Source organism: Tauraco erythrolophus, chromosome 27, assembly GCF_009769465.1.
Source record: "Tauraco erythrolophus isolate bTauEry1 chromosome 27, bTauEry1.pri, whole genome shotgun sequence".
NCBI classification, from domain to species: domain Eukaryota; kingdom Metazoa; phylum Chordata; class Aves; order Musophagiformes; family Musophagidae; genus Tauraco; species Tauraco erythrolophus.
In genome coordinates this window covers 141403-245481 of record NC_141491.1, presented here as the reverse complement: position 1 = coordinate 245481, position 104079 = coordinate 141403, and the positions used below count along the sequence as shown (strand labels likewise).

Here is a 104079-nt window from a genome sequence, read left to right as displayed (position 1 = left end):
TGTGCTTTTGACCAACAGCATCTTGCACTAAGAAGAACCTCAGCAAGTTCTTCTCTCCCCACAGTGCTCTTAAGATTCCTCTAGGGCTGTTTAAATCAGCCTCCATTCCAGTATGCAACAAAAGTCAGTAAGTCCTTAAGGTGTGAACTAGTTTCTAGGAACAGATTGTTACAGAAAGCAATTATATTGGAGGAAAGCTTTCCTCGAAAGCCAAAAAAACTCTTGCTTTTAAGCACCCATCTGTACTCATATTGTGAATCTCTCCTTTTGGAACAGGTAGCGGCTACTGCAGCTACACAATGCAAGGAGTTCTGTATCTGTGTTACTAGGAATCTATTCTAAGTTCCTTGCACAGAAAAGAGATTGGACTCTGGGTTCCAGAGGCCTGACACAATGTCTTAGGAGAAACACACCTAAAGCACACTTACTGTGTGGTCCAGCACAATTTTCCGTATTGCAGGAGGAAAGCCAACAGGGAAGTGTTTTAGAAGACTGAATCAAGCAACTTAAAAGCCTAACAGAGAGCATGATTGGGACACAGCAATAACTTTACAGTTGATTTCATTCTTGGAGTATCAAGCAAAGAAGGAAACCTCCTCTCTCTCTTTTTTTTGACTTGGCAAGAATCTTTTCCGCGGGGAAAGTCAGCAAAAATATTATGAGGCCCCCCAGCTCAAATACAGAGACTCAACACTAATGCAAGATGCATGACGTGGCACAGACTGGCGAGGTCATTAAAACTGGGCTCTGGAACAAGCCTATGGAACATCTCAAACCCACTCGCATTGCTTCTTCGTGCCATAGTGAACATATGTGACACAGCTGTTCATGCCACACCACTCAAGTGACAATTTGAGTAATCTAGATCCCACAGAGAAAGCAGACAGCATTGTGATAAGCTTTCTGTAAGCCAGTTGTGGACCCCATGCCCAGATCACTACCACAGAAGAAATAATCAAAGAATTCAAAGTTTATTCTTTAAAAAAAGTTATTTAAGAAGCAAAATAATTTACTTCAATTCAAACTGAGAGATGCATTTTTGAAAGCAAATAATTACACAAACAACAAATTAGCCCTTGGATAAAAAGTCCAGATCTCAACAGTTCCCTGCCGTCCTGGAGGTTATACACAGTCAGTCACTCAAGGCTTGAGGAGGAAAGAAGGACCACATACAGGATCCAAATGTAATTCAAACTTCCACTACTCTCCTTCGCCCCATAGGCCTGAAGTTGCTTGAAATCCAATTCTAAGTCATTGAACTGTACTAAAAATTACGATGGCTTAAGCACCATGGTTACTATCCAAAGTCCCACTGATGACAACAAGAACATCTGAGCACCGTTGTTTGACCGAGACTGTGGAGTGGGGACACTAACAGCAACAAGTGACACCGTTACACTATCTCATTAAAAAGCTGTTCTCAGGCCATAATAAAACATTTCTTTCAGTTATTGGCACTTGTAATTTTTGAACAAGAGCTTTACCCTTTTTTTATATTTTACCTCAAAATTGTTCATGCTTGTTCTTCCCACTCAGGATAGTTAAAATTAGCTTGGCACTGGCACGGCGTTGCGCTGGTAGTTCTAAAAAACATTTGGACTAAATCTACAAACTCATCTTTTCCAGGGACCTATCTTGTGCAAAAATTTCTGTGCTTATCTTCTAAATAATTTTCCCAGAAGTTCTTGGGATTTTGTCCTTCCACAGTTCTCTCTCAGTTGCCACCAAAATCAGGGTTCTCTTTTATAGGCAGCTGGAAAAAAAGTACAACTATGTACTTCATACTCATGACTAGTAAAACACCCTGATTTTTTATCACTTGACAGACTTGAAACTCAAATAAGCAGATGGGAGTACCAGCTGTGTAGGTCAGCTCTGCCGCATCCTAAAAGCTGATGCATCCTCCCCTAAGGTTCCGAGAGTGAAATATATACTGACCTATCCTTACCAGGTCATCTTCCCTTTTAAGATTTTAAATAGCCCAAGAGAAAGGGAACACCAAAGAGAAAGCAGATGCATTTGCCAGTTCCCATACAATTCTGAGAATTCACAACTTTTGGAGTTACAGCTAGTACATTTTAATGACAACTAGAACATGCCATGCAGCATCGAGAATTATTACCTCCACCCAAAAGAAATAACTTTCCATGCTTGACCACACAACCTTCAAACATCAAATGCCAGCCAGCTGCAAAAAGCTTCCCATGGCCACAGGCTCATGCTCTGAGCTCGGTGATCTTGCTTGCCTAGAGGGAAACTCACAAGTTTCCTAAATAATCAAAAACATACATGGACCTGGATGACAAGATCTCATCATTCAAGCACATTGCAAACTCCACATTGCTGTCTTTCCAAATGCTGAGTCTATGTGACCAGATGTGTATCCCAAAAGCTACCATTTTCCACATGTAATTTATGAAGTGGACAACAGTGTGTCAGACATCTCTTTAGAAGGGGGCACTCATCTCCTGCCACAGTGCTCAAAGAATGCTTTCACAAATAACTTCTTTTCTTGCACCAAATAAAAGAAAAACACTGCCTGATGATTACAGACATGACAGCTTGCAGCGATGGTAATTCTGTCACGTTTAACTTGCAGGCATGAGATCATCTTCAAACAAACTCGAGTCACATGCTATTCATGATGCTGCCCACTACTGTGAATGTTGCTGGAAAATAATGTTTTACGTAAAAATACTGTATTTTAATTCTTATCAGTGTCACATCGGTCAAGGGTAAAATGAATTGCAAAAAGTACTTATAAGGATTATCACAGATAAAGAAAACTTGATGCAGATTAATCCTCTTGTTCCAAGAAGAGAATTAAGAATGTGAGTAGTGAAGCAATATTAAAAGGAACAATTTCTACTCTCAGTGTTTACTGATTTCTAATTTCCACTTGAAATTGAGAACTTCAAAATAAGATGTATGAATCTGACACAACAAACTGAAATTAAGCCTCTTGCAGTTTCTCCGTTCCCACCGGTCTGGCAGACAGACTGAACGCTCCCTCTGTTGGCTGAAGGCTCGTTACTCTTCAGTCAGACTAACTGGGAATTTAGCTTGGCTAAATACACCTTCTGGTAGTCGCCACTGAACTCCCTTCCTCATTTTGCAAGGATGCTGCTGTCAGAAGCTGGCTCGATTTTCTGCTAGAGCTCATTGCCTTCTCCCCTCAGTCTGGACATGTTATGTCTGTGACAACCACTGCACCAAATACAGTCAACCTGGAATCCTGCATCCTTCCCTGACAAGGAGACTCTCCAAATACATTTTACAGACAGACATTTTGAAGAGACTATGCTTACAATCTGGTGGTTAAGAAAATAATTCAGAATAAAATAATTTGCAAGTTACAGACAGAGCTGAATAGCAGCCGTCCAAACTAACCTCCAGTTACTAGATTAACTATTGAGAAGCTGCCCATAAATGTTGGCAGTCAATGTTAAAATGAACAGCTGACTAATTTGGTCCAACTTGGAAGAGATCTGAATGCTGCACAAAACCAATATAAACAGTTCCACCTACAAAGAAAGTAAAAAATAGATGCCGTATGTCCCCCTTCCTAGTTCAAGAGTCTTACAAGTGCCTGCTGGATATTCCAGCCTACAAATTCCTGGTTTAGTATCCTGTCAGGCAAAGAGATCACCCACACAAGACTTGCCTGCTTAAGACAATGAGCTCCCAAGAAATTCCAGCCCTTGGGGTTTTCCTCAACCCAAGGGAAGAAGGGACAACTTCATATCTTCTTAGCAAACAGGCACTTAAGTTAGGAAAGATATCTCCTTTTTATTACAGAAAATGAAGGATCAGTTAAGTGATACTCCTGGCACAGGGAGATGTTGCAAATATGCTGAACGGGTGCACAGAGAGCAGATACCAATTCGATAACGTGACAGTTTGACATGGTGGCAAAACCACTTCTGACGTTACTTGCGAAGCAATGATTAGTGCCACTCCTCTGACAGCACTGCAAATCAGAATCCAATAGAAAGGGGATAAACATCGCTTCTAGCTTTTACTCTAGAGGTAAAGTGTCATCTTTTTCACAGCATTTAGTCTCTATAGTCACTTTTCTTGTGACTGGTATTCTTCTTGAACAAACCTAGATAACACAGTGAGAAAAGAATCCCAGTACATCAAGAGATGTGACCGCTCCGTTCGCTGAGCAAGGAGGTAGACGCCATAGGTGTTCTCTTCAGATGGAGCACAGAAAAGGTCTTTGTGCTAATTAACTGGTACCAAGATTCTGGTCACTGGCACAAAAATACTGCAGGGCATCAGCATGAGATGCAATACAGTAGCATCGAGACTCGTCCAGCAGCTACATCTGAACCACGTATTCTTGGCATCTGGAACAGAAAGGCATCTCTGATTAGCTGCTGTCCAACTTTGTGATGGATGTGCAGTGCAACAGTGCAGTACAAGACCTGAACTGGTCCACCTGTTTTTACAGTGATGAGCAACATCTTTTGGGTAACTGTTAGAAACAATTTCACTCAGCTGGGGGAACTCATAAATTTCCTTACTCGCTAATAATTCATAAATTTTCCTTACTAATTTTGTTTGGCTAATCTTCAAACAGTGCACATTCCAGAGAAACACAGCTCAAGGTAAGCTGCACAGAAGTCAGTCAATCATCAGCAAATGGCGACTGCACAATTGTGCACAATCTTCTTTCTAGTTCAGGTGTTTCTTGTGTACAAGACAGAAATTACACATTCTCCAAACAGTCAAAATGGTTTCCCAAAGGAAGGAGACACTGACAAGAATGATACAGAAAATCACACAATTACCAGTTCAGTGGAAATCCACAGGCTACAGCCAAAAGGTTGCTGTGAACAGAATTTTCTTTTCTTAAGCTTTGCTATCTACTTGGAGGGAAAAAAAAAAATTTGGAGCAGTAGTTAATTGTAGGATCTAAATCTCTGGGTATCGAAGGGTTGTATAACAGGGAAAAAACCCACCTGTAGCAGCTACTATTTCTAAGCCATGCCTATCAACAACTGAAAGACGTACAGACAAGAAGCCAATGAAAAACTTAAATTACAGCTCACCTTATCACATCACAACGCAAGACAATCCCATACAGCCTTGATTCCCATCTTCATTGCTGTTGAGCTTTTTCATCCGGTACTGCCGGATCTCTCTCACCAGTGTGTAAAAAGCATCTTCCACACCCTGAATGCAAATGATCCAGGTAAAGTATTTTCTTTCCTGAAGCTTTTGAGATCACTGTTCTTTGCATCACAGGATCCTTTAACATATTTGAAAGACACGAACCTCTACAGGAAAAGTAGTAGCCAACTTATCCCATAGTTGGAACTCTCCACTCACACTCTGAACTCCTCCTCCGAGGCCAACACTCAGGGTAACAGCCATTAAAAGAAACAAGGCAAACTGTGACTGTAGAGAGGTTCCATGCAGGAAACAAGCTAATTCTTGACTAATCACCTCCGGTTTAGAATTCTTAGATTTTTCTGGCTACTGCTTAATAACTTCACCTTTTCTGCTTCATTCCACACTGATGTAGGAAGAACATCGGCTGACTGTCAGAGCCACATCTTGAATGCAACTCTGAAGAAGTCGGTTAGTCCAGTATGGGGCATTCTTTCTGTAAACATAATCTTGGAATTTGCCTTCACTAAGAAGCCCAGAAAACCAAACAGGTGTGGCACGACTAACCGCACAGTCTGACCACTTCTCAGCAAGAGCAGATGAAGCTCTCTCCTTCTTATGAACATCACCCACTTGAAAGAAAGTCAATGAAAGTCTGAAGTGATTTGTGTACTGGCCTAGCCCAGTGATAAAACCAGAACTCTTTCAAACTAAGAGTGAGTGGGGAAATGGAAAGCTAAAAATTGCAAATGGATTAAAAAATGCTTACTCCTGTAGATAAGAAAAAAAGTACCTGGCAATACGTTAGACCATTCTGCACTTAGCATACGGGAAGAAGTAAGACCAAGAATAGAAGCATCTTACCTGTCTTGTTTTAGCAGATGTCTCTATGAAGGGGATTCCATAGCTTTTTGCTAATTCTTGAGCCTGTTTTGTGTCTACTGTTCTTGTGGGCAAATCACACTTATTCCCAACCAACACCATGGGCACGTCATCTGAATCTTTCACTCTCTTGATCTGTTCTCTTTAAAACAACATAAAAAAAAATCAGGAATTATTTTCTAAATATAAAAACTGGTTTAGTTCAGCATTCAAACAACCTGTGCTACAAAAATATATATTGATGCTGGACAAGACCTCGGGGGTTCTAGCATACAGCAGTATGTCTAATAACTTCAGATGCTCCATCTTCTAGTTCACATGTAACTCCGCTCTGATGTGTATTTGCCTTCTTACTCGCTTTCTTAGAGGCCATGTTCTGTATGCTCTAAATATTATTTGATCAACAACAACCACCCAGACAGAGAACACAGATAAGCTTGAAAAACCTTCTAAAATAAGTGGGAGATTTAATATTTGTCTATTATTATTCTCCACTGGGTCTAATGGCAAATGGGTCTGATGCCTTTTCCAGTCGTCCCTCCCTGTGGTAAAGACCCAGATCATACCTGTAAAGGTTAATGTCAGCAAACGATTTACTGTTGTTAATGGCAAAGACACAGAGGAATCCTTCCCCAGTTCTCATGTACTGGTCCCGCATGGCACTGTACTCCTCCTGCCCCGCGGTGTCCAGAATGTCTAACAAGCACGTCTCTCCATCAATGACAACCTGCTTTCTGTACGAGTCCTGCAAAACACACAAGTGAACTTTTGATTAGAGAAAAACGCTGTGATCCTACTTTCCACCTCCGGCATTATTACGGAAAAATAAAAGTAACAATTAAGAAGAAGCGTATGACTCAAGAGCTTCCCTAGCCCCCTCCCGCCCATGAAAGCACACCAGTGTCTGTAACCAACCGCGTTTAAAACGTCACTCTGAGCCTCTAAGTTCCTCATTAAAAATTCCTCAATTGGGACACACAAAAACATTAGGAAAACCATCGCTACAATACCCTGACTGGAATCCGCCACGCACGCAGATCCGCGGGGGCCGCTGCCACCGGCGGCCGCCTGCGCTCTGCCTTAGGAAGGACGCAGCAGAGTCTGGGGAAGTTTTCCCTGGATTTCTTGCCCTGCGCGCCCCGATCTCCGCCCGGCTCTCCGAGCAAACCCCCGCCAGGAGCAGCCCCGGGCCCGGCGGCCCCGCCGCTCACCTCGATGGTGGGGTCGTACTCGTCCACGAAGTGGTTCTGGATGAGCTGGATGGTCAGCGCGCTCTTGCCGACGCCGCCGGCCCCCACCACCACCAGCTTGTACTCCGTCATGGCCGCCCGGCGGCCTCGGCCGGGGCGCGGCGCCGCCCGCCGCCGCCAGCGCCCTCCCCGCCGCGCCGGGCCCGCTCCCGCTCCCGCTCCCTCCCGCGGCCTTCCGGCTTCCGCCGCGCTACGCCATCTCCCGCCGCCGGAAGGGCCGCCGCCGCTTCCGCACACGTGACGCGCGCGCGCAGAGCGAGACACGGCCCAGAGCCTTTTCTCAAAATCAGTAAAACTTTATTCTATTTCCATTCTTTGCCATTAACAGAAAAAATTGGAGAAAGCAATGTTTGTTTTACAAAGATAATGCATCTCCCAGAGAAGAAAACCCTAAATTGAGAATAGAGGTAACATGAAAAAAAAAAACCAAAAAAACCACAGTCCTGCCCTCTATTCCACGAAAGTAACTCCTGATCTTTTTGGTTACAGTAACACTCAGACCAATCACTCCGTTTTCTTGCTTGATAAAGTGTGACTGGGGAAACGGGGGGGGCAGGGGGAAAGCACACAGACATCAACTATGTCACCTCGATGAGCCTCGTACAGCTATGGAAAGCCTAAGTATTTATTCTCTTACAGTACACTGGGTGCCGGCTGCAAAAAAAAGAAAAAAAAAATCCACTTCAGGCACAGCTTCTTTCTTCTTAAATTTAAATCAGTAAAAGAAACTGGTTTTAGAAGCTGCAGTGTTCTAAGCAGCAGCAGATTTGTGCATTGTTTTAAATATATTTAAATTACCACACTGATGGCACACCTCAGCCTTATGAAATTCTGCACTGCCCGTGTTTCTGAACGCTACAAAAATAAATCTACCCCAAAAAGAGACTTTCATTGAGCTCTGACAACTTTGCTGGCTAAAGGACTCAAACGAAATATGAAAACATTGTAACATTTGGCCATCAACTTAAGTTATCTGAACGTTCATACAGATTTTATATAAAGTTGAACTTATTCCACCCTCACGTGGTCCTCAGAATTTGAGCAGAGTGAGCTAAGAGAGCCTTCCACTTCCACTTAGAAGGAAAGACACAATGCAACTGAGCACTAAGGCATAGTAACACCTTGGCCAAAATAACGAAGATAAAGCACAGAGAGCTGTAGTGCAGAATTCCATAAGGTCTACCAGAGTAGAGCTGTCTATAATGTTTATCACGTAGGCAATGTAAATTTGCAGTTACCAGTTGCGTTAAATGCACCATTCAAAACAAGCTTCTAAATGTGATACTATAAGGCGCCACCTTAAGTTCTCCAGAATGCAACTGTGAATAATTTTAAAATGGTTTCATAAATTTATTTTAAACATAACATGAGAAGGTGTTAAAACCGGTGTAATAGCTTCTTAGAATTTGGAGGAAGGGACGAACAGGGAGATATTCAGTACCCTTCACCAGCCCCCACCACTCGGTCATACATCAGGGACGGGTTTTGTGGATCAGTCTATAACACCAGCTTGACGGATCTTTCTCTCTGCGCCAAATCCCTGCAAGGAAAACAAAACAGTTAGCTCCAGCATCATGCTTTAAAGCAAACCTGTTCTGTTCCAACCAAGTACAGCATTAGCACATTGCTAACCAGCCACGTGTCTTCAGAAACACAGACAGTAACAAAACGGGTTCTGTGAGTTGCTCTTTACAGTCCTAGATACTTCACAGATTCCAGACACTTTACTACTTCTGCTTATCCAGTGGAGGCAGAACCTCATGTGACAGCTTTACTGCATCCAGCTCTGGGGCCTCCAACAGAAGGACATGGAGTTGATGGAGTTGCTGGAGCGAGTCCAGAGGAGGCCACAAAGATGATCCGAAGGCTGGAGCACCTCTGCTATGGAGACAGGCTGGGAGAGTTGAGGACTGTTCAGCCTAGGGAACAGAAGGCTCCGGGGAGACCTTCCAGCAGACTTCCAGTACGTAAAGGGGCTACAAGAAGCTGGAGAGGGACTTTCTACAAGGGCCTGCAGTGACAGGACATGGGGCAATGGATTTAAACTGAAAGAGGGGAGATTTCTATTTGATCCAAGGAAGAAATTCCTTGCTCTGAGGGTGGTGAGGCACTGGCACAGGTTGCCCAGAGAAGTTGTGGCTTGCCCCATCCCTGGAAGTGTTCAAGCTCAGGTTGGATGGGGCTTTGAGCAACCTGGTGTAGTGGAGGGTGTCCCTGCCCATGGCAGGGAGGTTGGAACTAGATGATCTTTAAGGTCCCTTCCAACCCAAACCATTCTATGATTCTATGACAGCCAAGTTTAAATAAAGGGATTTAACTTACTATCTCTGAGAAGGGGAGCTGTATGTTTATAAACGAAACAAACCAAGACAGCCATTATGAGCTAGAACACAGCAAGCAATTGGTTGCTTCTATACTATGTACTCTTGAAACCACAAAATACATTCCTGACACAGGGTATCGTATCGCATCCCTGGCTTCACACAAAAATAATCTCTTCTCGCACAGCAGGTGACTTGTCACTACGGAATGAAAGCGGACACCAAGTCTCAAACGGTTCAGGCTTCCAATAGATGAAGCAATGTGACGTTGTGTAAGTTAAAACATAAACTGCAGTTATTCTGCAAGCTAGCCTTGTACCTTTGAGTTATCCGGTCCCCGAGGCTGACGAAGAACTGTTAGACGAGGAGCATTGGCATCATCCAGATTAATGCTCTTCAAACGATTAACCAGTCTGTCAGGACGTGGAGCAGCAACAGCCTTAGCGCCTTCACTGTAACAGAGTCAACCATACAGAGCACTGATGAACTTCCCAGAGATGTTGTAAGGTACCTAATTTACAGTCACTTTCCCCATTATGTCATTACCATAATCTGTCTTGTGTGGAAGTGGACCTTCTGGATGACACCATGCATGTCTGCCTCAAAACCACTACTTTAAATGCAGTTACTTTGAAACAGCAGTAGCCCAAACCAGTATTCTCAAAAAGGTATTCTGTAGTGAGTAGAGGTGTTGCATTTACTCTCATGCACACGTAAGTAGTATTTCTGTTCCCTTGAACTGCAACAATAAAGGCTTACAGCTGCCAGTATGTAATGGCATATCATTAACACCTCTGATGATTATGAGAACAGAATTTTGAGAGAAAAATATTAAATGTTAGCTTCCTGTTGCTGTAGAAATGCTATCTCAAGCTTAAGCAAAATCTAAATTGTGCAGTTTTCTTCAAAACATGCAACTGGTTCAAGAGCAAAAAAAATACTCATCACCCTTAAGAAATGATATGACAAAAAGAAAAGAGTGCCTAACAACACTGGTTTTCTATTTAAAAATGAATGCTGCTTTTCAGGAAACAGGTGGAAGCACCAGGCCAGCATCTACATAGGAATACCATCAGTTTTTCTTATCCTTCATTAATTTCAACTTAGAAGGCTGCATCCAAGTTCCTGCTACAGAGGGAGCTTCTTAAGAACAGATTAAAAAACCAACAAGCTGCCTGTAATTAAGAAAAGCTGAGAATGCTGCTGCTGCACTGGATGCCCTGCAAGTGCTGGCACTTCCCAAGGGAGAGGCTCTCCTGGAGCTGGTTGAAATGCAGAGCTCCCGTTCTGGGAACAGCTAGCTCTGTTCGGACACAGCATGCCCTCCACCACTGTGATGCAGATGGCAGGCCAGATTAAATCGCTTTAATTCTAAATCCTCACCAGACTCGCCACACATTACAGGCACTGCATTTTCCTGTGCGCTGGTTCAGGATCACCGAGAACTCCACTTCATCCCCAGCCTGTAGCTCCACACCATCCTGAACTTCTTTGACGTGGAAGAAGAGCTTTTTGCTGTCACCGACTTCATAGTTAATGAAACCGAACTGAAAACCAACACATCACAAGGTTATTTCTTTCCTCCTGATCCAAACAGATGCAATGACTCACCCATTACTGCAGTTTAACTACCTCTACAAAAAAAACTTCTGAAGTGGAAATGTAAATTCTACACTGAACAGAACATTCTGTCTGGAAACAATATTTCTGGAAGTCTAGGCACTCTTCCTGGGTTTGTAAAGTCACCTTTAAACCCCAAAGTCTATAGGCAGTTTTCAGAATTTGTCCTAAGTTCGGGGTGTTGCACTGAACTGGAAAGAGCACTGCAGCATGTTCTTTTCTAAGACTCCACCTTAGAAGTCACACAGTAGAAACCACTCCCTTTTTTGGTCTGTCACTGGTATAAGAAGTCAGTTACTTCCATTTACCATTCTACTCAGGTATAAATCAGCAAAACTCATACAGCCTTTCCAAAAATGACTAAAGCAGAGCGCTGCATATAAACATAGAAAGCATTCACAGCACTTAATTTGCTAGTAATTCTCAGATGCAGATAACTCAGGCAATGATGAGCCTCCACATTTCAGGTGGACTGCAATCATTGAACACAAAGCTGTGAAGAAGCTGCTTCTACAAGCAGAGTATGCACAGTTTTTGTTTCTTTTTAAACACTTTTTTAATGCCCTGTTCAGCAGAAAACTAGTTAGATCAATTCCTAGGACACCTCAAAACCAAGACTTCAGAATCAACCACAGCAGGAATTGCTGCCCAGCGGTACCGATGTATCAGCACCAAACCAAGTACTGAATTCACCTTTACTAAAGCCACATTTACACAGGCCTGCGTGAACCAGTGCTTGGGTTACACAAACCCAATTCCCCAGCACCAGAGTACAAAGAACCCATTGTGCACAACGAGCTTCCTGGATTCAAGTGCTGAAGTGGGGTCTCATCTGCTCTATCCGAAGTCAAGCGGTTATTTCCTATTAACACGCGTCTTGTCTCCATCGCAGCGGTCGCTCACCTGATCCTTCACACACTCCACTGTGGCTCTGCGGAACGGTGTGATGTTAACAGCCATTGTCTGCCCGTTTTGACCAAGAACACAGAGCTGAAACTTTACAGTCTCTCCCTTTTGCAGACAGTCACCTTTGTTTGCCATTCCAACAATTCCAAACGGATAGACCTCTCCTTTCATCTCACCTAGAGGAAGAGAAAGCACAAGACAGAATTGAGAGACATCCTTTCCTACCTGAAGGCATTTAGCATTTATTTCCAATATCAGAAATAATACTTTTAGAGTCAGCTTAGTACTATGAATATTGACTGTAGTGTGAATATAATCCTCAAATTTCTATGTTTGTTGTGCATTTGTGAAAGGAACACTTGTAATGTGAAAGTGACAAATCTTACCATCCTCCATGACTTCAATCATGCCCTGGTATTCAGTTTGTGTGGGATCTACACTCCTCAAAGGACGAATTACTTTACCAGAGTAAACAGTTGGATCAGCTTCTTCAGTGATACCATTCACTGAAAAGAAATAGACAGTGCAAGAACAGGATGTTCTAGTCATGCTTTTAAAAGAATTAAGTTATTCAGACTGACCAGGAGCCAACAGCTTGCACTGCAAGACACCTAAAGCAGCGCACTCTGTCACTCAGTAAAACTAGAACAGATTTAACACAACAAGTAATGACAGATCTTCTAATCAAGACCTCACCAACATTTCAAACATGGAACTAGAAAAAAATACGAGTTTCTCATGAAACTAGAGGCCATGGAACTTGAAAAGCAAATAAAAGTTATTTTACTTCTCTTCCATTGCATTCGTATTCCCTGTTCCCTTTAATCATTCAATAATCTTTAAGTATGCATTTTTTGCCCCCATGTCCTTAATACTCCCACCTGCATTCCTCCTGCAATTTTCCTTCTGTGAGGTACAGCATGACTAATGCAATTACCAATTTGGCTAGTTCTGTCACTAGGTATCTCCTTTGTAATGCTCCAATTGAAGAGTACAAAGTACAGTAGAAGTCCAAAGAGTTGCTACTCTGCTACCAACAGGACCGTTGGTCTGCATTTGTCTGTTGTCTGGAAACACAGGCAACAGCTTTCAGGAAGCCAAGGACCACCACATTAAGCATTGTCCTCTTGGTCTAAGCTCCAACTGTAAATAGCTCACTAACGAACTTTATCCATCAGCACCTGCCAAGAGCCTTGTAAACAGAAAATACCAGGTTCAGTCTTACCTGTATGTGTTTTGTTCACCTTTTCTGCACTAACTTTGTTTCCTTTGCCTTTTGACAAGCTGTATTCAACAGTGTCTCCAAGCTCCAGGCTATCAATATCACCACAGTATTCACTGCAGGAATAGAATTATGTAAAATTTTCCTTTAGTTACATGACAACAGTGATGCTCATCCAACATCTATGCAAGTTGATCAGAAACCATTTAACTAGCTTAGCGCCTCATTTTCCAGAAATCCTTATTCAAGAAAGTCAAGCATTTCAAATATCCAATCCAACTGTATCTCTTGGCCTGGAATTCCAAGGCATAGAACACTAAGACTGCTAACTAACAGAAAAGTCTTAACCAGTCCAGCAGAGGTAATAAACAGAACTTGAGACACCTAAGCATATGTGTGTGTGTGTGTGTGTGTGTGTGTGTGAAGTCCAGATGGGTTTAACAGTCAACCCTATCAAATTCTCTCCCGCTGCCACTACCTGCCCCACTCTCCCCGAGAAGTAATAGTAATAAAATTGGCATTCACCTGTAGTGGAAAAGATCTCCTTATCATGATTGGCTGTTTCAATAAAGCCAAAGTTATCTTTCAGGGCTGCCACATATCCCAAAAGCCTCTTAGAGCTGTAATTGCGTCCAGCATTCTGACAGAAACAGCTGTCTGCAGACCAGTTCTCTTCACTTCACAAACACTGAACTCAACCTGTTGAAGAGGAGTATATCAATACTAGATAGAAAAAAACAAACAAACCATGACCACCACCAACAAAAAAACCTGAAACAATTAATTGCAAAGCTGTGTAGTTCTATCAAAACCTAGGCTCTCCGGGAAAGTAATTTTCTAGCCACCACTCTCCCAGAAATATCTGTCAGTTATTGACATTTACTACATTCCAAAGAGTAGCAGTCACACCAGTGACACCTGCAAGGCAAGCCAGCCTCTAGCACTCAGCTTCTTTTGCCTATTAAGATGAGAATCTTTCTGTTTATGTGATTCACCTCCTTTCCCTAAACACCAGTGGCCCATAGTGAGCACGTTCCAAGCTTCGCTCACTTGTTTCAGATTTTTAAAAACAGTAATCAGTGCCTTTCTCGCATGGCTCCTGAACACTGACAGTTTCCAGGCTACTCTTCCAGATCTCCAAGTTCTTTCTCTCTTCCCATTGTTTCTCTTTTTCCATTGTCCTCAGGCTAATTTGCTCGTAAGGGTATGTTCTCCCTCTTCAACACCCATTTTTAAGTCTTTACGCTAATTTCCTATTGATTATTCAACAAGCAGAGTCCACTGTCTTAATTATAATAATTCCTTGTTTAAATGCATCATTTACATACTAAAACTCTTTTTTCATAAATGCATCACCAGGTTTTAGGATAATTTTTCTTAATTATACAGAAGATTAAGCCACTCAAACCCAGGACAGAAGAAAAGAAATAGGTGACGTTACGCAAATGCCTTGTCTTTCATTTGTTCTGAGAGGGAGAACAAACCCAGTAACAAGACAAAGAGAAGTTCACATCTCACAGAAAATATCTCCAACAGTATACTTAGTTATATTGCCTTATCTCCGATTGGGGATTAGCAGATCCTTCTACATCCTTGGCCTGGTAAGGAATTGTCAGCTTTACTCCACAGTCATCATAAACAATTATTCCATCCTCAGCTTCCTAAAACCAAGACATCAGAATCAGCAAATGGTATCTCACTCGTAAGCAAACAAGGTTACTACACACAATTCAAGCACTGCTCATTTGAGCCACAGTGGTTTTACAGTAACTGCTCAGTAACCAGTGAAAAACAAAACAAAGCAATCAACTTCGGGTAGGCAGCTTTGAATGATACCAGACAATGTCTTTATATGAAAGAAAGTATTACCACCATTTCCAATATGTATTTATTTGAAGTTTAATTCTTCTGGCATTGCTTAAAACAGCATGACAAAACAATAGAGGTTCTCCTTTAGCCCTAGAAACTTAATTTTAACCAATTCTATCCAGCATCTTATGTAGTAGGAGGTAGAAAGAAACTTCCCATTAAGTTCTTGGACACTATCCTCAACAACACGATCATTAACGATGCTTTTATTATCTTGTTTCACAGAAGTTAGCTAATGACAGCAGTTAGCAAAAACTAATCAATGTAATTCACAATTACACAGGATAAAGCAGTGCTTCAAAACTTTGAAAAAGATTTTAAGGAAGCAGCCTCAAGTCCCCAAAGCCAGGAACACAGAACAGGTACATCACAAGTAGAAGAGCAGCATTACCTTCTCTTTGCCTTTATTTGGGCTAGTGGCTTTGGCTGGAGTAGCTTCTTTGTCTATAGTGCCCACAAAACGGTGATCTGATTGGGTGTGGAAAGAAACCGTGCCCTTTGGAAGTTTTTTAATCCTTATAGCATGATTTCTTTGGGCAGACAACATATCCTGAAAAACAAGATCAATCCTATTTTAGACAGACTGCACGTTATTTCTTCGAAAACCAAGACTTCATAAAAGTATTAATCTCACTTACAGGAACAACAGTAAACTCTACTTCATCAGAAATATGGAGTTGATTTCCATCCATAATTTCACTGAAGTGAAAGAACATGCGAGCATCCCGGTCCACACATTTAATGAAGCCAAAGCCATCTCTCATTGCTGCAATCACACCCTGAGAACAGTCAAATGGACAATTACAGTTTTACTACTAGTATGCAACATCTGTCTGCAGGTACTCCACATTTGTCTGCAGAGTATGTAATAATCTGAACACAAGGCCTGAATCCTGTGAAAACACTTCTCGGGTTAGGCAATACGCTTCCCTGCAAACTGTAGTGCTAACGGCCATGGTCAACCTGAAATGCAAACAAGTCGTATTGACCTAGTTTCTCAACTTTAATCTTTTCCACTTCATAAGAAATTATTTAAGCCACTAACAAGAAGGACTACAGTTAAATAACCCGACCTTACTACTACACAGAGAACACAGCCTTGAAGGGGGTAACTCTACAAATACATGCTTCAAAGTATGTAATACATAAAACCACAGAAAACATACAAGAACCTATATAAACAGTAAATAAAACCAGTGGTCAGAGGGAAGTTTAAGAGAAAAACCGTCAGATTTCCAGACACAAATGAAGAAATTAAAAGCTCTCTTACAAAGAAATCTGTTAAAACAATACTATCATATCCATGGGTTTCTATTATGGTAAGCATGTTATGTAATATTTTAGTGGTCTTCCTGGTAACCACTAGAAATGGAACGCTGAATGATAAGCAGACTATACTGTGCCCCACGTGTCAAAAAAATCCATTTCTCACTGTGACCCATGTTTTAAAAACAAACAAAAAACCCACCTCCATAAAGTTGCTGTAAGTACCAGATCATGCCAGAGACACTGAGCAAGATAGAATTCATGAACACATTCAGTTCAACCCAGTTACTACAGAGCCTTTAGCAAGTCTCAGGGAAGGCTTGTAGGATTCAAATGACCATGCAAACACACTTTGCAACTTTAGGAACCCTCTTCTCTGATATAGTTTTCACAAGCTCAGGAAAAACAGCTCATCGTTCTAGAAGCGGCCAGTACTTGTCACCTCAATGGCAGCTCAATTCAGGTGGGCAAATACATCTAGCCAGAGTAGAAACATAAAAAGCCTACACAACACCAAAAACTGAGAGGCTGAAGGCAAAGTTCAGTGGTTTTCTTAAAGCAAAGGGTCCCCAATTCACAGCATACAGATGTGATAGCACTGTAACTGGATTCCAATTGAAAAAAAAGGCAAACTTACAGTCTGTTTGGAACAGAACCAACATTCCAAATTACAGAAATGAAAGATATTCTTTAATAATGATTAGTATACCCATCTACAAAGAGTCTTTTGTACGTGATGGAACGGAGCTCTCTACTATCCTGCTGGACCCTCGAACAGACAGAGACTGTCCAAAGAACATGAAATCCAAAAGCTGCACACAGTACCTCCTCTGAAATCTTAAAAACTTTTCACTACCCAAACCAGAGTAGCCTCAGGTTCTTCCAGTTTTCCTAAAGAACATGAGTAGTTACCTATTTAGGCTCAAGCATGTGAATTTTTAAAGTAATAGTTCAAGATTGCATTACTTCTGTCTGCTATAAACCAGCTGGCAACTGAATCCAAGAGGGCCAATTAAGGTCTAATTTTCTAGTATGATTTTATTTACTCAGTAGTTAACTTATCTTTTAAAGAGAACATGCACAGCATTAATTCTGAATTTTATACCATTTAAACGCTTTGTCTGAAGTGTACACCTGAGGATTGGATTTCAGAAAAGGCAATAGAAGATACTAGTGAGTTTTACGTTAAGCTGTTGCTTAGGACAAACCCCAGATGTTTTATTTCCATTTCCCCTCAAGAATTAAAGTTTTTTAAAGATAGATACTTGCCATTTCCCTAGTTTCATTAGTAAACTGGAAAGTATTGGGGAGAACCTCAATATTGGTGGCTCGTTCCAGTTTGTCACGTCTGTCTGTTGAAATATTGAATCGAACGTGGTCACTTTCCAGCAAGGTCACCTTAGATTTTGTATCTTTGTCCCCAAATGGAAGTTCTTTAGGAATCACAAAGTCGACTTGATGCGGCCAGGTAATGGATCACTCTAGCAGACAGAAAACCCAAAAGAAAAGTTCGTTCACTTACGAGACTCAGCGTAACGGCAGACGGAACAGCCGGCAGCAGCAACAACGCTAACAGAAGCGCGGATGACACCAAAGGCCTGCCGGACTCTACGCTTCATTTCTACCACTCCTAATCTGTAATCTGCTCTCCATAGCCAAACACAAGGCGGTTTTTGTTGTTAGTAGTGGTTGGGGGTTTTTTCTTTTCTTTTCTTTTTTAAGCACTAAGCATGTATTGCCAAAGAAATTAAGACTATTTCAAGAATTACATTTATATCCATACTTAGAACACTTCTAAGAGGCAGTGTCTTTCTTACTATGTGTTCAAAATATACAAAAAATCCCACCCAAACCTTCCCAAACCAGTAACACAGACTCACCTAAAACCTTAAGGGAAATGTTTGTGTATATGCCTTCCTCAAAGCCAAACATTAAAGGCCAAGTTATCTCTCTGTCAAAAACCTCATTAACCATTAATGTTCACAGGAACCTATTTTCTATTTCTCCCCTTTTCTCTATGCTTTTGCCTTAAAGACACACTCTAAATCAAAAATATTCAATGGGAAGTATGGGAAACTTTAAAGAAAACACTTACTCCCTGATGTACCACCACCCTATATTCTTGCTCTTTATAACCTTTAGAAAAATTGCATACAGTGACTGCGTTCAACAGCTGTTAAAGGTTAAGTACCAGCTTACTCCTTCAGTCTGAGGCAATGCTTGTGCAGCAGACTGCCACAGGCAAAGGGGAACATTTTTACTGCTTGACTGGAATTCAAAACAATCAATACAACATCTCACATAAACTTAAATTCTGAAATTCACCTGGCTTTTGCTGGGTACTTTTGGAATTACTTTGGTTACAGTTCCTTCAAAATGTTCAATGCTGATGTCTTCAAAAATGACAGTTCCTTGAGGCAGCAGTCTAACATCTGTTGCAACTTCTTTACCCTAAAAACACAAAACCAGTCAAAAACCCATAGAGAAGAGGTAAGGTAACAGACATTTTCCAAATAACCTCCTTGCCCCTTCTTTTTACAAGTGAATTTGAGGAAAGCAGACAGCTGTCCAGTTACGCCCTAGGATCTTGTTTTCAGTTGATTGAAATCAGTCTTGATTTCGTCTTACATTTCTGTCTTTGATTGTAAACTCCACGTCATCACCAGGCTGTAAGGCTTCTAGGTCACCTTTAAATTCACTGTAGTGGAAGAATATCTCTTTCACGACATCACCCCTCTCAATAAATCCAAAGGCTTCCTAAGAACAGAACAAAGCATTTAATAAATTGCCTATTTTCTTAATATATCAAGACAAAATTTTACAGGTTCTATCAAACACAATGAAAGAATATGGCATACCAGTATAGCAGACTTATGAGTCCACACAGCCAAGACTACCACAAGAAATATATACACAGAAATAAACGAGACTACCTTTGTAGAGTCTTGGTACCAAAGATTAGCTGTTTAAATTGTTTCACCCAGTTTACACCCACAGTTCCCAACTGTTAATAGCTCTTAACGCCCTAAATATAATACTTATAACACCACTTTTCAGAACAGCATTTCATTTTCAAATGGAACTTTAAAGCTAAAGCAACACTTACTTTCATGGCACAGACTACTCCTTGACAGCGGGCTTGTTTCTTTTTTAATAGCATAATGTTACGAGCACTTACAGCACCAGTACTAGAGGGAAATAAGTAAACAGAGGAAAACTGAAACAACGGAAAACTGGAACAAAAATTAAGATTCTATTTCATAATGTCATTTCATTTCTTGCAACAAGCGTGAATTGTCGCCTGACTTCTATAATAAAGTATGAAGTCAGAAAAGCAATTATCAACTTACTGTTTGTTTGTATCAATTACAAAGTTTATTTTGTCTCCTGTTTCCAGCTGTACATTTCCTTCAACATCCTCTGGGGTGTAAGTCAGGTAAAATACTTCCTGTAAATTAACATTCACTAATATTAGTCTATTTGCAGAATACAGTTTTGTTTAGTAACAGAATTGTTATTGAAGAAATTAATTTAGTAAGAAAAATCAAAAATGGTCAAACATGGCATCCAAACCATTCTTTTTTCCATCATGCTGCTCTGATGAGCTTCTAACAAGCAAATTAAGTTGAAAGGTTTGTACATAGCCATCTTTAAATGTCAATTTCTAAAGTCTGTAAAGTTTGAGCTAAGGATACATGAACATCACATAACCCAGCTTCATTAAAAGAGAAAAACAACTATTTGGTTATATAAAGTTCTTCATAGATAGAAGCAAGCAAGCTGTCAAATTAACACTTCTGTAGTAATTACCAAAGCATGCTTTTTTTTTGGCCAAGAACTACAGTTCTTAGCAGTGTCAACTGCCTACATTAAACTGTGTCAATTTTTTTTGTTAACCACAGCAACGGATCAGTAAAGAGTTCCAAATAAAATACATAAGCTTTACCCCATTACGTTCGTAGCATACACTCCTGTTGGACTCTGACCCGGGGCAGCTGGAGATTTACTCTCTAAATTGTGAGGAACAGCACATACAACCTACCAGTCAAAAAAAAAAAAAAATCCATTGCTAGTTATTTCAGGAGCAGCACTGTTGAATACAAAATGAATCTCAGCATCCTCTCCTATACAGTCAGGGATGCACTTCCTTGTGTGTACACGCCTGGAGCGTAACTCAACAGGGAATGCCACGCGGCAAAGTTTCAATCTTACAGCACACCTGTAGACTCCAAGAACTGCTTAGAGCCAAGAGCTCAACTGAACCTCTGAGTTTTTACCAGAAAAACAAAAATATATTTCAGTGTAACTGAATACTGTATGTAGTTAACATGTTAAATGAATCTAGCCTTCTGTACTGGAGTGAAGGATGGAAATTATGCACGTACAGAAAACACACACTAACCTGTCCATTTATTCGTTCTTCAGGTAATATTTCTGGTTTTATCTTCACCAATTTAATAGCAATGGGTTTTCCAGTTCGGCGATCAGAAGACACTTCAAACTCAACATCGTCTACAAGACAATCAAACATGGCAATGGTGTCAGAGTTTTGCTCAGATTTGGTTTTTGTTTGTTTAAAAAAAAAAAATCACTAAATGGTTCTATTTGATAATTCACTGCTTGTAGCCAAACACAAAGTAAAACTCAGGTGCTTTTGTTACCAAGGAAGGATACTCTATTTGCAGCTATTTCTCTGGTTAGTCTGTTTATTCCTTCCTGCTGCTAATGAACTGCTCTATTGTAAGGGCTTGCTCCTCTGCAATTCCCTCCCCCCGCCGCGCTCACTACTAAGCACGCTTCACACCCAAGTTCAGACTACGTAACATATGCCGTTAGACGTTTGGAAACTTCACTGCCACGTTAATTAGAAGCATGAAATGGCAGCCTCCCCATTCTGAAAAACAATCAGCCATCTTCAAACTAACTTTAAAACAAGAAATACTGAGAACCTGAGGTACATTTCTTCCACAGTCTAAGTACTTGCTTCCATCTCAGTTATGCAAGTTTGACCTAACACCGCACTTCTTCCAGAACGACCCGACTGTATTAATACAAGCTGCAGAAAGCTTAAGAGCTGCAAAGGCCTCTCACCAGGAGTGGTAGATTATTAATTCAATTGTCTCTTTAGCCCATCAGAAGCAACAGCATGCATCTGTTCACGCCACAAGACGAAAGGATTTTCTATGGCAAGTGAAAATGTCTAGTCTTCCTCCGTCAAGAAGCTCTGAAAGTTGCCCCATTACCTCCTACTTTGAGCTCCTGTAAGTTGCCATTGTACTGTGAGCAGTGGAAGAACAGTCTCGCTTGCCGTTCTGAACACTGAATGAATCCATACGAGGTCAGCAGTTTTTCTATAACCCCAGTCTCACGCAGCGCTGCCGAAGTACCGTTGGGGTACCCGTTGTGTCCATTGTTGTGGAGCAGGTTTGGATCAAAGCTCATCTGTTTAAAAGAAAGCATAGGAGGGAAAAAAAAAAAAAAAAACCACAAAACCTACTATTTAAAATAAGTTTCTTTCTCCATGCTCATACAACAGAATAACAAATATAAAGAGCTTGTGGAAGTTACTGTAACAAGTAAATCCTAACCATTTTTAAAATAGAGTAAGAACATCAATATAGCCAAGCTTTTGTAAAACAATAATCCTTAAAATCTAGGCAGTCAACATATTATAAAACAGGCCCAAAATACAACACCAAAATAAAGCTTGCTAGACCAAAACAAACTTCTAACTTTCTTATTACACCTCAAATACTCCCACATTCACTATTTCACATCAGAGCCTGAAAATATCTAAAGTATCTGCTCTTCCAAATTAAACAGGTAATTAGGAAAACTCTGAAGTTATGAACCAACAGAATTAGGTTCACACCCATGCAAAGTCTGTCTGAGTTTAAGTATTCAAACATTTTTACAAAGTTATGGAATTCATATCCAGAATTAATCTAACACCTCTGTGGCATAGGAGCTCAAGTGCTAGAGAGACTGACAAAACTTGAAAATAGCATTAGAAAAAGTTAAAGCTATAACGAACTGTTAAATTAACTTACATCCATGAAAACTTTTTTTTGAGGGTGGGAGGGTGTCTTTTCTTTTAAAGGCACAGGCTCAACCTTGAAATATTCACAAGTTCCTTTACTAACTTATTGGCTTTTTTGATGTGCAAGTCTCATTTTTAAAGCAAGCCATTTCACTTAAATTAAATCAGTAGAAATTAATTAAAGTGTTTGGAGAGGTGTAATACAAGAAAGACTACTGAAGCAACCCTCTCCCCTCCTCAAACAGTCAATACAATTGTAAAATACAGTTCTGGAGGGTTTTATTCGCTGCAGTTTCCAGAGGATTTATTTTGGAAACAGAATGAGACTGTATCTGTTCTCTGCCTTCTTGTTGCATACAGCAGAAGAGATTCAAAATCAGCCAGTAATGTGTTTAGTGGAGACAAAAGACACCCGAGCAACTTGTAAAACACTCATGCTTCTTACTCTAATACAGACATTGAGTTACTCAGTGTAATAAAAAGCATAGTTACAGCATGTCTTGTTATGCTGTTTGGAAATCAGCTTAAATGTGATCCAAGAGCATCACTTCAATACCTGAACCCTCATCTTTTGAGGAAGGAAACCCCTAGGACTTTCCATACACAAGATGCCCTTGTGGGAAGGCAACAGCTGAAGTGTTTGATTTTAAGCCATCTTAGAGTTTTGAAACACTTTTCAAAAATAAATTGGTCCTGCAAGTAGGGTGGCTGAGAGAAGGGAAAATGATACATTATTATACCTTTTCCAGGAGAACAATAGGCAAGACTATTAACCCATGCTGAAAGCTCACATCAGTGTGACGAATGCTTTCGGTGAGTCGTTCACAAAATGGCCACTTCACATCTCTGATACAAAGTACCTACACCCCGCCACAGACATTAAGTAATAGACTACTACTAAAGGTACATCAGATAGGGAAAATGACAAAAATCCATGTAAAAATCAAGTTCAGAATAGCCTGTCTTAGAATTAGGAAACCACACTGCTGTAATCTCGTTCTCAAAGACTACCATTGCATGATACTATTTGAACAGTTTGAGTTTAAAGCAGTATCACTACAGCACAAAGAACTCATCATCAATCCTCTAAAGTCTGACAAGTTTAAACAAAGATACACTCCTCAGGATGGCTCTAAAATTTCCTGTAGAGAGAAAATACACGGTAATATCAGCAGTCTTTCCAGATGCTTATGATACTCCTACACCTGTTCAAACATAATGTTGCAACAGAGCATAACAAAAATCAAACAAAGTTCGTTTATATCTATCAACAGAAGTATTGACATAAAACTTGTTCTTTAAGAAAAATCTAGTAATAGGCTACAAGTTATTAATGTACAAACGAGACTTGCTTGGACCTACAATACAATGGTTACATACTGGACCACGATGACTACCTGGCTGTGCTGTCTGCTGCCAACAGTTCACTGCCAACAGCTGACCTGCCAGTTTACAAGAATAAGGACTACAAACCCCATCAACACAAGAACTCAGAGGAAGAAAAAAACAATGGTGCAGCAAGAGTCAAAGACGACTGAACAGAGGTTATTTAAAAAATAAGGGACTGGAACCACAACACTACTGTTACCAGAAGAGAGAAACATTAATAACCAGTTCTCTAGGGTTATAAGCATTGTTAAATAGAACCATAATGTTAAATAGAACCATAGAACCATACTATTAATTTGTCATACTACTACTAAACCAACACAACAGCAAAGAACTGCTAAAAAAAAACAACTAACAAAAGCCACACCCTTCTGTTGACAACTTGCTTCCCATTAAGTTTAGAAATATATATAACACATGCACCAACCTCGCAGTGATATTCAAATATTGCACTTTCAGTAGTATTAGCCGATTCTTCTGTTTCAGCACAAGTTTCTAAGAATGAAGACTGCTATTATTACCAAAAAAAGAGAGAGAGAGACACAGAGAGAAAGAAAGAAAGAAAGCAGATAGCAAGAGAATGTGATCTATCAAGCTAATACAGAATACAAGTGCTGCTGCCCTGGGCAGTTCCAATACAGCACTGGAGAAAACAAAGACTACTAGCAGCGTTGGGACGTGCTCTTTTGAAGCTGTTGAGTAGGCACAAACTTCTTGTTTCAGATCAAGCCTTTTGTCTTCAGTGTAAGTTTCCTCTTCTTTGGTCTTGAGTTGTTACGATGTGGTATGTTCTTTTCCTGATCTGAACTTGAAGCAGCAGTTTCAGGTGGTAAATTCTGTTCTGTTCCACTTCATACTGGAGAAAGGAAAAAGACACACACTATCACTTTAGAAGAAATTATACATCAGTCTCAGGTGTTCCTACAAACAGGTGCATTTCCTCTACCTTAATACTATAGGTTTGATCCATGCTAGTAAAGACTGTTTTCAAGATGTATTTGGCCTTGCCATTTTCAGTTTTGTTTTCCAAGAAATTCTACCTCCAAGCCAGTGATATGGTATTTCCAATTTTAAACTCTTCAGATGCAGTTAGCATTTCAGGAAAGGTCCCAGTATGTACAATTAAAACAATAACTTTGTTTTGGTGAATAGCAGCATCATTAAATGCAAGTCTTAGTCCTCCAATCAATAACTTTAAACAGGTGCTGTCTCATCATTTAATTAGTCAGTGCTTGCATAGACCTTCAGAGTAGCAGTAAGGTGTGGGGGGGAATTAGAATTACCTGATAATTTTTGTTCTAAAAGGTAAGCCAAGGACTTGCAATACCTGAAGCACCTTTAGCTTTGTATAAAGATAAACAAACTTCTCAACTGTACGTACAGATGCTGTATGCCTGTTTGACACAGACCACGTGCACACTAGCACAGCATGTAAAATAACTGCAGTGTCATTCTCCGGATTTCTTAAAAGTGTTTGCAAAACATTGATTACATATAGATAACCTTTGTGTAGACAGTAACAGAGGAGCCTCTCTGCTCTGCAACTGTAACTGGATAACAATTCTCTCCTGAAGTTTTCCAGTACCACCTGCTGTTTTCATGAGAAAGTGGTTTAAACAAACCGCCACCTACCGCATAAAACTGAAACATTATAGAAATAGAAGCTTTTTTTTTGGAAAGAAATAAAATCATGCTTGGATTTGAGTTTGTTGCTTACTTAATAGATAAAGAAAAAAACAGGAGGAGATTTTTGTGGGCAAAAGCTGCTAAGAACCAACACAGTTATGAATCTATGGATAAACTAGCATGCTATGCAGTAATCTAAAGGGATGAAGCATCAGAGCACAACTCTTCCCCAAGTTGTCCCACAACAAATGAGCAAAAACATAGACAAAGCCTATTTCTCCACTACAGCAAAGTGAATTTCACAACTAACTCTGAGCTTTGAATTCCCTTTAGTTAAAGAGTCAACTTAAGTGACTGAAACATGAACGCAGACACTTAATTCTGATCACTGTGAAAACGCTGACTGCAGTCAGTTATTACAAATAAATCCCAAAAGCACACGATGGCTGTATGCAAACTTTCTACCTGGTTTTCACATAAGTTTGTACTTTAATGACCTCTGCTCTAGATAAAGCATCTTCCTTTAGTCACCACTGAAAAACTTTCACCTGAAATAAGTTTTCTTGTCAGACATGTATGAATGAGACTAAGCTAAGAAACTGGATGAGTGTAGTACAAACCAGTACCTGGTATGAAAGGTTTCCAATGAAAGATTCAATTATTAAAAAAAAAAAAAAAAAATCAGAAGACACAAAGCTACATAACTAACAGGATCACTAGACTTTTCACGTGCTTCCGTATTAGCCTCGGGCAACCGTTACCGCAATCTCTTTCAGGACAGCATTATTTTTCTGACAGCCTTTCAGATACCCAACAAGCATCCCCCCAACCAAACTGAGGAGAAACGACACAAACTTGCACTGCATCACAGGCACTGTGAACTATCACACAGACACTTAGAATCTTCTTCTTCACGTATTTCTCTCTTGTCTAGTTGGATTAATACTAGAGCTCTACTAGAGCTGTAACATATTACATTGCTCATTTTTCTGGGCATAGAATATATTGCATTTTCATAAAATAATCAAAACGCTGCTTCTGCTTAAAGATAACTAAAGCTAATTCTGTCACATAATGGAATAAGGCATAAGCTTTTCCCTTTAAAGCCAGTTCAATTTGGTAACAGGACTAGTTTACTACAGTTATTTAAAAAAAATAAAAATGTTGTCAAGCAAGGATAACTCAAGTAAAAAACAAAAATCTCACTGTGTGTCTGCCTCAAATTCTTTACTTTTTAATTCAGCTACTATAAATACTCCTCCAAATGGTAAACACCTTAAGCAGCTGCCCAGCCCCTAAGTCACACTGGGTTCTGCATTTGTATCTTTACAGCTGAAACGATTAATGCAAAGACAGGGAAGAGCTGTATAAGTCCTGTTCTTGACGTCTTCCAGGTGCAGATTTTGCTAAGTGACAGTAAGTCACATAAAGCTGCTGACAGCTAGAACAGTTGAACCTGTCGGGTTACAAGCACTGTTTTGTTTCCTATTTTCTTCACAAAACTGTAACTGCAAGAACTCGTGTTTCATTGGATTAGAACACGTGCCTCTAGGAATAGCCAGCTCTTACAGGACTAAGATCAAATCTAAAAAAGACAAAGCTTTGTATTTTCAGTACACATGCACAATGCAGCTATTAGACACTCGGAGATAAAGCTGTTCCCTACTTTCAGAGGGATATCGGGAGGCAGTACTGAGCGCAGCAATCAATACACGACAGCTACAAGATCAGCCACCACCATTCACCGGATTAGCAAAGGTACTTTTACATCAAAAAACGGCATCTATTGGAAAAAGAAGTTAAATAATGTCCAAGGACATCTGTAAAGGCATATATACGTACATAGTCACTAAAAAAAACAAATCATTAAACAAAAAAATCAGTTTTCTTTCAAGGAAGGGGTCTGGAGTTTGGGCAAGAGCCCCGCGCGTGCTGTTAATCGGAGAACAGCGAACCGAGCCGGGACCGACGGAGCCTCCCGCAGCGCCCCGGGCCAGGCCCGCGGCACGGCGAGCGCCCGGCGCGGCCCTGTTGGCTGCGCCGCAGCAAGATGGAGGCCGCGGAGCGGAGCCGCGGGCCCGCCGGGGGCGGTGCCGGAGGCCCCGGGCAGCCGCGCGCGGCCGTGCTGGGGCCGCGCACCGGGGCTGCGCCGCGCGCCGCCGCTCCCCGGCCCGGGGAGGGGGGGAGCAGCGCGGCGGAGGGAGGGGGCGCCCCGCCGGCCGCCCGCCCGCACACAAAGGGGGGCGATGGCGGTCGCTCCCCCACACACAAAGGGACGCGGGCCCCGGCTGCGCCGGGCGGGGCTGCGCGCGCAGCACGCCGGGAGCCGCGGTCCGCCGCCGCCTCTGCACAGGGCCGCGCGGGTCCGTCCCCAGGAACCCCCGCGCCGGGGCCCCGCCCGCGGCCTGCCGGGCCCGTCGTCCGCTCGGCGCCGCCGCGGGCCGGCCCGCCGCCCGTCGGCCTGCAGGCCCCGGCAGGCCCCGCAGCGCGCCGGGCCCCGCAGCACGCCGGGAAAGCGAGTTCCGCCGCCGCCGCAGCGCCCCCCCCCCGCCCCCCCCGCGGGCGGGCGGCACTGCGGCCCCCAGCAGCTCCGCCGGCGCGGCGCCCGCCCGCCGCACACCGGAGTGCGCGCGCCGCCACGGCCCAGCAGCCGCGGCCACCGGCAACCCACCTCCAGAAGGGCGGCCCACCGGGCAGGCGCCCGCGCCCTCCCCCGCGGCCGAGGAGGGGTTCCGGGCGCCCTTACCCCGCCGAGCCCACGATGACAAGAGAGAAACGAGCGGCGGACCCCGAGGTGCCCCCCGCCCCCCCCGGCCGACTCCTGGGGGCCCCCGGGGTCCCGTCGCGAGCGCGAGCGCCGTGTGGGCAGCGGCGGGAGCGGGCAGCGCGCGGCGCGGGCCGTACTCACCCCAACAGCTCAGCGCCCCCGCTCCAGCGCCGCCATGAGCAGCACGGCACGGCACGTAGGAACAAACCCGGCCTCTCGCGAGAGCGCGGGGCGGGGCCGCGCCTGCGCCCCGCGAATCGCGGCGGGGGCGTGGCGCGCGTGCGCGCCGGCAGCGCTGCGGGCGCGCGCAGCGGCGGGGAGCGCGATGGCGGCGGCGCGGCGGGCGCGTGAGCGCGGCCTCGACGGCGGCCCCGCAGCTCGCGGGACGCGGCTCCCGCAGCCGAAGGCGGGGCGGAGGTTCGGGCCGAGCCCCGGCCCGCGGACACCGCTCGGGCAGCCCACGCCAGGTCGCAGTGCCCGGGGTGCCGCGGGCCCGGGTGCCGCGGACAGGCAGCGCCGCGCTCCCGGCCCGCCAGCCCGAGCCCGGTTGTCACGGTCAGAGATGCCCAGCAGCCCGTAGCACCGGGCACAGCCAGACGTCCGCACGCTCCCTACTGACAGACCCAGAGCAGGACAGCAGGAAATGGCGCGTTTAACCTTCCCCTCTTAATTACGGCCCGCTACGAATTCATGACAAATTCGGTAGTCAAAGCAACTGCTATTTAGTTGCCATTTTTTCAGGCTGCACAGCAACCAGCCAACTAGAGGAATGTTAACCTACGCTGGGATAATGACGGTAAAAGGGCATCGTCACAGGCATTTCAGATTATGTTAATTTAAAAGAGATAAAACGTTGCATTTTTCGTCACTTAATATTTCATTCAAGCCAGGTGAAAATTAGAGGGGGTGCAAAAGGCTTGGGTATATGCAGAACAGACGGAATTCTCAGGATTCACAAAACAGGATACACGTGGAGAAAATACTGCCTATTAGGTTTTTTTATTTCCTCTTATACAATTTCTAATAGAAAATGATTGTATACAAGAAATAAACTCCTGTACAGAAATCCCTTGTATCTACCAAACAATCTTGCTGGATATTCCAAATGGTTGCAAGAAAATGTCTCTCTAATAAGCACAGGAACGTGAATCACCTTCTGCATCTTTCAAAATTCTCACTTGGGAAAAAGAGGCAAAAAAATTTAAACTAATATTGGAAATGAGATTTTACTGTTCTTGGAGGATTATTCTTTGATCACAGGTAAGAAAGACGGAAATCTTTACATTAAAATGTCATTAAAAATATCACAATATTGATACAACACTGCAACTGTAATTTCACTCAATATAGGATTCTGCAATAACTATGTGACGTCACTAGACTTACTTGAGACACAACATTAAAAACCTGGCTACATGGCTGGTTTTGGTTTAGTTTTGAGGCAGACCTCAGCTTACTCTTCCTGAAGTCCAAAGTGGTAGTGGGAGGCCAAAAAGCTTTGATCTGAAAGTGCTGTGTTCTGTGCAGGGTTTGAGTGCACTGCCTTCAGATCAGAGCTAGCCAGTATCCACGTACCCTGGGGCACTGGTAAAGCTGGAACAGGCCAACCCATAACAAAACAAAACAAAAAAAATATCGGTCACATATGCAACGTCCTTCATAAATGCACAGTGTCAGAAAGGGTCATCCACTGATTCTCACCCGTAAATCGAGGCACAGTATGCTCCCTGTGTGAGTTACCACTTCCAGGGCCCTCCTGGCTATCTGCTGTCCTCTTGATGTGACCTAAGCAGTTGTCCAAGTCGTAACGTTAACCCAGCCAAACACTGAGTGTTAGCTCTTCAAAGCAAAACAAACGCTCTGCACGCCTGCTTTGTACAGGCAGAGCAAAACATGTACCTACCATTTACAATGTAGTTTTTAACTAATCTCTTATTCCTTCTATCAAATAAAATAATCACAACCTGTATTATGTTCTCTAGCTTCTGACAAGGTGGATTTAAGTGCCATCTGCACAGCTAGAATTAACTAACAAACAGGAGAGGAAATAAACTATCACAAGGGAGTACACATCAAATACTTCCATCATTAAGCATCTGTGTGCTGCAATTACTAAGACAGAGCAGCAATGCAAGCCTTTGCCATCAAACATTATGTAATTTCAGAAAAATGCAGAGAAAACGGCCCATACATTTTGAAAGACACAAGAAACATACAAGGAAACATCTGAAAGAACAAATCAAAACACATCCTTGTAGGGTAGTTTCTTAATAGTCTCTGAAGTCAAGATTTGGAGACAGGTTACTTTGTGACCTGAGCTTCAGTCAGGCAGATCTTCTTTCACCACCTCAAAAGATTCTTCACTGATTGACAACAGTTCACGCAGCTCTTTGTTCTCAAGCTGCAAAATCAATATTTTTGCTGAAATAGAAATGAGCTAATTCACAATTTAAAGACGATAATCTTTAAATAGCTAATTTTGTAACATAAGCATTCATACAGTGCTAGCAAGAGAGGAAGCTTATCTTCTGCTTCTGGCTTCATATATATAACACAAACAGACTTGGAAGTAAACAGATCATGTTCTGCATTTCCTGACCCCTCCCCCAAATTCTGGATTGTTATAAAATCCTGACACATACAAAGTCCAGAGTAAGTCTAGAGACTCCCAAAGCATGATCTATCCTTGGCAATTTTATCTGTTCTTACCTCCAACTGAGCTAGTTTCTCCTGAACTTTAAAGAACTGATCATCATCGACCTGAATAGCTTTTCTCATCACCTCTCCCATCTCACATATTCTGTCTATTTGACTTTCCATTTCCTGAAAGACATAAAAATAGTATATTCAAAAGCAAAACATATTCAGGCAAAAGCAGCAGAAATAATTTATCCCTTCTAAATCAGTAACTTTAATTTTCTCAATTTTGGATTATTTTCCTGGTTTGAATTTTAATCCTTTCCTTCCAAGCACTTGAAATCCTTTGTATAATACTTAAAGATGAAAACATGTACCTTATTGTCCAGTATCATGAGTCATCAATGAAACAGCAAACAGAATTATATCAGTCAGCAAAATAAAGCACACTTACTTACGAAGATGGAAATAATTTCAAGTGTGACAAAGACTGAGACAACAGATTCGGTTTCATGTGACTATGACTGACATGCAGCAAATTTTATATTGCTTTATTAGAAAAGCCCAACTGAATTTATAAAAATGCCAAATATAAAAGCAAATGAGATTTCAAAACTAGGTAACTGTGAAGTAAACAGTCAAGCAAAGAAACTAAAACAAGTAAGACCAGAGCCTCCTGAGGCAGTTTCTACAGAATCTGTCTAGATACAGCTCTAATCCTTTGGAAGAAGCATTTTTGTTGCGGCTCAGAAATGAACGTATAATGAACACTGAAAAATTCCAACATATATGTAGCAACAGTTCCTGTTTGAAGAGCATTCATTTTGAAATACAGTGTTTAGAAAGGAACTCAAATGCACAAACCCAAAAATGTCAGTAATTGGCAAGAAGTAGAAAGACAAGAATTTGGAGATTTTTGAAGCATTTTAACATAACATAAAAATACAAGGTTATCACAAAGCACTTTGGGGAATATCAGATAATGTTATAGGGTAGAGTTTCTTTTCTCTAAGTGTCAGTAGTTATTCCACTGCCTCTGGGAGATAAACGTATCACCATAGAGAGAGGTCAGTTTTGAATTCTATTATTCGGAAAATATGTAAAAAAATGAGATCATCTAGAAGAGAGCTGGAAGAACAAGAAAGACTTAGATATCTTAACCTGGGAAGAAAGAATGATTTTTTTCTAAACTAAGATGGTTATAATAAGAATATAGCTCTGTAAAAGATATTTAAAAGTTTTTTGTTATTCTCCAAGTGATGGGTAGGAAAAAACCTCATGGGCTTAAGTCTGAGGTACAGAAGATTTAGCGTAGATATTGAGATAGTCTAGGAACACTCCATCAAAGGTTCCTTCAGAGCCTTTGCATTTCCATGCCATTAAAATGGACCAAAAGCAGTGCCAGAGAATGTTGTCAGAAGTGTTGTTCAAGTGTTAATAAACGGAGCAATTCATTCACTAAGCAAGCGTGAGAAGCAAGACACTGCTACGCTACGTAACTTGAGAGAACAGAGAACTAATCAGTTGCCACATACCAATGCAAAGCCGTATACGCAAAGAGTTAGGCTGGCTCCAGTTCCAATTAGAAAAACGAAAGATACGAGATGTCACTGGTTGAACCAGCTTGGTGTTCTCTAATCACATAAAAATGCATTTTAACAAATGCCTAACTTAACTCATAAGCCTTAAATGGAGATTTAATGTTATTATATTGTTATTAGATACTGAAATGTGAAACAGGTAGCAGTTATCAGCAGCCACATCCTAAGAATTCTGAAGTCACTGCACCCAACATGGATGAAGGGGCACTTTCAGGCCACTGCACAGAGCACCTGGATTTAAAAACATTTGGGAGTGATGATTTCTTAAGAATTAAACATACTGGAGCTCACAGAGATTTAGGAGGTTCTTCTCCCTTTGTTACTGAAGAGGAACAGAAACAACTCTGATGCCTTTGACTTTACTGTAGAGAATCATGTGCACTAAGCTTAACCCAGGGAATTTACCACTCGGCACATTACAGAGCAAGCCTTTGCCTGGGCCTCAAATGGGTTATGCTTTTGTGTGTCCTCTGTGGTAACTGTTGCAACTTGTGTGCTGTAAAAGGAATAGAGAAAAAAATACCAGCAGAGACAAGAATCTCAGAAAAAGTGTTCTGGAGCAGAGATGTTCCATGAATGGAAACAAAGGTGGTAAGAAAGCAAGCAAGAGACAGGGAACAGGAGTCTTGAGCCCTCTTTTGTCCCCGTCCCACCTTACCAAAGAATTAGCCTGATGAACTTCCAAGACTGGTTCTGCATCTTCACCTTTTCTGCCTTGCAAAAGCTGCAACATCTGCTTTCTGTATTTGCTCATGATAAGCTCTAACGCATCTTGGTGCTCCTCCAGCGAGATCCACAGCTCTGCAAAACACAGCACGGCATTGCCACGGACTACGAGCGACTTCTCACCGCGACGGCAGAGGTGCCCAGAGGCACTCGGTGCCCGCACCGCGCCCCGAGCTCCCCCGGCGCCCCCCACAACCCCTCCGCCAGCCCCCCCCCCCCCCCGCCCGCCCGCCGACCTCGGCTGCCCGTACCGCCGGCCCGGCTCACCCCTGTTCTCCCGCCGCAGGTCGCGGATCTGCGTGTTCTCCTGGGACAGCAGCACGTGCGGCCGCAGCCGGGACGGGTCGGCGCCCGCCGCCGCGGCGCCCTGGCCCTGCGGAGACACGGCTGTGGGTCCGGCCGCCCCGCCGCCGCCGCCCGCCCGCCGCCCGCCCGCCGCCCGGGCTCACCCGCTCGGCCCACGCCGCGCCCGCCTCTCTCATGGCGGCCACGCGCCGGTGCAGGACGGCGGACTGGTCGATGAGCGACTCGGCGGCGGTGTCGTGCTCCTTCAGCCGCTCCAGCAGCGTCTTCGCGTCCGTAAGCACCTTCTCGATGGTGCAGGTCATGGCGGGCGCCGGGGCGAGCCGCGCTCCTCACCTCCGCGGCGGCGCCATGCCCGGCGGCGGCCGCCCCTCCCCGCCGCCGCCGCCGCCGCGGGCAGACGCGAGCCCGCGGGCCGCGAGCACCGCCCGCGCGCGCGCACCGCGCCGCCGCTTCCGGCCGGGGCGCTCGCGCCGCACGTGCGCAGGCGCAGACCGGCGCTGGAGCGCCGCCCGGCCGGCGCGCGGCGGCCGCCAGAGGGCGCCAGGGCCGCAGAGAGCGGGGCCAGCGCGGGCCCGGCCGGCGCGGTCCGAAGGGGAACGCGACCCGCGAAGCCCCGGTGCGTCCGTGCGGCTGGCGGGTGGCTTCTGGGGGGACGAGACGCCGACCTCGCCGGGAAACGGCACCGCAGAGCGACCTGCGGGAGGTTAACGCCTTGGCGCGAGTGACGCGCGGTTATTGACGCGCGTCCGCTCTGGGACGGCGCTTACGCGCGCGCGGTTCTCAGACCCCCGCGCCCGGACGCGGGGACTCTCCGGCGCTTCCCGACCTGGCTCTGGGAGAGGACAAGCCGGTGGGAAGCGGCCGGTCCAACCGAACGCGCTGTGCAGGGCAGTCTGTTTGCAGAAGGGCACGTGTCCCTGACCCGGGGGGCTCTGCTTATCGCTTCAAAGACCCCCTTAGCACTGTGCGATAAATCCTGGGCCGGCATCTGCGGAGCTGTCATCTTATCTAATATTCTTGTTTGTCCCTTTTAACAGTAAACATCCTCTGCTCAAGTTAAAATAACAAGCTCTGTAATGCTGACTTGCTGCTTTGATACTCATTTCCTAAAGCTACTGTTAGTGATCTGTGATGTCCTTGATGCTTTGCTTAACTGTGTGCCACAGGGCTTCTTCATTTAATGTTACCAACTTTATTAATTACATTTTCAACAATAATGTTTTAACAGGACTCCCTTTGACTTGAGTCATCTTTCAAGTTTAAATTCTCATTCAGACAGACACATAAGAAAAATCTATGATGCTTCATCAGATAAAAGTTTATGATCCCAGAGATAATCAAGCCTAGTGCAGAACTGCTGAATAAGATAATTTTATATAAGCAACAATTTCAAAACATTCATACAGTCCAGAAGAGAACAGAGTAAGCAGCTGCATTTGGAGTATTTCATCAGAATCAGATTAATTAGTAAACGAGATGTATTTTGCAAATTTGGGAAATGTACTGCTGCTTTACAGTAACTTGTGTGGAACTAAAGGTTTAGACTGTGCTTCGTAGCGTGTTTTACCTTCCAGTCCTTCCCTGTTTCCTTCTTGTTAGAGAATACTAAAAAGCTAAGGCAACTTGTTATCAGAATTCCTTTTTCGGAATGGGTGATTCATGCACATCTGGAAACCTGACAAATACTGCGTTTACCATTCTGGTTATGGAACAAGTTGGCAAAAGACTGCCCTGTCCTAAGATGGACAAGACATCCCAAAGTTGTAGCCAATGCTTGCTTCCCCTGTTCCACTGTCTGTTCCCACTATTATATCCTCACAGCACCCTACCTGGGGAGTTCGGCATCTACTGTTGCTTCACTTGGCCTATACTCCCAGCTCTGTGGCTGCCTTTGGAGCCTCCGCCAGTACAGCAATTTTTACAGAGCCTTTGAGCAGCCACACAGGAGTCGGTCTGATATAGCTACATGGGATGATATATGTGTACCAGTTCAGTATCTTCCTGCTTTTCACCTTATTTGACATAAGGAAGTTCTGTGAAATTAAACATTCAATCTCTAAGGTTCCACTTAATTCAGCTTTACAGCAGGGAGGCACTCAATGAGCCATTTAGAAACGCAGCACTGGAAATTCCAATTCACATCTACTAGGAAGTCAGACAAAGGAATCACCTGTTTGTGCAGCATAAAGGATCATTACACCTCAGCAGAAGCTGCACCTGGATTGTATGTCTGAATCTCTGCCCCGTTCTGTTCCTTGCATTTATGCTTATGATTTAATACTCACTTTCCCCTGGCTTCAGAGATGACATCCTGGCCTTCCTGGCCAAGTAGAGACAAGCAAGGGAGACGAGGGCCAGCACTGCTATATCAGACTTTCATTTCAGGATCGGTGCAGTCCCTCTGTGGGATTCTGACTGCCTGAAATAAAACTGCAGAATGAGAAGAAGATGGAGTCTATGATACTACCTCCACAGAGCGCTTAGTCTTGTGTTCTCACTCAAGGATGTGGCTCACCCCCTCTTCAGCAGATCTTTTGACATAGAATCATTTGTTCAACTTCCAAAGGACAGTAGAATAAGCTAGTGTGGTGCCAGGACACAGATCAATCCCAGTAGGACAAAGCTCCTTGATTTAAATGCTGGGAATGCTTGTCACCAAAACTTTTAGTACGTAGCAACAGAACTTAAACAAATCAACGGATGAGCATTTTCTGAGTAGTGGTGCCTTATAATTCCTTTGGCTTATCACATCAATTCTGTATAAACTGAAGAGAATGTATAAATTTGGCCTCTCAAACTTTTTAGTGTTTAACTTCAATTCGATTAAACACTTATGCATGTGTACAAAGTGAAAAATGAGGTTACAAGAGGTTAATGCCTTAATGCTTTTAATAACTCTTAACCACATGGCTGTATTTTGTCAAACAGAACATGGATTTGTTCTAGCAGGAAAAGTATACGCTAGCTAGAAGCATACTGAGGCTCTCCAGCAAAGCTGCTGCAGAACCAAAACCATTTCTAGGCCATCTTTGAAAAATCATAAATAGTATTTCTGTGATGGAATAAATACATAGCATTTCTGAGTACAGCTGAGGAGGTTCTTGCTCACGGTAGAAAAATCAAAAAGGAAAGAAATCTAGACAGACTAAAAGCACAACAAAAGTAATTAAAGAGATTGGTAACAGACACAGCACAGAATCCTGAGCACAACATGGTATCTGTAAACCTGGGCTGAGTTCAGGCATCGGTACTGAGGATTCTAAAACAATGTGCACCACGTAATGCCTGTAACTTATCCAGAAACTGGCAGCGGAGTAAATGATGGATAATAATGCACAGAGGAATTGACTGGTAGAAAATGTCAACATCTGTGACAGATTGAGTGGCATCTAAATGCTGGAAGTAGATAAAAGAATAAAAGGCAAATTTCTAGGATAATTCTTGTGTTTTGGGTAAAATCATGTTAATCGTGTGAGCAGCACAGTTTGAAAAACTTTGGCTGAGTCTCTGCAAGAGCAAGTCTCACATAGTAACGCAGCAGACATTAGCTTTTCAAAAGCTGAATGTGGTATTTCTCATTTCCACTACAAGTCCTTCCTCGAGTGTGTAAGAGACAAATATTTCAGCAGCTACAGCTTGTTTAAAAAGCAAACCAGACTTCTCTCTCGCACCACGCACCCCAACACTTTTGATTGCTTGCTTTTAAAATTAAGTGATGGTGTTAACACACTCATCAGCTCCTGTCACAATTTCAGTGGTATTGCCCTCATCCAGATCTGTAGCACAGGGACTCACAGAGGCCAAGGGAACCCTCTTCTTGCACTCCCTAGCCTGTACTTCAAAGGTGGATTACTGGTGCATAAAACGGAGTTGTTCTGTGACAAAAGTTATTACCGAGAAACTCAGTCTTATTGGTCATCTTAACTATCCTGCTTTGATAAATCTTGAAGAGTCACTCATTGCACCACAGCATTTACATTTATGAGTCTAATACTCTTTTTACTCTTAAATAAATGTCCTTAAGATGGAATCCAGGCTGGAAAAAAGGAAAAACTTTATCATTGATAAATGGACATATCCAGTCATTTCAGTCTCTCAGCAGCAAGCCTCCACTGCTGATAAAATGCTGACCAAAGGATTCCACAATAATTATTTTTTAATGCTTAGTGCAGTGTGTCAAGGTATTCTGCTTTATGGAAATCGGGTCCAGGACTTGGCTTCTCTTTGCTGCAACTACAAAGAAGTACAGACTTTTAAGAACCTCAATGCTTAAAGTTACAAGTATTCTCTGTGAACTATCAATTCTGAGATCATTGCAGGAGACCGCAGTCAAGCTTTAGTTGGTATCTTTATTTTCCTCCACGTTGTGCCTTTCTGAATACCGATGCACTGCAGCATTTTATTGACAAATCTTGTCTTCCTGCCAAGGGGAAACACAAAGATTTGGCGCAGGGTACTGAAAGGTGGAGCTGTAAGGATACCCATAGATATTGTTAGTGTCAAATGATGCGCTTATTAGTACCTGTTCCAGCTTAAGGTAGTGGATGCCCTGCATACCAAGCTTAAGAGAATGCACAGAAGGAACAGGAACATTTTGTAGACTGTCTTGAGATTTTCAAGTAAGTTTAAAGCAATTTGGCTCTTTCATTAAAATTCAACATAAGTCAAGTGTTTAACTCCTCAAGATTTGTGAAAAGCCTGTAAGCAAATACATAGTGAAACTAACCAACAACTTCATGATTAAGAAAAACAATCAGTCTTAAAAAGATGAAAATTGTTTTTCCTCTCTGGTCTGATATGGTCTCCCATTACTTCATCCCATGAAAGCATTTAAGAACTGAATGAGAATTTTCATCTTCTCCTAAGTTATTTCTCTTCTAATTTGACTATGACGATTTGTCTGATACATTTCTTTGATGCAAAACAGAAAAGTATTTGTATTATCTAACACTAAATCAACTCAACAAGCACATGTTCTACAATGCAAATGGGAGCTGTTCACTGCATAGATCCCCCTGTCACCCCTTTTGGGGCAATAGCTGAAAAATTTAATATTGGAACACTATATAAATTCAGGTTGAAAGGTGCTGCCTGACGATATTTCCCTGGCTAGTCTCACTTTCATTCCTCTGCGGAAACATGTAGTTTTGCTCTGTAAAGACCTTTTTTTTTTTTTTTCCCCCAAATAGCTGTACTGCTTTAAAAAGCTACATGTAGGGGAGATGAAAGTTTTGCAAACCAGTGCTCAAAGGAAATGACACACAAATGTTGCTGCTTGAAGCTACAAAAATGACTACATGTTTAAAACCTACAGAAGGGGGAAGGTACTGGGTGAACTCGTAGTACAAATAGCATCTTTTTTTTATGTTTGGTTTCACCATTAGAAGTACTACATTGGATCTTAAGCACTTCAGTCTGGCTGGGGCCCCACCCAACAGAGGCCATACATGTATGCAGAAAAAGATAGTCCCTGACCTACTACACTCACATTCTTAAGTTTCAAGTGAACCAACCACGGTTCTCTCTCTGCTGCAGGCAAAGTAGGCAAATAATGACAATAAAACAAGCACACGCTTCTCTAAATTCTAGGTTAATTACATTTCAGGCAAATAACAATATAAAACAAACCAAGTCATCTTTGACAGACAATCTCATGCCTCTTCTGTTCTTTGCAACCCTCCTCATAACTGATGCCTATATACACTTTAGTACCACTCCCACATAGGCTTCCTTTGCCTGTCCTCAAGTTGGGCATCCAAACTGTTGCTGAATGTGCTGAATACAACAAGGGACAATTTCCTCCTACTGCAGCTTCTGGACCTGATACTGTCTTGGAACATGTGATCCAATAATCAAAACCACCACATAGCACAGATACGCACCCGATTCAAATTAAATCTTTCTCTCTCTTGAGTCAGGAGTACAAGATGACACTGACCTACAAAAATGTTAGTCATGAGGCTTTATGCTGTTTTTCACCCAGGGCTGAGGTTCATCCATGCCATGCAGAAAATCCTAACAGTGCCAGAACCACTGCATCTTTTGAAGATTAATAAATAATCCAGAAGAGAGAGTGAACAGAAAGCTTGCAGTTTTTTCATGAGTTCCTTAACAACTTAGAAACACAAATAGCTCTCAGAAAACAACATTTTTGGCATTTTGTCTGCCAGTGTATTTTATGCCTCTAAACCACTTTATTTCTCTAAAACAAATACATGTAAAGATTAAGTTAGATCATTTTAATACATAAACTGTATTGTTAATATTCAACTTGAATATTGTTCAGAACAGCTTAATAACAGGAGAGACTTAATCCTATAATGGAATAATCTACATTTCAATATAACCTTTAACTCACATATAACAACAATCACTGTAATTAGCAATTAGTTTTCCAAAGACTCCTGATTGTTTAGTATTTGACTCTTGCTTTCATCATTTAATGATTTACAGTAATGAGCTGGAACATCAGTATTTTGTACTGAAATGGCCAAAATAGTTGTCCAGGCGTCATTGCCCTCATGTGACAGATCTCAGATGTTTTTGTGAAAAGTTAGCCAAAAGCAATAGACAATGCCATCACTTCTGTTTCATTTGTACTGAAAAACAACAACAAAGTAACCATAATGACTTGTAGTCAGAGTCTCAGTAGCTTTTGAAGGACTGTTACTTTGCTGAGATTCTGCCCTTTGTTTAAGTTTTGTTTGACAAATGCTTTAAAAATGAGCAGAAGAGGTGGTTTATGTTTCATTAATGAGGCTGATAGTGGTTAATTACTGAAGTTACATAAACAATCCAATACCAGATCAAGCCGAATGGGTCAGTTATGTAGAGAAGACCCAGCTGGAGTAGATAGGATTTCCTTTAACTATTCAGATACCAAACATGTTACAGAGATTTAGAATCTCCAGTTCAGATGAACAAAGAATTCTGCTTAGCTCGAAAATGAATTTCTCAACAGGTACTGATCTAGGGAAGCTCTTTCTTGATCTGCAGTTTCAGCACTCATCAAATCCTTAGCCCTAACTGCACAAAGGCAGATATTCTATGTAGATCAGACTGCACAGAACCTCACAGTTCACACTAATGATGGAAATGAGGCTGCAGAAGCAGAGCAATGCGAGGTGTTCAGGTCAGACTGATGTCATCAGACCTGATTATTTTCTATGGAAAACATGCATGTCCCGTATTCTCTGCTTCAGTGTCACCTTTAGATTTTGACTGATGGCATTAACTTGTTCAGCTAATATTTTCAGCCCACATCTATTTTGTTTACTGACCTCTAGCAGAGCATGCTTATTTCCTTTGCCCATTAAAATGGCACTACACGTTACTGATCAGTCCTTATCAGTGTTTTGCAAAACTGACATATATAACGAAAAGTAACAGAAAATAGAGCTGGAAGAGGTCTCAGAAGTCTTTTCTCCTACTTTACAAATCAAAATAACCCCAAGAGAAAAATTAATAAATTCTATCAAAACATCCAGTGGTGAAGATTGTACAGACAACTTATTCCAGTGCTATTTTTACCACTGTAATTGCTTTTCTAGTATCTAATTTACATCTTCTTTAGTCCTAAATAAGCTTTTAATTTCTTGATTCTTTACAAGCATGAAAAAGGTTTTTTTCCCTCTTCTTTGCAGCAGTTCTTTATGTGGCTCGAGTGGGCTCTCAGGTCTCACATTTTTATTGACACACTAAGCCTTGAATAGGAGAAGTGATCTGTTAAAATGATGTCAATGTATGTATTTAACATGGACCAGTAATCTGGTCTAAATCACTGCATGACTATAGATGTTTTATAGCTTTATTTCCACAGCTATGAAGAGAGCATGTGGGCTGGAGTAGATGACCATGGGCTACTACTTAATGTGGCACTACAGTTAATTTCTACTACTACTAAGTTTTAGGTTCCTATATACTTATTTTAGAAATTGAATTTACTTTGAATCCACCAGAACAGAATGAGGATTAGATACCTTCTATAAACCTGGGCTTCAGACTTAAATTTCCTAAAGTCAACAGGCTTTAAATATCCACATCCCATAGGTACATTTGAACACTTGACTAGTAACGTATCTTCTATCAAAAAAAGTACTAAAACAAGTCAGTAACCTCTGCTTGTTTTTCCAACTTTCATGAGAAAGGGTGAGAAGCTGGATGAAATAGCCAATGGTATATGTGAAAGAGATGCTGCTATGAAAAAATCTTAGCTCTAACAATTGTAAATTCTTAATTTTTACCATTGAAGTTTTTTTGACATCTTAGCATGTTGCTGTATAAGGCCGCTTTTACCAGAAAGACAAATGTTGATCCTAGTTAAACTTATAAGATCATCATCTTTGTCTCTGCTGCATAATCGATGCATTCCAGCCCTCTGTCACCACACATTATGAATGTAGAGCATCTGAAAGCTAAAAATAATCCTCACAAGATGCTCAAATAACATCTATGAGTCCATCTTTTTTGTTCTTGAAAGCCACACTCAACCATTCCACCTCCAAGGACTAACAAATTCCTCTTTTCTGGAGCCTGTGGAATACAAATAATGACTCTCCTGTGAAGGGTAATGTCAGTTTGCTGTGTATTGTGCCACAGATCCATGAAAACCTATTGTCCCTAAAGGCAATTTTAAGTGACTTTGCAGTACGATAACCAACAGGAAATTAGTTTTTTCCTTTGCTGTCTAATTCCATGAAGTATACAACAGAACCATTTTTTCCTGGGGTAAATCGAGAATTGCTCCTAGACAGCAGAAAACTGACCTCCTTGCAACCTGCGCGTATCACGTTAGGGAGCAAACATAACGACATGATACCTAACAAGAAAGATCCTATCCAAAAGATCACATCTTGTATCTAGGAAATGATTAAAACATCAAATTGTAATGAATAATTTATTAGAAATTATTAATAATGGAAATACTTGGGGTTTTTTAAGGATGAAATTTTGCAAAATTCGTGGCAACAAAAGTTGCTAACAATCACTTTCTGTTACGGGGGCACACATGAGCCCTGTCTGTGCTGCATCAACACAGCTATGTCAGAATTAGAATAGGGAGAACACGGTAAGTGTTTTGTGTTTGGAGATACTGGCCTAATGAAATGTTTCCAAATTCAGTTATTATGTCATGTAGGTAACTCCAAATAATACTGTTGCAATATCTTCTCTGTCCAGGAAATGAGTATTATCCATTAACACTCAGACATGTCAATGTTAAGCAATCAAAATGGGAGAATTTTAAATTCTACCACGAAAGCAGAATATTTAGTAATTGGACAGGAGGAACTCTGGGAAACAGTGACGTGAGGGTCCCCACGGCCTCTGTCCCTGATGACCCAGTTATTATTTGATTTATGTGGACTTGCAGCTGCCCTTGCTTCGACCTCAGAAAAGGCTGTGTGGGAAGTTTGTGTCTCAGAGCCATAGCGTTGCTCTGCGCAGTGTCTGGAGCCCAGTGTATGCACAGAAACTGATAAATAGGGAAAAGGCCCAGTTTGCTCCAGCTGGGCTCAGAGCAGGATCAGCGCTGCAGCCCAGCGGACTCAACTCTGCAAGCAAGAAACTCTCTGCAACTACTGTAAGTATTTAAATTACTTCTCTGAATGCTCTGGGATTATAAATCATTGCTCTAGCCATAAATCAATTTGCCATGTGAAAATATTTCAGGCATTGGGCTTTTTCCTTATTTTTCCTTTTTTTTTTCTTTCTTTTTAAATGGCTGACTAAATGAAAATAGAAAACGTGCACTTTTAAATTTGGTATCCTACTGCCAAGAATTTGTTCCAACAGTACTTCATTTGACACACAAAGTGAAGTAAAACAACTTTTCAATTCAATTACTTGTTTCCCTTCCCCAACATACCTGGAAAACAGTAAGTTTCAAACAACCTCTAACCTCTTATATTACAATGTATAAAAATTATACCTTTGAAATAATTAGTCATTTCAAGATAACTGCAACACAGTCCATTAGAGAAATAAGCCAATTCCTATTATGGTTATTGTATGACAAGGAAGGAACACATTTAATGAGAAGTGGGATTTCTTCAAACAGCAGCTTTGAAGAGCTTCCTGGCACATGAAAACTGGGAGAAATAGACAAAACCTTAATAATGCATACAAGCTGCATATAGAATCAATCAAGTGACCCTACAACTTCCCCTGCAAAATCATTCTTTTATTACAGTAACCAGTGATTACTGAACTGCTTGAGTGAAACTGAATATAGCCCCTGGTACTGCACATAACTGCCACTGATTGTGCTGAGTTGGTTTTTTTTTTCAGTTTTTGGTTTAAATTTCACAAACTAAAAAATTAAGCTATGCTTTCCAGAAGCAAAAAAAGTACAATGATTAACACTGAGATTGAAATGTACTGTCTAGTTCCGCTACATAATCATTAACATGCCACAAGGTGCATTAAATAAATGTTGAAGACCTTCAGCTTGAGTTCCTGAGATTCCTTGTAAACAAGAAATTTCCCTATGACTCAACTGTCAAAATATTTATGATAGGAGTTAAATATTGTCAATACGTAACTCTTGAAGAGCTCCCTGGAGCCTCTTCTACAAGAAGTATGTTTTGCATCTTAATAAATGTAATACTATGATGATACATTACTTTACGATATGGTATTTAATAGCAATTAAAATGATAAAAACAAGATCTTTCACCATAAATAACAATAAATAGATGTATAGTATGTATTCTAGTCTGAACACGTACATTCTGTTAAGTGACTTGTTTGTGATTCTGCTTTAGTTTTGTCAATTAACAGCTTTTTTTTTTTCTCTTTAATGGCTTCCATCTTTGATAAATTGAAAAATCTTTCAGTCGAGACTAATAACTGAATTTTGCTGAATTTTTCTATTAGATGGATAACCAACCCCTTAAATAAACACATATTCTGTTTTTTATTGAACATTATTAATTCTGAAAACTGGTTACTGTCAAAACTAAGCCTGTAAAAGTGCGACATTTTCAAACATGCTTAGGCAACCTAGAGTCTAGGTCACATCTTCTTCTGGAAAAAAAAATTAAATTATCTCACTTGTAGAGCCTTTTAAAATTAAAACTAACACCCCACATTCCCCAAATGATCAGGACTTCACATGTGAAAATACCCAGCAGAAATAGCACCTCAGAAGTAACTGAGATGAAGAAAAAGCAGGGAACAGAATGTGCCTTTATGCAGACAACATTTGCTTTCAGGTCAGTCTGATTAAGGACTTTCATCCTAACTGTGTTACTGCTTGTTATTCTATGAAACAAGTTATTAAAAAATTTATCTTCTTTTGTTTTCAGTTATTTTCAGTTTTTAGGCTGACGACCTTTATGCATCACCTTTGGGAATATATTTATTTTTTTACTTCACTTTTAAAGCACACATACACAAAACATATGGTTGTATTTTGAGTACACCGAAAAGAGAAAAAAAGGCACACAGCATTTTGGTTTGGGAATGGCATGACTAGAACTGCCACAAACACCCGAAGCTCTTACTCCAATCTTATTTCAGCTTTGTCCAAGTTATTATGTTTTGACAATTACAATTGGGCATGCACGCTACATTCTGTCAAGGATTCCACAGCTTCACAGAATGCAGCTAAGCTTTGTGTGCACGCAGAATTCACTTGCCAGCATGGCAAAGGGTTAATGAACATACGTGTGGGCTGAAGGTCATGGTTCACTCCCAGTGAGGTGTGAGAGACTAGGGATGGCTACTGAATTTTTGAGATCCCAGCATATAACACATCACAAAATTTCAGCGACTCCTGAAGTTTGGAGGAGGCTTCCCGACTGCTGACTGACGCTACATGTAAAGGGTGAGGCAGAGGTTGTAACACATGACTGTGACAGTCAAAGTTATAAATAATCAAAACTTTCCTGTCCTAGAAAATTAAGTTCCTTACTTACATATCTTATTCTGTTCTTAAATTTTTTGTTTTAAGAAGCCCGATGCTCTTTCATATCAGAAGAACAGGCTTGTTAACACTAAATTCTCGAGTGTCAGAAAATGAAACAGTTAACATTCATGCACAGGCATGACCATTAAGTCTCATTTCAAGACAGTAACATTCCTCAAATAACCACTGGTTTACTATTAATACTGCTGTAACATTCCCTTAATTTAAGAGTTTCAATTTACAGTGTCTCATTCTAAGCTGGGAATCAGTGGTTGCAACTGATAACTTTTATTAGCTGAAAAAATTATTAAGAAGGACTAAATCCTCAAATCCATTCTCATACAATACTTAAATTGAGGAAACTTTGCCTAATGAAAGTCTTCTTCCAAGATTTAGAATGTTTAATCAACTGACCACCTTGCATTTTGTAGTATGTACTTCATACTCCCAATATAATATTTTTATCAGACAGATCACTGACATTTTATTTTAGCTTCTGTTCTTTCACTATTTTTATTTAAAGAAACTACTCGAATCCAGAAACACATTTCTTGGGGAAAAATGTAGACTTTGCCCATGCCAAATTGATCTAACTGATAAGGACCTCATGTTTCAGTGAGTCATCTCTTTCAAACAAATATTTACTAGCAGAGATAACAAGAAAAATCAGCATTCCAGCCTCACTGCATCTTTTCACCTTCTGCTAACAACACGAAGAGAAAGTGGTCAGTTCCAAAGATATGCCCAGTTTTGGGGGAAGGGATGTGTGTCTTTCAAGCCATGACTTCAGTTTGGATTCCCTGAAATGATCTAGTCATTTTCTCAGCTGTAGCTAGGCATAGGTATTGCACAATACCCAGCATCTGAGTCTTTCAAGGAAGATCTTTAAAACCAATTTGGTGTAAATTCTGCAAAAAGCATATACAGAGAACCCTGTTGCACACGTAGAAGTTTGATTTTCTATACTTCCCGAATACTTACTTGTCTTTTTCATTGTTTCTGTCTTTCCTGTCTGCTCAGGGAAAGCTCATCAATAGTTCACTGGCAAATTGTCTTGTAAAGTCCTTACTCCATGGGCATCAGATACAATGTACTTCTAACCAGTGATGCTCTCATAAATCCCATGCATGCAGAGGGACAAGGGAGCAAGGAAAATACGTTCTACTTACTTCCCTAATGGCTACTCCATTACCACTCAATTGCTAAGCAATACCAGAGATTGTCTATACACATACGTAAACTCAAACCCAGCTGATGCTAGTGTCCATACAGACATTCTTTTTTTTTTTGTCTAAAACTCTTTTAAGAATCTTTAGGACACACTTTTTCAGAACCTCTCTATAAAAATAAATCACTGAAAAATAAGGTGAGTTTTGAACTCAAAGCACAATAGCTCTTCCTCACCAACTGTATCGCTGTGAGCTCTCAGTACACTTTGTTATGGCGAATGCCAAAGCATCCGATCAGGAGCCCAGGCTCCCTCAGTAATCCAGGGACAGAGAAAAGCTCTCTACAGGGCAATACATCCTATACAAGATTGATTTTTTTCAGTTTTCACAGGATATTTTGTACTCTTGAATGAATACAGGCTCTTAAATTTGGAACCTCATGTAAATTAGGCCGTGCTTAAGTGGGGCAAAGCTGACTTTTACTGCATAAAAGAGTATTTACATGGGGAAGAAGAGATATTCTATGCAGGCCTTTCCAGGCTATTTTCTTTTCTTTACTTGCTTCAAATTTGCATGAAAAGTGAACGAAGCAAATTCACTAAAAGCTCATCTTTGTGCAGAAACTTTGTGAAGCTCTTATCCACCACATGCAGATTATTGCAAATGCCCTAACTCATTCTGAAAGCAAGTTTTTTTTCTACGCAGTGAAGGTCCTTTTAATCTCTTCCTGAACTAGAGAATTTACCAACGATTAGTCTGATTCCCCCACATGGTTTTGTGTAAAATTAGGAGAAAAAAAGTTCTAAATATAACTTGGAAATTTAGGAATGGGCTCTATCCTGAACCCATACTATTAGGACAATCGAACGTTTTGCAACCTCAGTGAAAGTACCATGTGACTTTGCACATACCTCAGATTCTCTTATGATCTGCAAACTGTTCCGTATTCTGGAGTTTTCTGGGTTTAGCACTGTAGCTTAATGTACGCAGCAATTCTTTCTCACATGAGGTTTCTCTTACTTTTACATTTCTCTAGGTTGTCTTCTTAAAAGTCTATCACATAGCAAAGTGAATGAAACAGTGCAGTTGGGAGCAGAATATGGCAAATACATTTGTCACTGTACCTGATGGGTATTGTCTTCCTGAGCCCATACAGTATTATGGTGAGTAAAGAAAAATTTTTTATATTATGAAGAAGCAGTAGAGTAAAATGAACATCTGTGGAAATTCCAGTTATTTTCTTCATTTTAGTTTATCTTTACAAGCTCTTAGGAGCTACACATTTGACTGTCAAGCCCGTACTGTAAGTGTATTGAAATGCACTAGCGTGTGCTCATACAGGCGTTTGTACACAATGTGGTTATGCTGACTGGTCGTTTCGTAGAAACGTTACTGGTGCTGTCTCTCTTTGACTTGCACAAAGAAGACACAGGTTTTACTACAGTATTCCAGACACATTATAAATAGATAATGGTTATTTTATATCTCCTAGAACTGTAATTGCAATAACTAATTTGATTCTGGAAGAGTAAAAGCAGGACTCAAAGCTTCTTAAAAAGACCTCCAAACTGTTTAAAAAAAAACTTTCCAATTTGTTTTTACAGAGATTTGAACAATCCCAAAGGAAGAATGAAACATGATGCATATTGCACAAGCTTTCTGCAGTACAGCTGTGTACATTTAAGGAGGGTTGGCTAAAATTAAAACTCTATAGACAGAAAGGCAGGAAGAAGCTCTCTTCATAATTCTGTACATAGATTTTGCTGAAATTAATTTTCTTAACTATAAAGGATTCTACGTGTAAAAATACTAAAAGAAACAAGCCTCTTTTTTACTCTACTGAATTTCAACTTCAAGGCTCCTGTCAGAGTAATTTTTAACACTCTATAATTTCTGGACCATCTTTCTCAGACTCTTGTTTTGTGCCATTTTCAAAATTATGCCTGAAACATGTATTAATTACAAACATTTCGCTCATTAACAAATTCACTTACTTATGGGAAAATACTCTTCTGTAATGCGGACAACTAATGAAAAACAACCTTTAAGTGTAAAATCAAAAGATAGCTGTATCATCAGTTGCCAAGTGATATTCAATCACGTACTAACAAGAATCCAATGGCACCCACATGACATTGCCCAAACTGTTACCAAGCCATTTTCACTACATCTAAGATTTTACTTAAAAACATCACAGGTAGCATATTTAAAAATAGTGTGTCAGACTGCCCTTCTGAAAACGTGTTCCTCTAATATGATTAAATATTTACTATATAAAACATTTTAAAACTTTCAAGTAGCTGATGTTGAGATAATGTTCAGGTTTTCATTTCATTTTCAATTCCTTCTGTATCTAGATGTTTTACCGGAGCATGTCAACTATCAGCTGCAAGACACCGATTTTCAGACTGCGCCTTACTGCCAATACTCGACAGTTCAAATTCCTCCTCCAGTATTACAGTCCCAGCCCTCTCAGTCCCAGTACAGCACATACGGTCCGGACTCTCAATACAGTGACGGACAGTGTATCATCAGCAGCTGTGAACTGAGCAAACCCCCGTTCATGGCTCCCCACATTGACGATGGTGGATACCAAGGGCTGAAACGGCCAAGATTAAGCCACTCTTTGAGACTGAAGGGACAGGAGGAGCTGTGTGTTGTGTGTGGTGACAAAGCCTCAGGCTATCACTACAACGCCCTTACCTGCGAAGGCTGTAAAGGTAGGAGAACAGGCAGATCTGTGTCTCACCCAGGACTGTGGCCTCGCAGTGCTCAGCATAATGTTGCACATCTGTGATTTAAGCAAACAGATCTCATTATTTTTTAAGTTCATGTTTCTACAGAGGATTTTAATTTATCTGAAGAACCCTTTATCTAACATACTTACTCCAGATTGACGTTTTCATAACATTTTTGTAAGAAATGTTTTCACAGTGTGTATTAATAGAAGCATTTCATGCATCTCATTGTTGCACTGATTATTCACTAGAATAGTGTCTGTTTAAACAGGTGCTGATTTCCTGATGACCATTTATTACAGATTTACTTCAGTGTTATTAGTTTTACTTACTGCTAAAATTAAATAAAACCAAATAATAATTACTTGCTACTTACATTTTAACTTGCTATATGGAAGCTGTCTTGATCAGGTAAGGAAAACAGAAATGAATATTAGTCAGAAAGAACAAGACATAACTATGTTGTTAAAAAGCAAATTTCAAATCAAGGTAATGCTTCCATTGTAAAAAAAACCAAACCAAAACAAAACCAAAAGACACTTTAAATCATTATGAAAGATTCTTAGATTCCTTCAGTCATAACCTGATCCTTGTCTGTAGGCTTCTTTCGACGTAGCATAACCAAAAATGCAGTATATCGATGCAAGAATGGTGGTCATTGTGAAATGGACATGTACATGCGAAGGAAGTGTCAGGAATGTCGCTTGAAGAAGTGTAAAGCTGTGGGAATGCTAGCAGAATGTAAGTGTTCCTTCCATGCTGGCTACTTTACTAATCAACTCGGATAAAACCTCTTCCAAAGGCAATCTTTTCTCCTCATTGGAGCTAAACGGTGTTGGTCTAAACTTCATTTAGCTGTAGGAAAATTTAACATTGGAGTCTGCAGCATCTGCATCTGCAGAAATCACCAATGCTTGGGAAGTATCTCCTGAAGTTAAGAGGACTGCTGTTCAAAGACATTATAAGAAAAAAAAGAAAGTACTAACAAGAGACAGCTAAATATCCTGAACCTTGACAGGACAGCAGTAAGTGTATCAGATATGCTTTTGTGTTTGGAAAAAAATTAAAAATAAAAAAATGCACAATAGCTTTTCATTAAAAATTCTCATGCTTCTATGTCACAGAGCCACAAGCAAGATAACAAACATAAGACGACTGCAAACACTCAGGCCTTTGGTGGATACCGAACACTAACTTGCCTAATGAATAACACAGTGCCATATTCTCTAGGAAGTGGAATTCCTTATAGGTGACAGCTCCTGTGATGCAAGACTTGTTTTATCTATAATAGTAAAAGTGATTATTTCAAATTGTAATTATTTGCAAATAAATGTATTGATACACACTTCCATGCCTTGCAGGTTTGCTGACTGAAGTACAGTGCAAGTCAAAGCGACTCAGGAAGAATTTCAAACAGAAGAGCAGTTTTCTTTGCAATGTAAAACTGGAAGATGAGGGACTGAATAGTAAGCACATATCATCCACGACAAGATCTGGAAAAGTGGGATATTTTTCAATTTAAAAGATCTTTTTTAATTTTTTTTTTTTTTCCCCCCCAAGTCATTGTCACTTGATTGGTTTATTTTTTTAACAGATCTCAGAGAAGATGGAACTCACTCTGGGGGAACATCAGCTTCTTGACCACATTGTAGCAGCACACCAAAAATACACAATTCCGCTTGAGGAAGCAAAGAAGTTTGTATGTATACAGAATAATTAGCCTGCATTGCAAAGTTACTATTCTCCTAAGCACTGTATCTTGGTTATATCAGATGTCTAAATGCTCTTTCATGCAGCTACAAGAAACTGCAAGTCCTGAGGAAAGTTTTCTCCGTCTCTCTGAGACAGCAGTTGTCCATGTACAAGTGTTAGTGGATTTCACAAAAAGACTTCCAGGTAAGTGCCTTCCTTTGGGAAATGTTACAGAATTGGGTGACTTTTTTTTAAGAGGCAGAAACCATACTGATGGCATGAATCCTAGAAAAATACAAGCTTTAAGCAAACGCATTCAACTCGCTGTTTTTTCTTCCAACTCTATCAGGGTTACCATTTACTTGTCATGAGGGCAAGTTAGAAGCATTCCCTTCAAAAGCTTGTTATGATTTTTCATTTCTGACATGGAATAGAGACATTTTCTGAAAGTAAATGCACTTCAAAATATCATCTTGAGTGAATTACTATTTCAGTACATTCCCTGAAATCCATTTCAGTTTGCAATTTATCATAGTCATCAAAGAAAAACCCAGATGTTCCTTCAAAGGAAAAGGCAGCACAGAAGGGACTAACCAGGTGCTCCTATTCATGTTTTCCTTTAATAAAGAACATGTAGTCAAATTCACTGCATTTCAATGCAAAGTTGACAAAATAAAATTTGACAGGGAGGGTGGTAATTTTTTCATCACTCTTTAAGTTGCAAAACTTATTGACAAAAGTCAATCAACGTGTCTAAAGCAGATATTTGATGTAATTTAGCACCACCGTGGAACAGATCTGAAAGAATGGATGAGCCATTTGTTATCCTGCTTTAATCAAGATTAAGAAAAGAATCAAGGAAGTTCCTTTGCTCTTGAATTGTAAGCGCAGATGAGTTTGTCAAAAGATGAACACAATTTTAAAAAGATCAGATATCAATGAATAAAGAAAATAACCAGTCACTAGCAATGTAGCAAATTTATAAGGTATTAGGCCATGTGATATAAATCAGATATTAGGAAGAAACTTTCCATAAAGTTTTCCTTAGTCCCCAAATTTTTACTTGTATCTTCCTGTGAATCTTCTAACACTGGACACTGACAACTGCACTTTTTTTTTTTTTTTTTTTTGTCTAGCCTGCAAACTAGCATGAAAGATCCCAATAGTCTTTGGTACATGCTCCTCCTTTCCAGTAAAGGCATTTATTTAAAAAATGTTATCAACTCATGTTAGGAGTTTAAAGGCAGCCCCAGCCTTCCTTGACTCTTAACATGTATCTGTCTCTCCAGGATTTGAAAGTTTAGCTAGTGAAGATCAGATCGCGCTGCTGAAAGGGTCAACAGTTGAGGCAATGTTTCTGCATTCAGCCCAGATATATAACCAAAGAATTAGTGAATGCCAACCATCAACAAATGAAAGTAAGTTTGACTAACAAGCTATTAACACCAGTAGGAGGTTCTGCTATTTTGAAACGACTTCCATTCATTTTAATTCACTTAATCTCAAATATTTCCTATTCAAGATTAGTACTAGTATTGCCTACATACCTTCTATAGGCTTTTTCAAAGTTGTTTTTTAAAAAAAAATAATTGGATCTCTGTTTTCCTCCCATTAGTTCCAAAGAGCAACATTTTTTTGAGTGTTTGCACAAATCGTGGGGTGGATAGATAATATTAGCTATATTAATGACACATTATATATTGTGTCAAGTACAGCACAAAATACTTTTACCAATAGTAACGCAACCAATGATGCCAAAAAGGACAATTTTTTCTACCTTCATGGATTTGGGAAAAAATTACACATTTTCAGGCATATATCTGCAAAGCACATGCAGACAAATACTTAAAGTCACATTAGGCTTGGCTGGGAACTGTCATCTGTCTTGTTCCAGGTCACGTAAGACTTTCTGATCATGAGACATGTTGTCATGTTCAAGACCTTGATAAAAGCATTTATTCCATGGAAGTATCTCACAATGAACAGAGTCCAACTTCCACTACTACCACAGGTAACGGAGGTCTCCGAATCAAATTCCTCGGGAATCCCTTGCTTTGCCGGCGCTGTCGTTAGCCGCGCTGAGCAGCGGTCGGTCCCTGCTCAGCCTGTCCCGTCCCCCTCCCCTGTCCCGTTCGCCTACATCCCAGGAAAAAGCCTCGAGCTACAAACAGCAAAAGCCCCGCAGTACAACGGCAACGCAGCTTTGGCTACTACTTTAGAAATGAATATTGTTTTCGTGAAGTTTGCTCACTATTTAATGCAACGGAACAGCCCGGAGTCTAAAAAGATTAGGACAAAGCCGAGCCGTTTTCGCAGTGCCTGTTTCTGCACTGAAATAACATGCTGATTGTTTTATTTCGTTTTTAAGGTGTAACCGAGGAGTTTATTACCGCACTGTTTTACTTCTACAGAAGCATGGGGGAACTGAGAGTGACAGAGACCGAGTATGCCTTGCTCGTAGCAACAACTGTGTTTTTCTCAGGTAAATTGGGAGGCGACTGCCCCGGGCACTGCCCGCCTCAACCCACCGGCCCCTCAGGTGCGCCCGCGCCCCTCCGCGCCCCCGCCCCTCCGCCCCTCCGCGCCCCCGCCCCTCCGCGCCCCCGCCCCTCCGCGCCCCCGCCCCTCCGCGCCCCCGCCCCTCCGCCCCTCCGCGCCCCCGCCCCTCCGCGCCCCCGCCCCTCCGCCCCTGCGCGCCCGCGCCCCTCCGCGCCCGCTAACCGCGCTCTCCCGCTGTGCTCCCACAGACCGCCCGCTCCTGAGGAACAAGCGGCACGTGGAAGAGCTGCAGGAGCCGCTCCTGGGCATCCTCTACAAATACTCGAAAATCCATCACCCGGAGGACCCCCAGCACTTCGCGCGCCTCATCGGGCGCCTCACGGAACTGCGCACCCTCAATCACGCCCACGCGGAGGTGCTGGTGACATGGAGGACGAAGGACCCGCGGCTGACGTCCCTGCTGTGCGAGATCTGGGACCTGCACTAGGCACGACCGCCATGACCCGCGCTGCCCTCAGTATTGCTGCTCCGCCCCGCCTCGCGCAGCTGGGCGCGCGCTGCGCCCTCTCCTTCCCTTCGCGCCTCGGTCGCGCGCTTTCGCTTCCCGCCGTTTTGTCCTCCCTCAGCAGCTGGCGAGTTCGGGGCGGCAGCGTCCCCGTCATGCAGTGTTAGCTCTGGGGCCCGCCCTGCTCTCCGCGGCCATGGAAAAAGAAAAACCGTTTAAACTGTTCGTGCCGCCGCGCCTGAGCGGCGGTCAGGTGTCTGCAGTCAAACCCCAGGCGAGCAGTCGGGCAGCGGGGCTGTGTCAGGTAAACGGTGCTGCCGCCGGCCCCGCCTTGGGGTGCGCGGGCGGCGGCGGCCGACGGGCGGGCGGCGGGGCCCTGCCGGGGGACGCGGAGGGCGGCGGTCCGCCGGCTGGTCCCCAAGCAGAGTCCCGGCCCGCCGGCCTGCGGAGCCCACGCACGCATGTGGCGCGGAACTCGTTTTTCTGCAGACTGTTAAGATTTCTGCTGGAGGGGAGCATCTTAAGTTTTCGTTTCAAAGGCTTTTACTTGATTCTCTTCGGTTTTGACAGAAAAATCTTCTCGATCATCTGCTGTGTATTTTGACTGTACACCACTGGTGACAAATACATGTTTGATGTGTGTAATTTGTAACAGTTACGTGACAAGTACACCACTCTGATATCCTTACTGGCTTTGATTTATTGGTCTCACTAGATGGAGTGTGTTTTAGGAGTACTCTTGGGAATAAAACAAAAATAAGTATCAAATACTGGACTTGAAAAAAATAATTTTAGTTAGCGAGTCCTTTACCATGCAACTGTGTACAAGCAATAGCAGATAAGTTCTTGTCATCAAAAGCTTCCACTTTGGCTACAGTGTAGTCTATAAAGCAAATAACAAAAGACCAGTAACAAAAGACCAACCATTTGGAAAGCCACTGTGAAGTAAGAAGCAAACAGGAGAGGTCCAAAGCCAGGTACCAATACCTTGGGCTTTGAAAATTGTAGGTAGTTGATTTATTAATGGAAAATTCTATTTTCGCATTAGCTGTACATTTTTTTTTCTGGGTTTTAGAATCCTTCTTTACAAATGTGCCCATAAGAAACTAATTTTTTAATTTGTGCAGGGTTTTAACAAATGTCCAGATGATAATTTTAATTTGCCATTTGTAATGATGAGTACACCAAACCGTGGTGAAATCGCTGACTCAGGTAAGACTAAAATAAGCATTTACCTTGCACATTCTTTTAAAATATTTTAATATTGTCAGTATTTTTTATCAGTAGTTTAACAGTTTCATAGCTCTAACACTGTTAAATACAGTCCCACTGTTAATTTTTTAGAGATAACATTGATCAAAATCTCTTCATGTTTCAGATGCGATTTCACAGCAAGTAAAACTTTGCTCTGAGATAGATGAAGAGGTCAGATAAGTATAAATTCTGCATATCTAATTTCTTAGGGCCTCTGAATTTGTTCCCAAAGCAATGCCTAAAACACTATCTGGTAGATACTTCAGGGCTAAAGGAAGTATTCAAAGGGGAATAATAATTTTCTGTCTCCTGTTTAAAGATGAATCCCTCAGAGGAGGTATTTGTGATTCATTGAACAGCCTGGAGATAAACCTTTAAATGTTAAGGTGATTTCCAGGTTGTTTTGTTTGTTGGTGGTGTTGGTTTTGTTTGTTTTTTGTTTTTTTTTTAAGTCTCTGAGGAGTCTGGGTGTTTTAATCAGAGTAAAATCTAGACAAATATCTTTGTGAAACTGGTTCTGAATAGTCTGTTGAAAGGTAGAAGGATTGAAGTTAGAGTATTCTTTGGAAAATTGAAGCAGATTATCTCAGTTACCTTGTCTGGCTTAATTTTATCTGTAAAACAATGAATTTAGTGGAGTGATTTCCTCAAGCATTTCGTTCTTCTCATGGCATCTTTACCAACATTTTTCTGCTTCAGCGTAGCTCACTAAAGCTATTTTTTTTTTTTCTGGAGCTTCCTATGCTACCCAGATACAAAATGCTGTTTGCTGCCACAAAATGTAATGTATTTCTTGCAGTCCTCCTAGTGATTTTCATCTCCCTGAGGACTGAACTTCTTTTAGCCCTAGCAGCTATTAAAGTACTGTCAGGACTAATAATATCGTGATGCAGCCAAAGCAAGGATAGCATTGGGTGATACCATACCTAAAACAAAGTGCAGAACTGCCCTGTGGCCTGCTGTACTACTCTTACCTGCCTAAACCACTGATTAAGCGCTGCCTGTACAGTGCTTTAAAGATGTTCTAAGAGCGCAAGGTTGGTTGGTTTTTCTTCCTGCTTTGTGTATGAGTTAACTGCAAAACATACTGCAGGCAGTCTTGGACAAGATCTCTGAAGCTGCTTTTACTTAACTCAGCAGTATCTGTCAGAGTAAGAGGAGGGAACTCATGTGAAGGACCTAACGGAAGGAATCTTGGCTCTACTGATAATTCTAGCAAAACTTTTATTGACTGTCAGTGGAGTACAGTTATCCATATCTTTAACACTCTCTATTTAGTGATGTCACTATATCTGAAGGCAGTGGGCTATTTTTCACTTGTGTTTGTGTCTCTTACTTGTTCTGTAATGTCTGTTGATACCTACACAGTGGTTGCACAAAGATTTAAACTCTGGTTCCTGATCATATATAAGCTTGTGTCACCATCTGTGGAAAAAAAATGACTCGTGATATTTCTAAGGGATGAATATGTATCTAAAAACATTATTAATTAAATAGCATTTGAGATTAAATTGTGGAACCTGTTTTAATAGAATATAGAAACAATGAATGAATTGTATTCAAAACTCTACAAAGAGGCTGAGAAGATCAAGCGGTGGAAACTAACTGTAGAATCAGAACTGAAGCAGAAAGAAAGAAAACTGCAAGAAAATAGAAAGATTATTGAAGCACAGCGCAAAGCCATTCAAGAATTGCAGGCCAGTATTTTACAATATGTAGTGAATAAGCAAAGACAAAGTTCTTCCTGATTTAGTATGAAAATATTGTTCATACAATTAAAGATTAAAGAATGTTGCAGAGGTTGAAGACATTTTCAACTGCTAATGTGATGACTTCAAAAAAGCTGTTTGGCTGGATACCGATGACCTATGGCGCTACTGCTGTTAAAGGAAAAAGTAGCATTTTTAACATGTTTTTTAAAATGGTTTTCTACTTTTTAACAATGCACGTTCCATCTTTGTATTATTTACATACACATCATACTGTGGGTATGCAGAAACCTGGTCAAGACTGAGTAAGCTTTCATCCTCCTGGAATGTTTAAAGCAAGCTCATGCATATTTCGCTATTCAGCACATACACCAAGTAGTACCCTCTGCTTTATCTTGGTTTCTTATCTTGCTAGTAGCGATGGACAGATTTGTGACTGAAATACATATTTTAAACAATTTATTGGTTCTTCTTTTTTGTTGTTGTTGTGTTCATATTGGCTTTGGTAACCTGAGTCATCTTTGATTGTTTGACTTTTGCCTTGAGAAAATGGTTTTTCCGAGGAGGGTGCACACATGTAGTGTGTGAGTGTATGCATGAATAAGATACCTGTAAGTGTTTCAGTGGCTGGTAAATTATTGTTTGTTGTTATGTCTTTCATGCCAACTGTAACAAAAGATGGCTTAGCATGTCATACCAGATAAAACAGATTTCTGTCTTCTGATGCAGAAAATTACTTTTTCATGTGAGATTGGAGAAGTGAAAGTATATTTCTAGTATATTTTTCAGTAACAATGTGGTTTTGTATTTTTTCCCTATGAAATTAGTTTGAAAATGAAAAACTAAGTTTAAAACTGGAAGATGAGATATGTGAAAATAAAGATCTCTTAAAAGAGTAAGTAATACAGCCAAATATATTTTTATTGAAATAATTAATTTTTGTGCTGAGAACTGTATTAGTATGGGAAGTTACATATAGCCGTTAAATTGTAAAGGTCCTCAGGGCATTTACACTGTTAATACTTAGATGTGCAAAGTACCATGCATTCTTGTGACAACATTTTATGGTATTTTTTCCCTCTTTTAGAAACAGCGCTTCAAGGCATCTGTGTAATCTGCTCAAGGAAACCTGTACTCACTTCACAGAGAAGTCCACCAACTGTAAATACTATTTAAATTTTGATTTATGAAAGTAAATACACTTCTAGCTCTCTTTAAATTTACAACAGAAAAAAGGTATTGTTCTGTTCCAAATATGTTCTCTGGCTGAGATAAACTGTACATGGCTCTGCATCAGAGTGGAATTAGAAGTGAAGCCATAGGTCTAATAGACATATGTTTTGTATTGCTAAATCTAGAGGGTTTTTGAAGTCTGTATGATTGTTTGCTAAAAGGCTACAAGCCTGGGAGCTACTTAAGTGTCTAAACACTGATAGATGTTTAGGGTGGTGTAAGCAACCCTGATGAGCCACTCGCAGCTGCTCCAGAGGAGTGCAGGTCTCCTGAAATCTTGTCAGTCCATGGACGTTTTCCAGTCCCATTCAGGTACCTTCAATATATTAAGACATATGAGGTGGCATTTCGTGCCTGTGTTTAGGCAGTACAATCTACTCTAGTTACCTTTCCCAGCTCTCTCTAACAAATTTCCAGAGTTGGCGTCATCCTGTTTGCAGCAGTTACAGATACGTGGGGAAAAAAGGTCCAAACCCCAAGACCTTAGGAGGAACAAGCATTCTTCTTAATAAATTGACCAAGCCAAGACAGCTGGATAACTTAACGAAGTTTAAATTCTTGAAGTTTTAAAATATGTTCTTGATTTGAGATTTTACTCTATATTGAATTCAGAATTGTTATTATAATCTTAAAAAATTTTACAAACTTGATCCCCTTGATCCCATATACTTAAGACGCGTCAATTTCTTTTTAGCCTTACATCTATAAACACCTGTGTATAGATGTACTGTACCTCTTTGAGAGCTGTTTCTTACTGTTCTATAATTGTTTTCTTAGAGAAAAATAATATGAATTACAAAAATGAAAGAAAAAAAGAAAAAGATGGAGTATTGTTATGATTATAGTCATGAGTATCTCTGCTAATGGGAAGAAATTCAGTGCAAAACCTTACATTACCATTTTTAAAACACTAACATTTTTTGAATCATTTATATTCAACTACATTAATACTGTCAAAATTAATGTAGTTATAGAAATTGATACTGAATTTACACTATTCATGGAAAAGGTGAGATTGAGAAGGAAATTTGAAAAGCTGAGCTTGGTTGATGTTTCAACAGAATATACATTTCTCCAGATTGTATAACTTTTGGCACCCTGTTTCATAATGACTTTTTTTTAATAAGAAAAGAGCCTATAATTTCCTTTTTAATTCATAATACTGTTTAAGCATAATGGCTTGGACAGCTGGCATTCTGTTTCAGAAGGAAAACTTTATGGTAAATTCTTACTTTGATAGATGAGCATGAAAGAGAAGAAACAAGACAACTATACGTGGAACTTAGTAACAACATTGAAGTAAGTAACCTAGCTTGTTAAAAGGCTCAGATGTGATCCGAGTTACTTGCATATGTTGAGATACTATTTGTACAAAGAACATTCTCTGATAAAATTATTAGAACCATCATATGTGATGCAGGAAGTCAGGTTTGCAGTCCTTTTTCAAGAGTTATTTTTTTATCACATTCATTGTATAAAACACAACAGCGTTTGGGATGTAGATCCATACGACCTGTGTCACATGTATGATCTGCTTAGGGTTAGATGACTGCCATAGCTTCTGTCTTTCTGTACTCTGTTTCACCGATCTGGGGCTTTCACAGAATGGCTGAGACTGGAAGCGCCCTCTGGAGAACTACTTCCCTGCTAAAAGCAGGGTCAGCTACAGCAGGCTGCACAGAGCTGTGTGCAGTCAGGTTTTGGGATCAGGTATATTAGGGTTATTATATTACATAATTTTATTTAATGTAAAGTGCAATATAAAATAAAGATGAACAAATAAAATTAATTTCAGTTTTGAGTGTGAAATGGAACAACCAAATTCATAATGGAAACTGGTGATTTTATGTGGAATAAGAAATATAAGGTGTGAATATTCCGAGAGTTTTTACCTTTTTAATTTATAGAAGAAGTGCAATCTTGCTAAATAAATCATGTTTTTGTTATGAATTATTCCAGTGTGGAAGATAAGACCCAGTGTATTTATAATAGAGAAATGCGAGGCATCATTGTTTGGGAGTGGTGAACTTGATATTAAACAGGGTTAGAGAGTACATGGTATAACAGTTAAATATTAATTATAGGTTGTTGTAGCAACTAAGAAAAGTACAACTCCTCTGTTGTGTTAGGGATCTACAGACATGGGCTAGTAAAAATTTTATCCTTGAAATCATTTAGATCTTGAGTATATAAATTCCTAAACTTCCAAGTTTGAATAACGTTTTATTAACTCAAAATGTTTACAATTTGATTTTTTTTAACAAAATTGCTTCTACAAATATGAACGAGCTTGTAATACTGTTTGTTTACAAACCATAAACATAATTCTTCATTACTGAAAGTACTTAGTTTTATATGAACGTATATATTGAATTTTATTTTTAGAAAATGATAATGGCATTTGAAGAGCTTCGTGTGCAAGCAGAGAACACCAGATTGGAAATGTGTTTCAAATGTGAGAATTCTGTTTATTGTGTTTATGCTGCAGGATTAACAATTTGTACTTAACAGATTTTATTGCATACAGTTTCAGACTAGAAAGATACGAAGTGCTAGAATGGTCAAGGGTTAACACTGTGACCGTTTGGACCCTCTTTTATTCCTGCTGCCTGCTGTTAAATGCCTGGGCCCTTTTATTGGCTTTCCACTGGGTCAGATTTGGAACTTTATTTTTCAAATTGTCACCCAAAGTCTAAGTTTTGTCAGTGAAATACAGTTATTTTATGTAGTTGGTTTATTTAAATGATAATGCACTAGTGTATTTTAACTAAATATTTATTTTATTTGCACGACTGTGTGCCAGTTTTACATGTTCATTTCTGTTAGTTTCTGATAATGAACTATTACGTAATACATGGAATAATGGACTAATTTTGTGGAAAGCTGGTGCAAAAATTTATTTATCTTAGTAATTTCAAACATGACCTCAACAATTACTCTTTAGGAAACATATTGTACAGCTGTACAATTATAAGCAATCTTAAGCTGGAAATTGTATTTAACTTGGAGTATATTTTAGCTAGTATATTAACTATGGATATTATTATATCTCAAAAGTAAAAGAAGAAGCAGAAAAAGTGGACAAGTTTGAAAAAGAATGCAAACTGGAAGTCAGTATGAAGGAAAAACAGGTTTGCTCAGTTTTACAATCTAATATGTACAGCTTTACTTTTGAAACAACTCTTGCGATTTCTTTAATATTTGAACTGTTTTGCTTTTGTGACTTACTGATACATCAAATGAAAATAATTACTTTAAAAGTGCTTAGTTGGTTGTAAAATATTTGTATTTTGGAAGGATAGAAATGAATATTGCAAATGACCTTTTGATGGTGCGTTCCTTCTGTGTTATTTATTTGGAATAAAGTGTGAATTAGGCTGCTATATTGTAACAAGGGACAGCTAAGTGGCAGGATTTAAAAGTACCATATAAACACTAAATACTCTATACATATGCTTACCTTTATAAAAGTGGCTTGTGCTAAAGCATAAAATTAGCAAAGCAGTCATCACTCTTCATAGTTAAGAAAGGTACAGTTCCTGTCTGGTAAAAGCAAAGGTGGGAAAAAGGATTATAATGCATATCAGACCACAGGCTGGAAAGAGAGTTTAGGAATCTGAGATTAGAGTAGGTTTTTTGTAGTGGTGATGAGGCAGCCATGGTGGAAGACTGATTAAGTTGAAGAAATTAATTGTGATAAGTTCTAAGTTTATAAGCAGGAGTCTGAGAAGCAGAGCATCCATCTGTATCTGGGAAGGTCAAGAGTTGGTGTTTCTGAGGATGGATGTGACATTGCAAAGGGGCAAGGAGTGTTTCTGGACATCAGTAAAAAGGACAAAAATAACCGCTGAAGTCACATTTAAATTGGATTCTGCTAGGTTTAGTGATGTTCCAGTATCTTTAGTCTATAATTAATGTTTTGATTTTGAACTGAAGAGCTTTTTCATCCAGAGTAATATGACTTGATCAATATTTGGCTAAAACCAACCACCTTATTTAACTTGAATGACAACAGTATGTATGCTTATCATACACAGTGCACAAATGAAAATAAGACTCTGTTCTTTTTTCTAGACTTCATTATGATAGTATTTTAATTTTGTTAGATTTCAGTTCTTACCATACAGAGTGATGAAAAAGATGATATAATAAGAGATATCAAGACTGAGCTGCAGGAATCAAAAAATAAGATTGCGGACTTAGTAGAAGCAAAAAGTAAGAGTTCTCTCTGCTATGTTAAAATGTAATTGGTTATAGAACTATAGGAAACAGGATCATGATAATTTTACCCTGTTACTAGTCAGCAGCAGAATTCTGGGGCCTTGCAGGCTGTGTTTTTGTTTGGAACAGAAGCTGCTGATGTGGGATCAGGACTGGTAGTGTAATCTGTGTATGTATAAAATCTAGGCCCTTTTTTCTCTTTAGGCTTAGGCTACACCCTGTTTTTGTATTGACATGACAGCTGCATTGCAAGGAATTTTTCTTTTACTCTTTAATAAACTCTAGTGTGAACATGTTATACTACTGTAAAGGTGCCATATACCCTGTCATTCATTTTATGTAACAGAAGTTAAGTTTTACAAAATACAGTATATGATGCAAGCACCTTTGTTCTTCAGAACTGAGGCAATTTTCAGCCTCCCCTTCCCTGGGGAGTGGGGACGAAGGCTTTAGTATCATTTTTATGCCAGATAAGTATAAGTAGCTGCATTTTGTTAAATATTATATGTAATTTTCCATTTTGATTACTGTTTCTTACTAAGTTGAAAAGTCATCTTGGAGGCTTTTTCCTTAACAATTACATGAATACACTATGTAACTTGATTAAGTTGTAGGAATGTATTTATCTGTAAAATAGAAATGCAAGCATTTTTTAGTAAATATCTTGGTTTTCTTAAATGTAAGCATATATCTTTTTACTTAGGACATGAAGGAGAAATGTTAAAGGAATCCCAAATCTATCAAGAACAATTGAGGGCGGAACTGGAAGAGGCCAAAGTTTCATTGCAAAAAACAGAGGTATAACTTGCTTATAATTTTCCAATATAAATAGATTAGACAAGTAATTGCATAAATAATTACTGATACTTCAGATACGAAACAATTGTATCTGGTTGTTGCAAAACTTATTTAGAAACTCTATAATTTTTTGTAGGTTACTCAAAAGAGCTTAGAAACTGAATTGCAGACTACAGTGAAAGCATTAATTCAGGTCACTGGAGAAAAAGAAGCACAGGTGGAAGAATGTAAAAAAACTAAGGCTTTGCATGCATCCCTGAAAGAGGAGTTTGAGAGTTCTATGTCCAATCTGAAAAGCTTGCTCCAAAAAGAGCAAAATAGGTAAATTAGTTAAAATTCAAAGAATGATCTTATAGGTAAAATACTACGTTACTGAGCTCCTGGGAATAAAACCTAAACTTCATACATGATCTGCTGTAATTATATTTTTTTATAATCACTAATAATTTTTTTTTAAAAAAAGAAGTCCTTCACCTGTCTGGTTATTTGAATTATTAGCACTCAGAGAGTTGTGCTGTTTGATTTTGTGTGGGTGCAGCTCTTAACGAAGAGAGCAGTAATCTCATTTAGTGCTTGGCAGTTATTTATTAATGGAGCATTTATTGAGGAGGATATTCTTCCAAATGTGATAATAGTACTGTTCAATGCCTATTATAAATGTAGTTCAGTTTTTTGTAGTTTTAAGAATTATGTGTTTGCCAAAGAACCTGATAGCAACTAAAATGAACCTTTCTAAAAATGAGAACAGAACAGTAAAGATGTATTTTAATACATTATCACAGCTGAGTTTTTCAAAAAACAGTGATTTTGGGCATGTTGCATTAAGGTGTCTTCTAAATAGTTGTGGTTCATGACAAATCCAAGAACAAAGAGATATGAAGCTGAAGTTAATTTTTTTGACATGCTAGTCTAAATGTTGAGAATTTAATGTAATTTTTTTCAGTTGTGCTTGTTGATATTGGTCTATAAGAAGGCAAATGTTTTCCTCCCTTCCCTCTCCCTCCCAACTTTCTTAATTCTATTTTTAAGAAATACTGGTTTATGTATGCGTGTATTGGTTTATTTTTAGGTCTGCTGTTCCAAAGTTGTAAAAGTGAAATTTGATACATGTTACAGTCAGATATATCACCTGCCTGTTGAAAGTCGAATGTTCTTAAAATGCTCATCGTGAAACTTAAAGGACGATAAGACAAAGTCTTAAGTGCAGTGCTTTGTACTATACAATACTTTTTTTCTAAATTATTGTTTTCTTAGACTGCAGAAATATGAAGATGAGTCAAAACTACTTACTTTGGAGCTCAGAAATAAGTCTACTGAACTGGGTAAGACTTGTAGAAAGAAAGAAAACAAGCTAGGTAGTAATAAAAATGTTTTCTGCTGTTTTCTGAAAATAGACTGTCCCTATTGCTTGGAAAAATGGTTTTACAGTACCCTGTACCTGTCAGAAATGCTTGAATTTATTTTCACCTGTCTCGCTCCCTTTTCTTTGGAAGTCGTTGTAGCGGGCATTCATTTCTGAATCATTTTTTCAGCTCTATATTTAGATTAAGTCATAATTGAGGTTATAATTTAGCTTTACAATTTCTGAACTTAATCCCAACAAGTTTTGAAAATCCCCTTTGCAAAGGGATAAATGCTTTATACTGCCTGCTAAATATGTGAAATTATTTCTGTTCAATTAATTTTACATTACATGTGCTGTAGAAGAGATGACTAAACTAAAATATGACAAAGAAATGCAACTTGAAGAGCTGTCGGAAACACTGGTAAATGGTCATTTTATTAGTCTCATGGCATTTACTTTTCATATGAAGTCTCTCTTGCTTTTTAGGTATCTTAGTGCCATATATAAACTGTCTAATCTGTCTTAATGTTGCTACTAAACTTTCTTTCCTGTCTTTTAGACTATTTCAGTGTTTTCTTTGAAGGACTTTATTCTTTCCACTGTTCTTCTTGTTTTGTTCTACTTTGTTTTGGTTTTCCATGTCAATGTTTCTGGTCATTTCCTTCTTCATTCTCACTTAGTCAAATACCACTCCCTCTGGACATAAAGATTTCTCATTTTTAGTTATGCCTAGTACTCACTCTTCCATCCTGAACCTTTTTGAAAAATACTTTTTTTTTTTTTTTCGTGATGAACATTAACTCAAACCTTGTGAGCACCATGCACATGACATTTAAGCCTGAGGGATCAACTGCTTTTTGACAGTAAAGATAATACCTTGACTGGTTAGCTTTCTTCATAATAATCTTCTAAAAATTAAGCATTGTAAAGGCTTACCTCATTTTGGTGTTTAAAGGATAACCAAGCTTCTGACACCACCCAGAAGAGACAGTGGAATTTGTGAAAAGATTGTGTGACGAAATGAGGAAACTAATAAGCAATTTCATAGGTTTATTACGTCACAAATCTGTTGCGATTATTTTGATGTTTGTGGGGTGTTAGTTGTGGTGAGGTGTCCTCTATACTACAATGTAGTAGTTTACATTTTACCATGTATGTTTATTCCTTATTATACTGTACATTGAATTTTCTAAGCTGAGTTTCACTCATGTTCTTAAACAGGGAAAAGTTGAAGGACTTCTAGTGAAGAAGAAAGATCTTGAGGCTACTGTAGAAAATTTGCAGGAGAGAGAAAAAGAAACAAAAAGCATTCTCCAAATCAGAGAGGTCTGAATGAAGGGCGATAGTAACATGTTTTTAGAAATAGTTGTTACACATTATCACTTGTACATAAGAACATAAGAAATATCATGTAGTCAGACCAGCGTTCCACCCAATGCACTGCTCTGCTTGTGACAATGACAGCAGAAGGTACTATGCAGTAGAGGAGCCTGACTGTTATCTACGGTCCATTCCCCTTACGTTCCTATAGTGGTTGTATTAAGGATGTTTGAAGACACATCCTTGTCAGTTGCCTTTGCTATCAGTTTATAGACTTGTTCATGTTCACTTTTCTCATCTGTTTTTGAACCTCTTCATACTATTTTTCTCCATAGCATTCTGTGATAAGAAGTTCATTATGTGCTCTGCTCAGAAAAATAATCTCCCTGTCTCTTGCTCTCTTCCTCTTCCTTCTCGCCACCATCAACTGCTTGCCAGTGCCTGTGGTATCAGCGTATCGCCAATTTTTTGGCAGAAAGAGTATTCAAAGCATTTCTAATATAAACTACGTTACATTACAAGGCTTGCCTTATCTTGTAATAGCAGCAAATTTCAGAGGGAGGAATTCTGCTGTGTGGTTGGGGATGCATCCAAAATATGTGCTTATTCTATTGCATAGTACTGGAATTCTCTGATTTTTTTTTTTAAATTTATTTTATTTAGGTGAGTGCAGAAGCTTATGATGTCTAAAGCAAATGTCTTTATTTAAAATACTGTGCAAGGAAAGCTGATTTTGTCAGTAATTTTGCAGACTGGTTAGATTTACAACAGGGGACATGTTTAGCATTCGTATCAAGAGCTCAGTATCTCACACTACTTCCACATCACACCAGAGAGATGTCGAGATACAGTCTGGCTAATTTATGGAATTATATGTAGTTTTGTTTCACTTCAAAGCTCTGTTTTGTCAGTTTATTTCTGATAGCTTTCATGACTTGTGGTTTACATATGTATACTCAAAACACTTTTTTTTTTCTTCTGCAGAAAGAAATCCATGATTTGAAAGTGCAGCTGACTAGTACAGCTGAAAAGGAACAAAATTATTTAAAACAGCTTATGACACTGAATACAGATCTTAAACGAGAGGCGTATGACCATTTTTGAAAATACAATATTAGTTTAATTTCTTGTATGTTACACAGAAGTTACTTTAGTATACAAGGAAATGATCTATGATTGTCTTCTAATGAAAAGTTTGAACCTATGCACACAATATGACATCCATTATATATTTATATTTCATAAATTACATTTTCTTTGTATATATATGTGTAATTGTTCCATATGTCTGTGACTTAGTTGGGTTAACATGAAGAGAAAGTTTGTGAATTCATTGTTAACCGTGCTTTGAGCTGGATATTGAACTACATCGTCTTTAGCAACCATTATATTTATATAAAAGTTGACTCTCATTTTCTTTCCTTCTTCTGTCACCTTTTTTGCATCACTGTAACTTTGCTGCAAAGCTTACATTTGTAGATACAGGCCTGGACTTTTTTCAGCATGAAGTAACATTTTGTAATGGATAAATTTAACTAAAAAGGAAATTTCAAATTACATGTTCTTATTTCTCTTGACCGTTTGTTTTAAATTAGGCAAAAGAATGAACAACTAACAGTGCATATCAATAAGCTTTTATTAGAAAAAGAAAAAATAGCACAAGAGAAAAGTGATATGGCTGCAGAACTCAAGAAACTGCAAGAAAGTCTTGAGGCAAGTTGTAAAATTCCAGCTGTTTAAAAAGGACAACATTCAATTTAAAATACAAATCATATGGTAAACTGCAACTTTACATGGTTCTGTAGAGTATCTGAACTATTTTTTGTGTTTAAAATACAAAGGAAGTGCATTTGCCCTTATGAATAAGGTAGGTCAAGATACTGCTTAAGATGTCTTCGAATTTTTTAAGATGTCACTTCGAATTTTATTCATTTTACTTACATGCCTTCTTATTTAGGATAGCAGAAAAAAAGAAGAAAATACAAAACAGTTAGTTGAAAACTTGGAAGAAGCAAATGGCCAGCTAAGGCAAGTAAACCCAGATATTAATGTACAATATTATTAATGGAAGTAGACTCGATTCCTTCAGGGAATGTTGTGTTCATATGGTGCTTCCTGCGATTTTTTTAGATTAATGCTTTTTTTAGGCTATATAGCTAAACAGAAACTATTTCGTATTGATGGTGGCCATGTAGAAGTTTCTACAAATTAGTGATATAGCTACAGGAACAAATTTTGCCCTAGCTTCCTATTACATGTAGAGAGCTATCCTGTTCTGCCAGGTTGCCCAGAGAAGTTGTGGCTGCCCCATCCCTGGCAGTGTTCCAGGCCAGGTTGGATGGGGCTTTGGGCAACCTGGTGTAGTGGAAGGTGTCCCTGCTCATGGCAGGGGGGTTGGAACTGGATGATCTTTGAGGTCCCTTCCAACCTAAACCATTCTATGAGTCTATAATATTATTATTCTATAATATAATTAATAATTTTTAGAAAATAAAGTATGGGTTTATTTAGGAGTAGTGAAGTTAAAGTTATTAAGTAAATATTTACTAATGCTTGTTAATTTGGCATTTAGAAATGAAGTGGAGTCTTTGAAGAAGATGGCAAAGAAAAATGAAGAGATTAAAAGTAAACTGGATGAAAAAGAAGAAAACGTATGCTATATCATGTGCTTTATCATTAAAATATGTAACATAATCTGTAGAACAAAATCTAAATGTAAAATGCTTTTTTCCCTGCAAAGCTCTACCTAGGGATGCAGTCTCTTACAGACGGTTTCTTCTTTCCATGCTGCTACCATTTGACTCATACTGGCCCTGCTTACTTTGAAAGACAAGGACCTTCGCTGGGATGTTTACATGAAGGCTTGAAAGTCTAGATTTGTTAGATTTCAGGCAAACATAGAACCCCCTTTTTTTATTTTCCTATACTCGCTTAGGGATGGATGGAATGTGGATTAGATTTCAATATGTAATATAAGTTTTCATTTAAGTATGTTCAAATATTTTTACTTTCTTACTGAGTTTCAAAGCACACCTGTTTTTTTAACATCATTTTGAACGGATTTCAAAATTTTATTGTAAAAGTCAAAAGATATTCAGGGCTTGGAATGATAACAGTGGTGGGTTTGTTTTTTTTTCACGAATACAGAATTAGGGAGTAAGCTTAATTCTCATTTTTGAGGGAACTGCTTTGAAATTGTAACACAGTAATTAATAGCAATTCTGCCATTAAGTTTTTTTCGTCTTTAGGAATGTACAAAAATTCTGATAATATTATAACTAGATTTACAATTATAATTCCAGGCTAAGAGTATTGAAAATGACATTTCAAGAAAGGAAAAGCAATTGAAGATTCTAGAAAATAAGGTATGAAAGCTCACTTTTTCATGGACTGTAAAGATTCATACATAATAATTCATACAAGATTATTTTTTAAATTGCAAAGTTACTTTTTTTTCTTCTTTCCTTTCTAAACTCCACAGCCACTGAGGAACTGGTTCACTGCTATTGATGTTGGTGATATTGGGCTAGCAAAATTCTTGTAGTACTTTATGGTTAAAACTCCAGTCATTGTTAACACGTTAGCATGTGTTTCAGTCCCTTTGGAATTAATCAGACTTATGCAAATGCATGTTTAAGAGCGTTGACAGTAATCTCTAACACAGTGAGTAATTTTCTAGGAGTTTATTAATTAATATGTTTCAAATATCTCTTTTAGTTGAATAATTTAAAGAAACAGGTGGAAAATAAAACCAAATGCGTTGAAGAGTTGCAACAGGAGGTATGTACAGTTTTTTAAAAGTCATAATTACTTAAAACATGGTATTTTATGGTAACTTACTTTTCAACAGTTTTGTCTGGTGAGGTATCTTTAGATATACTTACGTAATTTGTAACATTTCCTTTCTTATCCTAACTCTGAGAGAATTAAAGAGCCACCTTTGGCATTACTTGACCTGTAAAATTATCCTTACTTTTGAAAAATTCAATTACAGAAATAATATCTTTAATGAGCTTAAACTATTTTTATTTAGTACATGGTATCATTGATAGACTTGAAATAACGACCTGTCTCAGTTACCAGTAGTAAAACAGAATTGTGCCTTAGGACAAATTGTTAATAAATGTACTGTAAAAATATGTAACTTGTATTTTTTGTCATGACATCTGCACATTTTCTGTCAACAGCATCTTAGTTTTTCTTCACATTCTGCACCCGCTTTCATTATTGTTTCGCTCTGTTGTTACCAATGAGGAGTCTTTCATAAGGTCATGAAATAACAGTATTATTAAAGTAGCTGAGCACTCTTTAGTTTGGAGAATTGATCTGGAACCTGAACTGCACAACAAAAAGAGTTATTTGCTTGCTGAAAGCTGGAATTTTGAAGTTCCCGACCTACTTGACGCAGTTAAATCATCACATAATTCTACTAACTTATTAAAGTATAGTGTTTGGTTTACTTTATTTTAACAGAATAAGTTGCTGAAAAAGAAAATTACTGCAGAAAGCAAGAAAACAAGTGTTTATGAAGGGAAGGTAGGTTTAAATAACTTCATGTACAAGATGAGGGTAGAGCACAAACACTGAATGTTTTACGTGTAACTAGTGATAATGTATCTTAAGCACGTTCTTAATTGTTTTATGGATCTGGGATACAGATCTTACAGGAATGAGCCCATAATTTTTGGAAGCTGCTTCCATTTTCAGTCATTGGACACTGACTGGGCTATCACACATTTGTAAGAGATGGACATCACACCTCAAGGAAGTATGTTCCTAATCAATCCCTCTCTTTTTTGGTTGATAGTTTACTGAACATTATTCACTAATGCCACTCCATTTAAATAGAAAAGCAATTAAAAGAAATACATGTATTATTCATTTTGGGCAGTTCTTTTACTGTGTTCTGCAATGGTAAGTCCCTGATTAGACTATTATGTCCAGTTTTGGCTGCCACGCTTCAAGAAAGATGTAGACTGTTTTGAGTGTGCTCTTACAAGAAACTTAAAAGGAAAAATTATAATCAAAATACACACTTAGGATGAAAACATAGCATAAACCAGTTAAAATCTTAAATAGATTTACAGAGGAGGGAATAGAATCTCCATCTGTATCTTTTTTTCGAAGAATTCACAGCATTTGGGGTGACTGCTTAGGAACAGACTTCCATATTCTCATTAATATTAGCAGGTAAAAGAAATTAATCTTTTTAGAACTAAATAAAATTCCAGTAATAAACCATTACTAGATAAACTGTTTCTCCAATTCTTAATTGAAGAAAAAGTTTTAATTATAAACATAATACAATCATACTGCCAAGTCTTAGGAGACCATCAGTTACGCTTACAAGGTAGGATAGTGTCAGATTGCTAACGCATGGTTCCCTTATACTGGAATGACTCCATGTGGCTGACTAGCCTCTGTCTTTAGGACTGTTTTATTGACTGGAGTGCACAAAGCTACTGTGGGCTGCCTTTCCCATGGTGGTGTTGCTATTGCTTCTAGTGTTTTCTAACTCGCATCAGGCCAAAGTTCAACTCGTTATGAAAAATGCTGAGCATTAAATAGGAAATAGTTCGATTATATACCTGAAAAGTAACAGAGCAGTTTTGCTCAAAAATAAGAGGAAAAAGAAAAGTAAAAATAATAATTGGTAAATTATTTTTAATAATCATTAAAAATAAGAGTCAAAAAAAAATCATTGGCATATTTATTCCTGAACAAATAACAGCAGTAATTCTGCATTCTCAAAAGGTGAATAAATTACAGTTAGAGATGGAAAATATGAACAAGCAACATAAGGAAACAGTTGACATCTATCAAAAAGACATCGAAACACAAAAAGTAACTGAAAACAAACTTCTTGAAGAGGTGAGAGTTGTTAATTTTTACTGCAAGTTTTAATTATTTTTTTGATGTATGATGGTTTTATGAAGCTATATTGGGTAGATTCCTTGCTCTTATGTAGCAGTCTTATCAACGTAAATGGAATTTCCTGTGTATGCATGTGAGCAAAGCTTTAATACAGCGGATCCTTAAGTTGAAGTATTCATGTATGGCTTTTAAAAATAAGAACCCAGTTAAAATTTTTTTTTGTTAAGCTATTTTTCACAGAAATTCTATTCTTGGTATAAACACAGTGCAAATTAGGTTATAACTTTTCCCATATTAGTATTTTCCTGCCCACACTTTTATGATGGTAATTTCAAAAAATGTTAGGGCAGAATGCTTGAAATGGCCTTGTGGTTCAAAATTAGACTTGTCTGCCATGGCAGAATGGATGTGCTTTTAATCTAGGTCTATTTGCCCGTTTTAACTATGCAGCAAACACGTAGGATTTGAAAAGTATCTTAAAAGCAAATGAAGACCACAGTAAATAAGACTATATATACATTGCACCCACAGGAGTAAGAAGAACTGAAACTAAGACTTTTTTTAAAATATATTGTTAATTGTTCATGAATTAAATGAAACTTGTTACTAACAGATAGAAAAGATGAGGTTGCTTGCTGATGAAGCAACAATAACACAGAGAGAAACCGATATCCGATGTCAACACAAGATAACTGAAATGGTGGCACTTATGGAAAAACACAAGGTAAAAGATTCTACTGATTTCTGTGACTTGTAATGTGAGATACTATGCTAAGTAAAAACCTTTCAAAACCAGAATATTACGAATTAGAAAGTGAAACTTCATAATAAAGATCTGCGTCTAGGAAAATGAAGTTGAAAACATGCTTGACTCTTCATCATCAAAAAATAAATTAATCTTCAGATTTTGAAAACATGTCTAGTAGCAGATAAATTCAATTTATTTAAATTTCTAGAATTGTAACATGATGTGAATTAGTACCCTCTTGGAATGCCCAGTACTGCTTTAGGTAAGACCCAGTGGTTGTGTTGGCCTTTTGAAATTGTCCTGCAGACTGCTTTTATTCAAGGTGTTATATTTGGACACTGAATAAAGGACTATATAGGTTTGTGCTTTGCAGGATATTTTTTTTTGTTCAGGCTTCCTTTGATACCATCCTAATGGAGCATTCTTCAGTGTCAGTTTGGGCCTCTTTCTATGAGGAGATTCCTTAGTGACCTTCAGCAGTCAAACTTAACATTTAAATTTACGTTTCTTATTACTCCATTTTGCCATATATTTAGCAGATACTGTTAATAAAAATAATATGGCTAGCTTGTATGTGCTGGAGCATGTACTGCTGCCTGGAGATAAGGCATTCTGTGTCAGCCACAAAGTAATGCTGCTTGTGCATGTTCTGGTTCACAGTTTCTGCTGAAGCATCAATGTTTGTTCATAGTGCTTTCTGAATCTCCAGAAGAGCCTTATTTGAAAAAATCAGTAATGTTTTAAGACTAGGTAGATCTATAATTGTAACATTTAGTCAAATGTTTTGAGTTTGTTGTTTTTGGTTTTGTTTTAACACAGCATGAATATGATAAAATGGTTGAAGAAAAAGATACAGAGCTAAAACTTTATAAAATAAAAGAGCAAGAGCAGTTATCATTGAAAAGATCATTGGTAAGGCATACTCTTCAGCATTAAGTAATTAAATAGAGGGGCTGCTGTCCTTAAGGTGTAATATAATTTTAAATATCATATTAGACTTCTTCCAATTTGATAGCTTCAGGGAGTTAAGTGTCAGCATTACTGAGACTGAACACTAATTTCTGTTTACTGTTATTTTCTTACAGATTTTATTATGTGCATTAAAACCCCCAGATGTTTCTAAAAATAAACTGGAGTAGCTGTGCTTTTCTGTCTAATTTTCCTGATAGTGCACCATGTTCTAACCTCACTGTCTGAACAAGAAACTTTTGTATTAAATAGTTGTATTCCACTCCGCGCCTCACACTCTTGTTCTCACAAGCGTTTTAAGTTTTTACTTTGAACTTTTCTGGTCAAGTTCCCGTTCCTTAGTAGTACTTCAGCTCTTTTTAAAACAAACTAAAACAAAACTTCAAGTCTAGAGTTGCATTGCCTTTTTTTTTGCCTTTTTTTTTTTTTAAATTTTCCTTTCTGGGAAGCTTAGCTTTGAGAAATATTCTGAGAGCCAACATCCCCTCAAGACTTTCACAAAAGTGTAGATCTACTGCATCTACTTAAAATGCAGTATTTTTCTGACATTCTCCTTCACAGATTATTTCTTCACACAGCTTTTTTTCAGTTAGATTTTTTAATAGAAGGAGGTATGACTCAAGTCTACATGTTCATTTTTTTAAAAATTTGGTAACTGCTTCTTTGATCATCTGTTATTCTAGTGATTGAATCATTCTGAAAATGAATTGTAGATACCTCTCAACAGGCTAACTTTATGGATAAGTCAGCTCTATTGAACAAATGGAATTTTCTTTTGTTTATAATTAATATACCTATTAATTACTGTCACATTTTAACTGTTTCATTTTTTCTAGGCTAAGCATAGTTAACCTTTATCTAATTGTTTTTAGGAAGTTGAGCTGTCATGTTTGAAAAGTGAACTGTCATCCCTTAAGGAACAACTTAAAGTAGCAATTGAAGAGAAGGTATTATTTATTTATTTATTTATTCATTTATTTATTTATTTTAGCAAATATAGCAGTATGGGTGATGTGCTTGGCCTGGTCTTATGCATTATAATAATGACAGATGTGAAGTGCACTTCTGATTCTAAGTCTTGCTCTCCCTTGCTGTCTGATTTCAAGAGCTTGATGCTCTCTGAAGTCATTGTGTCTCATTTCTGGTGACAGTAAATGTTTTGCATTACTCCTTAATTGGTAAGTATGAGGGAAGCAGGGAGAGATTAAAACTGTATGAAGAACTGTCCAAGCTTGCAGGGATGATGTCAAAAAACTGACAAGCGACTGAAGGGCAACAAGAAAGGCTTCTGTAGGACCTGCTCCTGTGTTTTATCACCCTAACGGTAATGGAGTTTTTTCATGTGTTTAAATGGTATTTCTCGTATTTTGTTTTGTTCCCATTGCTGCTTGTCCTTTCATTTGATCCCACTGAGAAAGTCTTGTTCCGTCCTTTTTACTCCCTCCCACAAGGTATTTATACACACTGATAATATGCCCAAGCTTTCTTTTCTGAGGCTACACTATCCCAGCTCTCTCAGTCCCTCTTTTCTGTCAGATGCTCCAATCCCTTAATGATCTTCATGGCCTTTTGCTGCTCTTGCTCCAGCATGCCCGTCTGTCTTGCACTGGGCCACTCAGAACTGGAAATAGTGGTCTAAACATGGTCTCACCAGTGCCAAGTATAGGAAAAAGATAGCTCCCTCGACCTGCTGGCAACACTCTTCCTAAAGCAGCCTAAGATGCTGAGTACAATTCTGGCTCGTGTTCACCAGAACCCCAGTGCTTTTCCTGCAAAGCTGCTCGCAAGCCTCTCAGCCCCTAATCTGTATTGGTTCTAAAAGTTGCTTCCCCCATGCAGGACTTGCCATTTCCCTCTGTTAAGCCTGATAGGATTCCTGTCCACCCATGTCTTCAGCTTGTCCACATCCCTCTGAAAGACACCATGAAAGACTGTCGGGCACAGTCCTGATCAACCTATTCTAGTTCACTCTGCTGTGAACAGGGGTGTTAGACTAGGTGATCTCCAGAGGTCCATTCCAACCTTAACCATTCTGTGATTTTGTGATTGCTATATAGTATTCTTCAGCTGGCAAAAGAAATGGAAAATTGAATTAAAAAGACAGCAAAGCAACAATTAATTCAATAAACAAGAATGCGTCCAGTTTCTTGCATGAAATAGTAATTAGAAAATAGAGCTCTCTTCTAAATACAGCTGTGATAAAATTGTATCATATTTTCTCATTAAGAAGGGATGGTATGTAGGCTCCTTAGCAGACATGAGGGAAGTTGTGTAAGAAATGAAACTGTGAATAAAAAGTAATGTCTAGTGAATCCTGCAGTTTGACTAAATCTGGGTCATCTATTTGTGTGAACTTTGTAACAGAGTATGATTGTGGACTGTTCTGTAATTACACCAAGATTTTCAACAACTAAATTAAAATAAAATATTTACTTCCTATCACGTAACTCCTTTTTTTAGGAGAAGCTTGCAAAAGAATCCTCCCAAAATATGGTTCCTGAAAATGAAAAGAAGCACAAGGTAGCTTTATTATTAATTAGTTTTAGAATTTGGTAAGATTTACACACGTGACCTAATTGAAGTTCCATGATAAAATATGTACACTCCATAAAAGACATGGACATGCTTTTAATTTAAACTTTTTTTTATTTTAGAAACTACAGACTTATTTTTCTGAGACTCCTAAACCTCATTTAGATCTGGACTGTGCATCTATTAATGTGAAAAATAAAAAGTCTCCAAATGATATTCCTATAAAAGCTATGATGGAAAAGAAAAAAATTACTCCTTCAGCATCTGCAAAAAGTCCCTTGGGTAGTCCATCATTAAAGGTTCGTAACTCATAATAGTGAATTTTTCTTGGTTTATTTTTCTGACTGTATTTCTTACTTCTCTGTAGATGCTTATGTATTTTTTGTTATGATAAGCAGGGATTTAAAAGGTAGATAGTCACAAAAAAAACCCGTATTCCACAGTGATTTTAGGAAGTAGTTTGTGTAAGGGCTTGCACTGTGTGTCATTTTTCTTGCTTGGTTACTTAATTTGTCTGTTATAATTGAAAAGTAACAATTCCTGTCCTAGAGGGACTATGAATTTAATAATGTCTCTAGAATTCTTTTACTTAGTCTTAAAAGAAGAGTGTTGTCTTTGTAAAGGCACGATTTTCTCTACGGAACAGAAAATAGCTTGCCTAGCTGTTAGAATTGTGAAGTATGCCTGACTGCGTTGTCGTAAGCGGAGCACCTTCTGCTTCTGCCCTGCCAGCAGCTCCCATGCCACGTCTGTATCGTAACGACAAAACAACTACCGGTTTTATGCTCTGCTTTTGAAAAAAGGGCTGCAGTGTTCCATTGCAGTGTTTCTCAGAAGTTTAACTTCTAGTGAAAACTATTTAAGTAAAAACAGTCGTCTTCTCGATACCACTATTAATGTCTTTCTGAAAGCTTTTTCCTGAAGGTTGGTTTGTTTGTGTTTTCTTAAATGTTGGTTATAGACTGCATGTAGTGACTACAGTTCAGAATAACCCGAATTTCTGCAGATAAGCATGAAGATGTTAGATATAATGTGCCTTAAAACTCAGTTCTTCCACAGCTTCCTGTTCATTCTCCTTGTTTGGCAATAAAAAAGGATTTATTTTTTTCTTTTCTGCTTTGTTTGGGTCTTTGCTTCACATTTTGGATGGAAAGATACTATTTCCACAGGATCTAAGTTTTTCCTGGATACTCGATCTGTAAAGTGGGTTATGAGTTTGGTTTTAGATTCTGTAATGACCACTGAAAATGCAATTTTAAATGCCATCTTTTTCTTTTCCAGACATATATTATTAAGACTCCTCCAATACATAAACTGCAAAGTGAAAGCACAAATCTGTATTCAGAACAGTGCATAAGGAAAAAGCAGAAAGTGCTTCTCCAGCTGGATGCTCAGTCAGATAGCTCTGAACACAGTGACCTCCTGGTAAAAATCAGAGAACAAATAGCATACTTCCTAAAAGTTCTTTATGCATACTGCTATATCTAAATGTATATAAAGCACGTGAGGTTCTGTATCCAAGACAATATTTATGTATATATTTTTATTTCATTGGTTCTTTCTGGAATTGAATTTATACGTATGTAATTACTAACTACATGACAAACAGAGTAGCACTATACAAATATATATATTAACTTTTATAAAGATTTTTCACATCGTTTTTATTGAACTGTTGAGGCTTCATAATAACATCTTAACTTTTTTTTTCCTTACTATAATATTACTAGGGGGAAAGAAAATAAATTTTTAAACTTTTTTATTTTTAATTTAAGAGCATAGTCTCAGAGGAAGAAAGGTTTAAAAAATTGTACAAGGATTATCCTGAAGCTTCACCATTATATGCCATGACACCAAAAAAGGTACCTTAGCTTTTCTTCTGATCAAAACAGTTAATCAAATCGGCTATAGAAACTTACAGATGACTTTATTTTTCTTCTTAGAAACCAATTGCATCAAACCTGAAAACTCCAGGCTCTGTACTGAAACTTACAACCATGAGAAAAATGCGAGAGGCTGGATGGACTGCAGTTTCTAAAATGGACAGGAAAAGAAAAATTAAAGAAGCTGAAAAGCTCTTTACTTAGAATGAAAAAAACAACTAGTGCCCTAGTATTATTTGATCAGTACAACCACAGTAGTATTATTCTTTCAGAACTAGTACATTGTTGCATTTTTCTGACTTACTCTGTTTAATACAACGTTAATTTCCTTTATACACATAAACTTTATAGATACATAACTACAACAACCTGCAGAGCACTTCCTAAATTTCATTCTCTACGTTATAAAAACTTGGGAGACAAAATAGAAATATATTTGTAAATATTTAGAAATAACTACATGGAAAGCTGCTTTAAAAAGAAAAAAAAAAAGACTGGGATTAGAAATACTGGTTTAAAAGAAATTTAATTTTGTACTTTTAAATTTACTCTCTTCTTAATTCATAATTCACAAAAGGATAATATTTAGTGAAAGAAATACTGAAGCTGTTAAAATGCATGCACTCTTACCTGAAGTCATCTTTCTCTTTTTTTCATTTTAAATGTTGCCGGAACTTTTTTAGACTGTTTTGTTTTCAGTAGCTACTATTTCAGTATGTTAAAACAGTTTTGAAAATTTTAAAGTTGAATTTTTAATAAAATTATTCAGTTTAAAAAGATTCCTGCTTCATAATAAATAAAATATGCACACGTTTTAAGATTGTAAAAACGTAACGTAATGCCACATATGCTTAAGAATAGTTCAGAACAACATATGTTTCTGCATTAATCCTTGATTGATCTTGCTTTCCCAACAACAACAAAAACCTGTTTCAGATGAAAACTACAGGTACATCTGAATTTATTATGAAAAATCAAAATCTTGGATTCATGTGAAGTGCGTAGCAAAACGTATGTACTTCATTCTTTTTGTGTAGCTATTTTATGTATAGGCTAGTAGTTTGGGTTCCTTATGCATTATCTGTTGAGCAGTGACATTAATTATGATTTTTTTATTGTATGTAACTGACAAATATTCTCCAAAGATCTGAAAGAATGTATTGGGGTTTTTTTCCTCCGTGTTTGGAAATGGAATCTGTTATGCAAGCAAACTTTCTGAGAGGTTAGAATGACTCTGCTTGCTGGAAAAGCATTTCATGTATTTGCAGAATATTGTGGGGTTTATAATATATCTGCTTAAATAGTGTAAATTAGACCAAATGAAGAACAGAGAAGCTGCTTATAACACAGAAATTACAGATGTCTGTTCTTTCAAGGAAAAATTATTTTACCGTAAGTAGTGTAAAAGAATCCATTTATACCTCGCCCAAACACATTAATTACTTATTTTTTTCAAGTGGATACAGAGAATGTCATGCAAAGTCAGTCATTCTTTATTTTAGTTTGGGATGTTACTAATATCTCATCTGCTACTTTGCAGGAAAAAGAAAATGCACTCAGCAGAAACACAACATACATGTGCAGTTTGTCATTTATTTTAACAGGAGGTGGTGTTTTATACAAGTTCTAAATACCTGCCAATGTTTATTACTTCATTTCAAGATGGCATGTTTCTAATTTTGACTATTGCTGTTGTGGGCATCTTCAAGAGATATGCAGACTCGACCCTTAAGCTAGTTACTGAGTAATCAAAAATAAAATTGCTGAGTGTAGCGAGACTTCTGCTATCTAGTCTTTTTAACTGTGGCTTGCATATAGATCCATAAACTATAATTTTGCAATCTTGAAGTTAAGATTCAAAGGATGTTTATTGGTATGGCTGTGGAAAGCTGATTGCTTGGTTTCAGCATTTCTGATGTTGCTTGACTCACAGCTCTTTTCATGGTAGAAGTGTAGGTGGCAGAATGACAACCAGCTTCAGCTTGTGATATCTGAAGGCTTCTCAGTGTGCTTAACGGTGCTACATGCGACACGTGCCAGACGTGATGTGGTTATTAAAGCAGAGGAACTGCTTCTACCCATTCTGACCCTTTCTGTATTCCAGCTGATAGCTGTATTTTGCACCTTGGTTTGATTGACTTTAGCTGAAATACCGGATGCTATAAAACTTGTTGGTATTGTTTTTCCAGATCCACTCTGTGTCTTTGTATGGTCTCTTTTATAGGAAATAAATAATCTTTGGCCTGAACAAAGTAACTTCACCGTAAGTGAAAAGGATTGGAAAATGCCTATGTTGAATTCCATTCATTATAACGTCTCACTTTTCTTCTTCAGCAGCGTGTTTATTTGTCTTTGTTTAATCTGCTCTTTCCTCTGTTTCTGAACTGCCTTGGGAACAAATAATAGTTTTCCTTGAATTTACTTACCGGATAACTGAGTAGACTTGGATCTACAGACTGTAAAATGTATGTATCACAAAAAAAGGGCTAATTCAATTTAAATACTTATCTTGGCCATATGTTTAATATCTGATCTCAAATTTCTGGTGCACATACTTGCTTTTAATTGAGAATTCTTTTTGCTGTGTGATAAGTAATAACTTTTTAGTACACCTGTTTGTTACAACAGGTTAAAACAAAAGCAGAAGAAGGCAAAGCCTAAAACGTTGAATTGAAAATTTAGTTCTGAGAAGACAAATAATAAGCATTTATGTATTCTAATGCTTGTCTTGAATCTCTCATAAAATATTCAAATGCCAAGTCAGTATCATTTGTCCATCATGGCTTTATTAAGCACAGGAAACTTCAAAATTCCTAGCTTGTTATTTCATTAGTATAGAGTGTTGGAGGTTTACTCAAAAGCTGAATTTTTAGAATTAGGTAATAACAGGGGTTGGAACACTAATACTTGTATTTAACTTTTATACTGGATAATACTGAGAGATTCAGCAAGAAACTCATAACTTGTGGTAGCACTGTATAAAGAAAGGCCTTCCCCCTGCAAGTGCTCCAAAAATATCTCTTTGGTCTGTTTTCTTTGTTGTGAAATACACAACGTATTGTAGCAATAGTGTTTTTTATTACGTACTGTGTCATGAAATGGAATATTCTAGAATTGTGACAAAACTTGATGCAATTTTACAAGTATTTCAAATCAGACCACCAGGTTCTTTTGACAACTTGGAAAAACCCACATTTTCTATCTTACTTTAAAAAGAAGAATGTAACCACTGCCAGCGTTTAAAACTACAGTACAGGGTTAACATATGCAAGCACTTCCAGGTATGTTGTAATTGTCCCTCTACAATACTGATAGTTATTGCCAAATGGTATTTAAATATTTTGTTTAAAAGCTGCAAGAGCAGAGAGTGCAAAATAGAATGCAGCAAATAAACACACATCTTAAGAAAATCACACTTCTAGGACTCACCCAAGCTGCCAAATGCTGCAATATGGACTCGCAGGTAGTACTGAATGACAGATCCAATGCCTTACCATATGCCTGCTCGTTTGGGCTCTCCGATACCCTCCCTGAAGGACTGGGTGAAACACAGGAATGTCTCTATGGAAACCAGGGAAGTTGCACTGGGGGTAGAGATTAGTCACTATACCCACACTGGTGCTGACCTCACCTGATTGAAACTAACTGGGTAATACGAGAGGACGGGGAATGTTACATGTCAGTAGTTGCTGACCTTACTTCACAGTGGCTTCAAAAAGTAGTTTTTTTCAGAATAAGACACTGTACTGAAATAATTGCTTTAAACTGTTTTCCCCGGCACATGTAAGGAAGATATTAAAATCTTGATTAAAAAGATGTATTAAAAAAATCCTCAGCCACATGTGATAGTTATTATATAAGGACAACTATTTCTAATACAGTTAATAATAATATTCCTTTAAATTTCTAAACTAAAAGAATTTTTAAAACAAATTGCTACAGGAGTTAAATGTGTCTAGTAAGAAAAAAAACAGTTTAGTGTCTGTGACTTTTACCCCTTAGCATTGCTATGATATTGGGTAGGTACAGTCATTCATCCTTGATCATATTGCAGAAGGCTTCTGGCTTGTCTTTTGTTGTTGCTTGTCTGGTTTTAAATTTTGCCAGGGTAGCAGTTGTATATCTTAGAATAACAGGAATATCTAACACTCTGGACAGAAATTAAACCAAATACAAAGTGGTCTATCCTATAAACCAAACAGCAAATAGGATTATGAAGCATTTTCAGACCATAAATAGAGATAGTTGGCATACGATATGCAACAAAGAGAACTGCTGTTTTAGTACGTGGTTGATAGGAAGTGCTGCAGCTAATCCCAGAAGATGACCTAGAAACGCAGTCAGCTGTGAATCCATACATTGAAGTGATGAGAGCTGGGTTTCCAGCTGTCACAGAGACTTGCAATAGACATTAGCTTTGAAAATTCAGCAGCCAGTCTGTTTAAATGTAAACCCACTTGTTTCTATGGCAGCATATTGGGATCTTACTTCCTTTTACCAGTGGAGGTCTGCAACAGGATGAGGTTGGAAATAATTCCTCTACCAGAATACTAATATTTTAGATTGGCTTTGTCTGTTTTTCATCGGCATAGCTTCTAATTCTCTGTTGTCTGCAAGCATGGACATGTTTTAAATACCCATAGTGCTACATGCAGTGGAAACAAGAGTTACTCTGCTCTGTAAGTTAACCTGCTCATATGATCACAAAGTTTTCATTGTGTTGTGCTACTAACAGGAAGAGTAAGTAGGAATAATGTGTGGTAACAACTTCTTGTTGTTCCTACTTTTATCTTAGGCATTGGTCAGAGACAGAGAATCCTATTAAGTTACTTTTACATGTCAGCTTCTGGTATGCACTGAACTTCTCTAGCCCATTAAAGAGATTCCGGGGTTATGAACCCAAGAATTTTATGATTACTGAATTCTGTTTACAGAGATCACTTAAAACATTTCTTGTAGAACATCAGCATACTGTCTTTTACTTAATGAAACTGTAAAGTAACTGATGTCAGTGGATGGATCGGTTTAGTTAACAGAAAGGTTAAAGATAAATAATTAACAGTGTAACTGACTGTTCCAGAACAGGGCTACAAAGCTGATGGCTGTAAAAGCATATTAAAAATGTCTATCACTGAGTAGTCTGCAGGTCAGCAGGGGGGCAACCAAAGAAATGGATCCATAAGCATACGACTTTTAACCGTAGATTTTAGGAAATTATGAAAGAAGCCTCAGCATTCAGAGATTATCACACCAACTTTGTTGGGCTGCCACAGTCTTCTGTCTTGCTGCTCCCTACTCCGATCAAGTACTCAGAGAGGTCAGTAGTAAATTAACTCTATGGTCATATCCAGAAAGAAAATCAAGGAAAAGTTTTTCTACTGGCTTAATAGTTTGTGTAAATTACTAAAGAGATGTGAATGTGTTTATCACTGTAGTGGTGCCCAGTGCATCGCCAACAGATGGGCAGCCTGACGTGATGCCAGCAAAGAAGAGGTAGTAGCCAAGAGGTTCTGTGTCCATATCAGTGTGTAGCTAACCTAAGTGCGAACAGCAGCGGCCACATTAGTCTCAAGGTCCGCTCAGACTAATTTATTGTGCTTCCAGATAAACAAATTTTCATTCTTCATACCTGGTCAGGTATTTCTGTAATGCACTGCAGTGCATTCAGAGGCTGGGTCAAAAAGTTTCAGTGAATAAATGCACTGCTGAAATTGTACTGAAATGATTTGTGTGGCATGACCTATTTTATGTAACATCGCCTTTGACAGGCATTAATTATGTTCTCATTCGTTAATTCTTTATTGCTCAAATCCTGTATCAACTTTCTGTTATTTTTCCTGATTTATCAGGTATAGATGTCAGGCTAGCTGGTTGGTTACCAGGGTCAACATTCTCTCTTTAAATATTGGCCTAATATTAGCACTTTTCTTAATATTTTGAAATATTCTCAGTATTCCAAGTCTTGCTGAAATTAGCATTAGCTAGCTAACGATGTTGATTTTAAAATATGTATTCCTTATACAATTTATTTAATAACTTTTGTTGCAAATGTGTACGTTGGTTGTTTAGTCACTGCATTTTCAAATGCACAGGTACTCACTGAAGACTTTGCACTTACTCTGCATCAACAGCTTGTCTTCATCTAGTAATGTCCCTTAACATTACTGGATGAAGTACAGGCCTCTGTCCTGACAGAAGTTTATTTCCTAGTCTCCAGCTTCCCATGCGAGTTTTCTACATTTTTCGCACTTCCAACAGTGATTGTAACTTGTTTTCCTTTTTTTCATTACTATAATTTTTCTTGTTGCATTCTTTTTTTCATCCTCACTATGACAGACTTCCAAGCATTGTTATAATTTTTTTCATCACAATTGACTTTTGCAGACATTTCCCTAAATCCTCATAAAGCAGATTCTTAATCTTTTTACCCTAATCTGAATTTCCCCTTGCCCAGCTACACCCATTTTTCTCAAATCAGAAAAATTAGCACTTTGAAGCAGCCAAAGATATATGCCTTCCTACTCTGATATGTCCTCTGCCTGTATTCTTATGCAATGTGTTGAGGACACTTTAAACCTGGTTACGAGGGTCTTCCTGTCAGGACCAGTGTACACAAACATAGCTCCAGTTGTGTAAAGCTGTGCGTGTAAATCACTGTGAAATCTTTAGAGAAAAGAATCAGCTGTACCTACTTCAGCTATGCATGCAAGAGTCACATGTGCTGTTCTTACTTCAGGAACACCATTTTTTATTCTTATTTTGGGCGTTTTTTGTCCTCTCCAAGATATAGTTTTATGAATCGTTTACTTTTCCTTTCAGGAATGTTGTCTCCTTTGGAATACTCTTAAGATTTCCAAGAATGAACATTCTTTTCTGTGATCAAAGTTTTAAACAATCAAAGTTTTAAACCCACACATACATATGTAGTGTATATGTGTATATATGTGAGTGTGTGTATATACACACATATTATCTACGTATGGGCGTATGTATGTGTATACTGATACAGCCTGTATGTTTAACTGCATTTAAAATATGTCAGAAAGATACAGAGTTAAATAACATATCGGGGTACTAGCAAAATAACTTAGCAACTTCTGTTGCTAAGTGTAGATGGACAGATGTTACTGAGAGTACAATTAATGCTCTGCTCATATCCTTAAGCCAGAAAGAGTTATATTTAATTCCTGAGAAATTATATAGTAGAAATTAACCCATAATTAAAGACTCCATGAAAACAGAAAGCATTTGTCTATTTTTAATAGAACAAGAACTCTATCCAAAAAAACCCTTGAAAGAATTAGTCCAGGACACAAAGCTCTGTGCAGCAGTCCGAAGCCACAGGAAAAGGAGAAAATATTATTCAAGAATTAGGTAAACACCAATTGGGGCTGACTGGATCGCTCTTCTAACAGCCCAAAGTGACCATCTTTATCAGCTCAAACTCAACTTTATCGTATTTCTTATGGCTTTGTAAATCAAGAATGTGGTTGACCTGCATAAGACACACATTGGATTGAAGTCCAAGTGGCAGGTAGGAGATTAACTGAAAGAGTAAGTGTTAACAGAGCTGCAGTGAATAAGTACAGTGAGAAGTCTGGCCAGATGCTGACAAAGCAGCAGAGGACAGTGGCTTTGTGCTGAATCAGTGCAAGATGTGCATGCTGGCTCAACCCCTTCTTACTTTTGCTCCTCCCAGGTGTTCCATAAAGCCCTAAATGAGCGTGGTTTTCCCTCATCTGTGGACATCTCAGTTTCACTGGTGTTGGTGCAATATTTTGCTTCTCATTGTACTACAAGGAGTGGTTTCTTAAAAGTTTTTCCCCTATCAAATTAGTACTTCAGAGTGAATTTCTTGTCACTTCAGTATTTGCTCAGTAGGGTCAAGGCCAGATAATCTGTATTTTGTTTGAGTAACAAGTAAACTGAGTGAACCAGATTGTATTAAACTTCCGCAAAACACAGGGGTAGAATTAGTCATGTGTGATTCAGGATGACTCCATTTCCATGCTAGCCTTCCTGTCGTGATGTTGCTGTCCTATGTAGTGATTAAATTAATAATAACTTTTTTACGGCAGTGGTTAATTTAAAATCCTGAGAAGAGAATGACTGTTAAAATAATTAGATTTCCAGCTCCAGTTTCCAGGTTAGGATATTATGGACACATTTGTTCCTATCACATTTGCTTTGTGGTTCGGTATGAATTTTCAATAGATGACTTTGCGATAAGAAAGCAGCAATTCAGATGCAATTATATAAACAGTAAGATCAGCCTGGAATTAGCCTGGAGAGTATAAAGCACACACAAAGCTTGCGCTGGGTCACTGCCTCTCCCAGCTCAAGGCAGAATCAGGTTCCTGTAATAGGGAAGAATTCAGCTGACAAGAGGTTGGTCTCTCCAGACTTGCATTGTTGCAGCTACAGGGTAAACCAAACTGTGTAATGAATGGCTTTTACTATGGGAAACTGACAGCTGGAAGAGACTAGAGGGTGATGTCCATATGTTTGTAGGTGCTGTCATTTGAAGTTTGTCGTTTAGAGGTTATAGAGTAGACCTTGGAATTGTCTTGGAGCTAATCAAAGCTTTGTTCTCAGGATCCCCCAGTAGGGCTGAGAAATGAGGTCAGCACAACAGACAGATAAAGTGGGGATTCGTTGATTTGAACTCTTTACTGATGTTCTTTATTGTAATTTGCTTGAATCTATTATTTAATTCTTGGCAGTGTTCCCATTTCATCATGGTTCTAAGCCAACTGGAAAGTGAAAAACAGTGGTATGCCTGATATGCACAGCTGTTTCTTTTTCTCTCTTGAACATTTTATAAGATGCTTTCTTTAGAAAATTATTTTTAAACTAGTGAGATTATTTTAGCATCTTTGGTTAATTCTAGAGCTCATGTTCTCTCACATATGTCACATTTTCAAATCCTTTAGCTCGTTATTTTTTATGTGTCAGCATTTTATCACTCATTAGTGAAAAGTTCCATGTAGCATGCTTTAGTGAGGAAAAAGTGAATTTGTTACATGTTAATGGCCTGTTTACCCTTCTCTTGTTTAGTGTTTACTACTATTTCAATTCAAGGTCTGAGATTGGAAAGAATTTGTCAGGCTGTAGCTAAAAAAGTGACTATCTAGTCTAAGACTATCATAACTGTTCTTGTCAAATTCTGAGAAAAGGGCTTCCTGGAAGGTTGGAAGGTACATGTAATTTTAATTAGGGTTTGCTTTGTCTGTTTGTTTTTCCCCCATCTAGCATGAGTCCCCTCTTTGTGACAGCCCTCCTCTTTGGCCTGACTTTCAGTCAAACAGCATCACTTTGTGCTCCTTCCGAGTATATCATCCACGTGGAGAAAAGGGAATGTGCCTACTGCCTGGCTATCAACACCACCATCTGCGCTGGATTTTGCATGACTCGGGTACAAGGCGTTACTCCCTTTTAGGCAGTTGTTTCTATAATGGCCGTCACTGCAAAACAAGTGCCTATTCCCACTGGCAAACTGCGTATAAACGATCCAATTCTAATAGTGTTTGTCACAGGCAGAACAATCAAACTATCATCATGTTTTCGAGTTAGCTTTTTGCAAAGGAATGGATGAGAAATGCCAAGCCTCTGGGACTATGGTGTTCGTATCGCCAATGGCATAGCAGAGAACTGACGGCTGCTGTCACTGCAGAGCCTCTGTAGTCAGTTGTGGGGTCAGGATGGAACAGGTGAGAAGCAGATATATTTAGTCACTCTTATTTAATGTAAATGACTTGGGTAACTTCTGCTCCCACTACTGTGAGCTGTGGAGAATCTCTCACGTGTAGGCATGCCTGACACTATGCTTGGGCTGCACCATTCAACACAGCATTTTACGTTCCACCTTGGTCAGTAGGTAGCCAATACAGATTACAAAGCACTGTTTGCACTTGGAGCCAAGCAGATTAGTTAAAACCATAAAAGCAAAGTGGACATATCTACAAGGGCAGGGAGCCCCAATCACATCCAGATTCAAAATTACAGATCTGAGCAGAAGTACACTGAAAATATCAGAGCCAGTCTAAGTGTAAAGAAAGAGGTTTGCTTCTGCACATTTGAGAAAACGTCAAAGGAAGTCTTCTGACACTCGTGTATGCATCAGTGAAACAATGCACTTCTTTTTTTCTTTGTAGGACAGCAATGGCAAGAAGCTGCTACTCAAAAGTGCTCTGTCCCAAAACGTGTGTACGTACAAAGAGATGTTGTATCAAACAGCACTGATTCCAGGCTGTCCGCATCACACCATCCCTTATTATTCCTACCCTGTGGCTGTGAGTTGCAAGTGTGGTAAATGTAACACTGATTACAGTGACTGCGTTCATGAGAAGGTTAGGACAAACTATTGCACTAAACCACAGAAGCTCTGTAATATGTAAGCTTCCAAGAGAATGTGGTCAAAATGTACCTCTCTGCTCACAACTAAACATAAATAAAAGTGTATTTCATAATAGGTTTGCAAAGTGGTGTGCACAAAGTTTTATTTTAAAGATGTATCATTAGTTACTTCAATTGACTGGATGTTCTGTGGCATACACAAGAGCAGAATCATAGGACTGCTGGTTTGCATTTAGAACCCACCTGTAATTTACTTTGAGGAAGAAGGAGAAATGACTATGTGCACGCCTTTGCTCATAGGTGGCCTTCCTTGAGCAGGGGGGTTGGACCACATGACCTCCAGAGGTTCTTTCCAATCTCAACCATTCTGTGTAACAGCAAAAGCTTTGTCCAGGGCAACTGCAATAATAAGCTGACAGCATCTGCGTGCTTGTCACAGATTCTACAAAAGGCATGAACTCTAATTGTCATATGTATAATCTGGTGATAAAGAAATGCCTTCAGAGGCAAGGTTTGAATAACTTAAATTCTCCAAAAACACCGTTTAAAATTAACAGAAAATCCAGAGGATTTTGCAGGAACAGTAGGAACTCTACTTCTGTAAGGTATGTCCCTTACACCTATGGTTTAAACAATCCAGTTACGGCTAGTATACAAGACTACTTCTACAACTGTTGGACCAAGAGAAGTTACTTTCAATTAAGCTACAAAAGAGTTGCTGGTGGTGATAAAGTTTGGTATTCCCCAGCCCCCAAGACAACTGTAAAAACTGTGTAGTGACAGCATGCAAAACTGCTGCAGGCTCCCAAGTTCTCAGCAAATAACTGCAACAGGAATTGCTACTCTCCGCTTTGTGAAAAGCATTGCAAATGATAGGAAAAATTGGGAAGTAAGTATTTACCCAACACAGCAGCAATTATGTTACTTAGTAAAAGGCAAAGAAATAAACTCTTCAGCTTTCGGATCAGACAGTGCCTTCTCGAGGTGTCTGAGCCTTTAAAAAGGATATTTAGCATAGGAAAAGTTGTCAGGTTCCTATTAAGCAGCACTTGCACTTAGCAAAATAAAGGCAACTAGGCTTACTGAGAGTAATAATTAGCACTGCAAAATTATTATAATGCTCCCTTAGGGCTAGGACTGACAGATTTGTCTTTAGTACACGATACGCATGCGAATACCAGCAGTCTGCTTACGTAGTTAACGCCTCTGCAAAATCACTGAGAGGAAAATAACTAACATGACTTCTTCTACACGCCAAATTAAGACACTTGGGTGATGTTAATGTACACTTTAATAACGTACATTTACACACCCTCCGAGCATTTTGTTCCCTTTGGCCTTTCAGCAGTGTTTGTGCCCAACATTAAGACCCTCAGGCCAGTGGCAGCCACCTGTTGGGATGATGACTCCTTAGGGTCAGCTGTTTGTTCCCACTCATCTCAAGACGCCTTTTCACGTAACTAAGCAAGGGATGTGCAGGCGATCCTAGCGCCCTTACCTCTTCCCGGCTCTTAATTCCGGTGAGGCAGGAACAGGACAGCACGAGAGCCGAACACAGGGTAGGCCCGTCGGGGCTCGGTCGGTCACAACCCACGCTGGGGGAAATCGGTCCTGGGAACATCAGCGGCCGCCTCCTCAGCGCTGACGCTGTGGTCGCACCAGTTACGCCTCTCTTAGCTGGGAGAGGCTTGAAATCGAGCTCGTCCTCTCGCTCCGGCTGCGCACCGCCAGGCGCCGGGGCTTCCCGCGCCTGCCGCCGCCCCAGCACGGGGCACGGACCCCCCGGGGCTCGGGGCGCGGCAGCGGGAGCAGCCGCTGCCCGTCGGCTCGCGCACGGGCGGCCCGTGAGGCGGGCGCTCGGCGGCGCTCACACCGCGGTCGGTTTCGCGACGCGCGGTCCCAAACGAATTCACGTCTCTGAGGCCGGGGACGCCACCGCGGCCCTCGGCCTCCCCGGCTCGTCCGGAGCGCAGCGGCTCGCCACCGCCCGGGGGCCAGGGGGAGCCGCGCGCAGTTCGCCCGCCCCGCCCCGCCCCGCTCCGCCCCGCTCCCTGCGCTGCGGCGCGGCCGGCAGGGCGGGCCCGAGGAGCGGCCCGAGGGTGGGGCGGCGCCCGGGCCCGCCCCGCTGACGGAACCGCCTCTCGCCCGGCCGCGGCGAACCGGTGCGCGGCCTCGCTACACCTGCGGGCCCGTCGGCGCCCCCGCTTCGGCCGCCGCTCTCCCGCCTTTCCGCACCGCCCGCGGAGCGAGTGGCCAATGCGGGCCGAGCCCCGCCCCCTGCCCCCCGGGGGCGGGCGCGCTCCGCCGCGCGGCACCTGAGGCGCGCTGTGGCGGCGCGGCGGCCGCCGCCGGGGCGGGTCGTGCTGCGGCTCCAGCGCAGAGCCGAGCTCGCCCCGCCGGCCCGGGCCCGCGCCGTTCCCGAGCCCGCCAGCCCGCAGCCCGGCGCTGGGGCGATTGCGCCGCCGAGGGTGACGGGCGAGCTCCGGCCGGGCCCGTCCCGCAGCCTGTCGCGCCCCGGCCCGAGGCGTCCCGCACCGGGCGGCCGCCCGCGTCGCGGACCTTTGGCGCCGCCGCCGAGTGACCGCCGGCCGCGTCAGCCGGTGCCCGGACCCGGCGCACAGGGACCCCGAGCGCCCGGAGGCAGGAGGTGAGGCGCGGGCAGCTCTGCTGCGGCGGGAGCTCGGTGCCCGCGGCCGCCCGGCGTGCCCCGCCGGCGGGAGGGGGTGCGCGGCGGAACCTCCCGGGCGTGCAGCGGGGAGTTTGTGGGGGCTGGTTCTGAGAGCGCAGGCTGGGGGGCACGGACGCAAGTTCTCTTGGTGGTCGCTTATTTCAGGTTATTTTTATTAGAAAGTGGTTTCAAATTGAAGACAGAAAAGCTGATAAAACGCCACTTCGGAACACATTAGGCTAAAGGGAAGTGAAAGCTGATTTCAGCAACAATGTTTGGGTTTTTTATCTCAAAGAAAGCTGCCCTAGAGGTAATTCTGCTACAGGCTTTGCAGCATGAACCGATATGCCAGTTCTGTCGAAAATCACAATTTGTGCTATAGAAACAAATATGTTATATTGGAAGTGGCTTGTGTTTAGGAGAACCTAGTGACTGGAGCACCAATAGAGAGGAAGAAGTAAGATTGAAAAGCTTTGTTTATGTACATTTTCTATGAACAGCATCTGATGCTGTTAATCAGTAGCCTCCCCAGGCTGTAAAATACAGCGTTTGAAGGCTTAAGATAACTCAATTTCTTTTCAATACATATGAAATATATTTTGCTATAAAACTATCAGTATGAAGAAAAGTGAAATATGAATCTTCATTGTAGGGATATTACAGGGCTGTGCTTCATCAGCTCCTGTGCAATCTCTGCAATATACCAAAACTGGCTGAGGTTTTCCTGTAACAGATGAAGCTCACACTTGAAGTCAGTTACTTCGAAAAATTAGACAAGGGAAATGTGAATAATGATGATTAGAGCTATAATAAAGGCATCAACAATTTACATCTTTATGCTTTAGAACAAACTGTTTGACAGGAGAGGAAGAAAACGTGTGATGTGATCACCTGGAGGGATTTGATCTTTTGTCACTTTCTGCTGAAAAAGGTACAAGGGACAGGACTAAATGGGTACTTCTGCTGACTTATATGGCAGTTACAATATATCTGGTGCATACAAGCAACGGAGTTTGTTAACTAAATAAATCCTGGCATACACCTCTGGAGTGTGAACTATATTTGAGGAGTTTAGATACTGGTTTGGATTTAGTTACCTTTGAAAAGCTTTCTTTTTGAAGACCTATGGTGTAGTTGCTTGGAAATAACTTTGTACTGCCAACAAAGATCAAAGATTTTGCACTTTCAAGAACTGAAATGAAAAAGCAGCAGCACAATAAACTGTGGGCACTATATATCCAGTTTTGACAGCCATAACCCTGGCTGTGACATCTGAGCATTTAAAAATGGCTGCTCAAGCTAGTCAATGGAAACTGGAGTTGTTACCTAGCAACAGGAAAGAATTCTTCCAGATTTGACAGGGAAAGAACAGTTGCATTTTCTGTCCCTTAATGAGTTAAAAAAGACTTTCAGTTACTAAGATGCAGAGAAAACTGCAAATATATTATTTGTCACAACAGCAAACAACAGCAGGAAACAACAAAAGACGCTACATCTCTGGATTTTGTTAAAGGCACTACTAGATACATAACATGTTGATTTCCAGCTTAAATTATACCAATAACCTGGAGAACTAAACCAGTAGCTGGTATTGTTCTGTTCCTGATATGCAGTGCAAGTATCCCATATACCTAAATAGCAGTAAATCCTGGCATATAAGCAGTAATTATGCTCAGAAAAACAAATGTACTGTTCAGAGGAAGAAAAAAAACCAACCCAACCACAAACCCAAAACACTTCAGCAGAAAGTGTTGTTCAAGTCTGAATTTACAGGAGGTTTCTTTGTACTGCTCTTCCCTGTACTCATAAGGCACTTGAATGTTTTTGTACTTCTGTGGGATTGAGGGGCTGGGGAAGCAACAGAAGTTTCTGCAAGCTGCTTTTTTATTCAGTGCATCTCAAAAGCAAGAGTGGGCATCTTTCAGATTACTCAAGAAACAGTAAACAAGTAAAGAAGTAAACTCTGGTCCTATCATTACATTCTGGTGCTACAAATTTGGGGAATTAAAACCAATTATATGTAGATTTTTGTGTTTAAAATAAATAAAATACTGTCATTACAAAGGGGAGTGTAACAGCAGGAAATAGCTTTATTTGCAATAAATTTCTATCCCTGTAGGGCAAAAATCTTGGAACCTGAACCACTGTCTTCCCTACTGTGCTATTTTTCCTGGTTTTCCTGGAAAGCTGTCTTGCTCTGAATGGCAAAAATGACACTATACGCAGGTTTCTTCTTTCTGTCGGTATTCCTTTGAGAGAAAACCCCTCAGCTGTATACTATCCCATTAACTACTTAGAGCAGAACCAGTTGTAGGGACAGACTCAAGTGTACCTGGGATCCAAGAAAATGCTTTGGCTATGTCAGTTGCCTGCTGTGAGAAACTTACTTTCTTAGTTTCAGGTTGAGACCCTCATGGATTTGCTGCCAGTGTTATTCTCGTACTTGAGCCTTTCTTAGGAGTCAACAACAGATCGGGGCCCTATTTCCTGGTCCGATGCTTGCAGAATAAGGTCCCCGGCCCTACTTTTACATGGCATCCATAGCTAATCAGCTGTTAACAGAATGACACAAGCCTAACTCTTCTACAGCATACCACATAACGACTCCCTGTCAGCTGGGTACCTGAAGGTAGACTTGGAAACTGCTCAGTTGGCAGTGCCTGCTGCATACCTGGCATTTACTGCACAGCTGTCTCAGTGTCACAGTTTGTGGCTGAACAATTTGAAAAGAGAGATCTATGTAAAAGACAGGAAGATGTGTCAATTAAATTTGATACATGGAACGGTGATGCTATTTCCAATCCTGAAGTAACAGAAAAGTGATGGGAGTTGGAGTTTCTTTGGGAAATGGAGATAAATACCATGGGGATGTATATTCCCCACAGACATGCACACTGGAATGCGTAAGACCCCATGACTTGTAAATGCCAAATCATGTTAGACATCATGGACCATTTCAATGAGATATGTAGTTTAGCTGAACTTTTCCCCATTGTGTATGGAGCAACTGCATCAGCAATCTGAACTAGTGATCATCAGAGAGACAGAGCTGCTATGTGGATATTAGCAAAAAGCTGTTCTCTGAAATGGTGAATTATCTCGAGTAAGCTAAAAAGAGATTCTGAGCCTTTGATGTAATTTATTTTCCCCTTCTGGGGACAATCTTTCTCCCTTCTAGACTGTTTTAAAAGGAACATTCTCTTATGAATAAATATGGCAAATAGAAAAATGAAAATACAGAAATGCAAAAAATATGTAAACGCAAGCCCTGAGGTATTTCAAGCACACAGTGTAATTTTTATACCTGACATGCAATCTAAAGGTGCCAGTAAGAAAGTTTACTATATGGCTCTGTAAAAATGTCCCATCTTTCTTTCCTGCCTTACACCTGCAAGAAAGGGCGAGAGGTTGAGGTAAGAGCCCCACGGAAGCTGTGATAGTCACAGAAGCAGAAACAGAGGATATTAAAGTGCTGTGTGTCTTTCCCTGACCGCTTTCACTCTTCGGTTGGCTTCCACAGGCCAGTTAGATTTTAAACTGTCTGAAAAAGCTGCTGCTTTTCTGGGTATAGGCTCCACTCCTGCACCAGCATATATACCATATATAGTCTTGCAAGATAAAGGGACTTCCAAATAAAGATTTTAGTGGCCTCTTTAAACTCGCAGATTTATTTTTGTGTGTGTCTCAGGCTAGCTTGGGAAGCTTAAGCACACTTTGCACTGCAATTGCTCCCAGATAACTGCGTTATCTTGCCAGCTTCCCACCTCTTTCCCTCTCTTCCTTTAGCCTGGATCTCCTTGGACATGTTTCTTCCCCAGAGCTTTCTGCATTTGCATAAAGGGTCCAGTCCTTAAAAAAAAATAATAATTAAAAGTTTGCTGGAGCATGCCCTTCAGCATTAATTTTTTTTTTAATTAAGTCCAGTTTTCTTAATTCTACTCTGTTTGGGCTTTGGAAAGAACGGTTACAAAATGGATCATAGGTCTTGCTATTTCAAATCGTGTTGTTCCTCTGCTAATTCTTGGCAAACGGGCTGAATATAAAAGAGTTTCAAGCACTGTATGCCTATGGGTGCGTGCACAGTCTTGCGTAGTGAGACGCTGGAAGAACGTGCCTGCAAACATGCACACACAGCATATTCCATTTGCACATACTTACCTAAACAAGGTACTGCATATACAGGTACCTGTTCATGTGCATATATATTTGTAAGGAGAGATATGCATGTGCTTATATAACATCTATAGATGTGTAAACTCTTAATTGCACATATACAAACATTAAAAATCAAATTAGTCTTAGATGCATCTTTGCTTTTTTCATTAAAAAGGACATTTTAACCCTCTTTTTTTTCCACTTCAGTTTTACTGTAACTAATACAATTCACCTGCTCACCTAATGAGATATTTTCCTCTCAGTATGTTAAAACACTAATTAAAATGCATTACAATTATTAAATTGGGTAGAAGAGCACTTCTTGTAAAGCTTAGTCTGGAACTCCTGGAACATAGTTGTGTAGTGGAAGTTTTAGATCGTGTCTCTTGTGTTACGGATCACACAGCACAGAACCATGCTGAATATCATGCCAAAGATCTAGAAGAGAAGGGATGCAATTTAGGGATCCACTTACAAAACAGTTACAAAATAGTCTGTATCTCAGAACAATCTGAAGGTTCTTATGGTAGAGTAGCAAGTGACTGCTTCTAGCTACAAACTCCAAGACATCAGACAATTAACATAAAAGCGATTTTACTGATATGCCAGGCCAAGATTTTATCTCCTTGCACTAGTTTCACTGTTCTTTGTTCTAAATGTTAAGGCCAGCATAACAGCCCCAAACAGTAAGATTATTAGCATAAATTTCACTGGCAGCAATAACTGTGACTATTGGTATTATGCCTAGTATTGCATCAAAAGGTTCTGAGTTTCGGAAGGCTTCTACATAGACTATTGTATGTCTATTTGAATAGAGCAGAGAACAATTCCAGAGGAGCCAGGTCTCTGGAGCTGCTGCTGAGCGTTGGGGTTTTACAGAGAAAGCTAAGCTCTCAGCAATTACTACTCAAGACTGCGACTATACATTAAATATAGAACTCTGTTCATGTTAGGGAGCTAGTTAACTGAGGGAATGTTAAAAGCAGAGAAAAGTGGGTGTTGCCAGAGTCTCCAGAAATTTCTTTTTTGCCACAGTTTGATTCTCCAAAGCAGTTAGCAACTACCTCCTGAGGCTTCATTACTAATGGTGGGAGGTGAGCAGTATTATCAGGCAGTTAAACCACTGAGGTCATATCCTCTCCCCGCACACCTCCCCAAGGAGGAAGTCATACCACATGAAGTGTCAGAAACAAGCACAGAAAAATGTACAGATGTGCTTTTGCTGCTAAAGAGGTTATAATTTCACCACTTCTGCTGTATCTGAGGTGCGACGCCATGAAGAGATGTTCATATTTCTGGTGCATCCGTGTTGAGCAATGAGGTTATTGGAACTCTGTCCCACCCATGTTGCTTTGCTGTGTTTTTGAGTGCACCTTCACGTTTTATACAAATCACAGGGTTGTTTAATCCCCTTTACCCACACCATGGTTTCTTCTACATACGTAAACCCTTCATCTGCTTTTCAGTGTCCACGTAGTAAGTCCGTGAACCTCTTTCTTTTCAGAGCAGCTAAAAGGTGAATTTCTTTACTAATATTCAGGCTCCTCATGCTACTTCAGACTGCTGCTTGTTTCTGAGTCTGGAGGAAGTCATGGCACATGCATGCTGGAAGATGCTTTCTGTTAAAGCCTGTGTTTGATACAGTCTGCCCACTCCTGCTATATCCTTGCAGCAGAGTGACATCTGTTGGTCACAGCTCCGTCATGAAGGAGCTGACCTTGGGAATACAACACGCACTTGTGGGAGAAGGTAGACTGGAACGAAAGTTATTGATGCTTTGATGACACAGTTTGATGAAACAGCTACCTGTAACTAGGTGCTATGCGTTTAGGAAAGAAATGCTGTTCTGGAAACTATGCAGTTTAAATCCTGTTCTTTTAACCAAATACATACCGATCACTGGATCTGTGACCTAGAAAAATCTGTCTATAAACTATCTTTCACATTGAACCAATGCTACAGCATGAATTTTCCTGAAAAACCATTTCTATACAAAGGGTAGGTACTCTCTATTCCTTACAAAATCTAAGCAATGGATCCTCAAAGGGCCTAAAGCATCCATCTGCAGTTGTTTTGGAATAGATGAAATGCTGCTACGGCTTTTTGCTTTTCAGTTTGGTTCATGGGCACTCTGCTTTCTGCTATTACAACAAAATAAGATTATCATTAGATACTTTGGACCTTAAGGACACAAAATAAACTGGTAAAACGAGTCTGCTTGTGCCAATGTAGGCAATTCCCAGAGAGAAGACACACTGAAAGTGATAAGAATAGCTGCACCTTTGAGGAATCTCACCAGTTGCTGCAAAACACCTTCCACAAAGCTTTGAGTAAGGGACAGGGTACTGGGCTCAAATATAGATTTCAGAGTGAGAATATGGATTTACTCACTGTGATGCCAGCAATTGCAATTCCAACAATTCCAACTAAATGCAGATTAGCATCAATTACATTCTGGATTTCAACCAGGCAGTTCTATTAAAAACAAAATTGAAATATTTTTACTCCGAGAAAAATATACTCCAACCAACTCATTCAGCTGTTCTCACTAAACACAGATAAACATGAAAAGTATTATTGCAGTCATTGGCCTAATTCTTCCATCTATGCCTCCTGTTTTGTTGGACAATTTTCACAGCATATTCCCTTTTCTAGAGAGACCTCTTGCCTGTACAGGCTGACACATACAAGTAGGGTTTTTTTACAATCAGTTTTACCTAAATTTAAAGCCCTTTATATCATAGGCCATGCTAAATGGGGACGTTTGAACCTTCAGACATTGTACTCATGAGCAGATTCCACAAAAGACAGAAGTGAACAGTGTCCTTCTTAATAGCAACAGTTTCTAGTCAGGAGTTTCCATGCTTGATTAGGGCACTTGCCAAAATTCAGCCTTCACAGGGCTTTTCATTTAGGACTCCTGTTCTGCTACATCCTTCCCCCTTTCTTTCAGACGGTGTAATACTACCTCAGCTACCACGGGACGCTACAAGCAGGCTTCAGAAATGAGGGCTCGGCATGTTCGATACGACCTCCAACTTACTTCTGCCTCCGCTCTGCTCCGTTTCACGTGGAATTTCATGCTGGAATTTGCAAGGTAAAAAGGAAGTTCTTCCTTTCTTTTACTAAACAATTGATGTGAAAAAGTGATTAGAACAACCAGAACAGAGGACACTTGCCTTTGGCATCTGGATATTCTCTGGACAGGGTAATCCCGTTTGTTGTTCCATATTATCTTTACCACAGCATTGGAGCTAAATGAGAGAGAGAGAGAGAGAGATTATCAAAGAAGGGGAAACCGTAGACTTGTTTCATACTGAAAGTGAGACAACAGATAACTAAAAAAAAATATAAACAATAATACAGATCAGGTAATAAATTTATTCCCTATATTAACTGCTGCCTCCGGTAGAGTTCCAACTGCATGGGTCAAAATTGTCAAAAATCAGTTTCAATTGTCTGAAGCCATAGCAAACAGACAAATTTGTATTAGCAACAGCGTTCAGAAAGGATTTTTATCACAGTATCTCATAACAAAGCAAACAAGCGGATTTTGGAAAAGCAGATACCTGTCTTACAAGGAAGGAGGAGTTGCTAAAGGGAGAAAGCAGAAAGTTTAAATAGTGCATACAGAATTATGGGCAATGCACAAAAGCTACAATGGAGAATGCTAGAATCTTTATTTCTGACAAAACATAGTGCTGGGTTTGGAGACAGTAATAAATCAAGAGTGTTTCAGAGGGTTTGTTTTTCCGGTTTGCCTATCTCCCACAAAATGCTTGGAATTCCTCTTCGGGTCAGAAATAACAGCTATGGAGAGAAGGACAAAAGGGTCTGAGGTTGTGAAATGTTTGTTCTAAAGAACGTGGGAACGCTGTAAGGAGCAACAAAGCTTGGGCTTGATCTCTGTGGGAGGCAGTGTAGATACAAGATGGACACAAATAGGATTCAGGAAGTCACAGGTTCTAATTCTGATTCAGACACTTTTTGGGTGGCCTGAAGTGAGTCACACATGTGCTTCTGGTTTGTTACCTACTTAGTTCAGTCAGTGACAGGATCTGCCACATTACAGATCCTAGGACATGGGTCCAGTTTTTTTCCTCTGATAAAACTCAGACCTTTCTACCTCTCTCTGATTTGTGAGTATTTATTCTTGGATTTTAATATCCAAAGGGCCATAATAGTCATATCTTCCGCACAACAAACACCAGAAGCATCAGCTAAAATTAAAAGCCTGGCTATTTTCACTTTCAAAGGCAGGGATCACTAGGGATCTGAAACTAGAATTCTGACAGCCATCAGGAAACCAGGTTGTGGGCCTCTGGCTAACACCCAGTTCTATTCTTTCATACCTCAGTGGGAGGCATTCTGAATTTTAAAGGGTAATGGGACAGTGGAGTAGCAGTGCAAGGTATTAAAGCTCAGGAGGACTACTCACAGCCAAGTGGTAGTGATAGATAGTCCTGTTGACCTTCCCTCCTGGGTTTTTCATATAGTCATCATAAATGTCTTCATAGATTTTCTGGGCTTCCTGTATTGCCTGCAGAAATCAGACTTTCCAAGTGAGTGGCATATAAGTCTCCTCCTCAGTCCAGTGCAGACTTCCAGCTTGTGTCATCAACCTCCAGAGCAGAAAATTATGCCTGGTAAACTGAGGTACCATGATTGGAAAGATAGGAGATTTTTTGGCCTGATGACATTCAGAGCGACTCTGCAAGGGTCAGAATATACATATGCCATGTTCTGTGTTTTGGTTAAATACTGTTAGTTGGAAAAGTTCAGTGCTTGAATTTCTTTGCCCTTTTCCCAAGCAATACCCTCATACGTATAGTTCCACTGGATGCTCCTTGTGGATGGATGGTTGAACCACACCTATGGATTTTCTTTAATAGAGGAGGCAAAAACTGCATCCCATTCTGGACTTGTGATAATAAGCTCTCATTGACTCCAGATCAGCATGTCACAGAGTCTTTCTGGGAAAAGTCTTCTGGAAAGTTTTCCTATGCAAGAGCCAGACTGTAGGTCAGTTGGCACTGGAATCCATAACTGCCCTGTTATTACATTAGAAGTTGCTTGCTACTTACCACTTTCTTGCCTATAAAGGCAAATACTCCAGCAGTGACCTCAGCTGCAAATATCACCAACAAGCAAGCAAAGAACTGCAGAGGAAGAAGAGAATCTTATATTAATATACCTTGCACAATTCTGCTTTATATGGACTGTCAGTTAGTCCCTCGTCCTTGCCCAGGCCTCAGCAGCCCATGCAGTAACTGAAAGCAAGCTGATAAGCAGGGTCCATAAGAAGGGTGTCAAGTCAGATTTCTTGTAATATGGAAACAAAAGTGGAAATGGCAAAGATGTGGCTCAGATGGTAGCTTCAGAAAAGTAAGAAGGTAATTCCAGGAAATATATCACATGAGACAAGCAATGGAACTTCTTCATGTATGGAAGCTCTGCAATAGCACAGTGGCTAGAGATGCTAGATGAGCCACTGAAAGGACATAAGACATTTCAGGTCTTGGACAGCAAAGATCTTCTCCCTAATGACACAAAGCATATGCTTTTGAATGATTTTCCTGCGCAGCCGAGGCTCTTGAAACCTTTTACTTACTGCTCCAAGTAAGCACTGAGACTCCCGCGCTGCTCCACAGCACCCAAAAAATCCAACTGTGGTCATGAGAGCCCCTGCTCCCACCAATACATAGAGTCCTATGAAAAATCAGAATCAGACAAGAATTTAAGATTTCTCTTCCCAAAGTCTGCTACCTATTTTGTCAAAACCACATGTATAAGTAACAACGGTCTCTGGCTCTCCCAAAGAACACCTGTTACACAGAAAAGTTATTCTCGCCACAAAAGGAGACCAATGATTTCTTCAGAACTCATGGAGAATCTCATGAAGACAAATAAGATGACTTCCACCTCCCAAGTTTTCTGTCCCAAGGGCAGCTCAGTCCAGGAAGAACATACACCATCCCATCCAGAACCACCTTACAACTCTTCAGTGAGGAACATAAGGCAAAAAAATCCAACATTGTTAGAGGGCTTATTTCTGTGAAACCTGGGCCTGGAAATGTGCTGTACTGCTACGTAGAGGTGCAACTTAAAAAGCTACCTGGCTATGCTCTATCAGTTGCCTGGCAGTACATAAAAAAGGACATTTGAAGATCTTCAGGGAAGGTACAGGCACTACAGTGTGATACTCCTCTGAAATCAGTGCTTTGGGTGCAACCGAGTCTGGTTGCTATTGGAAAGAAGAGGATGATTGGGGAAACCCCTTGAAAGCTGTTAGAGGAAGTGAATGAAACAATGAATTTGCACCCTCTGGCAAAGTAATGAGTGGCAGGAACAGCCTGGGGGAGGTCATAAGCTCAGCAATAGTCCTGAGCTTGGTCACTGCAGAGAATGGAAGCTTGTCTACAGTTCGGTGATTTGGAGCATGGCATCTGCCTTTTATGATAAGTAGCTGCTTCACTGCCTACTGAGCAGGTGTGTATCAGTACTTTACTTTTTTTTTTTCTTTCAACATACTGATGCAAGTGTCAGAATAGGAGGTACCAGTAGCTTTTAAGGGCTAATGTTATCAACGCATTGTCATCAGAAGACTTGGAGAAAAGTTGCCTGAAAACAGAATCACAGAACCACACAAATCACAGCAGGTATTAGAAAAGGGTGATTCTGTACAAAAGCAGTAGAGTATCTAAGACTTAGAGGCCAAGAACCTTGCATGCATGGCCTACAACCAGCATCTCATGATGCATGCTGCCCTACTCTGAACTGCAGGATACCTTCCCACCACCTTATTTCAACAAGCACAATCAGAGTGGCTCTGCAGCTGCCAGTGGCAACTGCCTTGCCTTCATGTTCTGGACATTTGCAGAGAAGTGTTAGCAGTTACTGAATTGTTTAGGGGCCTGCTCAGACACCTCAGCCAACCTCTTCCTGGGACTGCATTGCTGAATGGACTTCAGGCTGTTAGCACATGGAGTTCATAGACTCATAGAACGGTTTGGGTTGGAAGGGACCTCAAAGATCATCTAGTTCCAACCCCCCTGCCATGGGCAGGGACACCCTCCACTACACCAGCTTGCCCAAAGCCTCATCCAACCTGGCCTATCTGTGTCTAGACAAATTCAGTGACATAAAGAACAGCAAATAGCGGATCATCAGACTAATTAAGCAGATCATCTTCTAATTAAGAGGATAATGAAGCAATCTGGGATGAGACTGCCAGCAAAGCCCAGGCCTGAGACAAGTACAGAACATGGGAGATGTCAGTATAGCCCCATACATAGCTAAAGAACTAGGACCCTAGCTATGTTCAGACCTTGGCAAAAATGGTAGAGATAAGGGGAATAATTCACCTCTGCCACTTGTAAAACTGCTAGAAATACTCACATTCAACAGGATTTTTTTTGTGTATGGGCTTTATCTAGGACAGAAGGAAAGCAGAGCACAGAATTTTTCTTTCCTCGCTCGTAAACTTGCACACTTGGTCTGTGCTTGGGGCAATACATCTGTTCACGTGCAGTGCCAGTTCCCACTAGGCCACACACGCAATCCGTGTTTGTGCCTTGTCTCCGAGTGCCGTGCCAGCCAACGAAGAACAGGCTCCGTGCACTGCCTTGTAATTCTGGGCTTTGTCTCGCGTGGGCAACGTGGAGGACACGCAGAAGTCCGCCGTGCCAATCCACTGCTAGAAAACGCTGCTTCATTTCCTGCGTGCCGTGCCGAGGGGACAGTGGAGCTGCAGGCTGTGCACACTAGAGGGCACGGCGAGCCTTGCTCCTAGCTTTGACTATGCAAACTGAGAACGTTTAGTATTCTCAATTACCAATTTAAACATTATTTTAAAATCTGACCCAAATCTTTACAGTTAACAGAGCTGCTGGCATTTACTGTTTGCAGGTCTTGTGTAGCCTGGACTAGAAAGCCCTATAAATGACAGGTTGCAATGATTGCTAGGAAAATGAAAAAACAATCAATCAATCAATCAGTATACGAGTACGGAGCACCTAGCTACTCTGCCACGCAGATGCAGCCTGCTTGGAGAAGGGAAACTCCTGCCTGCTGCCCGCTCACTGTGTGTTGGCCATAAATCTATACCACCTATTGTGATCCTTCTCCCCTCCAGCCTTCTTGCCCCCTACCTTTCTTGTGCCAAGGATTGCTGCTGAGGAACACATTCTGCTAAATAGCAGTAAAACAATTCCAATTAACATGGCTTTGCCAGGTCTGTGATGCCAGATATGTGGGATTTGCTGCTGACTGTGCATATTCTGTATTTTCTAGGTTTTTCATATTCAGCATCTTGTAACTTACTAGGACTGAGCATTCTTCAAGCTAATACTAGTACACATATTCACAATATAGTGGTTTTTACTGAGGGAGGGATATACAAAGATACATACGGCTCAGGAGAGAAAGGTCAGCCCCTCGTGGAAGATGAATTGGAAAAGACAAAAAACAACTCTAAGGTCGAACCTGCTGTTCAACTGCCAAACATCAAAAATGACATTTTCTGGCATCTCCATGGTAACAAGCAGAGTGTAATTACAAAGATGTTTCCTGGACCCTTTTCTGCATGTCACGCCCTGTTCCAGTCCCTGTAATTACTTATCAGGCAACTTAGCGATTTTTGATTAAGACAACTGGAAAAAAGTCTTCCCATTTATTTTTATTGCTTCCAGCTAGCAAATCAAAGCTTTCTGAGGCTTAAGGGTGAGACAACTTTGAGGAATTGGATTTGCTTTTGTCTGAGAACAAACTTAACATTTCACTTGCATGACTCATGCTAAACCGCTACCTCAATCAGAACTTCCCTTCTAAGGCGCGTTACAGGAAGGACTCGCACCACTGGCGGCACAGAGCGGGGCTCGCTGAGCGTCTGGCCCCACGGCGGAGCCAGCCCAGAGTTTGAAACCACCTTCTGTTCAGGAGAGTTCATTCCAGGCTTT

General features: G+C 39.9%; 7 protein-coding genes across 7 annotated transcripts in view; 3 read left to right on the top strand and 4 right to left on the bottom strand.

Annotated features, from left to right (window-relative positions):
* Window positions 1-1030: 1030 nt before the first annotated feature.
* Window positions 1031-7352, bottom strand: NRAS (NRAS proto-oncogene, GTPase). Its single transcript, XM_086627482.1, has 5 exons — window positions 7212-7352; window positions 6567-6745; window positions 5983-6142; window positions 5058-5181; window positions 1031-4352 (listed from the first exon to the last, which is right to left on the bottom strand). The coding sequence occupies exons 1-4, from the start codon at window positions 7320-7322 to the stop codon at window positions 5062-5064; spliced, it is 570 nt and encodes a 189-aa protein (XP_086483608.1). The 5' UTR covers window positions 7323-7352; the 3' UTR covers window positions 1031-4352; window positions 5058-5061.
* Window positions 7353-8455: 1103 nt separating this feature from the next.
* On the bottom strand, window positions 8456-28482 carry CSDE1 (cold shock domain containing E1). Its single transcript, XM_086627481.1, is given in 25 exon segments — window positions 8456-8790; window positions 9891-10023; window positions 10955-11118; window positions 12095-12273; window positions 12484-12603; window positions 13323-13435; window positions 13845-13857; window positions 13860-13955; window positions 13958-14018; window positions 14874-14884; window positions 14887-14980; window positions 15580-15738; window positions 15827-15967; window positions 17724-17908; window positions 17911-17935; window positions 18780-18905; window positions 19083-19211; window positions 19561-19642; window positions 19805-19902; window positions 20401-20423; window positions 20426-20492; window positions 20857-20966; window positions 21698-21896; window positions 24311-24739; window positions 28418-28482. Coding segments are annotated over 23 exon segments (2376 nt in total). The 5' UTR covers window positions 24311-24739; window positions 28418-28482; the 3' UTR covers window positions 8456-8742.
* Window positions 28483-29486: 1004 nt separating this feature from the next.
* Window positions 29487-33864, bottom strand: SIKE1 (suppressor of IKBKE 1). The gene is made up of 5 exons (XM_086627180.1): window positions 33692-33864; window positions 33508-33654; window positions 33173-33315; window positions 30986-31099; window positions 29487-30677 (listed from the first exon to the last, which is right to left on the bottom strand). Exons 1-5 carry the CDS (start codon window positions 33846-33848, stop codon window positions 30597-30599), a joined length of 642 nt encoding a protein of 213 aa, XP_086483306.1. The 5' UTR covers window positions 33849-33864; the 3' UTR covers window positions 29487-30596.
* Window positions 33865-47695: 13831 nt separating this feature from the next.
* LOC104370723 (bile acid receptor) lies at window positions 47696-54052 on the top strand. Its single transcript, XM_086627332.1, has 10 exons — window positions 47696-47786; window positions 48981-49343; window positions 49962-50102; window positions 50723-50862; window positions 50956-51060; window positions 51158-51257; window positions 52343-52471; window positions 52948-53064; window positions 53422-53535; window positions 53801-54052. Exons 1-10 carry the CDS (start codon window positions 47696-47698, stop codon window positions 54037-54039), a joined length of 1539 nt encoding a protein of 512 aa, XP_086483458.1. The 3' UTR covers window positions 54040-54052.
* Window positions 54053-54253: 201 nt separating this feature from the next.
* SYCP1 (synaptonemal complex protein 1) lies at window positions 54254-78221 on the top strand. Its single transcript, XM_086627365.1, has 30 exons — window positions 54254-54361; window positions 55185-55269; window positions 55436-55482; window positions 56844-57008; window positions 57848-57915; window positions 58108-58181; window positions 59494-59552; window positions 60639-60708; window positions 61311-61384; window positions 62360-62468; window positions 63178-63272; window positions 63409-63593; window positions 64527-64594; window positions 64977-65038; window positions 65839-65943; window positions 66922-67025; window positions 67533-67650; window positions 67895-67965; window positions 68510-68588; window positions 69240-69302; window positions 69655-69717; window positions 70411-70473; window positions 71692-71808; window positions 72425-72535; window positions 73379-73471; window positions 74401-74475; window positions 76183-76359; window positions 77342-77485; window positions 77836-77922; window positions 78004-78221. The coding sequence occupies exons 1-30, from the start codon at window positions 54254-54256 to the stop codon at window positions 78145-78147; spliced, it is 2883 nt and encodes a 960-aa protein (XP_086483491.1). The 3' UTR covers window positions 78148-78221.
* Window positions 78222-87196: 8975 nt separating this feature from the next.
* Window positions 87197-88340, top strand: TSHB (thyroid stimulating hormone subunit beta). Its single transcript, XM_009986266.2, has 2 exons — window positions 87197-87358; window positions 88098-88340. Exons 1-2 carry the CDS (start codon window positions 87197-87199, stop codon window positions 88338-88340), a joined length of 405 nt encoding a protein of 134 aa, XP_009984568.1.
* Window positions 88341-95239: 6899 nt separating this feature from the next.
* Window positions 95240-104079, bottom strand: part of TSPAN2 (tetraspanin 2) — a 22081-nt gene continuing 13241 nt past the window's right edge. The window contains exons 3-8 of the mRNA XM_086627353.1: window positions 100734-100831; window positions 100207-100281; window positions 99561-99662; window positions 98302-98376; window positions 97514-97597; window positions 95240-95560 (exon numbers count right to left, since the gene is read on the bottom strand). Coding sequence (XP_086483479.1) covers window positions 95495-95560; window positions 97514-97597; window positions 98302-98376; window positions 99561-99662; window positions 100207-100281; window positions 100734-100831 — 500 coding nt within the window. The 3' untranslated portion in view covers window positions 95240-95494. The remainder of the gene's footprint in view (window positions 95561-97513; window positions 97598-98301; window positions 98377-99560; window positions 99663-100206; window positions 100282-100733; window positions 100832-104079) is intronic.

What these genes read in the sequence shown, in the direction of transcription:
- SIKE1 (XM_086627180.1), bottom strand. Translation starts at nt 33,848, where the DNA reads ATGACCTGCACCATCGAGAAGGTGCTTACGGACGCGAAGACGCTGCTG. An exon ending in GGGCGCGGCGTGGGCCGAGC is followed by an intron (nt 33,655 to 33,691) that starts GGGTGAGCCCGG and finishes GGCGGGCGGGCG; the next exon opens with GCGGCGGCGGGGCGGCCGGA. An exon ending in TTCATCAGGCTAATTCTTTG is followed by an intron (nt 31,100 to 33,172) that starts GTAAGGTGGGAC and finishes TATGTCTTTCAG; the next exon opens with GAAATGGAAAGTCAAATAGA.
- NRAS (XM_086627482.1), bottom strand. Translation starts at nt 7,322, where the DNA reads ATGACGGAGTACAAGCTGGTGGTGGTGGGGGCCGGCGGCGTCGGCAAG. An exon ending in AGTACGACCCCACCATCGAG is followed by an intron (nt 6,746 to 7,211) that starts GTGAGCGGCGGG and finishes TGTGTTTTGCAG; the next exon opens with GACTCGTACAGAAAGCAGGT. An exon ending in CATCTGCTAAAACAAGACAG is followed by an intron (nt 5,182 to 5,982) that starts GTAAGATGCTTC and finishes ATTTGCATTCAG; the next exon opens with GGTGTGGAAGATGCTTTTTA.
- TSHB (XM_009986266.2), top strand. Translation starts at nt 87,197, where the DNA reads ATGAGTCCCCTCTTTGTGACAGCCCTCCTCTTTGGCCTGACTTTCAGT. An exon ending in CTGGATTTTGCATGACTCGG is followed by an intron (nt 87,359 to 88,097) that starts GTACAAGGCGTT and finishes TTTTCTTTGTAG; the next exon opens with GACAGCAATGGCAAGAAGCT.
- SYCP1 (XM_086627365.1), top strand. Translation starts at nt 54,254, where the DNA reads ATGGAAAAAGAAAAACCGTTTAAACTGTTCGTGCCGCCGCGCCTGAGC. An exon ending in AAGAGCTGTCGGAAACACTG is followed by an intron (nt 65,039 to 65,838) that starts GTAAATGGTCAT and finishes GTTCTTAAACAG; the next exon opens with GGAAAAGTTGAAGGACTTCT. An exon ending in TATCATTGAAAAGATCATTG is followed by an intron (nt 73,472 to 74,400) that starts GTAAGGCATACT and finishes AATTGTTTTTAG; the next exon opens with GAAGTTGAGCTGTCATGTTT.
- LOC104370723 (XM_086627332.1), top strand. Translation starts at nt 47,696, where the DNA reads ATGAAACAGTGCAGTTGGGAGCAGAATATGGCAAATACATTTGTCACT. An exon ending in TACCTGCGAAGGCTGTAAAG is followed by an intron (nt 49,344 to 49,961) that starts GTAGGAGAACAG and finishes CCTTGTCTGTAG; the next exon opens with GCTTCTTTCGACGTAGCATA. An exon ending in CCACGACAAGATCTGGAAAA is followed by an intron (nt 50,863 to 50,955) that starts GTGGGATATTTT and finishes TTTTTTTAACAG; the next exon opens with ATCTCAGAGAAGATGGAACT.